General features: G+C 43.6%; 1 protein-coding gene and 1 non-coding gene across 3 annotated transcripts; both read left to right on the top strand.

Moving 5' to 3' along the window:
* The first annotated feature begins 7709 nt into the window (after positions 1–7709).
* Positions 7710–7816, top strand: LOC116274709. Its single transcript, XR_004183492.1, has one exon. It is a non-coding gene; the product is annotated as a U6 spliceosomal RNA (small nuclear RNA).
* A 9788-nt stretch (positions 7817–17604) lies between these two features.
* Positions 17605–124576, top strand: NUDCD3 (NudC domain containing 3). 2 transcript variants are annotated; one of them, XM_009203011.4, is made up of 6 exons: positions 17605–18075; positions 23168–23493; positions 81093–81225; positions 103724–103867; positions 115798–115986; positions 124408–124576. In XM_009203011.4, the coding sequence occupies exons 1-6, from the start codon at positions 17884–17886 to the stop codon at positions 124450–124452; spliced, it is 1029 nt and encodes a 342-aa protein (XP_009201275.1). In that variant the 5' UTR covers positions 17605–17883; the 3' UTR covers positions 124453–124576. The 2 variants fall into 2 exon arrangements, with proteins under 2 accessions (XP_009201275.1, XP_003896090.1); XM_003896041.5 differs by having other exon boundaries at positions 122048–124576.
* The last annotated feature ends 2566 nt before the right edge of the window (positions 124577–127142 follow it).

Below are 127142 nucleotides of genomic sequence, written 5' to 3'. Positions count from 1 at the left end.
GCCAGTAGCACTCCTGCAAACATGGTGAACATTCCTAAAACTCACTGGACTTTCTGTAAGAAGTGTGGGAAGCACCAGCCCCACAGAGTGACACAGGATACATTTCCCTGTATGCCTAGGGAAAGCCATGTTATGACAGGAAGCAGAGGGGCTACAGTGGGGAGACTCAGCCACTTTTCCAGAAAAAGGCTAAAACTACAAAGAAGATTGTGTGAAGGCTTGAGTGCGTGGAGCCCAACTGCAGATCTAAGAGAATGCTGGCTATTAGGAGATACAAGCATTTTGAACTGGGAGGAGGTAAGAAGAGAAAGGGTCAAGCGACCCAGTTCCAAGTGTCATCTTTTGTTTTATTATGAAGACAATAAAATCTTGAGTTTATGTTAAAAAAAAAAAAAAGAATACATAAAGAGAGTCCAGGTATGGTGGCTCATGCCTGTAATCTCAGCACTTTGGGAGGCTGAGGCAAGAGAATTGCTTGAGGCCAGGAGTTCAAGACCAGCCTAGGCAACATAGCGAGATACTGTCTCTACAAAAAGTTTAAAAGTTAGCCAGGCTAGCTACTTGGGAGGCTGAGGTGGGAGGATTGCTTGAGCACAAGAGTTTGAGGCTGAGGTCAGTTAAGATGGCACTACTGTACCCCAGCCTGAGTGAAAGAGTGAGCTTCTGTCTCAAAAAGAAAAAAAAAAAAAAAGAATATACAAAGAGAGGCAGGAGTGGGGAGGGGTCTGGGTTATGTGGCTAACCCTCCCATTAGAAATAACAGAAATTCTAGCTAAAATAAATCTTAGCCGTGTGTGTGTGTGTGTGTGTATGTGTCTGTGTATGTGTCTGTGTGTGTGTATGATGCATACAAGTTTAGAGTGTTTTAACCTTCTTGATAAATTGAGATTTTTATAGTTTGAAATGACTCTAAAAAATCCCTCTTTATCTCTAGTATTTATTTTTGTCTGTTTGTTTAAGAGATGGGGCTCTCACTTTGTTGCCCAGGCTGGTCTTGAACACTTGGCCTCAAGGTATCCTCCTACCTCAGCCTCCCAAGTAGCTAGAATTACAGGTATGAGTCACCATGCTCAGTCCTATCTGTAGTGTTTGTTCAACTGTATAACGTTATTTTATATGTGCGTATGTATATATATATATACACACACACACATATAAAATAACATACAGTTGAACAAATTTTATACTTAATAGTCAAACATTGAAACCCTTTCCCCTGAGATTGGGAATGAGACAAAGTTGACCACCTTTACCCACCATTGTACTGGAGGTCTTAGCCATTGTAATAAGGCAAGAAAAATAAATTAAGGTCACAGGCTGGGCACGGTGGCTCACGCCTGTAATCCCAGCACTTTGAGAGGCCGGGGCGGGAGAATCACGAGGTCAGGAGATCGAGACCATCCTCACTAACAGGGTGAAACCCCATCTCCACTAAAAATACAAAAAAATTAGCTGGGCGTGGTGGCAGGCACCTATAGGCCCAGCTACTCGGGAGGCTGAGGCAGGAGAATGGTGTGAACTCGGGAGGCGGAGCTTGCAGTGAGCCGAGATTGCACCACTGGACTCCAGCCTGGGCAACAGAGTGAGACTCTGTCTCAAAAAAAAAAAAAAAAAAAAGGTTATAAGGGTTAAAAATAAGTAAAATTGACATCATTCACAGATACATAAATGTGTATAAAAAAGGTTCAGGCTAGGTGCAGTGGCTCATGCCTGTAATCCCAGCAATTTCTGAGGCCAAGGCAGGAGGATCACTTGAGGCCAGGAGTTCAAGACATAGCAAGACCCCACCTCCACAAAAACTTTTTTTAAAAAGATCCAAAAGAATCTATATATAAATTATTGGAATTACTCTAACAAAAGATGGTCAAGAAAACTATGAAAAATAACCAATTTGTAATTTAATTTGTGTAATATTCAGAGAAATTAACTGTCAAAAGAAATGGAGGAATATACCATGAACTGAGGGCTCTATACTACAGAGATGTCAATTCTCTTCAAATTAATTACTAGTTTCACCGTAATTTCAATCATAACCCCAGAAAATTTTTATGGAAACTGATAAGCTGATTCAAAAATTCATATAGAACCACAAAAGATGAAAATTCACCAAGGCAATCTTGAAGAAAAACAAAGTCAGAGAACTTACACTACCAGAACTCAAGATATTATAAATATACAGAAATAAAGATAGTGAGATTTTGGCACAAGGAAGGACAAATAGAATAATGGAAAGAATACAAGGTCCAGAAACAGATGATATCCACAAGGACACAAGATTTATGATGGAGGAGGCATGCACAGCATTGGGTAAAGGAGGTTTTTCAATGCATGATGCTGACCTAGTTGGGTATCCATACAGAAAGAAATGAATCATGATCCTCCTCCCCAAGATACACAAAAATCAGTTTCTGATAGATTGTTGATCTAAATGTGAAAGATAAAATGATAGAATTCTAAAAGATAGCATAAGAGAGTATCCCCAAGACTGAAATAGGAGAAACTTTTCTTAAGAAACAAAAGCCTTACTTACAGAGAAAAAGATTGATAAATTGGACTGTATTGAAATTAAAAAAAAAACAAAAAAACCCTGTTCAACAAAACACATCCTTAGGAGAGATAAAATTCAAACCATAGAGAGGAAAATATATTTGCACATATCTGAAATACGCGCATATCTGAGAAAGGGCTTATGTTTAGAATGTATAAACAAACTCCTACAACTCAGTAAGAAAAAGACAGACAACTGAAAGAAAAGCTAGGCTGGCTACTTAAACAAGCAAATGGCCAATACAAGTTCCTCAACTTTGTTAGTCACCAGAACAAGGCTGAGTAAAAGCACAGTGGGAGTTCTTCCTCTTCCCTTCCCTCACAATTTGGCCTACAGGCCATGGGGTAAGGTGGGGCCAGGCAGCACATGTGGGGTGTCAGAATCCAGGTGGTGTGGGGAGGGATTCCACTTTGGATCTGAGGGAGGACAGGAGGGCATTCCACACAGAATAGGAGCTACATAGGCCCAGTATGGGGCTACGATGTCAGAACTGAGCTCTGATGTGCCTTTCTCCATGAGCAGAGGGGCTGAATGTGGGAGATGGAGGGTGGAGGAAAGGTTCAGAGCCATCTAGAGATGGCAATTCAGAGGAAATGGGAGGGCAGATAATCTCACTCCTCACAGTGAGGCAGAGTTTCCAAGCTGGTTTTGTCACTCCTCTGTTGGGCCCCTTTGGGTAATATATTTGACTAACCTTGGCTTTAGTTTCTTTTTTTTTTTTTTTTTTTGACAGAGTCTCACTCTGTTGCCCAGGCTGGAGTGCACTGGTGTGATCTTGGCTCACTGCAACCTCTGCCTCCCAGGTTCGAGTGATTCTCCTGCCTCAGCCTCTCGAGTAGCTGCAACTACAGGCACCTGCCACCATGCCTGGCTAATTTTTGTATTTTTAATAGAGACAGGGTTTTGCCATGTTGACCAGGCTGGTCTTGAACTCCTGACCTCAGGTGATACGCCTGCCTCAGCCTCCCAAATTGCTGGGATTACAGGTGTGAGCCACCACACCCAGCCTGGGTTTGGTTTCTTTATCTGTAAAAACGGGGATAGTTTAGCTGGGCACAGTGATGCTGTAGTCCCAGCTACTTGAGAGGCTGAGATGGGAGGATCTCTTGAGCCTAAGAATCGCAGGTCAGTCTGGGCAACATAGCAAGACCCCATCTGAGAAAAAAAAAATTAGTGGCTGAGCACAGTGGCTCACTCCAGCAATCCCAGAACTTTGGGAGGCTAAGGTGGGAAGACTGCTTGAGCCCAGGAGTTTGAAACCAGCCTGGGAAACACAGAGAGACCACAATCTCTGCATTAAAAGAAAATTAGCTGGGTATAGTGGCACTCACCTGTTGTCCCAGCTACTTGGGAGGGTGAGGTGGGAGGATCACTTGATCCCGGAAGTGGAGGCTGCAGACTGCAGTGAGCTGTGATTGTGCTACTATACTCCAGCCTGGGTCACAGAGTGAGACCCTGTCTCAAAAAAAAAAAAAAAGAAAAAAAAAAGAAAAGAAAAAAAGAAAAAGAAAAAGAAAAAATTAGGAAAATTTTCCCTGACTCCCCATAGATTTTTTTAAAGGATGAAATGAGATATTATATGTGAAAGCATCTAGTACTTGTGACATAGTACATGCTTACTAAGTGTTTCCACTTCACTTCTGCCTAAAACTCAGTTCAGTTCTTGACTTCCAGATACCTAACTGTGATAAGAGATGCAGCCAGAGGTACCTTAAGGATAACAATACCCCCCTCCATCCTGATACCTGATGTACTAAAGTCAGAAATTTTTTAAAGCCTTGTTCTTCCTTCAGTTTTAAGTTCAGTATACTGATGAACTATCGGTCACATTTCACAGTTTACTTTAAAAATAAACGGGCTTCCAAATTAACCTGCTTACATGGTTTGGCTGTGTCCCCACCCAAATCTCATCTCGTATTCCCACCTGTTGTGGGATGGACCCGGTTGGAGGTAATTGAATCACGGGCGCAGGTCCTTCCTGTGCTGTTCTCGTGATATCGAATAAGTCTCACGAGATCTGATGGTTTTAAAAAGAGGAGTTCCCTTGCACAAGCTCTCTCTCTTTGCCTGCTCCCATCCATGTAGGATGTGACTTGCTCTTCCTTGCCTTCCACCATGATTGTGAGGCTTCCCCAGCCACATGGAACTGTAACTCCAATTAAACCTCTTTCTCTTGTAAATTGCCCAGTCTAGGGTATGTCTTCATCAGCAGTGTGAAAACAGACTAATATATCTACCTTGGAAAGGCCTTGTGATCCATGGTGACATCTTGTCCCTAAGGTAAGAATCTTACCATGAGTTCCTCAAATTGTTGATGTACTGATTAACGTGTAACCCTCTAACACTGGGAAGAACGCTGATTTATTTCTGAATCATCAAGCTTTACTGATTGTCTTGCATGTAGACATTTTAGCCTGTATGTTGCAATAGGTATCCAATAATTGTAACCTCTGTATTTTACCCTCCAATGAAACAGGAAACAACTCCTGTATGAGTCGTCCCCTCCCTTCTCTTAAACTTTCCTATAAAAGCCTTCTACCTTGTAACAGACTGGAACATTCCTAAAATTGTTAGTGTGTTTCCTAAGTGGATTCTCACATTTGGCTTCAAATAAACCTTGATCAAATTAGTTCTGCCTCAACAGCCTTAATTTCAGTCAATAGTACAAGCCTCTGTTTTTCTATTTAATCACTACTTTAAAGGTAACCTTTGGAAAATGTTTAGACTGTTTACAAATGTAATTAATTGAACATATTTTAACTGCATTTATAAAGGTAATATTCTCCATTTTCTTTCTAAATACTCTATACATAAGAAAAAAATCTTCCCATATACTTAACTCTTTTAAACCTAATAAATTAAATTTATGGAATATCATTAATATAAAGTTCTTATAGATGTTGTAACACTGCACATACATTTAGCAACATTTCAATTTAAAATCTTAAGCTTATATGAAATACCATTTTAAATTGGAGTTATACAATTCTTACACTAATAGACCAAATACTTTTAAATGTTACAAGCATATAAAACATGAAATATACAAAAATTTCCCCCATCACACAAATATTCTTACTAAGGTTTTGCTTCTTTGAAACCTCTCTATACCCATTGTATTAGTCTGTTTTCATGCTGCTAATAAAGACATATCCAAGACTGGGTAATTTATAAAGGAAAGAGTTTTAATTGACTCATAGTTCAACAAGGCTGGGGAAGCCTCAGGAAACTTACAATCATGGCAGAAGGGGAAGCAAACATGCCCTACTTCATATGGCACCAGGGGAGAGAAGAATCAGTGCCCAGTGAAAGGGGAAGCCCCTTATAAAACCAGCAGATCTCCTGAGAACTAAATCATTATCAGAACAGGATGGGGGAAACCACTCTCATGATTCAATGATCTCCACCTGGTCCCTCCCACAACACATGGGGATTATGGGAACTGAAATTCAAGTTGAGATTTGGGTAGGGACACAGCCAAACCCTATTACCCTTTTCCCTCCCTCCCTCCCTCCCTCCCTTCCTTCCTTTTTCTTCAGAGTCTCTCTGTCACCTAGGCTGGAGTGCAGTGGTGAAATATTGGCTCACTGCAACCTCTGCCTCCCAGGGTTAAGCTATCCTCCCACCTCAGCCTCCTGAGTAGCTGGTGGGACTACAGGCGTACGACACCACACCCAGCTGATTGTTTTGTATTTTTAGTGGAGATGGGGTTTCACCATGTTGTCCAGGCTGTCCATAACCATTTTTTAAGTGAGTTATAAATGGGGTTCATAGGTCATACCCCTCTCCTGAGGAAGACAATCATCATCTCAGATAACCAAGGTTGCCTATGCAGTAAGGAAGAAGTCAGTCATCATTCTGGGTAACTAAATGTACCTAAGACCAGAGACATCAGCTGAGAGTGAGACCTGGAGTCTCAGGCATCTGGAGTAGTTATCTCATTGCCAACTAAGCTTACATGGTGAGTCAAAAGACCCAGAATACCCAACACAATATTGAAGGAAAATAAAGTCAGAGGACTAACACTATCTGACTTCTAGACTTACTATAAAGTAATGAAGACAGTGAAAGAACTGGTGAAAGAACAGATAAATAGATCACTGTAACAGAATACAGAGTCTAGAAATAGACCCAAATAAATATAGTGAAGCAAAGGTAGACTTTTTTTTCTTTTTTTGAGACAGAGTCTCGCTCTCTCACCCAGGCTGGAGTGCAGTGGCACGATCTTGGTTCACTGGAACCTTTGCCTTCTGGGTTCAAGTGATTCTCATGCCTCAGCATAGCTGGGACTACAGGCCCGCAAATATGCCTGGCTAATTTTTGTATTTTTAGTAGAGATGGGGTTTCACCATGTTGGCTAGGCTGGTCTCAAACTCCTGACCTCAGGTGATCTGCCCGCCTTGGCTTCCCAAAGTGCTGGGATTACAGGTGTGAGCCACCACACCTAGCCAAAAGGTAGTCTTTTCAACAAATGATACAGGTACAACTGGACATCCATGTGCAAAAACATAAATCTAGATACAGACTTTGCACCCTTCTAACTGAAAATGGATCATAGACTTCAATGTAAAATTCAAAACTATAAAACTCCTAAAAGATAACACAGGGTAAAACCTAGATGACCTTGGGTGTAGCGACCTTTTGATACAACACCAAAGGCATAATTCATGAAAGAAATAATTGATAAACTATAATTAACAAAATTTTTTTTAGCAGTAATAGAACGATGAGTGTATTTCATTGAAATTTAAAACTTCTGCTCTGCAAAAGACAATGTCAACAAGGAGAAGACAATGGCCAGGTGCAGTGGCTCATGCCTTTAATCCTAGCACTTTGGAAGGCACAGGCGGGTGGATCACTTGAGGCCAGGAGTTTGAGACCAGCCTGGTTAACATGGTGAAAACCCGTCTCTACTGAAAATGGAAAAATTAGCTGGGTGCAGTGGTGCACACCTGTAATCCCAGCTACTTGAGAGGCTGATGCACAAGAATCATTTGAAACCAGGAGGTGGAGGTTGCAGCGAGCCGAAATTGCGCCACTGTACTCCAGCTTGGGCGACAGAGCGAGACTCTGTCTCAAAAAATATATAAATAAATAAGATTTTAAAAGGATGAGAAGACAAGCCACTTCTCGGGAGAAGATATTAGCGAAAGACACATCTGTGCTGGCTTCAGCAGCACACATACTAAAATTACAATGGTACAGAGAAGATTACCATGGTCTGTGCACAAGGATGACATGCACATTTGTGAAGTGCTTCAGATTGTAAAAAAGAAAAAGATCTATCCAATAAAGAACTTTTATTTAAAATCTAAATGGACTATCCAATACAAAAATAAGAAAACAAATAACTCAGTTAAAAACTTAGCCTTACCAAAGAAGATGTACAGATGGCAAACAAGCATATGAAAAGATGCTACATGTCATATATCATCAGGGAAATGATAATTAAAACAATAACGAGACACTACTACACATCTATTAGAACATCCAAAATCTGGAACACTGACAACACCAAATGCTGGGAGGGATGTGGAGAAGCAGCAACTCTCCTTCATTCCTGATAGGAATGCAAAATGGTACAGCCATTTTGGAAGACAGTTCTGCAGTTTCTTCTAAAACTAAATATATCTTACCATATGATCCAGCAATCACATTTCTTGGTATGTACCCAATGGAGTTGAAAACTTATGTCTACACAAAAACCAACACATGGATGTTTATGGCAGCTTTATTCATAATTGTCAAAACTTGGAAGTAACCAAGATGTCCTTCAGTAGGTGAATGGGTTAATCCACACAATGGAATATTATTCAGCATTAAAAAGAAATGAGCTATTAATCTATGAAAAGACATGGGGGGCCAGGCGCGGTGGCTCACGTCTGTAATCCTAGCACTTTGGGAGGCCGAGGTGGGCAGATCACAAGGTCAGGAGTTTGAGAACAGCCTGGCCAATATGGTGAAATCCTGTCTCTACTAAAAATACAAAAATTCACTGGGTGTGGTGGCAGGTGCCTGTATTCCCAGCTACTTGGATGACTGAGGCAGGAGAGTTGCTTGAACCCAGGAGGCAGAGGTTGTAGTGAGCCAAGATCATGCTATCACACTCCAGCCTAGGCAACAAGAGCGAAACTCCATCTTGGAAAAAAAAAAAAAAAAAAGGAAAGAAAGAAAGACAGACAGAAAGAAAGACAAAGAAAAGACACGGAGGAACTTCAAACATATACTACTAAGTGAAAAAAGCTAATCTAAAAAGTCTACATCTGTCTGATTCCAACTATATGACATTCTGTAAAAGACAAAGCTATAAAGACAATAAAATGATCAGTAGTCGCTATGGTTTGGGATTAGGGGAGTTCAATCAGCAGAGCACAAAAGATTTTTAGGGCAGGGAAACTACTCTATATGATATTATAATCATGGAGGCATATCATTGTACATCTGTCCAAACCCATAGAATGTACAACACCAGAGTAAGCCCTAATGTAAACTAAGGATTCTGGGTGATATTGTAGCAAATGTACCATTAGTTGTAACAAATGTACCATTTTGTACATTCTGATGGGGAATGCTGAGAATGAGAGAGGCTATGCATGTGTGGAGGCAGGAGTGAGTATATGGGATATCTCTGTACCTTCTTCTCAATTTTGCAGTGAACCTGTAACTACTCTAAAAAAGTCTTTTAGAAAGCCCAGTAGTTTTTTGCTTCTCTTTATGGGTTGGTTTCCTTCTCTCAAGTAAAAAATGGGCTTCCTCCATGTAGCAGATGATAAGGATTCTCTCATCCCAGAGAAGAGAGTTTTTTCTTGTCAATTATAGCCAGAAAAATCTCCAAGGATTTAGATGGTCCTGGTTTGCTCCCTCCCATCCCTCTTCCTTTGGATCTCAGATCAGAAGTGACTTCTGGGATACTGCCCTGTTACCCATCTTGGTCAGGTCCCTGTTATGTGCTCCCGCTATACCATATCCTACTCCCTTCTAGTCCCCATCACAGTTTGAAGACAAAAATTCACTGGTGGGGTTACACGGCTCCCCCATGTCTGATTCCTCTTCTAAACTGTAAGCTATAGGAGGCAATGACTTTATCTTTTTGCTTACCATTGTGTTTCCAGCACCTAGCGCCTGGCACACAGGCACATAATAAATATCCATTAAATAAATGACTGAAATAAACAGAGGGCTCTTTTGCTCTCATTACTCTGAAGAGCAATGATTACATAGCAGTGACAGCTTAGTGTATTCTCAGCAAATATTCTTTTGTTTTAAAACCATTTATTTTTCTGGCCAGGTGTGGTGGCTTATGCCTGTAATCCTAGCACTTTGGGAGGCCGAGGCAGGTGGATCACAAGGTCAGGAGATCAAGACCATCTTGGCTAACATGGCGAAACCCCGTCTCTATTAAAAATGCAAAAAAATGAGCCAGACATGGTGGCGGGCACCCTGTAGTCCCAGCTACTTGGGAGGCTGAGGCAGGAGAATGGCATGAACCCAGGAGGTAGAGGTTGCAGTGAGCTGAGATTGCCCCACTGCACTCCAGCCTGGGCGACAGAGTAAGACTCCATCTCAAAAAAATTTATTTTTCTGATAATAAACACAACAGGCTGGGCACAGTGGCTCATACCTGTAATCCTGGTACTTTGGGAGGCCAAGGTGAGAGGGTTGCTTGAGTCCAGGAGTTCGAGATCAGCCTGGGCAACATTGTGAGACATCATCTCTATTTAAAAACAAACAAACAAACAAACAAACAAACAAACAAACAAACACTCCTCAAATCCCCATAAACTTATGATAGAATAATTGTAAGACAAAGAAAAGTACAGTTAAGAAAACAAAAAACAAAAATTACTTATATCTGTAACCCAGAGATAACTACTGTGTGTGTATGTACACAGTCTTTTTAGCCTTTCAAAATATACATTCTGTCACTTATAGTTAACATTCTATTTTTATTGGTTTAAACATAGTATACCTTTTGCCACTTAGGTTTTTTTTTTTTTTTTTCTTGAAGACAGGGTCTTGCTATTTTGCCCAGACTGGTTTTGGACTGCTGGCCTTGAATAATCCTCTCACCTTGGCCTCCCAAAGTGCTAGGATTACAGGTGTGAACCACTGTGCCCAACCTAGTTTTAATGTATTTCACTGTACATTTAAAGTGAGTTTCATTTAAGCAGCATACAGTTAGGTCTTGCTTTTTTAGTCAATCAATCTCTTCTAATTGAAAGGTTTATTTACATTTAATGTTATTGTTATTTTAAATATCTTTTCCATATTCAGAAGCAGCACTGTCATAGTCTGGCTTCCATTAAAAAAAAAAGTTTTCAGGTATTTCTTTGCTTTCACAAGGTGCTCCAGCCCCTTGTTTGTCTTCTGGGCCACCATCTCCACAGTCCAGTCTCTGATGTGGAGGGTGAGAGTGCCTTTTCCTTTTGACCCCAAAAGAGCTTTTCTGAGTAGGCTGTGATTATCAATATGGCTTTAAATCTGTAATTGGGTTATTGTTCTGCTTTTTCTGCCTGCTTTTGAATTTATTGAGTGGTTTGTATGATTCCACTTTATCTCCTTTGTTGCCTTATGTGACCACTCTGTTTTTTTAATTTTTATTTTTAGAGCTTTCTTTACAGTTTATAGATAATCTCTAACTTACCACAGTCTACCTTCAAATAAATTATATAACTTCACATGCAGTATACGAATCTTACAACTGTATCCTTTCACTCAATCCCTCTTGGCCTTTGTGTTACTTCCATACATTATAAACCTTAGGATGTCATGTTATTAATTCTTTTGCTTTAAGCAGTCAAGTATATTTTAAAGAGATTTTCAAATTAATAAAAATGGTATTTCATATTTGCTCACTTAAAAAAAATTTTCCAGTGCTCTGTATTTCATTGTGTAGATCAGAATTTTCATCTAATGTAATTTTCCTTCTCACTGAAAGACATTTAACTTGTTTTTTTTGTAGTTCAGGTCTACTAGTGATGACTTATTTCAACTTTCGTATGTCTGAGAAAGTCTATTTTTCATTCATTTTGGTAATATATTTTTGCTCAGGGCAGAATTCTAGGTTGACATTTTCTTTAAACATTTTACAGATGTTTCTACACTATCTTTTGACTCACATTGGTTTGAGAGGTCTGCTGTTATTCTTATATAATCCTTTGTACATAATTTATCTTTTTTCTCTGGCTACTTTTAAGATTTATCTTTATGAGTGCTTTTAAGCAATTTGACTATTATATTCCTCAGTGTAGTTTTATTTATGTTTCTTATTATTGGGGGTTCACTGAGCATCTTGGCTCATGGGTTTTTAGTTTTAATTAATTTGGAAAAAGTTCAGCCATTGATTCTTCAAACATTTTTTCTGTTCCCCACCCCAGCCTTTAGGAACTCAGCTACATGTAAATTAGACAAGATGAAGTTGTCCCACAACTCACTGATGCGCTTTTTTTTTTTTTTTTTTGAGTCCTTTTTATCTCTTTTTCAATTTAGGTGGTTTCTGTTGCTATTTTTTCAAGTTCAATAATACTTTATCTATTTATTTCTTTTTGTCTTTTTTTTTTCTTTTTATTTTTTTTTGAGATGGAGTTTCACTCTTGTTGCCGAGGTTGGAGTGCAATGGCACAATCTCAGCTCACTGCAACCTCTGCCTCCCAGGTTCAAGTGACTCTCCTACTTCGGCCTCCCAAGTAGCTGGTACTACAGGGGTGTGCCACCATGCATGACTAATTTTTGTATTTTTAGTAGAGACAGGGTTTCACCATGTTGGTCATGCTGGTCTTTAACTCCTGACCTCAAATGATCCTCCCGCCTTGGCCTCCCAAAGTGCTTGGATTACAGGTGTGGGCCACTGCTCCCGGCTGTATTTCTAATCTGTGGTACATCTCATCTGGTGTATTTTTCATCGAATACATCATATTTTCACTACTAAATGATTTCATTTTTTGAATGTCTTTTCTTTAGTTAACATGCTTGCTATGGTTGAAATGTGTCTCCCAAATTCATGTGCTGGAAATGTAAGCCCTAATGAAACAATGTTGGGAGGTAGGGCCTAATAAAAGATGATTGGATCATGCGGGTAGAGCCCTCATTAATGAATTAATGTTATTACTACAGTGAGTTAGTTACCATAAAAGTGGGTTGTTATAAAGTGACGCTGGCCCCTGGTGCATCTATCTTGTGTACTCACTTGCCCCTTCTGCCTTTTGCTTTCTGCCAAGGGATGACTAAACAAGAAGGCCCTCAACAGATGCTGGCATCAAGTTCCTGAACTTTCCAGCCTCCAGAACCATGAGCTAAATAAAGGCCTGTTATTTATAGATTACCTGGTCTGTGGTATTGTTATGGCAACAGTAAACGGACTAAGATAGAAAATTGGCACTGAGAAGTGGGTCTATTGCTATAACAAATATCTGAAAACATAAAAGTAGCTTTGGAACTGGATAATGGGTAGAGACTGGAAGAATTTTGAGGAGCATGCTAGAAAGAGCCTGTATTGCCATAAATGGAGAATTAAGGGTGAAGTCTCAGAAGAGAAGAGATATAGGGAAAGTCAGAATCTTCTTAAAGATTACTTCAGTGGTCACGATTGTTGATAGAGATATGGACACAGTCTCTGATGTGGACAGTAAATGGCCTTTACTGTCTACATCTCTACCAACATTAACAGTAAATGGCCTTTACTGTCTATATCTCTACCAACATTAACAGTAAATGGCCTTTACTGGCAATATATCTACCAACATTATATTTAATATTGGTAGAGGCCATTCTGATGAGGTCTCAGACAGAAATGAGAAACAAGGTATTGGAAACTTGAATAAAGGGCATCTTTGTTATAAAGTAGTAATGGTGGAACTGTGTCCATGCCTGACGGCTTTATGGAAAGTGGAATTTGAATGACAAACTAGGATATCTGGTGGAAGAAATACCTAAGCAGTTAAGCATTCAGGCTGCTACATGGCCATTTTTAATCACATATAGTGAGATACAAGAACAAAGGAATGACTTAAAGACAGAATTTATAATTTAAAAAGAAGAAGAGTGAAAGATTTGGAAAATTTATAGCCTAGCCATGTAAAATATAAAAAGGTACATTTAGGAGACTGAACTCAGAGCGTGGCCCAGAGACTGCTTGCTGAAGAGATTAGCGTGAATGGAAGGGAGCCAGATGCTATTCACCAAGGCAATGGGAGAATGACCTCAAAGCTATTTCAGAGATTTTCGAGGCTGCCCCTCCCATCACAGGTCCAGAGCTCTAGGAGGGCAGAATGATTCTGGAGGACAGGCCTGGGGTAACGTCCATAGGCTCACTGCCCAGAGCTGCCTTGGAACCCTGCTCCCTGCATTCCAGTGCAGCATTCCTCAGCTGCCCCAGGCACAGCTCATGTGGGACCAGGTTGGTTTGGATTGCTGTTTTGGAGGGCACAAGCAGTAAGCCTTGGCAATGTCTACATGGTGCTAACTCTGCAGGGATGAGTGCATGGGTGGTGGGGTCATGGCAGCTTCCACTTAGTTTTCAAAAGATATATCAAACAGCTTGAGGCCCAGGAAGAAACTTATTGCAGGAGAAGAGCCACCACAGAGAGTCCCTACTAAGGCAATGCGTAGCAGGAATGTGTGGTCAGAGCTGTTACAGAGAGTTCCCACCAGGGCAGCACCTAGTAGAGCCCAAAACTCTAGAGCTACCCTTGTGTAACCCCAGCCTGGGAGAGCTGCAGTCATGAGACTCCAAACCAAGAGAAAGCCATGGGGACCTGGCTGCCTGAGGCCTTGGGGGCCCAATCCCCAAACCAGTGTGCCCAGGATTTAGAACATGGAGTCAAAGGAGATTATTCTCCAGCTTTAGGACTAAATACAGGTTTTTCTCTGCTGGGTTTTGGACTTACTTGGGGCCTGTTGCTGCCATATATTCCATTCTGCAATGTGTTGTATTCACTTCATAAATTCATACCCACGGATTCTCAGTAAATACATATTGTGTGTGAATAAAAACTATGGATCACTATTTATTCAGCCACCTATGGTTGGGCGTTTAACTCTAGCTTTTCACAATTATAAATAATGTTGTAATGAATGTCCTCCTATAAATAAATCCATACAGTCGCTTGAATATAGTTATAAGGTAAATTTCTCTTTCTTTTTTTTTTTTTTGAGATGGAGTTTCGCTATTGTTGCCCAGGCTGGAGTGCAATGGCATGATCTCGGCTCACCGCAACCTCTGCCTCCTGGGTTCAAGAGATTCTCCTGCCTCAGCCTCCTGAGTAGCTGGGATTACAGGCATGTGCCACCATGCCTGGCTAGTTTTGTATTTTTAGTAGAGATGGGGTTTCTCCATGTTGGTCAGGCTGGTCTTGAACTCCCAACCTTAAGTGATCTGCCCGCCTTGCCCTCCCAAAAGTGGTGGGATAACAGGCCGTCAGTCACCGTGCCCAGCTGGTAAATTTCTAGTAGTGAAATTGCTTGGCCAATATCTATGTACATTTTGATTTTCTTTTTTTTTTTTTTTGGTGGAGTCTGGCTCCTTCGCCAGGCTGGAGTGCTGTGTAGCGATCTCGGCTCACCAGCTCCGCCTCCCGGGTTCCGCCATTCTCCTCAGCCTCCCAAGTAGCTCGGACTACGAAGCCCGCCTGCGCCCGGCTAATTCTTTTTTGTATTTTAGTAGAGAGCCGGTTTCATTGTATTTAGCCGGATGGTCTCGATCTCCTGACCTCATAGTCCTTCCGTCTCAGCCTCCCAAAGTGCTGGGATTACAGGCTTGAGCCACCGCGCCCGGCTTGATTTTCAATAGTGTACTGGATTTCTTTTTCTTGCCTTTTCTGATCTGCTCTCCACCTTCTTCCAACCTACTTTCTTCCCTGGAAGGCTGATCCAGATGAAGAGGGTTAGCCTGTTCATCTTAACTTCTGACTTCAAAATGGATGTGACCATTAGTCACTACCAGCAGAAAGTCAGAGGGCAAGGAGTTAGAGGTCAGGTGGGCTTCTCCACTAGCAACTATTCATCTTGATTTTATAAGCCCACTTCCAGGCCTCCAGCAGATGCAGGGGTAGGAACAGCTCTGCTCTTTACTAGTCCCTGGTCCCAGCCTATCTCCTTCTTGGTTTCCAGCTGCTGCCCCTATCTTTAATAAATAGTCCCCTTTAAGCCCCTTAGGCCAGGCTGGTGGCTCAACCTGTAATCCCAGCACTTTGGGAGGCGGGGCAGGGATCCGCGAGGTCAGGAGATAGAGACCATCCTGGCTAACCACCCGGTGAAACCCCGTCTCTACTAAAATGCAAAAACTTGGCAGTGGTGGCAGGCCTGTAGTCCCAGCCTACTCGGGAGGCTGAGGCAGGAGAATGCGTGAACCAGGCCGGAGGCTTGCAGTGAGCTGAGATCCGGCCACTGCACTCCAGCCTGGGTGATAGAAGCGAACTCAAGTCTCAAAAAAAGCCCCCTTCAAACTACCCAGCTTGGGAGGGCCATCTGTTTCCTACCAAGATCCTGACTGATAAAGCGAGATTTTGCCAAACTGCCTTAAAAAATGTCTGTATATTCTTACACTTCCACCAGCAGTGTCTACAAGTGTCTGCTCCCCCACATCTTTTTATTATAGTGTATAATGAATCTTCTTAAAACATTACATTTTAATTATAAAATATTTATTAATAAAATGTAGAAATCCTTTAGATTTACAGAGGGCAATATTTGACATCCCCAACTTCGATCTCCTTTATTCTGTTTATTCTTTATTCTTATTTTTAGCTGAGGTATTTTGTTTCATTAAATCATAGTTTAGTTTCTTTTTTTCTTTTTTTTTTTTTGAGATAGTCTCACTCTGTTGCCCAGGCTGGATGGCAGTGGCATGATCTAGGCTCACTGCAACCTCCACCTCCCAGGTTCAAGCGATTCTCCAGCCTCAGTCTCCTGAGTAGCTGGGAGTACAGATGCGTGCCACCATGCCCCGCTAATTTTTGTATTTTTAGTAGAGACAGGGTTTTACTGTGTTGTCCAGGCTGGTCTCGAACTCCTGACCTCGTGATTCTCCCGCCTCAGCCTCCCAAAGTTCTGGGATTACAAGCGTGAGCTACCTTGCTGGCAGAATCTTGCTGTCTTCTAGTAAGCTCATTAAAGAGATTTGCAAAAATGTAAAACTATGTTACTCCTCTCGCTGAGCTTTTATTGCTTTGAAGAACATTATTTTTTGCATAAAAGTATGTTAACATGTAATGTGTTTTATCGTCATTTAAAAATGGATATTTAAACATTTTCTAAGTTTTAATTTCTAATGTGGTAAATATTGATAAGTATAACCCATATCAACAAATGTTCTTTGGAGTGTTCAACAAATTTTAAGAGCATCAATGGTTCCTAAATCAAGAGTTTCAGAATCACTGTTCTAGGGCAATTTACCTGAGTTTGATTTTACTTACAATTCATTAAAGTGTAGACACTATGAAGACGTGTTAACCTGCATGTTTTATTCTAGAAGAGGTGCAAATCATTTATATGCACTATAAATGATAACCTATGGTTTTATCATCTTGTACAACACCAGCCAGCTTTGTATCCAACCTAATCTTACTCTAATGCTTTGTCAAAATGTTTAAAGTCCACTTCCTCAAAATGCTTTTGAACCACTTTGACAGACACTAACAACATATACATATATGACGTATATATGCATATACATACTATACACACACGTGTGCATATTTCACAACGATGGCATACGGATTCCCTATTCTGAATCTAGCTCTTTCCACTTAATATACGTGAACGCACTCACTCTTTTCTTCGTCGTCTTGACTTTCTTCTGATGCAACGCCGAGTTTAACTCACAGCTCTGTTATTAATAAGAAACCCATAGATCCCACATATATGCATTTTCCCGTATCTGGCTCACTAACAAAAAGCTTACCGCAGCCCCAGCTTTAACCACAGGTTCCGAATACCCAGGCGGGAATTGAACACAGAAATAAGAAAGGCTCCACAGACAATGTGACAAAAATCCGAGCAGTCACGTGACACTGCACGCCCCATAATTTTTTTCGCCCTCTTCAAACATGGCGGCCAAGCGACCGCAGCGCAACAGCAGCCACGGGCCTCCTTCCGCATAGGAACCTCAATGCTGACTTTATCGGGCTCTTTTGTCAAAGACCACCTCAGGGCATAGCCCATGGGACAGCCGGGCCCGGGGAAAACAGCCCGGGGTCTCAGGGGCCGAACAAGCACGGACCGGAAGTTCTGCAGCCACGCCGTCCGGCGGAGCCGTTGGCTGCGGACGCCGGAAGTGGCCAGTCGGCAGGTCTGAGGCGGCGCTCTGTGTGTGAAGCGTACCTAGGGCGGGAGGCGACATGGAGCCCGGGGCGGCCGAGCTGTATGACCAGGCCCTTCTGGGCATCCTGCAGCACGTGGGCAACGTCCAGGATTTCCTCCGCGTTCTCTTTGGCTTCCTGTACCGCAAGACAGACTTCTATCGCTTGCTGCGCCACCCGTCGGACCGCATGGGCTTCCCACCCGGGGCCGCGCAGGCCCTGGTGCTGCAGGTGAGGCGGGCGGGCCTGCGGTCTGGGGAGCCGCCGCCCCCGGCCTGCCTTGACTCTTGGCGCCCGCTCCTCCAAGCTCTCCCAGCCTGTTTCCTCCTTTTCCTGGTGTCCTGGGGTTGAGCTTTCGAGAATGGCTTCAGTAATTTGAAGCGCGGATTGGATGTCAGTTTATTCCGCTGAGGGAGCAGCCGGGGTTCGCTCCGGACGTCCTGAGGTTTCAGAAGTAGTAAGCCGACTGTTAAGAGCCCTCCTCAGCACCCGGCAGCGCGTACCCCTCACGGTGCTGGGAGCTGCTAGTCAGGGAGTGAAATCCATGCAGGCCAGACAGAAGGAAGGACATTTACAGCAACAAAAACGTGCATGCCCCAGAACTACCAAAGACTTGAGCTGGCGGTGATGACGGAGGCATTGTGTGAATCAATGGGTGTGGCCGCTTGTTTGAAATGTGATTTCCCAGGTCAAAGACTGTCATTGTAGTGATTATTAAAATTTCATTTGAACTTAATTCTGTACCTTCCAGGTTAAGTTTATTGTATGTTGGAAGCGCTGTCAGTACTCATTCAGTAAAGTTGACTGGGCACTTTTGAATGTTTGCTGAATGTAGTTTACGCTCTTAGGTACGGGTGATAGGGGTGTTTAAGTAGTGGTTTCTCTCTGTTTGTGACACTTACAGTTAAAGAGGGAAAACCCAGAAAGTAATAGAAGACTTTGTAAGGGCAATTATTTGATGGAGCCCGTTGTAAAGAAAGGAGATAGAAATGATGGTTGAGAAGTGAAGAAGGTTTTATAAGAGAGATGGGACTTCTGATGAGATTGAAAGAAACTATTCAGCCAAGCATTCAGCCTGTTTGTAGAAACCCAAGAAGACAGAAATGCTGACGATACCTCCCCCAGTTCTCTAGATGTTACAATTTATAAAATGCTTCAGATGTTTCCTCCTGAAATCTTAATGCATGCTGCAGGTTGATCGGATGTTACTTTCCTCAGTAGAAGCCAAAGTTTTGACTGTCTTGGTAACTACCAGGGTAATAGGGCCAAATGAAGAATGGGGTTCCATTAGGGTTCAATTTCAGAACTTAAGGCTATTCCTCATCCTTGTCAGTGGCATAAGTGCCATCTTAGTGATCAGAGAGCTGTTGGAGGTGGCCTTTAGCAGGACCTTACGGCAGGTTAATGAAGTCTTGCCATTTGATCTTCAGTGTCTCTGTGAAATAGGTAAGTTTCAAGTTTACATACCAATTCAGCAAGGTTAAGTGATTTGACCGAGAACACACAGCCATTCACCGTAGAGCTGGAACTAAAAATTTCATTTTGTGAATTCCAAATCTTCCTGTTCTATTATTTAACCATTCCATAGTAGCATGAGAACACTTTTGTCCAGGATGATTGTAGTTTGCAGAAAGGTGTGGAGGAGAAAGGAGTATATACTAATATGTATAGTGTCAGATGTTTTATATTCTGGAGTTGTTGTCTTACTTAACCCTTAACATAACCTGAGAGGTTGATCTTTGTTTCGCAGATGAACTGACAGAGGTAGTGCACTCATTTACCTGGTAACTCATTTACCTGGTAACACCTCTTATAAGACACTTCCATAGGTTAGGGTTTGGTGACCAGTCTAATGAAGTAGTGGACATGGGGAGCAGGGATGGAGGAAGGGGAGGGATGGGTCAATGATGATCCAAGGTTTAAACTTGGGTGACTGGAATAGTGATAATGCATTAACTGAACTGTCACCTGGGTTTAGGGGAAAAAGTTCAGTTTTAGAGAGATTGAACTTGAAGTTCCTGGTAGGAGTCCCTGCCCATAGGCTATTGGAATTACTGGACTAGATCTTTTGGGAGCTAGAGCAACTGGAGTGGTTTGAGGGAGAGAGAAGAGCCAAAGGTGAAGAACAGATCTTGGGGAATAATCTTGGTGGAGAGCAGTCAGTTTCACAGAAACCCAAGAGGACAGTCTTCAGCAAATGGTTAAGAGAGGTGTCATGTTTTCTGGAAGTGGTTCTCAACCATCAGCATCGCTTAAGGAACTTTTTTTTTTTCCCCGGAGACAGAGTCTCACTGTCACCCAGGCTGGAGTGCAGTGGCATGATCTTGGCTCACCGCAACCTCCACCTCCTGGGTTCAAGCAATTCTCCTGCCTCAGCCTCTTGAGTAGCTGGGATTGCAGGCATGCACCACCACGCTCGGCTAATTTTTGTATTTTTAGTAGAGATGTGGTTTCACCATGTTGGCCAGGCTGGTCTCAAACTCCTGACCTCGTGATGTGCCTGCCTCAGCCTCCCAAAGTGCTGGGATTACAGGTGTGAGCCGCTGCACCTGGCCAAGGAACTTTTAAAAACACATATTCCTGGATATTTTGGTTGGGTAGATCAGGGTGAATCCTGGGAACCTGTTCTTTTTTGTGTGTATGTGTGAGATGGAGTCTTATTCTGTTGCCCAGGCTGGAGTGCTGTGGCGCAATCTTGGCTCACTGCACCTCCACCTCCCGGGTTCAAGTGATTCTCCTGCCTCAGCCTCCCGAGTAGCTGGGATTACAGGCATGCGCCACTATGCCCGGCTAATTTTTGTATTTTCGGTAGTAGAGATGGGATTTCACTACATTGGCCAGGCTGGTCTTGAACTCCTGACCTCAGGTGATCACCCACCTCGGCCTCCCAAAGTGCTGGGATTACAGACATGAGCCACCATGCCCGGCCGGAACCTGTTCTTTTATCCACAAAACCTCATTTGGCAGGAGGCTTGTAAAGGTGATTTCACTATTGACAAGGATTTTGTTGTGGGGTAGGACAACACTGAATGAGACTGAGTGACTTGGTACCAGCATAACATTATTTCTGTGTGGTAGTAGGTGATCTCCTGACCTCCCCACTCCTACTCATCTGCCTCTTAGGATTTTTTTTTTTTTTCCTGTCCCTAACTTGATGGCATAAAACTGCTTCCTGTGGTCTGCCCCTCTACCCCGACCAGAAGTGGGATGCTTGGTGTCTCTGCTGAATATAGGCAGAGAAGAATTTGGATGGGAGTGCTGGGCTGCATCATTGTGGAACTTCAAAGTGTTCCCTTAATATTTTGGGGAGTGCAGTGTTGGTGTAGAGTTAGGCAGCTCATACGTTTCCTCCTAAGAGTTTGCATAGCCTGAATACACAGCTTGAAGAACCTCAGTAGGAATGATGTATGTGAAAATTGCATTCCACTTTATAATACATTAGTATGTTTTAAGACAAAAATAGTTTAGACCGACAAGCCATTCATTGTAATCGATAATGCTGTTTTTTTTTTTTTTTTTGGAGTCCACTTTGAGAAGTGCTCCTTTGTAGAAGTCCTTGAAACTAGAATCAGGAAAGCTAGCTACATCCTGTTCCTCACATAAATTGTTGGGAAATCTTGGGAGAGTCACTTCACCTCTTGTCAGCTGAGAAGATTGATTGGAGGTCACAGATTGGAGTTCTCTTCCAGCTCCACGTTCTGTGACTCTAGAATGAATACTGAGAACACGTGATGGTTGGGAGGTTGGCAGTGGTAGCACTTCCTGGTGGTGTGAATGGGTAGGTCAGAGAAGGCTGGATGTACCGAGTGAGCAGAGGCAGTGGCATGGTGAGGACTATCAAGTCTGGGGATTCTGTGTTAGAAGTCTCAGGTGTTAGGAGAGAGAGTTCTTGTTGCTTTGCTTTTGTGGAGTTAAGATGAGCTGGAGTATCAGGAGGATGAGCAACTCTGACAGCAGTGGACTCAAAGCGGTAGAAACATGAATGTTAGAATGTAGTCAGGGCTTCAGGTTATCTGCAGAAGTAAAAGTGGTTCTGGTGTTGTTTCCAGTTTTTAACCTTTTAGGATTTTATTGATTTTTTTTTCCCCCCCTGCGTACATCATCATCTCCTTGCACTGTGTGGTGCGTGCTGCATAATTTTTTACTTCTTTTGCCAGCAGGAGCTGGGGCAAGTTACTTAACCTTTCCAAGCCCTATTTTTTCTCATTTTTGAAATGTTGATGCTGTCTTCTTCACAGGATTTTTGTGAGGGTTTTGAGAGAATGTTTGTAGAATCATTTGACACAGTCTGTTAGCACCCTTTTGACTGCCTGTGCAGTGCACACAACATTGTTATTTAATACCTGTCCACATTCTAGCCCTTTAGAATCTGACTCCCACCCTTGTCCCAGGTTGCTCTCTCAGCCTTTCCTCCCTCCAGTTGTTGCAAGAGTTTTTGCCATTCCTTGACAAGCCTATTCTTGGAGCTATGGCGTTTCCTCCAATGGTTCCCTATGGAAGATGTGCCTCTCATTCAAGGTCTAACTGGAATCCTCCTTGTTCCAAGAAGTCTCCCTAGATTTCTTTTGCCAGATATGCTGATTCCCACCCATACTCTGACAGGGAATTAAGGGCTCTGTCACGCCCCCTCTTGTATCAGAGTTTTCATGTGTGGGTATGTCTTCACTGTACTTTTTTGGTAGAGAGGTCCCAGCACCTTCATGGGTGTGACTGTGTCCCAGAAAATGTTAAGAACTTATTTACACACCAGAATTTTGAGTTCTTAGGAGGCAGCAGAAATCATTTTCATGTTTTTTTTCGTTTGTTTGTGTGTTTCTTGCACACTGTAGGCACATAGTAGATGTTTGTTGAATTGAATGTCCATGCAGTGTGGTGAAAAATAGCAGCAGTCCAGTAAACCTGGTTGCATTTGGAGAATTGAAGTTCAGCCATATTTTCATGTTTCATTTGTGAGTCTGAATTTTGGATCCTTTATAACCCACAGTTGTACCAGGACCGTGTATTCTTTGCATTGTGAACAAAACTGGGGTCTGTAAAAATAATGACAACAAAGACCATCTAACTGTGCATATTTTAGGTTTGTAAATATTGTTAGCCTTGGTTTGTAAGTTTTTGATTTTGTTGATTTTGGAATCCTCCTGTTAAACACTGTTTACCTGTCAGCTTTTGGTGAAGTGGCAGTGCATTTCCATTTTTCAAGTGGGAAAACTTGTCAGTTTATGACTTTTAGTTCTCTCCTTAACAGATTTTACCACATTTCTACAAGATATGTGGTACAGTATTGGGCAGATGAACTGATTGCTGGGTTGCTGTTTGATTTTAGGTATTCAAAACCTTTGACCACATGGCCCGTCAGGATGATGAGAAGAGAAGGCAGGAACTTGAAGAGAAAATCAGAAGAAAGGAAGAAGAAGAGGCCAAGACTGTGTCATCCGCTGCAGCTGAGAAGGAGCCAGTCCCAGTTCCAGTCCAGGAAATAGAGATTGACTCCACCACAGAATTGGGTGGGCGTCAGGAAGTAGAGAAAGTGCAGCCTCCAGGCCCACAGGACCCTGTGAAGGAAATGGCCCATGGCTCACAGGAGGCAGAAGCTCCAGGAGCAGTTGCTGGTGCTGCTGAAGTCCCTAGGGAACCACCAGCTCTTCCCAGGTGGGAATTTCTACTTTGCAGCTTCCTTCTTTCTTGCTTGACATCTGGTGTTTGTGTTTGTCCATAATTCATTCTTTGTAACACATCAATTCTTGATGTCAGTATTTATTTAGCTCTTCATATTTGCAAACTGCTGCATTACAGTCTTTCAGTTACGTAGGATGGGAGGTCAGTTGGCTTAAGGTCAGTTCCCTCATTAGATAAGGTCAGTAGTCATACAACCATTTGAGATACAGAGCCAAAATTAGAGCCTTGACTCCTCTCACAAAGACCTAACTTTATCTGTGTTTAGAGGCTTAGCCTCATCAGCTCTATTGTTTGTGTTTTTCTCTCTGCAGGAGCACTGCCAGGATGTGCTCATAGTGCCTGAGGTATAATGGACACCTGAAATGGCAGTCTGTTTTAGGTGACTGGATTCACATCCTGGCTATGCTGCTTCCTGAATGTATTACCTTGAGCAAGCAGTATAATCTTTCTGTGTCTCAGTTTTCTCCTCTGTAAAATGTCGGTGATAATAATAGTACCTGTCTTATAGAGCTGTTGTGAATTTTAAATGAGCCGATAGTCAAGCAGCTAATGAGCAGTAGAGCTTGAATGTGACATAAGGTTTCCCTGAATCAAGCCTCATGCTGTACTTGTACTCACTTTTTAGGAGTTATGTTTCGTGGGTGCTCTAAACTTAGTTATACAGTCCTTCCTTGCAGTCTGAGTGAGAGGAGCTGATCCCTTCTTGTGTGGGAGTTGTAGCAGTGTCTGCAAGACAGCCATGAGCCTCTTGGCCTGCTTTGTTTTTTGGAAAATTCACTCTCTTCCCTCTTTGATAGGATGGGTCACCTGTGTCCCCCCGAATCCCTGCCACCTTGAGTTCTCTTCTGTTTTTCTTACTCCTGTGCTCTCTTTCTGACCTGTTTTGGGGGAGATTGTGTGTGTGCATGCACATTTTTAAATAGAAACCGGATCTTACTCTGTTGCCCAGGCTGGAGTGCAGTGGTGTGATCATAGCGCAATATATGAATTGAACTCTTGGACTCCAGCAATCCTCTCGCCTCAGCCTCCTGAGTAGCTGGGACCGTAGGCATGCACCACCACATCTGGTTAATTTTATAATTTTTTGTAGAGATGTCTGCCATTATACCTGGCTAAATTTTTAAAAGATTTTCTTGCTGTATTGCCTAGGCTGTGGGGGAGTTTTTGAATTTTTTCTTTCTAGTTAGTGGAGCAAAGTGAACAACTTGGAATGGCTTATAAAATATGGAGTAAGAGAAAATAAGTTTTGTAAAGACAGGAGGGGCAAGATTGCAGAGTCTTAAAGGCCGGGCTAACTAATGAAGTTCAGAGAAAACAATTGTTTGATGGTGGAACCAAATTGATGGAGAAGGGGAGCAGTTCTTGAATATGGAGCTCTGGATGAGAAGGGGTGAAATAAAGATTTAGAGATTGGAAGTGGGAAATATAGGGTGGAAGGCAGACATCTGATATTTCCTTGCAGATCTTTTAAAAATATTTTTTGTAGTATAAATCTGCTGATAGTGAATTCTTTCAGCTTTTTTGTCTGAAAATGCCTTTATTTCATCTTGCATGTCTGAGGATATTTTTGCTGGATATAGAATTGCAGTTGACACTTTTTTTTGTTTTTGGTTTTCTTTAAACATTTTAAAGACTGTAATTCCATTGTCTTCTAGCTTGCACTGTTTCTGATGAGAAGTGAGTAGACATTCTTTGTTCCCCTGTATGTGAAATATCCCCATTCTTTTGTTATATCAGCTGCTTTTAAGTTATTATCATTAGTTTGAGCAGTTTAAGATTTACTCAGGCATGATTTTCGTTGTGTTTATACTATTTGGGGACTTTTGTGCCCACCCCTCAACCCCAACACACACACACACACACACACACTTAGGAGGTCTGTTTTCTCTTTGTCCTTCCTTTGGAATATTTTCTGTTGACCTGCCTTCAACTTTACTGTCTTTTCTCCTTTAGTGTCCAATCTTTAGTTAAACTCATCTAGTAACTTCTTAATTTCAGATAGTTTATTTTTCAGCCCTGCTGGTTCCCTTTGATTGTTTTTTATGGCTTCGATTCCTACCTTGGTTTTCCTTTAAATCCTTCAGTATACTTACAATAGTTTAAAGTCTTTATCTGCTAATTCCATTATCTCTGTGATTTCTTGGTTTATTTCTATGGATTGAGTTTTCTCCTGATTTTGGGTCACATTTTCTTTTTCTTTCAAATGTCTGATAATTTTTGATTGGATGCTAGACATTAACAAATGTTATGCTGTCGAGTCTCTGGGTTTTGGTTTCTTCTGTTGAGTGTTGAGTTTTGTTCTTGCAGGCAATTAATTTATTTGCTGATCAGAATGATCTTTTTGAAGCTTGGTTTTTATTTGTATTGATTGATCAATTGATTGTAGAGTCTTAATGTTACCCAAGCTGATCTGGAACTCCTGGTCCCAAATGATCTTCCCACCTTGGCTTACCAAAGTGCTGGGATTATAAGTGTGCACCAATGTGTCTGGCCTTGTTTTTCAGTTTTGTTAAGCTGTGTCTAGGGTACTTTTATTTTAAAGCTAGCTTAGTCTTCTAAGACATACCTTTTTGGGGCTTCTGAGTGCTCCAGCTGTTTAGTGAGGTCTTTCCATTCTGGCTGGTTGAGGCTTGAACATCTCCCAGCTCCAGGGATTGTCCATCAGTTACCCAGTTCCCTACTTGTCTCATGGAGTTGCACTTTACACGTGTGCAGTTTTGTATTCAGCCAAAGACTCAAGGGGATCCTATGAGGTTTTCTAGAGTTCTATATGTAGCCCCTCCTTACTAGTAGTCTTTCTGTAAAATAATCAGATGTGAGAATGAAGATTGAATATACAAAGTTGTTTGTCATAGTCCACTTATGCTGCTATAACAAAATAATATAGCCCGGGTGGCTTATAGACTACAGAAATTTATTGCTCACAGTTCTAGAGACTAGAAGTCTAAGGTCAAGACTGGCCGATTCAATGTCTGGTGAGAGCCCACTTTCTGATTCATAGTTACCTCACTGTGTCCTCAAATGCTGAAAGAGGTGAGAGAATGCTCTCAAGTCTTTTATGAGGGCACTAATTCCAGTCATGAAGGCAGAGCCGTAATCACCTCGCGAAGTACTAATCCCAGTATCTTGGGATTAAGATTTAGCATAGGAATTTTGGGACACAAACATTCAGTCTATAGCATTGTTCACTTCAGTTCTATTTATTCCAACATTACTTATATTAGCAAAATTTTGGAAGAATGCTGAATTTCTATAATAAGGGAATGGATAAATACATTTATAAAATGCTTTTAAAGGTTACTGACACGGTTATTGTGATGGTCAGTTTCATTTGTCAGTTTGGCTAAGTTACAGTCCTGGTTATTCAGTCAAACACTCATCTTGGCATTGCTGTCACGGTATTTTGTGGATGTGATGCAAGTTAATAATTGGTTGACTTTAAGTAAGGGTGATTGTCCTAGGTGATCTGAGTGGGCCTGATCTATCAGCTGAAAGCCTGAAGAACACAGCAGAGCTCCCCTGACGTAGAAGAAATTTCTCCGATGGACAGCAGCTGCACTCAGTTTCTGGAGAGTTCCACATTGGCCTGCTATGTGGATTTCAGACTGGCCTAGCCAGCCCCCACAATCATGTAAGCCAATTTCTTGCAGTAACTCTCTTAATAAATACATTTATCCCTTGGTATCTGCAGGGGATTGGTTCCAGGTCCCTCGTGGATACCAAAATTCATGGATGGTTAGGTCTCTTACATAAAACAGTATAATATTTGTGTATAACCTATGCACATTCTCCCGTATACTTTAAATCATCTCTAGATTACTTACAATCCCTAATACAATGTAAATGCTATGTAAATACTTGTTACACTGTATTATTTAGGGAATAATGACAAGAAGTTTGTACGTGTTCAGCACAGACAAAACAATCCTTTTTTTGAATTTTATTTTATATTTTTTGATACTGCGTCTTGCTCTGTTTGCAGTGACTTGATCTTGTTTCACTCTAGCCTCTGCCTTCTGAGCTCAAGCGATCCTCCCACCTCAGCCTCCCAAGTAGCTGGGACTACAGGCGTGCACCACCTTGCCCAGCTGATTTTTGTATTTTTTGTAGAGATAGGGTCTTACTATGTTGCCCAGGCTGGGGTCGAACTCCTGAACTCAAGTGATTCACTCGCCTCAGCCTCCTAAAGTGCTGGGATTACAGGTGTGAGCCACCATGCCTGGCCTTTTTTTGGGAGTATTTTTGATCTGCAGCAAATATTTTGATCAATATTTTTTGGGAATATTTTGATTTGGGATATGGAACTCATGGATAGCGAGGACTGACTATATCTGCTGCTTCTGTTTCTTTGGTAGAACCTTGACTTATACAGATATTTTCATGATATGTTAAGTGAGAAGGGGAGAATTCAAACTATATAGTCTAACATCAAATTTGAAAACTTTAAAAATTATATATGTAGAAAAAAAGGCTGGAAGAAAATAATAGTAGTAATCCCAGAGTGGTGGAATTGTGTTCTTCATTTTTATCTTTGTCGCTTACTATATTTTCTAATTTTTCTGTAATGACCATTTATTTTGTTTCATTAATTTTTTTGTGTGCCTTTTATGATCTCTAAAAAATGAAAAGGGGGGATTGGTTTTGATTTCTGAGTAATAGAGTAGAATAGCTACTTTGTTGTTTTATAGAGACCCTATTTTAAAATTCTTGAACCAATGAATTATGTTCTGGGTTAGAATTAGAGTTAGTTTTGTGAGTTCTACCTTAAAAATAAGTATAGAGTGAAGACTTGCATATGTTTCCGGAAAGGTAACCTTTCTAATTGGTAGCTCTTTGTTCAGAATAGACTGGTATTGCGAGAATCCTAATCAAACATTTCCAAGGACTGGAACATTCTCAGCTTCAGTTACTTGTTTTCCTCTAACAAAACAGGAAGTTGTGGCACTGATCTCTGGTTATACCTGAAATGTAGTATTTTAGCAGATTTGAAAGTAGAACATGAAAGACCATCCTTTTCCTTGTTCTACCTTTAGCAGTACCCCCAGTCCTCCCACCAATGTTCAGGATGGTTTATCCTATAAACTGTAGATCTACAGTTCTTTTAATTGAGTAAGTTAAGGTAGTTATTCTTTAGAAGATCACACAGAAGCACCGCCTTTTGTGGGCACTCTGTCTAAAATCAGTTACCTAGAATCTAAGTCTTAGATTGCTGATTTCTGCTGACTCCTGCTTGACACGTTTTTTGGTTCTAACCAGTATTAGGCAATAGCTCCCTTTTTGTATGCTACAGTAAAGTCACATCACATACTTATTTAATTTAAATAAATTCAGTGTAAGTTCTGGGAAAAAAGAAATTATTAAAAATAATGTATTTATATTTTGTATGTATGTATTTTGAGTTTTATTTTTTTAGAGACAGGGTCTTGCTGTGTTGTCCAGGCTGAACTCAAACTTCTGGGCTCAAGTAATCCTCCTGCCTCTATATATGCATTTTTGTTATAAGGTGTTCATTACTGTATACAGACAATTGTTTTGTGTTTCAGTAGAGTATAATTTATGTAACAATACAATTCATTCCTTGTAGAATACAGTTTATGACTTTGGACAAATATAGTCTTGTAACCACCGCAGTCAAGATAGATGACCGGTATGGTTTAGCTGTGTCCCCACCCAAATCTCATCTTGAATTGCAGTTCCCATAATCCCCACATGTCATGGGAGGGACCCGGTGGGAGGCAATGAATCATGGGGGCGGTTATATCCATGTGGTTCTCGTGATAGTGAGTTCTCATGAGACGGTTTTATAAGGGGCTTTTCCCCCTTTGCTTGGCACTTCTTCCTGCTGCTGTGTGAAGAAGGATATGTTTACTTCCCCTTCTGTCGTGATTGTAAAGTTTCCTGAGGCCTCCCCAGCCATGCTGAACTGTGAGTCAATTAAAGCTCTTTTCTTTATAAATTACCCCGTCTTGGGTATGTCCTTATAGCAGTGTTAGAATGGACTAATACAATGACATTTCCATTGGTGCCAGACTCCCAGATCCTGGCAACCTTGTGCCTGTGTTCTGCCTTAAAGCTGTTGCAGCATACATTGTTATTTATACATAATAATGTACAGGTTTCATTTACAGTATTTTCAGGGTGATTTGGGGGAAATTTTATTTTGACCTAATTTTACCATCACTCTGATTTTAGCATCTCCCTGACTAATAACCTACAACTGGTCTGAATTTCATTCTTGCTCCTGCCCTGCTGTTGCTGCCAGGACATGTCAAATGAAGATCAGAAATACTCCCACCCTAGTGCTTAAAATAACCTATCTTTTTTTTTTTTTGAGACGGAGTTTTGCTCTTGTTGCCCAGGCTGGAGTACAATGGCGTGATCTTGGCCTACTGCAACTTCCACCTCCCAGGTTCAAGCGATTCTCCTGCCTCAGCCTCCCAAGTAGCTGGGTGTGCAGGTGCCTGCCACCATGCCTGGCTAATTTTTGTATTTTTTTAGTAGAGACAGGGTTTCACCATGTTGGCCAGACTGGTCTCGAACTCCTGACCTTGGATGATCCACCCGCCTCAGTCTCCCAAAGTGCTGGAATTACAGGCGTGAGCCACCATGCCCGGCCCAAAGTAAATAACCCATCTTATTCCTCAGAGAAGAGTGAGAATTTGAGCACACAGATATTACCCTATTTGTACAAGATAGCATCAGAGAATGTGCTTATATTCTGTAAGGATACTTTACAGTTGTAGTAGTTGTTAAGGCTGGGCGTGGTGGCTTATGCCTCTAATCTCAGCACTGTTAGAGGCCGAGGCGGGCTGATCATTTGAAGTTAGGAGTTTGAGACCAGCCTCATCAACATGGTGAAACTCCATCTCTACTAAAAATACAAAAAATTAACCAGATGTGGTGCGTGCCTGTAATCCCAGCTACACAGGAGGCTGAGGCAGCAGAATTGCTTGAACCCGGGATGTGGAGGTTGCAGTGACTTGAGATCGTGCCACTGCACTCCAGCCTTGGTGACAGAGCAGAGCAAGACTACATCTCAAAAAAAAAAAAAAAAAAAGTTCACAGTAAAGACTTTGTAAAAAGTGAAAAGTGCCATTTGAGCTTCAGTGTTTGTGTAATACTAGACTGAGTGACCAGTGCCTGCAGACATAATTAGGACTGTGGAAGAGAGGGGCGCAAAATCTGCAGCATCTTATGACATAGTCACTAATTAGGCATTCATCAAGAGCTGCCTGTTAGGGTTTGCCTCTTGGATGACATCACAATAGGGTTTGGTGTTGGTTTTCTGGGCACGGGCTGTCAGTGTCAACTTTCATAGCACCTGCAGTTCAGACTCTTGACCTGCAGGTGTTGCTGTAGGCAGTGGGATGGTAACTGCCTTTGCTAGTGCTGGGATGCTGACAAAAATCTCCAAAAGGCTGTGTCAGTTCTGGGCTTTTCTCTTTAAAAATCACGAGCAGAATTCTTTAACAAAGAAGAAGGAAAATATGGTAGCACTAAGAATGTCAGTTACTGCCTAGAAACTGTTGTCTTTGTCCTGTGTGCTTGGACTGGGTGTCTTCTTGTCCTTTGGATGAGGAACAGAGTGCTCCAACACTGTTGGTGTGCACTGGGCAGTGACAGGGCCCTGGGTCCAACCAGGCCATTCCTCCTGCCCTGGACAGAGAAGCAGAGTAGTGGCAGTGTACCAAGAGGGTGTCATGGAACAATTTGACATATTAACCCCTTCTAGGACAAGCCCATTAGAACATAAAACCTGAGAAAACTGTTCAGTACTTTCTCTTGCTTTGGGTAGTGTGGCCTTTGTGCCCAGTTACAGGGACCTCAGTGCTTCTTGGGAGGGGAATGGCATCATTTGGAAAATAAGTTTCAGGTTTCCTAATAGTGTCCTTGGCAGATACTTCATCATCATCAGACTGCTCCCTCCTGACCTGGTCCCCGTAGGTATGGGTGCTCTTCACTCCTCTCATCAGCAAAGTCTTTCCAGTAGTACATCCCTCTGCTTTCCCCAGCAGATAACCCTGCCTCTTTGGAGTTTGTGCTTCGTTTTACGTTATTCCTTTACGGCTGGCTGTGCCCACATTTTCAGTGATACAGGACAGAGACTTACTCAGCCTTTCTCACTTCCTAGCCCTTTATGAGGTGACCCCCAGTGCATGCCGAATTCCATTTCTTACTACCTCTTTTTTGGTTTTGCTTACTGTTTTTGCTCAGTCTGTTATAACAAAAGTACTGTAGCCTGGGTGGCTTATAAACAACAGACATTTATTGCTGACAGCCTCTAAAGGAGGCTAGAAGTCCAAAATCAAAGTGCCAGCAGGTTCAGTGGTGAGGGCCCACTTCTTGATTCATAGACCTGTCTTCTCATTGAGTTGTCATGTGGTGAAAAGGGCAAATGAACTCCCTTAGGCCTCTTTTATAAGGCCACGACTCACATTCACTACGGCTCTGCCCTTATGACCTACTTGCCTCCCAAAGGCCCCACCTCCAAATAACATTACTTTGGAGGTTAGGTCTTCAACATGAATTTTGGAGGGACACAAACATTCCTTCTATAGCATTCACCCACCTATCATGACATCTGTGGCTCTTGATGTCCCTCGGGTGGGCTGTCAGGAGAATAGAAAGGTGCCTGTGCTCCGGGCCTGAGACTTCTTTCTGTGTGTAGGTGCACACTGCCTGAGAAAGTTGGGTTCCTTGTTTTGTCTTTAAACAGCTTCTCCTTTACTATTCAAGGCTTTTTCAGGTGCCCATTGCAGGAGACCCCTTTGTAGAGTCATGGGGGCTTAATCAGAATCCCCTTCTCTCCATATACCCAACTCCATAGGCTCTGGTGAGGATTGAATGAGATCTGCTTAGCATGATTCCTGAGAGAGTGTGAACTCAAGTAGATAACTAGCTATTATTGTTACTATTATTTCTCTTGAAAAAGCTTTTCATTTTTCTTTCTGATTATTTATACTCAGTGTACAATGTTTGGAAAATACAGGTAAGTATATAAAGAACATTCCTTCACTTCCTATTAACTTTTTGAGATATTTTCTATGGCTTTTCTTTCCTTTCTTCTTCCTTTTCCTCTTCTTTTTTCTTTTTTGAGACAGAGTCTTACTCTGTTGCCCAGGCTGGAAGATAGTGGAGCACAGTGCAATTGTAACTCAGTGCAACCTCGACTTCCTGGGCTCAAGCTGCCTTCCTACCTCAGCCTCCTGAGTAGCTGGGTTCACAGATGTGTACCACCGTGCCTGGCTAAGTTTTAAAAAATTTTTTGTAGAGACGAAACTCCCTGGTATTGCCCAGGCTGGTCTCTCAAACTCCTGGGCTTAAGTTATGCTCCTGCCTGAGCCTCCCAAAGTGCTGGAATTACAGGCGTGAGTGTCTGTGCCCAGCCTGTTTTTTTCTTAATGTAAACATATACATAAATACATGTATGTATATTTATAAAATTTTATTACACTTTATCTTCTTTTATGCTAAACAGAGTATTCTGAGCATTTCCTGGTATTCCTTTTGCTGATTTTGAATTCATGATGTAGACTAGCCTGGCCAGTATGGTGACAGCCCGTCTCTACTAAAAATACAAAAATGAGCTGGGTGTGGTGGTGCGTACCTGTAGGAGGCTGAGGCAGAAGAGTTGCTTGAACCCAGGAGGTGGAGGTTGCAGTGAGCTGAGATGACGCGACTGCACTCCAGCCGGGGTGACAGAGCGAGACTTCGAATAAAATAAATGAATTCGTGATATACACTGTTGAGTGTTGTCTGCCTGAAGTGGCTCTTGTCCTTGGATGAGGGCGTATGCTGCATAGTATGCACCGAGAGAGAATAATGAATTGAAAGCCAGGGGTTGAGGGATGTCTGTCTGTTTCTCGTCAGATTCAGCTTATGCACTGAGAGAGAATAATGAATAGAAAGCCAGGGGTTGAGGGATGTCTGTCTGTTTCCCCTCAGATTCAACTATCTGTGGACCCCACCTGGGGATCGAGCCTTGGGCCACCTGGCTCAGTCTCATCTTGTGTCATAGCTGCTATTTCACCTTTCCAGCGATTCACCCTGAAACTGCACCTTCTTTAAGAAAGCTCAGGCATAAGAAGCCTCCAGGCGATTTGACTTAAATCACAAGTCAGGAAAACCTGATTTAAGTTGTTAGGAGGACTTTAAAAAAATTATCACAAGAAACATTGCATTTTTATTTTTTATTTTGCAATTTATTTTTATTTTGCAGTGAAGGTTATATGCTTCATTTTTAGAAAGCAGTATTGAGTTTGCTGGATATTGAAGTTATATCAGAAAATAACCTGGTATCTTAACTTTTCAGAGTTGGATGGGTTTGAGGAGCATGTGGTCAGGGAGGAGGAAGAGAAGTGTTAGAATCATCTATGAAGTCTTTCCCCTGGAAAAATATATATTTCCAAAAATTGAGAACCAATGATCTGCTTCCTTTTTACAGATGACGAAATTGAGATGTACAATGATCAAGTGCTTTGCTTAAAATCATACATTTAGAAGATAGGGCCAAAGAGTTATTGGGGATTGAAGCAGAACTACCTCGTGGACTGAGGATTTATTTGCATTGCCGTGGTAGAAAAAAGTGACTAATTACCATACTATCTGAGAGATACTTTTTAAAAACTAGCCAATTTCTTTTAAAATAACCAACTTCTATTTGAATATTTTTCTATACTAATAGTTCTACTTTTTACGCTAGCTTGGTTTGTTTTGATGTTGGAAAGGTAATGTACGTACTTCACAAAATGTTTATTAGGTAGAATTTGAAATACAAAAGACAGTAGACAGAAGAACATGACTCCTCATGTGCTCATTGCCCAGTTCCAACAGCAGCCTGCTTTTCTCCCTCCTGGGTTATTTTGAAACAGATTCTGCCTTGTATCATTTCATCTGTAAATATTTTCAGCCACTGTTTAAACTTCCAGTTTTCTTTTAGTGTCTTAATTAAAAGAAAGTTCTGTTTGAATCAGGCTATTAATAAGTCAACCAATGCCTCATAGTTGACCTTCCATTTTTCTCTCTTTTTTTTTCCCTCAAAATTTATTTGGTAAAGTAAATCAGGTTATTTGTTTCTATTTCCCACTGGCTGGATTTTGCTGATTGTTACCCACGTGTGGTTTAGCATGTCCTCTGTCCTATTTCCTGTAAGTTGGAGTTGGATTTAGGGTAACATTTTTGAAAGTTATGAGAGTATGTAATAGAAACAGGTTCTTCCTAGAGGTGACTGTTGTCAATATCGTCTTTTGCAAAATTTTTATATTTTATGTGTATGTATATATTTTCCGTATTATATGTAGTACACATGCACACACAAAAGCACATCTGTGAGTGTTGCCTTTGTCATATCCCTGGAATGTGCTGTGAACCTTTGCACTAGATAAGCAGCTGACACTGACTGAATACTTCCTATTGCCAGGTAGCTTCTCCTTAGTGTTCACATAGGTTTTTCACTGTCTTCACAACTCTTTGAGGCCAGTCTGTTGCCTTCCCATTTTGTAGTTTAGGAAACTGACCCAGGCTCATGTTGTTGAGCAGTGGAACCCAGTTTGCCTTTGGGTGGTTTGCCCTGAGATTCTCCGCTATTTTAAAATGCTGATTCCTTATGTTCATATTGTTTGGTCCATAAAACATAAAATAAAATAAAATGCTTGGACCATTGCTCTAGAGATCTGATTTAATTGGTCTGAGTATGGCCTCTTCTGTGTCATGTCTGGATTTTCAGAAGCTTTCCAGGTGACTCAGATGTGTGGCCAAGATGTTTATTAGCTGCCGTATAGTATTCTGCTATGTAGATCTTATTATTTAATGAGTCCCCAAGGAGTGTGTACTTGTTTCCAGTGTGCCAGCATCACAAATGATGTTGCAATGAATATGTGTTTTAAGTGTCTCTTGGAACATGTGTATGAACATCAGCTAAATGAATTCCCAGAACAGGAATTACTGGGTCAAAGGGTATGGCGTTTGTAATTTTGATGGATGTTGCTAAGTTGGCCTCAGGGAGTTTGTGTCAGTTTGTTCTCTCACTGCTAGGTTGTCTGAGGGTACCCGACCCCATCCTAGGTGTCAGCCGGAGTCCCTAAATCCTTTCTGGGCTACTGTTACCTTTTCTTCTTTGGTTTTCTTTGAAATGTCATTCACTTTTGAAGTATCTTGGATTTAACTTTGTATATGTTTCTGTATTTTTTTCCATTCTGTGTATTTACAAATACTAAACCATTTGTTCAGTTTGTTAGTACCACGCTATTTTGTTTATCATAGCTTTATAATACATTTTAGCACTTGGTAGAACTAGTGTTTAATCTTTTTACCCCCAGATTTTTCTCAAATATTCCCATAAATTAATTTTTGCATATGAAAATTCTGTTGAAATATTCATTGAGAATACATTAAATTTATGTTTTGCATCTTTACATTGTTAAGTCTTTTGGTCTAAGAAAAAGTTATGTCTTATTTACTCAAGTCTGTAGAATTTTAATCTTTTTATTCAGTAAGTCCTATACACCAATATTGAATTCTGTTACTGATTTCTAATAGTTTCTCAGTTGATTTTCTTGGATTTTCTAGGAGTGCAGACTATTTCTTATTTATTGTAGTATTTTAGTAACAACTGTATTTAGTAATAAGTCATATATGTATTTGTCACATTTAGAATTCTAAATGTAATTGTATTTTTTTCCTCCCCCTCAAAATTTGTTGCTGAGCAACTGGAAGGATGGAGCTGGCAGCCACTAAAGCACTGGAGGGGAAGCTTCTCAGGGGTGACTGGGGTTGGTCACGGCTGCCATCAATCTGAAAAGCTGGCCAGTGGTCGAGGTGGCATTACTGAGTAGGCAGTAGACACACGAGTCTGGAGTTCTGAGAAGAGTGGGAACTGGGATGGGCATTTGGAAAGCATTAGCATTTAGATGCATTTAACCATAGACTGGGTAAGATCACCAAGGCAGTGAGGGTGGATAGAGGAGACCAACCTGAGAGCATTCCAGGAGCTCTTGTGACTGGTGCAGTAACCCCTCCTTTAGACCTGTTGCTTCATCTCTGGTTTGTTCATGGAGTCTGGATGAGCACCTAAAATCTTGTGTCACTTTTGTGAGCTTTTGTTACCCCTTGCTTCTAAGAGGTATATCTAAAGTCTCTGTGTCATCTCTACTCTGTAGTGGGTGGCTTCAGTGTGTCCCTGGGTAGGTGATTCTCTATTCTCTGTCCCATGAGTGGTGGCTATAAACACTTCTGTGTGTTTACATACTCCTATGTGTTTACAAAAAATCTTTATGTGCTTTTCCTGTGCAAACTGTCCTTTGTGTATCTTTTCTTGTGGCCACTCATGCTTGCCTGCTCATTCTGTCAGCAGAGAAGTCAGGAGGAGGAGAGTGGGACTGACCTAGATCACCTGGCCCTGAGCTGGTCGTTACCATGTGCAGTTGACCCTCTGTATCCTTTGGTTCCATATCTGCAGATCCAACCAACCTTGGATTGAAAATACTAAAAAAGCTCAAAATCATAAAAAATAATACAATGATAAAAAAATGCAAATAAAACATTTAACAGCTATTTACATAGCATTTACATTGTATTAACTATTATGAAGCTAAAGATGATTTAAAGTATACATGAGGACGTGCATATGCAAATACTACACCATTTGATATCAGGATATCAGGGACTTGAGCATCTTTAGATTTTGGTATCCTCAGGGCTCTTGGAACCAGCGCTCTGTGAATACCAAAGGACAACTGCATATCTACTCGCTGGGTATTATTTGTCATTACCATGGAAGGCAGGGAGTTTGTTCATTGTGGATTCTACTGCCTGGCACATAGTTGGCACTCAGTAAACAGCTGAACAAATAATGATTGAAGTTAAAAGTCACATTGAAGATGATCAACCTTTGAATTTTAACATATCTCATTAATGCTACTCTTCAGTAACATTTAGTTTTTCTCATATTGTCACATTTGTGTATGTTCCCTGTCTTATGAGGGCAACTCAGAGTTGTGCTTTAAACTTGCTAGTAGTTTGAACTCTTGGTTTGGTCAAAGTAAAGATAAATAAAAAATAGTTAAAAGTTAAACTTGCTAGTAGAGGCCTGAGGCCACTTTTTTGTCTTCCAGCAATTATGCTGAGCCATCAGGCTGTCAGCTGCCCCTTCTGGTTTTGTTGTTTGTGCTCTTGCCCTTCTTTCCCTTCCCTTGTGGACTGCTTCCGTTGCAGCCCCTGAGTTACAGATGCCCAGGACCATGCAGAGCCCGGTCCACGCAGGCCTCGTGCTCTCTGAGCCACGCTGTGAGGGAATTGGAGTAACCTGAGTTTTTATATCTTCTTTAATTAAGCCAAGGAATTTGCTGTGGAAGCAGCATCTGAGTGACAGGCTGACATTGGGGGGACCTCAATCTGAGCCTGAACGTGTGGGCAGCTCTGTCCTGTAGAATTTGCTTTGAGACCCTCTGGAATAAGTCATCTCAAATGACTTGGCTCTGAGTTCTGTGAGCTGAGAAATCAGATTTGGAGCATGTTATCTGGTCTTTAAAGTAGCAGCTGTGGGATTCTGAAGAGTGAGGGTCAGATCTGTGGTCTGGCTGCTGGCTGCTGTGGTATGGAGTCAGTCTGTTCTTAGTAACCAAAGACTAGCATATTCTCTCTCTCATATAACTGTTAATGTCTGTTTATTTTTTGGTCTTTTAAAAAAGTCTTTGAATTTTAGATAATTCACATCTACCAAAAAAATTGCAGAAGTCATGCAAATAATTCTCAAATAATGCTCTTCACCCAGCTTCACCAAATGTTAGAGTCTTTTATAATAAGGGATTACCATTAGCTCATCTGTAGACCTTGTTTAAATTCCGCCTGTTGAATGATGTCCTTTATCCTTGGCTCAGGGTTCAATTTGTTATTGTCATTATATTCGTGGTTGTGTCTCTTTTCGGTCTCCTTTATCTGGGACAGTGACAGTTTCTTGGTCTTTTCATGACCTTGACACTTTTGAAGAGAACTGGTCTTTTTTTTTTTTTTTTTTTTCTTTTTTCTTCATTGCTTTTTTTGTTTCTTTTTGGGTGGAATGTCCCTCATTATAGTTTTGTCCAATGCTTCCTTATGACTGTATTTGTGTTACATATTTTTGGCAAGGATACCACAGAAGAATACCACAGTGGGCCCTTAGTGTGTCATGCCAGGATTTGCCCCATTCCTTCTGATGTTAATTGTGATCATAACTGTGATCATTTGGCTGAATGGATGACTGCACATTTCTTCCACTGTGGAGTTATTATGTTCCTTTTTGTAATTAATAAGTATCTTGTGGGGAGATACTTTGAGACTAGATAAATATCTTGTTTCTCAGGATACTTTTACCACTAATCTTAGCAACCACTGATTATTCTTGCCTGAAACAATTATTACTGTACTGTTTGCTAAATGATTTTCTATTTTTATCATTCTTTCTCCCTTTATTATTTAGAATTATACTTGTCAAAAGACAATATTATAACAAATTTAGTTTAAAGATCTAGTTGGCTTTTGTGTTTCTAGAATTGGGCAACATTTTATTCTATAAAATAGAATGAGTATTCCTATGAGCTGACCAAAGGAGTCAGGTTTTATAGGCAGAAAAGGGCTGAGAAAACAGACAGAGAGAACAAAAAGCAGATCGTTTCAAAGTCACTTCCTCATAGGGTTGAAATAGAGAGGTCTTCCTTACCTGCTGACTCAAGTTGACTGAAATCTCCTGTTTTTGTTTGTTTGTTTGTGTTTGGTTGGTTTGTTTGTTTGAAAACTGGCCCTTTTTAAAGTACATTTTGATTATCTCCATTCTGGTTTGGTCTGGTGTGCTGGGGCCTTGTGCAGGAGCTCAGTCCAAAACAAATGGACTGTAAGGACTGTAAGTTTCACATGCTGTAAGGAAGAGCTTTTCTTTCTCCTCTACTTGTTTATTAGTTGTTGGTGTATGTCAGTGTGTATTCATGGACAGTTATTTTATAGGTTATGGTCCATTACTATTGTTTAATTCCTCAAGTGGCTTCTTCCAGTTGTCTTTTCCTGTTAACATGTTTGCATCATTTTTCAAGCACTTCTTTACTTTCTTGAACACTACAGGAAGTTCCAGGTTTGAGTTCTTTTCCTGCCCTGGCTGTGGAATGGACCCCTTCTCCAAGAAGTCCTTGGGTTTTGCTAAGAGATTGGGATTACAAGCCAAGAGCTGGGCCTGCTGTGTTAGTCGGTCCTGTGGTGTCAGGCTTCTAGACTCTCCCAGTGGATGAGCAAGAAGGATACCCGTCTCCTACCTTGTGGTTTGCTGCTTTGATCTCTGAAACTGTTACATTTATCTTTTTACTTCCTGACTCTAGTCTTTTCCCCCCTTTAAAAAAAGTTAGGGTATGGAATGAGAGTGTGAATCTTGGAGTCTAGAAACCATGCATTCAGTTGCTAGTTCTGACACTGATAAGCTGTCTGGCATTGAGCAGATTCTTTTGTCTCACTGGGCCTTAGTTTTCTTTTCTTTTTCTTTCTTTTTTTTTATATACAGTAGGGTGATAACAATTAGAGGGCTGTTGTAAGGATTAAATGAGATAGTATAATTAAAGCTTTCAGTATAAGCTAAGTACTAGGTTTGGTTCTTGTTTTCAGCAAGTATATATGGAATAATTTTTTTTTTTTTTCAGGGCCTTGGGGCAAATGGTGTTTAAGATTGCCAGCCTGCCCCAATCTTCTGCCCTGTCCCTGCTGGGCCTCATTGGGGACCTTGGTCTCTAACCTGCCCCTTGATCGAAGAGCTCCACCTCTGACTTGTCCCTTGATCTGGGAGCTTGGGCTCTAACTTGGCAGCCTGGATCAGGGGATTGGCCGCTGACTGATGCAGAGGAACCTCTGGCTTCTCTTTCTTCCCTTGAGCAGTTGTACAATTTGAGTCAGTAAGGGAGAGAGAATGGCTCCTTTCTGGCCACCCACTAGCAGAAGTTTTGGAGTGGGCGCTTCGCCGTTCCCATGTTAAATGAGCAGTTCTGATTCTGTCTGGGCACATTCTGCTTCTGAAAGCAAAATTTCACACCGATCTCTGTGGGTGGTATTATTGTGAGGGCCATTGGAAGAGACTCTCCTTCCCTCCCTCCTTTTCTGTCATAACTTTTCTATCTTTATTGACCCATTCTTCAGTAGGGGTGAGATGCTGGCTCAGCAGGCCCTGTAATAGCAGCACACTCAGCCCTGTAGAGGCTGGAGGAAGTGACACCCAACCTTCTTCACCACGGGGGGCCAGTGAGGGTGAATGTGGGGAAAGAAACCAGCCAGTGCCCCTCAGTCTTCACTGCTGGTAGCTGAGCCACACCATAGATTTGGACCAGAATCTTCTCCCAAGGAGGGCCAGTGCTGTCTTCCTGTGACCCGCATGGCAGAGTCTGAAACACCTGTCTGAGCTAGTCACACATTCCCTCACCTGGTGGGGCTTTGTGACCTGGTGGTTCATGGGAAGCAGGGGTGTTTGCACACTTTCTCCCTCCTGCCACTAGCATGCCTCCTGCTTTGCAGGCTCACCCAGAGCATTCTGTTCTGCTGCTGCTAGAGCTTCCCAATAAGTGGGTAGGTAGGACTAGCTGTGACCTAGAAAACACTTAGCATTATCCAAGTGTCCCTAGTGAAAAGCTGAATAAAGCAGGAGAAATGTCACTTTGGATGCTCAAGTTCTCCTAGGAGAACAAACTTACAGACTTTTTGTTTCCCCTAATTTTTGAAGGCAGCATGGCTGAGCCCAGAACCACATGGCTGAGCCTGGTACCAGAGTGGCTGGCAGGATGAGCACTGCACAGATTGGTGTGGTGACTAGCAGCCTCCTTCCTGAGGCCTTTGGGGACCTGCTAACTGTGCTGGGTCTTAAGTAAGAAAAACAGAAAACTGTTTTTCACTCCAAGGAAAACAAGCAATAAACCCCATGTACATACCTCCCAGAGCTCTGAATAAGAAAGGAAACCAGGCATGGTGGCCCCAGAGGTGTTCAGGGCATATGGGTGTGATCCCTTCCCCGAGTGGGTTGGCAGTGCCCTCTTGAGGGGCTTTTTGTGTCTGCTGAGTGTTTTCCAATTTAGCATGGCTCAGGGGATGGGATGAGGGTTCTTCAACTTTTCCCTTGTTTTATAGCTTTTTTCCTTAAGTTGGCCCTGGGTGGCTGTCCCTGCTTCTAGGGGGCATTGTGAGCTTTACATTGGTGCAGTGCTGGCTCCTGACAAGCATCTGGTTTATGCCACTGAGATGTCTCATGTGGAGTGGCTATGCCACCCAGGCTTCCATGGTCCTGGGTTCACTGGTCATTTCTTTCCCAAAAGTATGCACTCATGAGGTCAGCTTTGTATCTTTGGGGCCAAGCGTCTGTGATTTTGCTGCTCTAGCTTTTATTTAAATTTGACGCTCTCGTACCCCTCTTACCCTGAACTTCCTATTTTTCCTTAAAAGTTTTTCTTTTTTTTTTTCAACTGGTGTTTTGAAAAATGCGGTGTGCATATATCAAAAGCAATTTGAGAAGTATGGGAGGGTGTGTAGTGGAACTTTGGTGGTCTTCTCACTCACGGCCCTGTCTGTGGCTCTCTTCTGCTCTACACAGAGAGGTGACTGTATTTATCCACTCTCCCCTAAGTGGCTGCTGTTACCAGTGTCTGGTATACTGGTCAGGAGATATTCTTTGAAAATACAAGCATACTTACCTATGCCTGTCTTCTTACTTTTTTCTTTTTTGGTTAATACAGTTTATTTTTAGATTGACTTTAGGTTCACAGCAAAATTGAGCAGGAAGTGCAGAGAGTTCTCCCTACACCGATGGCCTCCATGATTAATGTCCCACATTCTCTACTTTTTCAGTTTTAACCTTTCCACAGATGATAGTGGCTGTATACACTGCTCATCCGCGTCAGCCTCAGTGGGTGTCTGCTGTGTTCTCTAATGGCTGTTTAGCAGTTTCCCACTTCATGTGGACAGACCTTAAGGTGTTGATAATGTTTTACTGTGTGAACTGTGCTCTGGCTGTCTGTATTCTCTCAGCCTCATTTCTGGTGGAATTACAGGAGAATAGTGTGAGATGACTCTGACATTTTTAAAATCGCTAAAAATTTCTTTATAGTAATATAGAGGAAAATTAGAGAATATATGTAAAAAACATTAAGATTAAGGAAATTTAAAATGCTCTCTGTAAATGTCCGGGGAGTGTCCCATGCTCGTGTGGGGTCCAGGGCATAGGGCGGATAGCAAAGCGTTTGTGTTTGAACTGGTGCTGCTGAGGTGGAGCAGAGCACAGGTGTCAGCTTCTGCTTCTACCTTCATTTGGGCCCTTCTGCTCCCCTGCCACTTCCCTGGGCCCTGCCCTGGGCTCATCCCCCAGGATGGATGTGGGTTATTGTTTTTGGCACTGTAAGACGAGGGAATTTAGAATAAGGAAAAGAGGGTTGAGATTCTGTACTAAATACCAGCATTGTTGGGTGTATTAATTTAAAAGCCGGAATGGGGATAACGCTCCTTCTAAACGGGTATTGGTCCATAGAAGAAGAACAAATTAAAGCTTATGTAAAGATTTGGTGGGCCGGGCACGGTGGCTCACACCTATAATCCCAGCCCTTTGGGAGGCCAAGGCGGGCAGATTACTTGAGGTCAAGAGCTCGAGACCAGCCTGGCCAACGTGGTGAAACTCTGTCTCTACTAAAAATACAAAAACTAACTGGGTGTGGTGGTACATACCTGTAATCCCAGCTATTCGGGAGGCTGAGGTGGGAGGATTGCTTGAGTCCAAGAGGCGGAGGTTGCAGTGAACCGAGATTGTACCACTGCACTGGGTGACACAGCGAAATTGTTGATCTAGTCAAGATACAAATTGTTGATCTAGTCAAGGTACATTTCTCTGTGCCTGATGTTTTTCTGAGACATGGGTGTATGATTTGTCCGGGCTATATTGTGTTCTGACCCAGAGACCTTGAAATGAAAAAAACGTGTAATTTAACTCAAATTAATGGGACCATGCAGCTCTTTTTCTTTCTAGTTGGCCTGCTGTCACTTTGAGGGACAGTTATTTAGAGGAGGTTAATTTGGGAAATGATTCTTGCTTCGTTTTCTTTTTCTTTTTCTTTTCTTTTCTTTTTTTTTTTTTTAAGATGGAGTCTTGTTCTTTTACCCAGGCTGGAGTGCAGTGGCATGATCTCAGCTCACTGCAGCCTCTACCTCTCAGGTTCAAGCAATTCTCCTGTCTCAGCCTCCCGAGTAGCTGGGACTACAGGCGCATGCCACCATGCCTGGCTAATTTTTGTATTTCACCATATTGGTCAGGCTGGTCTCGAACTCCTAATCTCAGGTGATCCACCTGCCGTGGCCTCCCAAAGTGCTGGGATCATAGGCGTGAACCACTGCGCCCGGCTGGGAAATGATTCTTTTGGTCCCTCATACTGCCTGCAAAGTTGTAGAAATACTAAATTCCCATTTCATCCAGAAAATATATTTCTTTGAAAATATCCGGTTTTTTTTATTTAGTAAAAATACATTCCTTTTGTAAATAGATAAAACTCAAGACCCTTTTGATCAACCCTCAAGCCCAATATTCTCCCAGAGAGTTATCATTGTTCTTGTGCTCACCTTTTGAGTTTTTATTTATTTGAATTTAGTGATTCCAGTTTTTAATGTTTAAGATCGCTGGTTGATTCTTATGAGTGTAATATTCTCTTAGACCACTTGGAGGCCGTTGATTGTGCCTGTTTTTAAGTCCTGTGTCTTTACTAACTCTGTGTTCTGCAGCATCACTTCTTTAGGTGTAGAATTTGGTGCCCTTTTCTCAGGGTTTGGGGATACTCAGCTGTGTATTAACTTTTAAATTTGAGGTTTCTGTTAGCCTGTCTGGATGCTGTATGTTTTCCAAAGTTGGTCTCTAGACATTGTTGGGGGCTTGGCTAGGCATGGACTATGCCAGCTGCTAATTCTCAGGGATGGCAGGCTCCCTGCCCTCTGTGGGTGTCACCCGCTTGTTCTCGCAAACCAAGTGTCCCACTCTCCTCTCTGGGTTTGATGCCACTTGGGTTCAAGTGAGTGGAGTTACATGTGTGTTTGGGGGGAGGGGCAGGAGGTTGTTCCATTGTTATACCCTAACCACATTGTCCCTTGATACTCACAAAGACAAACTACAGCAGGCTAGGGTTTCTGGGCATCTCTGCCTCCTGACCCTATCGGGGTCAAGACACACCCAGGCTACACGTGTAGCCTTCGCCTAGTATCTATATTCAGTGCCAGCAGCTATCTCTTGAGGGCCACGGGCACTCATACAATGCAAAAGATACTATAAATCTCTTGTATCTTTATATATATACACACGCATGTATACACACAGCCTGGGTGTGTCTTGATTAGTAACCCAGAATACACAGGCAGTGTTGCTTTGGTGATGAGTTTTTCAAAAAGGCAATTACATTTTAGTAAAGGCCATAATCAGACAAGTTGTATTCCTGGAAAATTCACGGTATAATAAAAACATACAAAAAATTATTCGAGTTTTTATCTAAAATTGAGTTAGGTTACAGGCTCAGATAAATGTTCAACAGCTTCTGCCTACCTCGATGTCTAATGGGATGTGTGAAGGTAGTACGGATAGGGGACAGTGCCCACTGACGCTGTCCACACACTCCCAAACTCCCAGGAGGCAGGGCCCACCCTCCCTTTGAAAGCTACTGATCAAGTAGAGTTTTCTGTTTTCATTCATGTTTGAAAAATTGGAATAATCTGCTTTATGATTTTTTTATTCCCTGAAAAGTTAAGCTAATAATATTTGTCAGTGTTTTCCCATATAGGAACATTTTCTGAAGATGTGGTTGTTAGGGGATTTTAGCGTATAAGTTGTGTGTGTGTTAGTTTTTTCTGGGTAATTATATGGTTGAGATGCTAGTGGCACACATTATGGTTACATTTGTTCAGTAACTGTAACTCGAGCCCTGGAAATTAGGCTTTTTGTATAAAATTTCATAGCAATTCATGAAATGTTTGTAAGCAAAATGTACCCCGCTCCTTGACTAAGTTACCTTAAATATCCTTAAAGGTAGAGAGGTAATGCACATTCCTTTTTCTCTTTCTGTATGTGTGTATATATGAGAGAAAGAGTGTGTGTGCACATGTCCCTAATAATTCCTACCTCAGAGCAGTGGAAGGCCTCTGAGTTTGATAATATGCTTTGCATGTGCTGTATTTGTGAACTGCCTCAGAACATCTCTTGGGGAGACTACCTGGGTTCACGGACCATCTGCCTATGCACCTGAATCATGTGAGCCCTGATTTTGTTTACCATGGAGCCAGGCACTTGAACACTGTCACGTCCCAACTGTGTCCATCCCAACTGTGGACAGCTTTTACATGGTCCACCTCCTTGCCTTCCAGGACCCCTTCCTCCCTTCTCCTTGGCTTCTGGGGCCCTGCACCCATGAAGGCCAGCACAGGCATCACCTTCTGTAGGAAGCATTTCTGACCTTCCAGAAAATGAACTTTCACATGGTCCGGGTTAGGGCCTGGATCCCAAACTTTCTGTTTCTTTGTTTCCTCCCCCTTTCAACCATTGTGGCTGAGGTGTGGCCATACTGCATGTCACATGGCTGGTGAAAGACCCCTTTCTCTCTCTCTTTGGTGCTTCTTCAAAGGCTCCTTGATTCTCAGTAGTATAGGTCAGATTGTACCATGTGTGGTACCTGTGGCTATCTGACTCAATCATGGGAGCTTTTCTGTCCTTCCCACAGCATCCCTAACAGGCGGGAAATGATTTAGTCTTTATGAGTGTGCCTCCTGCCACAGGGAGACAGCCTTTTCCTGTTGCAGATCACACTGATTTTTAGAGAAGACTTCTCTTCATATGCAGCTTGCCCTTCTATCCTCCCATCCCATGTATATGTTGAGTACCTTCTATGATGTTTCAGGCCCTGTTCTAGCAGTCAGACATATAGAGTGGGAGATGCTCAAGGGACTCACAGTTTAGGGGGAGCTTGAACAAACTGTTGGAATCCCATGTGATGAATGCAGAGGAAGGGGCCAGACCCATTTTCTGGAATGTCAGAAATACTTCCTGGAGAAGGTAATGCTTGTGCTGGCCTTCGTGGGTGCAGGGCCAAAGAAGCCAGGAGAAGGGAGGAAGGGATTCCTGGAAGGCAAGGAGATAGAAGAAAGCATTTTAGTTGTGTCCAGGGAATTCCTTTGGGAGGGATATAGTCTTGAAGGAGTGTTTTGAGATGAGCAGAGTTGAGCCCGTCGGGTTTTTAGGCCTGTTGTCTAGGACCACCTAGGATATGTGGTAGGAGAAAAGAATTATCACACAGTTCAAATACGTTTTTAAAAATAATGAAAGATTTTCCAATGAAGGAAAACTAACATCCTTTAATGCGGATTTTTCAAAAAAGCCTTTTTGCTAACTGTTGACTAGTATAGAGTTAATTCATTTGAAGTAATGTTTTATAGTATTTGTGAAATTTAGTATAGGTTAGAGTTAGTACTGGATCCAGGATTTAAACTTTTGTTTTCTCTTTCTTTTCCCCCAAATTAAAGCATTCTATCCTTTTCATCTTAATTTCATTCATATCTTCATACTACGTTTTTGAGATAGCTTTTTTTTTTTTTTGAGGGGAAATAGTGACATAAATAGGTTTAGAACCTCAGGTAGCTTAAAACCCCAGGCGTAGTCAGTGGTAAAAATTTTTTTTTTCTTGGTTAGTCTAGTTTTGGTGTTGGTAAGTATTATATATGCTGGTGGGTTTTTAAAAAGGGCACGTGGTAGAGTCTGGCATACTATTTGGAGGCTTGTGGTAGCTGCCCACTTCTGCTAATGCAGTAGAGCATGTTCATAATGGCCTTCTACACTTTCCTTCCTAGGACAGGCCGTACTTAGTCATACCAGGTAAGAAATATGTTTTAAAATTTTAGTTAAACAGTTATGATGATACCTTGTAGTTTACTTTGCATTTCTTTATTTATAGAATACATTTTCTACACAGTGATTTACTGTTGGTACTTCCTACTTTGTTAACTCATTAACTCCACTTACTCATTGATGGGAGTCTGGATATTAACCTTCTGTAGAGTTTCTCAAATCCTCACATTTTCTTATTCACTGCTTTTCTTCTATCAGTTGATTCACTGAATTTAGTGTGGGGATTTTACCACATCGATACTGCCTTCAGTGATTTTCTTTATGTTAGATTTTAGAAATTTCTCTCTGCTTTAATGTTGTAGACTAAATATACCATTCCATTGTCTACTAAAGGGCTCAAGACTGTTTTTTAATATTGTTTGATTTCTTTAAAATGAATTCCACTGTGACTTGATCAAGTTTTGTATTATACCCCTTGGGGACTTTAATTGATATTATGTTAAAACTGCATATTAACTTGAAGAATATGATCAGTTTTGTTCTCATTAAATTTTCCTGTTAAAAGGAAACATATCATTCTATTGTTGGTGACTTCCTTTTTTCTCCCATTAAATTCAGTTACAGAAAGTTGCCTTCAAGAATTATATACAAATATCATGCGTCCTCAGTTCCATTAATAGCCATGCAGTTAATGTTTGTGTTGCTTTTAGCAATGGTATCTTCTTCTCCACCATGTGTTATAGTTGCGTGACAGTTAGGAAAGCAGTTGTTTAATTAATTACAAAAATAATTTGGAAAATTTGGAAATAGGATTATCCAGTTCTATCACTAGTATTACCTTGTTCAATTTTCTTCTGATTGAAACAATTATATTTGCTAGTTCTTTATTAGACAATTATAATATTAGAAAATACATGGCCACAGGGCTAGACGTGGTGGCTTATTCCTGTGATCCCAACACTTTGAGAGGCCGAGGCAAAAGGATTGCATGAGCCCAGGAGTTTGAGACCAGCCTGGGCAACATAGTGAGATCCTGTCTTGAAAAATTAGCCAGGCATGGTGGTGCATGCCTGTAGTCCCAGCTATTCAGGAGGCTGAAGTGGGAGAATTGCTTGAGCCCTGGAGGTCGAGGCTACAGTGGGCCATGATCGTGCCACCACACTCAGTCTGGGCAACAAAGTGAGGCCCTGTCTCAAAAAAAAAAAGAAAGAAAATTAAGAAAAATCCATCTACAATAGAATATATATAAAAAATACTTAGGAATAAATTTTTAAAACTCTAAAACTAATAATACTTCCAAAACAACACAACATTGTTGAAAGGAATTTCTCCTTTCTAATCCTGCAGCCAGTGTCAATATACTGTGAGATGTCCTTGCATACCTTTTTCCAGGCTCATACACATGCTTGTATGCATGCACACACATCACCACACACACACACACACACACATACACACACATACACACACACAGCACTCCCCCTTTCTAATCCTGCAGCCAGTGTCAGTGTACTAAGACGTGTCCTTGCACACCTTTCTCCAGGCTCATACACATGCTTGTATGCATGCACACACATCATACCAAGTGCACATGGCACACCATACCAGACACACGTACGGTTTTAAAAACTTGAGATATAGTTCACATACATTAAAATTTGTACTTTAACATGTACAATTCAGTGTTTTTCATATATTTACAAAGTTGTGTAACTACCGCTATTATCTAATTCCAGACCTGTTTTTTCTTTTTGAGACAGAGTTTTGCTCTTGTTGCGCAGGCTGGAGTGCAATTTCACAGTCTCGGCTCACTGCAACCTCTGCCTCCCAGGTTCAAGTGATTCTCCTGCCTCAGCCTCCCAAGTAGCTGGAATTGCAGGCATGCTCACCATGCCTGGTATTTAGTAGAGACGGGGTTTCACCATGTTGGTCAGGCTAGTCACAGACTTCTGACCTCAGGTGATCTGCCCACCTCAGCCTCCCAAAGTGCTGAGCTTACAGGTGTGAGCCACCACGCCTGACCCCAGAACATTTTTATTACCTGAAAAAGAACTTTGTATGTGTTAGTATTCACTCCCCATTTTCTCTCAAAACTCCCAGCCCTAGGCAGTTACCAGTCTACTTTGCCTTTGTGGATTTGTCAATTCTGACATTTCATATAAATGGAATCATACATTGTGTGGCCTTTGTGTCTGGCTTTTCTTACTTAGTGGAATGTTTTCAGGATTCATCCATGTTGTAGCATGTATCAGTACTTCTTTCCTTTTATTGACAGAATAATATTTTATTGTATGGGCATACTTCATTTTGTTTATTTGGTTGGTGGACAGTTGGATTGCTGTTATGAGGAACATTTGTATACAAGCTTTTGCGTGGACATGTATGTTAATTTGTCTTAGGTATAGACCTAGGAGTATAAATACTGGGTCCTGTTAAACTGTATGTTTAACCTTTTGAGGAAGTGCCAGGCTGTTTTCCAAAGCAGTTCCACCATTGTACACTAGCAATCTATGGGGATTCCAATTCCTTCACATCCTTGCCAAAACTTGTTATCATCTGTTTTTTTTTTTTTTTTTTTGATTATGACTATTCTAGTGGGTATGAAGTGGGATCTCATTGTAGTTTTCATTTGCATTTTCTAGTAACTAAAAATGTATATTTTTTCATGTGCCTTATTGGCTATTTGTGTATCTTTGGAGAAATAACTATTCAAACTCTTTATCCATCTTTATATAGTCTAGATACAAGTCCCATATTACATATATAATTTACAAATATGTTTTCCCATTAGTTTCGTAGTTTAAAACATTTATTCCTAAGTATTTTATTCTTTTTTGATTCTATTGTAGATGGAATTTTTCTTAATTTCATTTTCAGATTGTTCATTGCTAGTTTATAGGAATACAAGTGATTTTTGTAGAGTGATCTTGTAACATGCAACTTTGCTAAATTTGTTTATTAATGCATAGTTTTTAGTGGATTCCTTAGAATTTTCTATATATAAGATCTTTCCATCTGCAAAGAGATAATTTTACTTTTTTCTTCTCATTTGGATACTATTTATTTATTTTCTTGCCTAACTCCCCTGGCTAAAACTTCTAATACAATGTTGAATAGAAATAGTAAGAGTAGGCATCCTCATCTTATTCCATTCATCAGGGAAGATGTCTAATGTTTCATTGAGGATGATGTGAGCTACAGTCCTTACTTTTTGTTAAATCTCATGATTTAGTTGACAGAATCCTCTAGTAACCTCGCTAGAAAGTGACCATGACACAGAAAGTTTTTGAGACCTCATCAAGGGTCACCAACTTCCTTGATTTGTCTGGGATTGAGAAATTATTGGGACATGTGAATTTTAGGTTTTTCTTTTTTTTTCCCCCCCCCCAGGTTATATCTGGGTTAATAGTTTACCTAGGACTGAGGGAATTCCCAGGATGTGGGACTAATGGTGCTGAAGCCAGGAAAATCCTGGGCAAACCAGGACGAGCTTGTTACCCTGCCACGTGCCTGAAAATGCTTCTTTTTCTATCTTTATGCTTGATTGATAGTTTGAATCTATAGAACTTAAGGTTGGAAATATTCCCTGCATTGCTCCATTTTCTTCTAGCTTACAGTTTGACCCTTAGGAAGTCAATGTAATACTTTTCTTTTTTTAAGACTGGTCTTGCTCTGTCACCCAGGCTATATTGCAGTGGTGCAATCATGGCTTACTGTAGCCTCGACCTCCTGGGCTCAAGCAATCCTCTCACCTCAGTCCCCTGAGGAGCTGGGACCATAGGCATGTGCCACTAGGCCTAGCTAATTAAATTTTTTTTTTTTTTTTTTTTGTAGAGATGAGGCCTTGATATATTGCCTAGGCTGGTCTGGAACTCCTGGGTTCAAGCTGTCTTCCATCTTGGCCTCTCAAAGTGTTCAGATTGTAGGCGTGGGCCAACATGCCTGACCTTGATTGTGCTTTTGATATGACAAGTCAAGTGCAATAGTGAGAAGTGGGGAAAGAGTAGAACAAGGAGTTTGCTCGAGTTTAACCTGATACTTGCTGGGCCTTTAAAGCTGAAGATTCATGTCCTTCATATCAGAATTTAAGAAATTTCCTTAAATTCTTTCTGTTTATCTGCTTTCCTTTATTTTCTTTGTTCTCTAGTTCTTTAGTTATTCAAATACTGGATCACTAGTTTCATTAAAAAAATTTTTTTTTTTCTGTATCCTGTGTCTCTGACTTTTTGTTCTTTTTTGGGGGAAAACCCACACATGACTTCCTCAACTATGTTCTCTAATCCTGGTGTTGAGGTGTTTTTTCTTTGCTATGATTATTAGTTTCTAAAAGCTCTTTTCTTGTTTTCTGGAAGTGATTGTTATTGTTGTTCTTTAAGCAATATTCTTTACTTGTTTCAAGGATGCAAAGTTGTATCATTGTTCTGAGCAGACAAACACATGCTCTCATGCGCTCTTACACTCACATTTACCTGCACTAATGCACACTCATATGCACTCACACACACACTTCTGCTCTCATGCACACTCTCAGTGCATACTCACATGAGCTGTCACACATATGTACACACACAATTTCTCACACACGTGCTGGAAGGATTGGGCATGGAGGGAAAGAGGGAAAGGTTGGATGTGAGGAGCTTGCTGAAGAGGTAGCGGTCCTGGGCCAGACTGGCTGGGAGAACGCGAGAGCTGGGAGATGTGCAGTGATGGGAAGAAAGAAGCAAGGACTACAGACCTTGCAGGAAAACAAGCCTGATCCCCAATAAGATGTGGTGACAGATGAGCATGTGAACTGTGGGTGAGAAAGGATCCTGTGCAGTGCCATACACACACCAAGTATTGTTGCTCTTTATGCACATAAGAAACACGTGATTGACTTCAGCTAGGAGATAACTGAGTTGTAAGTAGAAATGACCAGCAGACAGTTGGAAATGGAGTCTGAAGTTTGGGGAAGAGAAGCAGAAGTTGGAACTTGATTTGGGAGTCAGCATCTTACAAGTGGTAGTTGCTGTTTCTGAAGGGAGAAGGATAGAAGTCAGTGTTCAGATGGGAGAGGTCCATAATTACGGGGCAGTTAAGAAGAGGAGCTTGTAAAGAAGGATAAGATAAAGAAAAAAGCAAGTCTGAGTATTCCAAATCAAAGATTTAAAAGAAAGGGTGTGTGTATATGTGTTTTGAGACAGGGTCCTGTTCTGTCACCCAGGCTAGAGTGCAATGGCATGATCTTGGCTCACTGCAGCCTCAACCTCCTGGGCTTAAGCAATCCTCCCACCCTCAGCCTCTGGAGTAGTTGAGATCACAGGTGCATGCCAGTGTGCCTGGCTAATTAAAACTTTTTTTTTTTTTTTGTGGAGATAGGGTCTCATTATGTTGCCCAGGCTAGTTTTGAATACCTGGGACCAAGTGATCCTCCCGCCTTGGCCTCCCAAAATGCTGGGATTATAGGCATGAGCCACTGTGCCCAGCCTAAAAGAAAGTTTTGAGAAGGACTCAGTCATTAACCTGAGCTAAAAAAGAGTTGAAAGGATTGACACTGGGTATGGCCCAAGGGCCAGGTCACAGAGTCAGCTGGCATAGCTCACGGAGGTGGTCGAGGTTGGCCTCAGTGGTTATATGCTATGAATGAAGAGCAGATGAAAGGAGTTTAATTCAGTCATTTAACAATAATTTGACCAAACTTGAGATTGGTAGGAAGGTAGACCAGGAGATCATTCTATTCTTGTGCTCTTTGCAAACATTTTGACATAGGAGTTTTTATTTTTTATTTTTTTATTTTTATTTTTTGAGACAGAGTCTCACTCTGTCGTCCAGGCTGGAGTGCAGTGGCTCAATCTCAGCTCACTGCAAGCTCCGCCTCCCAGGTTCACGCCATTCTCCTGCCTCAGCCTCCCGAGTAGCTGGGACTACAGGTGCCCGCCACCACGCCCGGCTAATTTTTTGTATTTTTAGTAGAGATGGGATTTCAACGTGTTAGCCAGGATGGTCTTGATCTCCTCGCTTCGTGATCTGCCCGTCTCAGCCTCCCAAAGTGCTGGGATTACAGGCATGAGCCACCATGCCCGGCCTTTATTATTATTTTTGAAACAAGGTCTTGCTCTGTCACCCAGGTTGGAGTGCAGTGGCGCAACCACAGCCCACTGCAACCTTGACCTCCCAGGCTCAAGCAATCCTCCCATCTTAGCCTCCCAAGTAGCTGGAAGCACAGACATCCACCACCACACACAGCTGATGTTTTTATTTTTGTTGAGATAGGGCCTCCCTATGTTGCTCAGGCTGGTCTTGAACTCCTGGGCTCAAGCAGTCCTACTCCCTTGGCCTCCCAAAGTACTGGGATTACAGGTGTGAGCCACCACGCCTGGCCAAGTTTTTATTATTTACATTTAAAGACGTTTTAAAATCCCAGCATGTCGGCTTGTGACGTTCACTTTTCCTGCGTGCTTACCTTTCCTGCAGCTTATTCTGTTGTTTGTGTCAAATATTACCTGGATCTGTGATGGCTGAATAGATGTGCTGTTATTCAAAGCCATGGAGGTCCTGCCAAGTCTTAATACCATTTTAACCTTCATCTTGGTTAGATGTACAGAGTTATAGGAGCAGGAAATTAAAGTCCAGAAAAAAAATATTAAAAATGATTTAGTGCTTTCTCCTTTGGGTTGGAATCCTGTTTCTAGCAGCAGTGAGCTTATCTTCCAAAGAAACCACTATGGGATTCTGTGGATATTGTTTATTTATTATTATTATTATTATTATTATTATTATTATTGTTTGAGATGAAGTCTCACTCTGTCGCCTAGGCTGGAGTGCAGTGGCGCAGTCTTGGCTCACTGCAACCTCTGCTTCCTGAGTTCAAGTGATTCTCCTACCTCAGCCTCCTGAGTAGCTGGGATTACAGGCACGTGCCACCATGCCCCGCTAATTTTTGTATTTTCAGTAGATATGGGGTTTCACCATGTTGGCCAGGCTGGTCTCAAACCCCGTCTCAGGTGATCCGCCCCCCTCGGCTTCCAAAGTGCTGGGATTACAGGCGTGAGCCACCGTACCCGCCTGACATTTTTTATTTTTAAAGTCACTTCTTCCCAGCCGTCTGAGCTGTTATGTGGAACCATCCTGCGCCTCCATAACAGTAATTGGGTTTTTGGGCTAGGAACAGAATGTCCCTGAAATCCAACAGCTGACTTTTCCTCAGAATTGTACAGAACAGCAAAGATGGAGGAAGTCAATGTGCAAAGGACCTTTAAAGCATAACATCAAAGGAGCTACAGTTTAGTGAATTTACATTTCTGGCCCAAGTGACATCAGCCCTTTGTGTTCTCTCTTAATTGAGTCACAGAGCAGCCACATGGCTGGTTCTTGTCATCTGGCCAGGCCAGCCCCTCCCTCTGATGGCCTTTCCTGGCTTCTGACTTGATTATATTTTAAATCAAACCACTTATCACAAGTGAGTGATCTTATGACCATTTTTGTCCTCTCCCAAAAACATTTAGAAGGAGGTATGGTGTCAGAATCCCGAGCTCCTGTCTGCCTGCAGTCAGCTCCTGTGCTTTGTCGGCTACCTGGGATTCATGCCCATCCCAGGAAGAAGCTCCTGTGAGATAGTCCTGGTGGAGTGCCTGTGTCTTCAGCGTGTCCACACCCTGGCCTTGCCTGCTTAACTGAGTAAAGGAGTCCCTTCTCTTTTGTCTCTGAGACTCTTGGGCTCTGTTGCCCAGACTGGAGTGCAATGGCATGATTTCAGCTCACCAAAGCCTCCTGGCCTCAAGCAATCCTCTTACCTTAGCCTCCCAAGTGGCTGGGATCACAGGCGTGCGCCCCCATGCCTCGCTAACTTTTATATTTTTGTAGAGATAGGTTTTCACCATGTTGGCTAGGCTGGTTTTGAACTTCTGAGCTCAAGCGATCATCCTGCCTTGGCCTCCCAAAGTGCTGAGATTACAGGTGTGAGCCGCTGTGTCTGGCCATCCCTGGGACTCTAACTCCTGTTTGCTTGTCCCTGGGACTTGAGATGGGCTGTCTCCCTCCTGGGCTGCCCTTGACTCTGGTTTGTATTTAGTTTAGAATCAAGGTGACCACCATTCTTATAGCACAGGGAGGACATTTTTGCCCTCATCAATGATACTTTCTCTTGACTGTGCTTTTTTTTCCTTCTCTATAGATGACTTTTCTCCACAAATGCCTTCAGTTTTATTCATGAGATCATTCCAAACATACTGAATACTTTGTTTTGTTTTTTCTCTCAGGATGACTCTGTCAACCACCAAATACTAACTCTGGTTTCCTTTCCTCTTTTTATCCTTTCTCTTTGCCCACCTTCTTTTCAACTTAGTCCATTTTGTTTTCCTGTGTACTAAACTGCATGTATTTAAAGTACACAGTTTAATAAGTTTTGATGTATGTACACCCCTATGAAACCATCACCACAGTCAAGCTAATGAACAGTCATTGCCCCCAGAAGTTTCTTCGGACCCCCTCCTGCTGCCCATCCTTCCACCTCCATTCCCATCCTTAGGCAACCACGGCTCTGTTTTTTGTCACGATAGGTTACATTTCCTAGAATTATATAAATGGAATCATATAGTATGTACTTTAAAAATTTATTTAGTTTCTGAAAATTGCAGTAAAATACACATAAAAGTTACCATCATAACCATTTTCAAGCGTGCTGCAGCTATGTGACATTAAGTACATTCACATTGTCATGCAACCATCATGGCCATTGAGATCCAGGACTTTTTTGTTTTGTTTTGTTTTGTTTTGTTTTTTTGAGACAGACAGCCTTGCTCAGTCGCCCAGGCTGGAGTGCAGTGGCGCAATCTCCGCTCACTGCAAGCTCCGCCTCCCGGGTTCATGCCATTCTCCTGCCTCAGCCTCCCAAGTAGCTGGGACTACAGGCGCCTGCCACTGTGCCCAGCTAATTTTTGCATTTTTAGTAGAGATGGGGTTTCACTATGTTAGCCAGAATGGTCTCGATCTCCTGACCTCGTGATCCGCCCACCTCAGCCTCCCAAAGTGCTGGGATTACAGGCGTGAGCCACCGTGCTGGGCCGAGATCCAGGACTTTTAAAAGTCTGTTGGCAAACTGAAACTCTGTATCCATGAAACAGCGACTCCCCTTCCCTGTGCTCCCAGTCTTTGGAAACCACCATTCTACTTTGTGTCTCTATGAATCCAACTCTCTGGGTACCTCATGTAAATGTAATCATATAATAATTTTTGTGTGTGTGCCTGGCTTATTTCCCTTAGCATAATGTCTTCAAGTTTCATCCATATTGTAACATGTGTCAGAATGTCCTTCTTTTTTAAGTCTGAATAATCCATCGTATGGATATACTACATTTTGTTTATCCATTCATCCATTGATGGATATTTGAGTTCCTTCCACCTTTCAGCTATTGTAAACAGTGCTACTGTGAACATGAGTGTACAAATATTCAGAGTATATACTCTTTTTGGTCTGATTTATTTCAGGATAATTATTTTTAGGTTCAACCATGTTATGTATATGAATAATTAATTTCTTTTTTATTTTTTGTCTGTTCATCTATTGAATACTATTGAGTTGTTTCTGCCTTTTGATAGAACACAAATGGTGAACAAATATGACCATTTGTGCTGTGGCCATTTGTGTACAAGTCTTTGTGTGAGTGGACACTTCATTTCTCTGGGTGAATAACCTAGGAGTAGAATAGCTATTCCATATGTCAGGTGCCAGATTGTTTTCCAGAGTACTGTACACTTTATATCCCCACTAGCATGTATCAGTTCCAGTTGCTCTTCATCCTAACATTAGTGTTTTATTTATTTTTTTAATTAAAATTTTTAAGATTGGGTCTTGCTATTTTCCCCAGGCTGGTCTCAAACTCCCGGGCTCAAGTGATCCTCCTGCCTCAGCCTCCGAAAGTGCTGGGATTACAGGTGTGAGCCAGTGTGCGTGGCCAGCATTTGGTGTTTTAAATTTAGATATTCTTGGCCGGGCGCGGTGGCTCACACCTGTAATCCCAGCACTTTGGGAGGCCGAGTCAGGTGGATCATGTGAGGTCAGGAGTTCGAGACCAGCCTTGCCAACATGGTGAAACCCCACCTCTACTAAACACACAAAAATTAGCTGGATGTGGTGGCATATGCCTATAAGTCTGCTACTGGGGCGGCTGAGCCACGAGAATCTCTTGACTCCAGGAGGTAGAGGCTGCAGTGAGCTGAGATCGCATCACTGCACTCCAGCCTGAGCAACAGAGCGAGACTCCGTCTCAAAAAAATAAAAAAAAATAAAAAAAAAAAAAATTAGACATTCTTATAGTTTCATTGTGGTATTTCACTATGGTTTGAATTTGCAATTCCATAATAAGCAATAATGTTGCCCTTTATATTTTATTTGATGAAGTGTCAATTGAAATATTTTATCCATTTTAAAAAATTGGGTTGTTTTCTTATTGAGTTTTGAGAGCTCTCTGCATATTCTGGATCTGAGTAATTTATCAGTTATATAATTTGCAAATATTTTCTCCCAGTCTTTGGATTGTCTTTTCATTGTCTTAACATTGCCTTTTGAGTAGCAGAAGTTCTTCATTTTGATGAAGTCCAGTGTATCAGTTTGTTTTTTTATGGATCGTGTTTTTGATGTCGTATCTAGGAAATCTTGGCCTAACTCAAAGTCACAAAGATTTTCTCCTATGTTTTCTATTAAAAGTTTTATAGTTGGCTGGGCGCGGTGGCTCAAGCCTGTAATCCCAGCAATTTGGGAGGCCGAGATGGGCAGATCACGAGGTCAGGAGATCGAGACCATCCTGGCTAACACGGTGAAACCCCGTCTCTACTAAAAAATACAAAAAACTAGCCGGGCGAGGTGGCGGGCGCCTGTAGTCCCGGCTACACAGGAGGCTGAGGCAGGAGAATGGCGTAAACCCGGGAGGCGGAGCTTGCAGTGAGCTGAGATCCGGCCACTGCACTCCAGCCAGGTGACAGAGCGAGACTCCGTCTCAAAAAAAAAAAAAAAAAAAAAAAAAAAAAGTTTTATAGTTTTAGGTTTTATATTTAGGTCTATGATTCATTTTGAGTTATTCTTAGTATATGATGCAAGGTATGGCTGGAAGTTCCTTTTTTGTGTGTGTGGATGTCTGGTTACACCAGCATCATTTGTTGAAAGTACTATACTTTCTTCACTAAACTTTTATATGGTTTTGCCCCTTTCCTTCTGCCTTTTTGCAGAGTAAGCCTCCTATATCCAGTAATCTTATCCTGCTTTGTTACCTGTCAAGCACATAATTCCCTTTCATTTTGCCCTGTGCTTTCCTTTTTTGTCCTTAATTCCACCCAGTCCTTGTCTTCTACTCTTGTGCTGACACCAGCAGTTTGATTTCTGCCTTTATGAATACAGTGACTCTCTCACAAGGTATGGACAGCTTCCTTGGGGTTAGAGTGAGTGGTCTCTTTAGGTTTCCCTTTATTAATCTGCTCTGATATTTGATGCCATCAACTGTCCCTTTACGTTGAAACGCATGTGTTTGGCTTCTGTACTTTCCTGATTATCTTCCTCCCCAATAATTAGTCTTTCAGCCTCTTTCTTAGGCTTGTCTTGTTTCCACCCCTTAAACGTAGGTGTTGTCAAGATTATATCTATAATCAGCCCTTTTCTTCTTTCTGCAGTTTTCTCCCTTGGAGACCTCATCCATTCCCAGAGCCTGAAGCCATACATCTGTGATTCACTCTGACCTCTGTTCCATGCTCTCTGCCTCTCCCTGTGTTTGGTCCTAGTTTAATTTGGAGTTTAGTTTTCCTGATGTTCTGTAGATCTACAGGGGACCACATCAGCTTCCTGACCTGCTTTCTCTAGGAGGAGTTCTATCATTCTTCTCATTGCCGAAGCTCAGGGCATCTTCTTCCTTCCTTGCTTGTCCAATATGCACTAAATCACACTATCACCATGATTTCCCTTGATATTCTGAACAAAATGAGCACATCTTTAGGAAGCAAGACCTATGAAGTAGTTTTGTTTTTTTTTTTTTCCTTTCTGTATTCTTTTGGAGTGGGAGTGGGAGAGTGGAGGTGGCAGGTGGTCCATGTCCAACTTCCTACCTGAACTGGAGCAGGGTTCTGGAGGTAAGTTCTTGTGACTGCTGATGCAGAACAACGACTCAGGAAGGTGTCACCCAGCTTAGACTAAATCATACTGTGGAGACAGTTCCCACATCTAAGTGGAGTTTTATTTCACCCTGATGTTAACATTAACTGTGGCTCTGGGTGGTGATCAAGGAAGCTGAAGAAGCTTCTCTCAGTGCCAGCAACATTGAGAAGTATACCATCATCATTTGTGAATTAAGTGTAAGATAGAATTATATCACACTTACTATCTCTCCAGCGCCTTGGGCAGGTGTTCTGGGGGCTCTGTGGAAAGCTCTGGTTGGGTCAGTAGTCACTCTCCACATCTCCTCTTGGGGCAACTAGGGCCATTCATCCTCAGGAGTGACCACGTACAGACTGATGAAAAGGCTGCCCTGGCTCTTAGAGAACTTGCTGCTGTTCATGTTCACTGTGTGCTGCACAGACCAGGAATTAATTTCACCTTCTGCCTGCTAGACTCTTGAAATTGGGACAGGCAGGCAGCCGTGCAGCGAAGGAAATGAGAGAAACCTATTAAGGCCAAGGAGAGTGGAGGCTGAAGGCACATGGGAGTAGACCACAGTCATGCCAGTGAGTATCAGGAAGCTGAATACTCTGTGGGGAAGCCTGTGTTCAGGTACCAAGTGTGGTGGGTACAGGCAGGGGCATGACAGGTGCATTACAGTCTAAAGAACAGGGGTGAGGCCGGAATTTGGCTCAGACACTTAGGGTATGTGACTATGGACCATTCCTTTAGCCGCTGGGAGCCTCCATTTCCCAGAGATGACAATTTCCCAGGGTGTGGTCAATTCTGGGTGCAACCCTGTGTGGCCAGGCAGAGGTGCCCCTTGCTGATGGCCTGTCCCTTTTCCTTATTCCCCTCTAATTGATGTCGTATGTCTCTTGTCTTCCATGTGAACTTGATGTCACCTCAGATCCATGGCTTTGAGGATGGCTAATGCAAGGATGGTGTTTCAGTTCATTTGGGCTGCTGTAACAGAATACCTGAGAGCAGGTGTTTATACAAAATTTTATTTTCCTACAGTTCTGTAGGCTGGAAAATCCAAGATCAAGGCTCTGGCAGGTTCAGTTGTCAGGTGAAGGCTGTTCTCTGCTTCTAAGATGGCGCCTGTGCTGTATCCTTTGGAGGGGTGGAATGCTGTGTCCTCACATGGTGACAGGGACAGAAGGGGAAGAGATTCATGGATGCTGTATGAATCCTTTTTAATAAATGCCTTAATCTAGTCATAGGGGAGGAGCCCTTATAACCTAATCACTTCTTAATACCATCACATTGGCCATTAAGTTTCCACACCTGAATTTTGGAGGAGACACATTCAAACCATAGTAGATGGCAAATACAGAAACTTTCTACAGAAGACCCTCGTTACAGTGTTTGTTGTCCTGGGGCAGGCTACTCAGGCTCCTCACTTAAACAAGTCTTTTTAATGTCTTCCTCTGGAGAGATTGGTTTTGTCAGGTGAACGTTGTGGCTGTCAAACTTGCACGGACCTTCCCATGTTGAGATGGGACGTCAGTAAGTGCGTTAACAGATAGGTATCAGGTCGTCTTCTCCTACCAGGCCTGTCCCTAGGGAATGAAATGGCCTCATGGTGAAGCATCTCTTGGTTAAGGCTCTTCTAAGGCAAGAACTAATTGCTTTTCCTTGGCAGCCCAAGTAAATGCTGTCTGTGAGAGATGACTTTCTGACATTTGTTTCACTGTGGCTGTACTTATCAAAAGACTTTTATGTAATTCACTACAGAGAATTCTCAAATGAATGTAATGAACATTGCCAGAAACTGGGCTGGATTTCTGAGGCATTGTTTTATTTACTTATTTTTTTTAGATTTTCAGTCAAATCATATAATCATGTTTGATGGAGTATCTAGTTCTGCCAGTTAAAAGGGTAATAGTATGGGGATTGCTAATTTACACATTAGTCAAAAATACCCCTCTGAAACACTTTTTAAGGGAGGCAATAAACAGTGACTATTATGGTTTGAAGTGAGATACGCAGACAGCCCCCTACCCAAATGTCAGATGTAAACTAACAAAGCATGATCACACCCTGGGCATTGGAAGGACCTGGTTGGCCAGCCTGGGGCCTAGGTCTTTGGGGCATCCCTGCCAGCCATCCAGCCACCCTCAGAGCAGGCGTGCCTGGAGGATCTTGGCCCATTTATATGCAGAAGAGGATCAAATTGGCTAACACCAAGGCTTTATAAATAGTAGGACTGTTTCTCCAGCCTGTCTTCATTCTGTTCACAGCTAAAATTTCCTGGCAGCTTGTAACTAATGAGAACGGAAAAGTACTGTTTGCAGAGATTTCAGCTAGCTGACTTGAATGCTCCCATGATGCTTTGTCACTGATTGTTGTACTTACTGCTCCCTGGGGTGGCCATTCCCTTCCAAGTTGAGCTGGGTCTCAGGTAATGAAAACAGCAACACTCTGACCAGGACCCCAAGATGGTCACAAGGAAAGCCCATCTTGTCCTCATGAGAGTATGACCACACACATGTTCTCTCGCTGAGAGCTGTGACACCCAGAGGTCACAGGCTTGGCTAAGGATGTCTATAGGACTTGAATAGTCCAGCCTCATGTGTCAGTTGGGGATAATGATTGGACTAGCATAGACCTATAGGTAAGTGTGCAGTAATGTCAGATACAGCTAATATGTTGTCTCACCTGAGCTCTGCAGTACTTCTGCAATGAAAGTGTTGTTTCCCTGACTTTACTGATGAGCAAAGTGGAGGCTTGGAGAGCCAAGGTTTTATTACCAACCGGTGGCTGGGCAGGGATTTTTGACTCCAGAGTCTGTGTCCTTAAGTACTGGTTTCAGTTCTCCTTTATCTGGAATTCTTGAAAGATGTACCTTGCATTAAACAAATCAGACACATAAAATCTCTTTGCCTTGGTTTTTCACTTTCTCATTAGAGAACTCATTGCTTCATAGAACTTTACATCAGCTGAAAGTTGTTGTAATGGATTTCCATGTAGTGTGTGTGACTATGTTGTGTTCATTTCTGTCTAGATACACCTTCTACTGTGCACACCTGTGTGCACACACACAACCCACCCCTCCTCCCCTCCAAAAACAAAACAAATAGGAAAAAGATCAGAAACAGTCATTGTGGATGTGGAGAAACCTGCAGAGACCTTATGAGGCAGATGACATTGGAGGTCAGCAGTTGAGAAGGGGCAAGCACCTGGTCAGAGGGAATAACCTTTGCAAAGAAATGATACCATTAAAGGGATGCTGATATTCCTGTGTTCCTAGGGGAAGGGAGTAAACAGGGATGGGACTGGCAGGGACCACACTGTGCATGTCTGTCCTGCCAAGACCCTGATTCATGCTAAAGAATTGGGGCGTATCTTTAGAAATTGGGGCAACTTATCTAACTCAAGAGTGTTTGCTCAGATTTGTCAGAAAGTTAACAGGCAGCAGTCAGGGTAGACGAGGTAGGGGATATAGAAAGGATACATACCAGGCAGCTGTTGCAGTTCAGGAGTGTATGTGTGGAAGATATAGAGATAGTGCTGTGTTCTTTGGAGTATAAGGGGCAGGCAGCAGGAAGGGTCAGCCAAAGGAAACAAGTGGGATGGAGGAGAGGGAAAACAGGTGAGGGTGGAGGGGTGGAGGAGAGGGAGAGCCTGGGTAGTCCAAGGGTGGGACATTAATGTCAGATGTTGTGGAGGTATCAGATGAACAGAAATTCAGAAAGGCAAGTTTGGTTATGATTCTTGGAAGTCACTTGTGATTGGCAGAGATTTCACAGTGGGACATATTGGAAGGTAAGGTGGGAAGAAAGTGACTCAAGATGTTTCGCTGGGAATAAAAGGAAGAAGGCAGCAGCCTGAACAGAAGGCTGGTTGAAAGAAGAGTTGTGAGTCCTTGTGTTTGATGATTTTAAGAAAGAGTGAGGCATGAGGCAAGGTATCAGTGGGTAAGAAGAGCTTGGGGATCCAAGAGACCAAGTGATACTGATGGCACAGGTTCTCACAGTGGGGAGTGGGAGCTTTTCCCAGGCCCACAGGACTCAGCATTATTGATAGTGGGTGTGTGCTAATTAATGTCAAAGTTGGGGTGTTACGTAAATGTTCAATTAGTAGAGGAGTTTTGCTCTGTCAAAGTAATTCTTTGCTTACCAAAAGGACTTACTGCAAGATTCTATTAAATAATGAACTCGAGTTTGTTGAGGTTTTCTCTTTGTAAATGTGTATAAATGCTGCACTTGTGTGAGGCTCCTCAGGGATTGGGCCCTGTCTCCCAGCCAGAAAAGCTTTCTGTTCTTTACATCCACCTTCCCCTGTCCCCAGGCCTGGGACACCTGGGGTGGAGTGGACAAGTCTTGGAGGGAGCAAACCTTTGTGTTTATCTGGGTGCTTTCTCAGAAAGAAGAAGGGCAGAGGGGCTGCTTTACTTTTTCTGGATTTCTCTTTTTAGATTTACAGGCCAAGGAGTAGGTTATAGGAGGCAGTGAGATGAGAAGGTAAAAGTGATGGACAGGGACTCTGAATCTGTAGCCCTCCTTGCGCCGGCCTGAGCCTTCCTCATTCCAGAAATTCTGTTCTCAATACAGCAAACCTTCTGATTTTGCTCATAGAAAAAGCTCCAGCCTTTTCACATGATAGCTTTTTTTGAAGCTGAGAGGTATCCAAATGCATTAGTCTTAGATGAACACACCTGGAATCTCACTTTTATGGGAATTTCATAGATTATACTCTTGAATTCCAGTTGTACATTTTTGCTTGCACACACAGGCATTTCAGAGTGTAATGAGAGGAGACTGATGCTCATAAAGAAGGCTGACTTTACAGTAAACCACCTCCTAGGAGAACTGAAGATGGGGCTTGAGCTGAGGTGGGGTCTCCTCTTCACCATCCTGAGCAGCAGCCGGGCCCCAGTCTTCACCCAGACAGTCAAGGACCTCGGCCTAAACAGCATCCAGCTCTTAGAAGTCTTGTAAAATTAGGCTGGGCGCGGTGGGTCACACCTGTAATCCCAGTACTTAGAAGGAGGCTGCGGCAGGCAGATCACTTGAGGCCAGGAGTTTGAGACCAGCTTGGCGAACATGGCGAAACCCTGTCTCTACTAAAAATACAAAAATTAGCTGGGTGTGATGGTGCATGCCTGTAATCCCAGCTATTCAGGAGACTGAGGCAGGAGAATTGCTTGAACCCGGGAGGTGCAGGTTGCAGTAAGCCAAGATCGCGCCACTGCACTCCAGCCGGGAAGAAAGAACACCCCAACACCAAAAAAAAAAAAAAAAAAAAAAAGAACAAAAAGAAAAATAAAAAGAAAAAAAAACAAAGAATTCTTGTAAAATTGAAAACAAAACTCAGACTTTGGCTACTTGAATCTCTAATGTACTAGGAAAGCTATTGTACCTGTTATCTGTTCTGTTTTGTTTTTTTTTAATATTGAATGTGTTCAAAGCTCATCCCACCTGTATGCAGAGTGTGTTAGAAACTATGTTGGATGTGGTTGTTCTCTTTCTAGAAGGTAGGGCTCCCATGACAGCCGTATAGGCTCTCTTGGCTGTGTAAGTAAGCACAAAATAAACCAGTAAAGAAAATGCCTGCTTTCTGTGTGAATACGTTGTCGTTTGATGTCATGGTGTTAAGTATGAAGGTGCTATAAAGAAAAGGGGAGAGTTTGCCCCTCGTTAGGGAGGAAGTTCAATTTTGGTAAAGACTTTGAGGGTAAGAGGAAAGTGATTGAATGAGTGAGCTGAGACAGAAGATGAATGAGGCGAGGTGAGCCTCCATCTTGTCACTTGTCCCCGCCCACCTTCAGCCCTCCTGGGGCTGAAGTGGTTCAGCCTGAGTGTCCTTGGCCCTGCCCTGGGTCCCCCAGGTGCATACTCTCCTGCATGTGCTTACACCCTCAGGCTTGCCTGCATTCTCCATGCTGGTGCCCCCAAATAGCCTCTGGATCTACTCCCTTTGGCATTCTGCAGTCTACTCTCCAATGTGGCAGCTGTGCATTGACCTTTTAAAACAGCCAAATAGCATTGGTCCCTGTTCCAACCTTGCAGTGAGTTGCAATCACTTTTTAATTAAATTCTGAACTCTGTTTTAAAAAGCCCTGTGCTGATCTTGGCTATTAAGATAGCTTCTCCTCTTTGATGATAACAGTATTATTTGTATTAATAATCTACATCAGTAAAAACATTAATGATGGTGACAGTGATGACTGCAGCTAACACTTACTCTGAGCCATGCACTGTTCTGAGCATTGTATCTATTCACTCATTAACCCCAGGAACATCTTTGAGGTAGGTACTCATGTGCCCCCATTTTATAAATTTTATAAATGTGAAAATGGAGATATGAGCCCAAGGGCACAGTGAATTGGAGGCAAAGCTGAGCCCTGAGCCAGTGCTGTGGCTGTGGATCAAGGACTTTGTGTGGGAAGCTCTCTAGGCTGCTCATCTCCGTGGTCTTCATAGCTGGCTCTGTCTTGCCATTTATCAGAGTTCTGTATGAATGTCCAGTTCTTCCCAGGAGCCTTCTCTGTTGACCAGAGGCTCTGAGGGCCACTTAATCACTTTTGATGTACTCCAAGTTTGTAAGTTCCACGTTGTTCCCATCTGTGTCCCTGGGACCTACAACAGTAAGGGTACCTGGGCCAGTACTCTTTGAGTGGCAAGTGGGGCTGGCTCTGATGTGTGGGCTAGCTATGGAGCCCTGACCTGAAGCCTGGGATCCAAGTGTGGGTAGTCCTAGCTGCGAGGGTGGCACAGAGAGGCCGGAGACTGGACAGAGGCTGGGCAGGGCAGGTAGATATGGCAAGTCCTTGGCTGGGCTGTATGTAGGGTTTCTGATGCTTCCATACTCCAGGCAGAGTAAATGGTGCTGTTGGCGGGAGCAAAATTGGACAATGTGGGATTCATTTTTCCCTAGAAGATTGGGTGGTTCTTGGTGCTGAAAGTCCTCCCAGTATATAATATCTTCAAGAAAACAAAAGACAACCTCACTAGTCATATCAGAGTAGTTTAGTCTAAGAATCCCTAAAAATTCAGTGTTGCCATGCTATGAGTAAAGCTAAGAAACCAACATGACAGTGCCCTCCACATACTGACTGTTGTGAAAACACGTCTTGTTTTTTTTGGAAAGTCCTCTTGGTAGACCACTAACATTTTCGCCCCTAAAACAGCAGGAGCAGTAAATAACAACCTTCTAGATAAATCAAATGGGAAAGCATTGCCAGAATTTGCTATATCAAGTGCTGTGAACAGTGGCAGCCAGCAGGGAAATTATGCAGAGAAAAGTGCTTTTATTTGCTTTTCAAAGTTGGTGGGACTGGGGGAATATGGGAGATGGGAAGAAAGGGAGGAAAAAAAGAGAAAAATACCATCATCTTGAGTTGAAAATGATGCTAAACGTTTTTGCTTAGGACTGTCATTCAGTATCAAGGGAAGGAAACTGTTAACTCAGGTATTACTAATAGTCTCATGTTGGTGAGGGAGAGAGAGCTCCCGTGCATGAAGACTGGGTAAGAACTTCTAAGTCTCAATAGCCTAAGAATTGGGATCATTATTGTTCCCATTTTATAGATGAGGAAATTGAGGCTTTAATAAGACTGAGAAATTTGCTCGGATAACACAGCTAGTATGAGCTGAAGCCCAGGATTCAAACTATGGGCTGACTTGAACCCCAAGGTCTGAATTGTCACAACTGCAGACTTAAACCTCCTCCCCTTTCCCTCTATTTGAATGTTAATTGACATGGTATATTTGTGAAAACTAACTAAAACCAGAAAAATTGAAAAAAAAAAAAAGACTCTGTCAAGTTAATAATAGTGACCACAGGCTTTTTTTTTTTTTTTTTTTTTTTTTTTTTTTTTTTTTTTTTTTTCTTTTCTTTTTTTTTTTTTTTTCCCTCAGTTTTTCTGGTTTTCTCACTAGTTAGTATCCCTTTTCTGTTCCAGAATTAGGTCCAGGAGTTACCTTGCATTTAGACGTTATGTTCTCATCACCTTCGGTCTGTGGCAGTTTCCATCTTTTTTTGATTTTCATGACCTTCACACTTTTGAAGAGGCTAGGTATGTTGTAGAATGTTCCCAATTTGGGTCTGTGTAGTATTTTCTTAGAATTAGACTCAGGGCTATGGATTTGGAGAGGAATACTGCAGAGGTGTCTTGTCCTTCTCATGTCACATCAGAGGTACATGATGTTAACATGAGTTATTACTGTGATGTTTGCTTGGATCATGTGGCTGAGGCTGGTCGGCCAGGTTTCTCCACTGTCATGTGACGGTTGTCCCCTTTCTGTACTCTGTTCATGAGAGCCACTAAGTCCAGCCCCACTCAAGGGTGGGGGATTAATCCCGCTTCCTAGGAGGATGGAGGAGTTTCAAAGAATTTGTTTAATTCTTAGCATATATTAAAACCACTACAAGGAATAGATAAATATTTTGGGGGAAGATACTGACTTAGAGGTTATGCAAATATTCTGTTTCCTTAAGGTCCTACTGATGTTAGCATCATCGTGGTTCTTGGCAATTACCATGTTTTAATGGTAATTTCCTATTTCCCTCATTCCTTCTGCATTTTTAATTGGACTTCCATTAGGAAGATTTGTCCCCTTCCCTAATTCATTCATTATAATTTATTCAGTTGTTTATATCAATATGGAGTCACAGGTAATTCTTTTATTCTTTGCTACTATATTATTTATTTTGCTCCCCATACTGTTCCAGCTCTGGCCATTGTGACTTCTGAGTCCTTTGACATCTTTGCATCCCCCCACCCTCCCCCCACTTTTTATTTATTATTATTTATTTATTTATTTATTTTAGTACTTCCTTACTTTCTGGCACTACAGGATTCTCTGGGTTCATCTTTTATTTTCTCTGTTTCAGTCCTAGAATCAGCCATTGTCCAAGGGAATTGTCCAAGGAGCCCAATTCCCTTTATTGAATAATATTTAGAAACCCAGATCTGGGCACTCAGAGGGCATGTGGCTCCTGCTTGTAGGCCCGGTCAGCAGACCAAGCCAGGACATGGATGTGTGTTTACTACCCCACTGTGACACATGCCTCTTTATTTTTTACCTCTCTCTCTGGGTGTATAGGAACTAAACATGAGCTGTCACCTGTATTTAGCAATCTCTTTTAATAGGTGAGTTCTTTGTCATGGAGAAGATGTGTCCCTGACAAATTGTTGGCCATCAGGATCCTGTGTCCTCACTTCTGTGGTTGCTGTGGTCATGAGCCGCCAGTTTTTCACCTTCTTCCAATGATGATGGATATGTCCTTCTTTCCTCCAGGCCATCCCCCTCACTGATCAGTGCTCACTTGCTACTCCTCCTCCTGCTATCTGTATATTTTTGAGTTAGGCATCTTCATGCACTGCTTGTAATTGCTGTTGTGGGCCCCTCTGTTAGATCATTCCCTCACTGGCCTCCTCTTCACCGAAGTGCAGCAAGAACTTCCGTTCTTATCTCCTTTTCTGTGAATGTGATAGGTTTTCATGGCCAGTGGCTTTTAAACTTTGGCTACAACCTGTAGTTATACTGAGAAATACATGTTAACAAGGCTCCCAGGTATGCACTTGCCTGCATAGTGGCAGTTTCACAAAACAGAGCTTGCTCTTTTTGAGTGCAGTATATCTTGTGTATTTCATTCTATTTTCTTCTGTTCTGCTCTGCTAAGAAGATTTTATACCTACCCTTTGAAAAAATATTGTTCTGGGGAATAAATCCTCCAGCTATGTATAAAAGTCTACAGTCCCTTTCTCTTAGCACTGTGTTGATATGAGGGTGGGGTGTGGATTAGCACTCGGTATAGGGTGGGGTCAGTATTAGCACTGGGTGTGGGGTGGGGTAGGGGGTCTTAATTAGGACTGGTTGAGGACAGTGCAGGATTGGTGCAGTGTCTACAAGGCTATGATTTTGAGGAGAGGGATTCAGAATCTAGGGTGTAAGCTGTGGATGAATTAGAAAGCTTCCATATTTTCTCTACTGCTTTTTTTTTTTTTTGAGACAGAGTCTTGCTCTGTCTCCCAGACTGGAGTGCAGTGGTGCGATCTCCGCTCACTGCAAGCTCCGTCGCCTCCCGCGTTCACGCCATTCTCCTGCCTCGCCTCTCGAGAAGCTGGGACTACAGGCGCCCGCCACCACGCCCGGCTAATTTTTGTGTATTTTTAATAGATACGGAGTTTCACCGTGTTCTCCAGGGTGGTCTTGATCTCCTGACCTTGTGATCCGCCTGCCTTGGCCTCCTAAGGTGCTGGGATTACAGGCGTGAGCCACCACGCCGAGCCTGTTTTCTCTACTTCTGAGAAGGACATTTCTGAGAAATAATTGTGTCATTGATATGCATCCTTTTTGATACTATAGGTACTGTAGGTTTGAGTGTTAGGGGTTTTCTTTGGCCTAATTTTTTCTCACATGGGAAGTCTTTTAAGAATTTAAATGGTAAAGCTGGTCTTATTTTTTCTGATTTTGAATGAACAGGAAAATAAAATTGAGTAAAGACTAAAGTAAGATACTTATATAATTCTGAATTTTTTTTTAAAGAGATGGGGGTGTCTCACTATGTTTCTTAGGCTGATCTCGAACTCCTGCCCTCCAGCAGTCCTCCTGCCTCAGCTTCCCGAGTAGCTGGGGTTGCAGGTGCAAGCCTCTGCACCCAGCTTAGTTCAGAATTCGTATTTATGGAGTAGATTATCTAATTTTGTTTTAAAATATATATTTCACACTTAAATACTGCTAAAAAATTAGGAAGCCTCTTTCCCACATTAAAATAACACAATTTAAGAAAAAACTCACTGTGCAAACTTCCATTTTTAGTAGGTTAAAATAGTTTTATAGTAAATATACGGATTTTTGTTGATGTTGGCTGACCATCTGACACAGATTGTCAAAAGTATTCCCTAAATATGCATTTAAACCTATCAGAGTATTAGTGGGCATATTATCAGTGATTCCGAGTATCTTGCCTTATTTTTTTCAATAAATATAGAATCATCTAGTTCTTTTTAACTGTAGCCACAAAGTTAATTTTAAAATGTAAAACACATTTTCAAATATACTTCTTATAAGAATTTTTTATTAAAGTGAGCCTTCCTGACTAATCAAACAGTGTCAATGGGGCTGCCCCAGCCCCTGTGGCCCCCACGCAGGCCAGAATCAGGTCAGTGACAGGGTGGTCCCTGGGGTCTCTTCCTGTGTTCCTCAGCTGGACTTTAAATGGCAAATAGAGAAGATCAGCAAAAGGCAAAAATTGGTTCTTTGAAAAAAAAAAACGTCAACATAGACAAACTTCTGGTACAACTTATTAAGAGAAGAAAAGAGAATTTACAAAGAAGCAAAGATGGAATGGTATTGGCAGCATGGTGGCTCACGCCTGTAATCCCAGCACTTTGGGAGGCCAAGGCGGGCGGATCACGAGTTCAAGCATTTGAGACCAGCCTGACCAACATGGTGAAATCCCGTCTCTACTAAAAATAGAAAACTTAGCCGGGCATGGTGGCACACACCTGTAATCCCAGCTACTTGGGAGGCTGAGGCAGGACAATTGCTTGAACCCAGGAGGCGGAGGTTGCAGTGAGCCAAGATCGTGCCACTGCATTCTAGCCTGGGTGACAGAGCAATTCTCTGTCCCAAAAAAAAAAAAAAAAAAAAAAAAAAAAAAAAAAAAAAAAAAAAAAAGAAAAGAAAAGAAAGAAAAAAAGAAAAGGGGGTAATAACAAGTAGAGAATAAAAAAAAAATGAGTAGAAAATTGATGTAACTCTCTTTTAGACTTTAAGGAAGGCAGGAGTTCTGAGTATATAAAAATGTTGATGTTAAAAAGGATTGGTGCATTTGACTATATTAAAATGAAGAATTTGTGTTGACTAGATAGACATCTTTAAAATATGAAGACAACTTATAACCAGAAAGTATTTGTAAACTATAAACCAACAAATAATTCTTATCCAAATATATAAAGAACTTCTACAAATCAAAGGAATTACAAACAAAAGTAGTGAAAGACATGAACTGGAATTTCACAGGTGATGAGACATATATGACCAATAACTATATGAAGAGCTGTTCAGCCCCATTAATAAGCAGAGAAATGTGAGTTAAAACTATACTGAGAACTATTTTTATGTATATGTAATTGGCAAGATTTTATAAATTCTGACAGTACAAAGCATGGATCCTATAGTTCTGTAGCATGACCCACTTTGCTGGTGAGAGTAAACTGGGGCAATCCCTCTGGAAAACAGTTTGGCATTATCTCTTAAAGTTGAACATGTATATATCCTTTGACCTAGAAGTTCTACTCCTAGATGTATAGCCAAGACAGACTCTTTTTTTTTTTTTTTTTTTTTTTTTTTTGAGACGGAGTCTCACTCTGTCGCCCAAATGGGAGTGCAGTGGCCGGATCTCGACTCACTGCAAGCTCCGCCTCCCGGGTTTACGCCATTCTCCTGCCTCAGCCTCCCGAGTAGGTGGGACTACAGGCGCCCGCCACCTCGTCCGGCTAGTTTTTTGTAATTTTTAGTAGAGACGGGGTTTCACCGGGTTAGCCAGGATGGTCTCGATCTCCTGACCTTGTGATCCTCCCGTCTCAGCCTCCCAAAGTGCTGGGATGACAGGCTTGAGCCACCGCGCCCGGCCCCAAGACAGACTCTTTAGATTTTCAGAAGTACACAAAAAGGAGGGAATAGCATAATGAATGCCCACGAAACTTTCACTCTGCTTCATCACTTAGCAACACGTCATGGTTGTTGTTTCATCTTTCTCCCTACCCTCAGACTTTTGGTTTTGTTTTTGATAGAACAAATCCCAGACATCATGTAATTTCACCCGTAAATACTTCAATAAGAAATAAGGACTTAAATTTAACAGAATTATCTTATCTTACAAATTTATAATTCCTTAAAATCATCTAATACCCAATCAGTATTTACTGATTTTCCTGATTGTCTCAAAAATTTTTTTTTCTTCAAATTAGCATCCCAGCAAAGGTCCAAACATTGAATTTGGTTGATAGATCTTATGATTCTTAATTTAGAGTAGTTCCCCTTCTCATTTTTTGTCCCATGCCATGTATTTGTCCAAAAAACTTAGAACTTAGCCTTGTATAATTTCACTGATTCTAGATCTGGCTGACTGTGTGCTCCTGGTTTTGATGGCCGTGCTTCTCTGCCCCTCGTCTTTACTGTGAAGTTGTATTCAGACCTGTAGGTTGGAATGGAATCGAGATCCCGTGTTGGGGGCAGTGGTACCCAATAGGCAGGCCCTTTCAGGGGGCACATAGCATGTGTGTCACAGATATTTGGGGTGTTCTGGATCCTTCTGTCACAGATTCCTCCTCAGCTTTTCACCTGGTGCTCACCAGGAATGAATGAAAGTTGCCAGACTCATTGCCTTCGTTACAGAAGATGGTGCAAGATAGTGATGTTCTCATTCTGTTTTACCTTCTTCGCTTATTATCTGGAGTTCTTATTTAGGGGCATGGCCTTTCAGAAATTACAGTTCCTATGGAACCATTTTATTGATGACTTTTCAGGTTGAGCAGGTCTGATCACTAAAGGTGACCCCTGGAGATTTTGTTTTATGAACTCATGGAATTTTTTTTTTTTTTTTTTTTTTTTTTTTTGAGACAGTCTCACTCTGTCACCCAGGCTGGAGTGCAGTGGCGCCATCTCAGCTCACTGCAAGCTCCGCCTCCTGGGTTCACGCCATTCTCCTGGCCTCAGCCTCCCGAGTAGCTGGAACTACAGGCACGCGCCACCACGCCCAGCTAATTTTTTGTATTTTTAGTAGAGATGGGGTTTCAACATGGTCCCGATCTTCTGACCTCGTGATCCGCCCACCTCCGCCTCCCAGAGTGCTGGGATTACAGGTGCAAGCCACTGCACCTGGCTGAACTCATAGATTTTTAATATGCTATGTGCTTCAGTCCATTGTGGACTTCATTTATTTATTTATGATTGTCCCATCTTTGGCCAGCAGGGAGCCTTCTGAAATTGGCTGATGTGTCCTTTCAGCATGACCCTCCTGGTCTTTGACAGTTCCCCACTTGCTGTAAGGAAGACAGCTAGGCTCACCCTGTGTGTTCTGGCCCCAGGTTGGGGACTAGCCACATCTCTGGGAACTCTGGCTCTCCTGTTGGTGAGTTAGCATTGTCTTTGAAGTAGGCGGCTACTGTCATTGGAAGACCAATGTGTGGTAGATGCTAAAGAGGTAATAAATCAGGTATCGATAAAATTGTTGACACTAGATTTTTAGAAAAAGCAACTTACAGATAAAAAAGTGTAGAATTATTAGGCAAAAGGCATAACTTCTCTCTCTAGATGTCTCAGAGGGTTCAAGAATCATCCCATAGTCATAAAAGCTGCTCAGTGAGCTGTCTTTCCATAGCCAAAGACTTTCTAAAGGGAAAGCACTGAGTAAGAAAGCAGTACTGAGTGTCACGATACCTTGTTTTAGTCATTTTAAATGGTTTGTTCCTCACCTTTTGGGAGAGATGCTGTTAGTCTTCCCATTTTATAGGTCAGGGGACCAAGGCACACAGAGAGGCTGAGTGACCTAGTCCCTGGTTGGTGTGCAGGGAAGCTGGGCTTGACCTCAGGCTGGACACCACGGACACACAGAGCATGGAAACTGCTTGACTGCTGTGGGACTGGCTTGGAGACATTGATTTGTAGGACATACTTGAGACCAGAGCCTGTGGCCTGGGGTGGCTGCTACATTGGCACTGAGCCTTTTGTGCGGCTGGCTGAGGTGGCATGTTATCCACAGTTGGCCTGATGTGGGTGGGGAGGGGGTCACGTCCCTGCTAGTAAAGAAGCATGAACTTAGAAATAATGCATGCACAGCAATGAAAGGAGCCTGGTGGGTAGGGGAGCCTCAGCGGGAGCTGGGCAGCAGGCAGGGAGGCACCGCCCTCTAGACAGATGAATCTGGCAAGAGTTGCAGGAAGGCTGGTTAATATGAGGTGCTTGTCTGTGCAGAAGCCTGGCTGTGGTGACTGGCTCCAGCCTGTCCCTTCATAAGTGAGAAGGTTGAAGGCTGCAGAAGTCAAGACCAAGGCCCAGTCTACGTCTGGGTCGCTGGAGTTGGGGCAGACCTGGCAGCTGGAGGCCTAGAGCTGGGGTCCAGGCATTGAGTCATTTTTGAGCACTGAAATCCGCATTAGTGGACAAGCTCTCGGGAGTGAACACTCCTAGGAAGATACAACCGAGAAGTAGGAAGTGGGCCTGACCGACCATGAGTTTTAGGCTTCAGAAGCAGGGCAGTGGGCCTCAAGGATGGGTCATTTTTATAATAATGCTTATTTTATAAAGCTTTGAAAATGAAGAAACCCAGAAGAAAATTGACCGTATTTCCATCAGGTGGAAGGAATCTTGAGTTGAGACTGAGCATAGGCAGGGAAGAGTTGACAGATGAGGAGGAGTATTCATTTGTGGGAGCAGGAGGAAAAAGGGAGGAAGGAATCATGACACTCAATCATGGGCTACCTTGAGTGCCTTGCTGAGGCCCTGGCCTTGTCTCCTGGGCCATAGGGAGCCATACGAGGTTGTTGAGAATAATGTAGTCACAGTGGCATGCGAAGAGACTGAGGAGAGATGCAGCCATGGCTCCCATCCTGGTGTGGAATGTGCCGGGTCAGTGAGATGAGAAGAAAATTGGTAAGAGACAGGTGAGAATTTCAAGGGAGAGAGTGAGCCATGTCTGCTGGTTGCCTCATACCTATGGTGCGTACATCACACACATATATACTGCATGCCCATACCACACCCATACTATACCTTATGCACACATATGCACACTGCATGCATACATGCATACCATATACATGCACATAGCAGACACATATTGCATGCCCACAAGCACCACACACACACCACACACATTGCATGCACATGTGCACCGCACACATGCACCACACATACAGACTGCACACACATTACACATGCCTACATGCACATGCAGGTACACATGTACCAAACACATGCATGTGGCACAAACACATTGTATGCACACACATATACCCCCACACACATATAGTGCGCACATACCTTTATCACACAGTGCACTGCACATATACCACACACATGTACTATGCACACATACACACATGCTGGCTTAGTCCATTTGGGCTACTATAACAAAATACCATAGCCTGGGTGGCTTGTAGACCACAGAAATTTATGTCTTACAATTCTGGAGGCTGGAAGTCCAAGATCAAGGCACCAGTAGATTCAGTGTCTGGGGAGGCCCTGCTTCCTGATTAACGGATCTCTGTTTTCATGTGGTGTCCTCCCATGGTGGAAGGGATGAGGAAGCTCTTTGAGACTTCCATATAAGGGCACTAATCCCACTCAGAGGCTCTACCCTCATGACCTAATCACCTCCTAAAGGCCCCACCTCCTACTGCCATCACCTTCGGGGTTAGGATTTCAAGATACACGTTTTAGGGGAACACAAACATTTCAGACCGTAGCACACATATATGTACATTGCACCCAAATGTTGTGGGACCTCTTCTGAGGGGACAGTGAGGTCAACAGGTGGTGAGGTGTGATGACAACTCTTTCACCTGGGATAATGGAAGGAGATGAAGGTGACAGGGATGTTGTCATCTTTGCACAGAGTAGTGGCTTTTGTGCAATTTGGTTAAGGGCAATGTAGTTAAGAGTGTGAACATTTAAAGGGTAGACAGGATTGATTGCAAGAGATATGAAAGAACAGCTGTATTTGGGGTGACAGAGAGGGGGCTGATAAACCGGGCCTCAATCACTGAGCCCCAGGGGGCGGGAAGTGGGGAGCAGCAAGCTTGACATTTCTGTGCAAACACCTCCGCTTTGGAATCACTGGCTGTGACTTGGGGAGCCAAACCTTGCCTTTAGTCAGGCAGTCAATGCCTATCATAGGCATTCTCTCTCTGGAGAAGAGCTTGAGGTCAGCCCTTATCTGGTTGAATTATAAATCTATTACAGGTTTGGGGCTTTAGCTTCCTAGACAAAACTCTTTAGGTTAGGTCTTTGACCTCCTTTTACTCTTCATTTTACATATTTGCCACTAGCTTTTGCAAAATCAGGATTGTCTGATCCTGTTTTGTTTTTTGTTTCGTTTTATAGACAGGGTCTCATTCTGTCATCCAGGCTGGAGTGCAGTGGCACAATCATAGCTAACTATAACCTTGAACTCCTGGGCTCAATCCATTCTCCCACCTCAACCCCTCAAGTGGCTGACACTACAGGTGTGCGCCATATGTGTGGCTAATTTTAAAATGTTTTGTAGGCTGCGTCTTCTTATGTTGCCCAGGCTGGTCTCAGACTTCTGGCCTCAAGTAATCCTCCTGTTTTGGCCTCCCAAAGCGCTGAAATTGCAAGTGTGAGCCTAGCCTAATCCTGTGTTTTTTAAAAACAAATGGAAGGAGGCTGGGCACGGTGGCCCACGCCTGTAATCCCAGCACTATGGGAGGCTGAGGCAGGCGGATCACTTGAGGTCAGGATTTCGAGACCAGCCTGGCCAACATGGTAAAACCTCATCTGTAGTAAAATACAAAAATTAGCTGGGAGTGGTGGTGCCCACCCGTAATCCCAGCTACTCTGGAGACTGAGGCAGGAGAATTGCGTGAACCTGGGAGGCAAAGGTTGCAGTGAGCCGAGATTGTGGCACTGCACTCCAGCCTGGGTGACAGAGCGAGACTCCGTCTCAAAAAAAAAAAAAAAAAAAAAGAGGACCTTTTGGTTTCTAGTGGCAGCACTCAAACAGGCAGACTGGGTAGGTCAGGTTCCTGACGATGAGTCTCAGAAACCTGGTCAGAAACCTGACCTACTCAGTCAAGAACTGCTTGCCTGCATGACAGTGACTCCTGGTGACAGTGCCGCCAGCTCTCCCTGTGCAGGTGACCCTGGTGCCTGGCTTGCCACACTCAGCAGCTCCTAGGCCTGCAGTCTGCCAGGAAGGGTCTGGCCTATCCCCAAGGAGACATAGGGCCCTGCTACCCGCAGCACCCAACAGGCAACAGAGCCTGTTCTGTGTTTTTCCTTTAACACATTTAGAACCTTGTTATCCCAGCTCATCGGGAGTGGGAGCTGCAGGGAGACCTACTCCATAATCTTCAACCTGACTGCTGACTCACTTTCCTACTCCCACCCTTGGTGCTGAAGCATGGATGCTCCCTCCCCTGCCTCCTACCGTGTGCCCAGGCCTGCAGCTGCAGGGGTGACCAACAGTGGCACAGTGGGGGCCAGAGACACCTGCACTTGACAGGACGCTTATTTTTACATACTGTTGGCTGGAAATAATCAACCTTATTTAAATAGAATGTGCATTCAGAGCACTATAAAAAGCACCCAACAACTTGCAAGGGCTGTTTAAGGAGTGATTCTCCTGCTTCCTTTGGGGGGAATCTGCAGGTTCCATGCAAGAGGAGCCAGGCCAGGGCTGCTGAGGACACAGCAGGAGGATGGGGTGAGGCAGGTTCTGTGTGACCAGAGCCCTCTCCAAAAGCATACAGCTTTACTGCAGCGTTTAGTGGCAAGGGTGACAGATGTTCTCCCTCACTCCAAGGCAGAGACTGACCGCCATTTGCCCTGGAGGAGGCAGAACCCATGTGGGCATCACTGGTGGTATAAGCTGAGTGACTGCACTGTTGCTGGCGGCAGCATCCCCAAGGATATCCCCCAGCATTATACTCATTCTCCTTTCTTGAGAGAGCCATTTCTTTTTCCCAACTTTTGAGGAGTCTTCATGTTTACTCCCTGATCTCTGCCAAGTGCTGGGGCCATGTTGGTCTTTATTTTGTGTGTGTGTGTGGGTATTTAATTTGTATGTTTTCATAATTTTGACTTTTTTCAAATGGTAATGTATGTACAAAAGTGTCAATGAAAAGAAGTCTACAGTTTCCAGCCATAAAAGTAGCTGCTGCTGTCCTATTGTTCTTTTGGAAATATTCTCTGCATGTTCAAGCATATTTATGTCAGATGTGAGTCTTAAAGCTGCTGTCAGTGCTCACCTAGAAGGATCCTGTGGAAACTTGGGGGCTGGGTGAGTCCCCCTCTCTGTGTCTGACTCCTTCGTACTCTGCTCCAAGAGTCAGGCTAGTAGTGCTGCTGCTGTGGCCCTGGGACCGCACCTGGATTCAGGGGCTGCAGGGTGCATCACTGTCTCCTGTTAGCATTTTTTAAAGAGAACCATTTTTCTCTTGGTTATAAAAATGTCTACATATTCTAGGGAGGTTGGATAATACCTAGGTACAAAGAAGAAAGTCAGATTCCTTGTTACTCTACTATCAGAGATAACCACAAAGATTTAATGTGCTTCTTTTCAGTCTTTTTCATATATGTGTATACACGTGTGTGTGTATTATGTTTCTTCTTAGAAATTAAAGTCATTCCATACTTAAAAGTAACAATACCCCCTTTTCAGTTTTATGGTATATTGAAAGCTTCCTCCGTATCACTAAATAGTCTTTGAAAATGTGTTTATTGGTTGCATCTAAATCTTTCTTTTGCTCCCCGTTTTCAACATACTGTACGTTCTTTAGTTTCCTTCCCTGCACCCTGTTTCTCATGTCATTCAGCCAGGAATCCTATGTGACTCCTGGTTTCCATATGTCATTTCTCTGTCCCACAGTGGCCCTCATGTGTGAGTAATTTAAGGCTGACATCTCTTCTGATTGGTTAGTGTCTAGTCCTGCCAGTATTCAGTGTTGAACTTTGAATATCACCTCTGATTGAAATTAGTTTCCTTAGCTACTGTGTTTGCTCATGCTACCACAATAACGTACCACAAAATGGGCGGCTTAAACAAATGTTGATTCTCTCACAGTTCTTAGAAGGGATGTCTGAGATCAAAGTGTCAGCAGGGCCATGTTCCCTCTGAAGGCCTTAGGGGAAGATATTCCCTCTCCTCTTCAAGCTTTAGGTGGTGTCCTGCGATCCTTGGCGTTCCTTGGCCTATAGGCACATCACACCATTGTCTCCACATGGCCTTCACATCGTCTCTCCAAAGTCCCCCTTTTAAGGACATCAGTCATAGTGGATTAGGGCCTACCCTAATGACCTTGTTGTAACTGCGTCACCTATGTAAAGACCCTGTTTTTATTAAGGTCACATTCTGAGGTCCTGGGGATTAAGATTCCAACATAGCATTTTAGGGGACCCAATTCAGTTCTTAACAGCCACCAGTTGCCAAGCCCAGAGGACTCAGGCTGTGGTGGAGGCCCAGCTTCATGCCTAGACAGTATGCAGAGCATACCCACGGTAGGTAAATATGTTCTTGTCTTAGAACTCTGGCCAGAGAAAGCCTGCACTCTTGGACCACCCCTTCCCAACTCTTGTCTTGCATGTGTAAGATACATAGATGTAGATACGTGTAGTTCTGTGTTTTCCTGTATGAACAGGATCATAGTACACACATTGTTTATGAGCCCATGTGGCCGTCTCCCTGCCAGATTTTGTCTGCTTGTCTCTGAACAGGCCCTGGAGAAGTTGACTGAGCTGCACCTACTGTTGGAATGTTCTGTGTTCATAGCTGCTGCCTCCTCCATGACTAGGCTTTTGTCTGTAATTTAGATCTTCAGTTCACTATAATGGACTTGTGAGTCTAAACTTACATAGTGTTTATATTATTAGCATTGTTACATTTTATGGAAAATATTATATTTTATTTTTAACATCAGCTTCTTGGTAGGTTTATCTGTATCTGTGCTGTGTTTATAACAGACCTATACAATAAGATCTGCTTGATTGAGTTTTTTAGGCTGTCTCATTAAACGTTTTACTTATGTCTTACAAATGAGGTATACAATTTTAGTGCAGTCCTTTTAGCTTTGATTTATTTACTAGGAGAAAATAGAGGCTAGGGGTTGGATTAGGATTGAAGTTTAGCAGCTGCAGGATGAAATAGTTTTGCCTTTTTTTTTTTTTTTTTGAGATGGAGTTTCGCTCTTGTTGCCCAGGCTGGAGTGCAATGGTGCAATCTTGGCTCACTGCAACCTGCAACCTCCGCCTCTCAGGTTCAAGCAATTCTCCTCCCTAAGCCTTCCAAGTAGCTGGGATTACAGGCATGTGCTCCCATGCTCAGCTAATTTTTGTATTTTTAGTAGAGACAGGGTTTCGCCATGTTGGCTAGGCTGGTTTCGAACTCCGGACCTCAGGTGATTCACCCACCCTTGGCCTCCCAAAGTGCTGGGATTACAGGCATGAGCCACCACACCTGGCCTCTTTTTTTTCCCTTTTTTTTAAAGATACGCCCTGCCAAGCAGTTTATAAGAAACCAAGGACTCATGAGCCTAAGAATTTTATTAATAAGGGCCCTCTGATTAATTAACAGGCCTGGATCTCAGTACTCTGAAGGCCAGCAGCACCAGCTATACTTTGACTGTGGTCCCAGATACTTTTCCTAATCCGTAGGGTGCTGCACTGAGGTTTCTTTTCTGTAGCTTTTCCCTTGTCATGTGGTTTCCAGGGGTACCATGTAGGAGGGTCAGAAAGGAAGTCACCTGAAAAGAGGAGGGGTTTCCAGATGCCAGAGCAAGCAAGCTTGAGGTGAAACTTGAGTTGGTCACGTCTCCAGGATGTAGGAGTGGCATGTGGCTGGGCTGTCCATGGGGTCATCTGCTCAGGCATGGCTGGCTGGGATCTTACCTTTTCTATTCTTTTTCAGGATTCAGGAGCAGTTCCAGAAGAATCCCGACAGTTACAATGGTGCTGTCCGAGAGAACTACACCTGGTCACAGGACTATACTGACCTGGAAGTCAGAGTGCCAGTACCCAAGCACGTGGTGAAGGGAAAGCAGGTAATGGCCTTGGTGGGTAGTGGTGGGTGGCTTCACCCAAGCCAGTCAAAGCTGTTGCAGGAAAGACCCAGCATCCTTGAGGGAGTGTTGAGATCGCCTTTGGGATGTGAGGCATGTTCCTTCTCCTGCCCTAGGAATGAGCTGAGCACACCATCCTTGCTCCCCTTATTCTGTCTGTGAGGTTCTCCCAGCTGTTCTGCAGAAATCTCCCTCTGGGGATGGTGAGCCCTGTTCACACTACTTCCTGAGAGAGAAACCCAAGCATCTGATGTCCTCACCTATTTTATAAACAAAGCCATAGGCACTCTTGGGGTTCCTATTGTAGATGGCCAGCCTCTCAGTTTTCAAGGGAATCCTCAAACATTATCTTGGTGAATTCTCTTTTTTCCTAAAGATTAAATCTGCCTTCGGTTTCCCTAAGAAAAGTCCAGTCAACTAAATGCACAGTGATAGCTAACATACATAGCATCTGTCGTGTGAGTTTCCTGGGCTTTGCCAGCCCAGAGTCTAATAAACTCAAATTAGACAAAGTGACACAGTGGGTAGCACCTCCCCGTGTATGGTGATGAACCATGCATCACAGAGATGAAAGGTTTACGATTTAATTCTCCATAACTTTTTTTTTTTTTTTTTTGAGATGGAGTCTCGCTCTGTCGCCCAGGCTGGAGTGCAGTGGCCGGATCTTGGCTCATTGCAAGCTCCGCCTCCCGGGTTTACGCCATTCTCCTGCCTCAGCCTCCCCAGTAGCTGGGACTACAGGCGCACGCCACCTCGCCCGGCTAGTTTTTTTGTATTTTTTTAGTAGAGACGGGGTTTCACCTGGTTAGCCAGGATGGTCTCAATCTCCTGACCTCGTGATCCGCCCGTCTCAGCCTCCCAAAGTGCTGGGATTACAGGCTTGAGCCACCGCGCCCGGCCAATTCTCCATAACCTTTAATCACAGGAGAAAGAGAACTCTCAGACTCTGCAGTTCTCCCAGGGCAACAACATGGCTGCACAGGAGGGAGGGAGGGACGGAGGGATGGAGGGACAGGCCCACCCCATCCCAGCGTCCCCACTTGTTATCCTTGCTATTTTTTTTATTTCCTCCTATTCACATAGGTGGCATGCATGTGCCGAGGATAAGCTTCCTGGTCCCCACACCCTCTTTTTTAAGGTTGACTTGGAGTCCTCAAAGGGCATGCCATCCCTGCTGGGGCCAGCCACCTGGTGTCATTTCCTGTGCCTCTGTTACTGCTTAGTGGCGTGATGGGTAGGCCTGTAGTTTGTGCACTGATACCAACCATTCTGCTTTCCCCAGGTTTCTTTTATGCCTCCTCAGGGAACAGGTGTCAGGCTGTGGGCCTTTGCTCCCCTCAACAACAAACACAAAACTTATTTTTCTTCAGCTACAAACACCCCGTCACCCCCGTTTAGGCTACATCAGGTCATGGGTGAGACCCATTGAAGCCCCATCCAGTCCTGAGAGGCAAAGCAAAGAACCCAGGTCACAATGATGAAGTGGATGGCCAGGCCTGTGTGCTGTGAGGCTCTTCCATGGAGCAGGGAGCCATGTCATGATGTACCTGTAACATTCACAACTTGAGTTTCAAAAACTAAAGTTTCTGAAACCTCCATCTAATGAGTTTAAGTGAGTATAAGTTTAATCTTTTTTTTTTAAATAGAGTTGACCTCATTCTGTCACTCAGGCTGGAGTGCAATGGCATGATCACGACTCACTGCAGCCTTGAACTCCTGGGTTCAAGCTATTCTCCCACCTTAGCCTCCTGAGTAACTGGGACTTCAGGTGCTTGCTATCATGCCTGGTTAAGTTTTAAAATTTTTTTTGTAGAGATGGAGTCCTGCTGTTTCCCAGGCTGGTCTTGAAATCCTGGCCTCAAGTGATCCTCCCACTTCAGTCTCCTGAGTAGCTGGGATTGCAGGTGTGAGCCATCATTCCCACTGGAAGTTTAATCTTTTAGTGGGAGAGAGATGTCTACTCAAGGAATTGTGATAAGAATAACATTATCATAGGTTGTTGTAAATAGATAATTTCCGCTTATAAAAAAACTCAAGTAACAGTGCAAAATGGGACGTTACATAATTTAAATCCATAATATAAAAAAATTTGATATATGCCAGAAACTGTATCCATATTTCCTTCTTCATGAGAACCTGCAACCTGTGAAGTAAGCAATTTCTTTTTTGTTTTTAATTTCTTTAAAAAAATTTTTATTTTACTTTAAGTTTTATTTTACTTTAAGGGATACATGTGCTGAACGTGCAGGTTTGTTACGTAGGTATACATGTGCCATGGTGGTTTGCTGCACCTATCAACCCGTTATCTAGGTTTTAAGCCCCACATGCATTAGGTATTTGTCCTAATGCTCTCCCTCCCCTTTCCCCTGACCCCTTGGCAGGCCCCAGTGTATGATGTTCCCCTCCCTGTGTCTGTGTGTTTTCATTGTTCATCGCCCACTTATGAGTGAGAACATGTGGTGTTTGGTTTTCTGTTCCTGTGTTAATTTGCTCAGGATGATGGTTTCCAGCTTCATCCATGTACCTGCAAAGGACATGAACTTATTCTTTTTTATGGTTGCATAGTATTCCATGGTGTATATATGCTACATTTTCTTTATCCAGCCTATCATTGATGGGCATTTGGGTTGGTTCCAAGTCTTTGCTGTTGTAAATAGTGCTGCAGTAAACATACATGTGCCTGTGTCTTTATAGTAGAATGATTTATAATCCTTTGGGTGTATAGATACCCGGTAATGAGATTGCTGGGTCAAATGGTATTTCTGGTTCTAGATCTTTGAGGAATCGCCACACTGTCTTCCACGATGGTTGAACTAATTTACACTTCCACCAACAGTATAAAAGTGTTCCTATTTCTCTACATCCTCTCCAGCATCTGTTGTTTCCTGACTTTTTAATGATTGCGGTTCTAACTGGCATGAGATGGTATCTCGTTGTGGTTTTTATTTGCATTTCTCTAATGACCAGTGATGATGAGCTTTTTTTTCATGTTTATTGGCCACATAAATGTCTTCTTTTGAGAAGTGTCTGTTCATATCCTTTGCCCACCTTTTATGGGGTTGTTTTTTTTCTTGTAAATTTCTTGCAGATTCTGGATATTAGACCTTTGTCAGATGGATAGATTGCAAAAATTTTCTCCCATTCTGTAGGTCGCCTGTTCACTCTGATAGTTTCTTATGCTGAGCAGAAGCTCTTTTGTTTAATTAGATCCCATTTGTCAATTTTGGCTTTTGTTGCAGTTGCTTTTGGTGTTTTAGTCATGAAGTCTTTGTCCATGCCTATATCCTGAATACTGTTGTCTAGGTTTTCTTCTAGGGTTTTCATGTTTAAGTTTTATGTTTAAGTCTTTAATCCATCTTGAGTTAATTTTTGTATAAGGTGTAAGGAAGGGGCCTAGTTTCTGGTTTCTGCACATGGCTAGCCAGTTTTCCCAGCACTGTATATTAAATAGGGAATCCTTTCCCCATTGCTTGTTTTTGTTAGGTTTGTCGAAGATCAGATGGTGGTAGATGTGTGGTGTTATTTCTGAGGCCTCTGTTCTGTTCCATTGGTCTATGTATCTGTTTTGGTACTAGTACTATGCCGTTTTGGTTATTGTAGCCTTATAGTATAGTTTGAAGTCAGGTAGTGCGATGTCTTCAGCCTTGTTCTTTTTGCTTAGGATTGTCTTGGCTATGTGGGCTCTTTTTTGGTTCCATATGAAAGTTAAAGTAGTTTTTTCTAGTTCTGTGAAGAAAGTCAGTGGTTGCTTGATGGGAATAGCATAGCATCTATAAATTGCTTTGGGCAGTATGGCCATTTTCATGATATAGATTCTTCTATCCATGAGCATGGATTTTTTTTCCATTTGTTTGTGTCCTCTCTTATTTCCTTGAGCAGTGGTTTGTAGTTCTCCTTGAAGAGGTCCTTCATGTCCCTTGTAAGTTGCGTTCCTAGGTATTTTATTTTCTTTGTAGCAATTGTGAATGGGAGTTCATTCATGACTTGGCTCTCTGCTTGTCTATTATTGGTGTATAGGAATGCTTGTGATTTTTGCACGTTGATTTTGTATCCTGAGACTTTGCAGAAGTCGCTTATCAGCTTAAGGAGTTTTTGGGATGAGACAATAGGGTTTTCTAAATATACAATCATGTCATTTGCAAACAGAGACAATTTGACTTCCTCACTTGCTATTTGAATACCCTTTATTTCTTTCTCTTGCCTGATTGCCCTGGCCAGAACTTCCAATACTGTGTTGAATAGGAGTGGTGAGAGAGGGCATCCTTGTCTTGTGCTGATTTTCAAAGGGATGCTTCCAGCTTTTGCCCATTCAGTATGATATTGGCTATGGGTTTGTCATAAATAGCTCTTATTATTTTGAGATATGTTCCGTTAGTACCTAGTTTATTGAGTGTTTTTAGCATGAAGGGGTGTTGAATTTTATTGAAGGCCTTTTCTGCGTCTATTGAGATAATCATGTGGTTTTTGTCATTGGTTCTATTTATGTGATGGATTACATTTATTGATTTTCGTATGTTGAACCAGCCTTCATCCCAGGGATGAAACCGACTTGATCATGGTGGATAAGCTTTTTGATGTGCTTCTGGATTCAGTTTGCCAGTATTTTATTCAGGATTTTCGCATTGATGTTCATCAGGGATATTGGCCTGAAATTTTCTTTTTTTATTGTGTCTCTGCCAGATTTTGGAATAAGCATGATGCTGGCTTCATAAAATGAGTTAGGGAGGAATCTCTCTTTTTCTGTTGTTTGAAATAGTTTCAGAAGGAATGGTACCAGCTCCTCTTTGTACCTCTGGTAGAATTTGGCTGTGAATCCGTCTGGCCCTGGGCTTTTTTTGGTTGGTAGGCTGTTAATTACTGCCTCAATTTCAGAACTTGTTATTGGTCTTTTCAGGGATTTGACTTCTTCCTGGTTTAGTCTTGGGAGGTTGTATATGTCCAGGAGTTTATCCATTTCTTCTAGATTTTCTAGTTTATTTGCATAGAGATGTTCATAGTATTCTCTGATGGTAGTTTGTATTTCTGTGGGATCAGTGGTGATATCTCCTTTATCTTTTTTTATTGTGTATGTTTGATTCCTTTCTCCTTTCTTCATTATTATTCTGGTTAGTGGTCTATTTTGTTAATCTTTTAAAAAAACCAGTTCCTGGATTCATTGATTTTTTTCTAAGGGTTTTTCATGTCTCTGTCTCCTTCAGTTCTGCTCTGATCTCAGTTAGTTCTTATCTTCTGCTAGCTTTTGAATTTGTTTGCTCTTGCTTCTCTAGTGCTTTTAATTGTGATGTTAGGGTGTCCATTTTAGATCTTTCCCACTTTCTGATGTGGGCATTTAGTGCTATAAATTTCCCTGTTAACACCATTTTAGCTGTATCCCAGAGACTCTGGTATGTTGTCTCTTTGTTCTCATTGGTTTCAAAGAACTCGTTATTTCTGCCTTAATTTCATTATTTACCCAGTAGTCATTCAGGAGCAAATTGTTCAGTTTTCATGTAGTTGTGCAGTTTTGAGTGAGTTTCTTAATCCTGAGTTCTAATTTGATTGCACTGTGGTCTGAGAGACTGTTTGTTATGATTTCCATTCTTTTGCATTTGCTGAGGAGTGTTTTACTTCCAATTATGTGGTTGATTTTAGAATAAGTGCTATGTGGTGCTGAGAAGAATGTATATTCTGTTGATTAGGTCAGCTTGGTCCACAGCTGAGTTCAAGTCCTGAATATCCTTGTTAATTTTCTGTCTTGTTGATCTGTCTAATATTGACAGTGGGGTGTTAAAGTCTCCCAGTATTATTGTTTGGGAGTCTTAAGTCTCTTTGTAGGTCTCTAAGAACTTGTTTTATGAATCTGGGTGCTCCTGTATTGGGTGCATATATATTTAGGATAGTCAGCTCTTCTAGTTGCATTGATCCCTTTACCATTATGTAATGCCCTTCTTTGTCTTTTTTGATCTTTGTTGGTTTAAAGTCTGTTTTATCAGAGACTAGCATTGCAACCCCTGCTTTTTTTTGCTTTCCATTTGCTTGGTGAATATTCCTCTATCCCTTTATTTTGAGCCTATGTGTGTCTTTGCACATGAGCTGGGTCTCCTGAATACAGCACACCGATGGGTTTTGACTCTTTATGCAATTTACCAGTCTGTGTGTGGTATTTTTTTTGAGACAGAGTCTTGCTCTGTTGCCCATGCTGGAGTCAGTGGCGTGATCTTGGCTCACTGCAACCTCTGCCTCCCAGGTTCAAGTGATTCTCCTGCCTCAGCCTCCCAAGTAGCTGGAACTACAGGTGCACGCCCCCATACCCAGCTTATTTTTGTATTTGTAGTAGAGACGGGGTTTCACCATATTGGCCAGACTGGTCTCGAACTCCTGACCTCATAATGCACCCATCTTAGCCTCCCAAAGTGCTGGGATTACAGGCATGAGCTACCGCACTTGGCCCATCTGTGTCTTTTAATTGGGGCATTTAGCGCATTTACATTTAAGGTTAATATTGTTATGTGCAAATTTGATTCTGTTGTCATGATGCTAGCTGGTTATTTTGCATATTAGTTGATGCAGTTTCTTCATAGTGTTGTTGGTCTTTTTATTTTGGTATGTTTTTGCAGTGGCTGGTACCGGTTTTTCCTTTCCATATTTAGTGCTTCATTCAGGAGCTCTTGTAAGGCAGGCCTGGTGGTGACAAAATCCCTCAGCATTTGCTTGTCTGTTAAGGATTTTTATTTCTCCTTCACTTATGAAGCTTAGTTTGGCTGGATATGAAATTCTGGGTTTAAAATTCTTTTCTTTAAGAATATGGAATATTGGCCTCCACTCTCTTCTGGCTTGTAGAGTTTCTGCAGAGAGATCTGCTGTTAGTCTGATGGGCTTCCCTTTGTAGATAACCTGACCTTTCTCTCTGGCTGCCCTTAACATTTTTTCCTGTGTTAAACCGTGGAGAATCTGATGATTATGTGTCTTGGGGTTGCTCTTCTCGAGCAGTATCTTAGTGGTGTTTTCTGTATTTCCTGAATTTGAATGTTGGCCTGTCTTACTAGGTTGGGGAAGTTCTCCTGGATAATATCATGAAGTGTGTTTTCCAACTTGTTTTCATTCTCCCTGTCACTTTTAGGGATCCCCAGTCAATCGTAGGTTTGGTCTTTTCACATAGTCCATATTTCTTAGAGGCTTTGTTTGTTCCTTTTCAGTCTTTTTTCCCTAATCTTGTCTTCATGCCTTATTTCAGTAAGTTGATCTTTAGTCTCTGATATTCTTTCTTCTGCTTGATCAATTTGGCTATTGATACTTGTGTATGCTTCACGAAGTTCTCATCCTGTGTTTTTCAGCTCCATCAGGTAATTTATGTTCTTCTCTAAACTGGTTATTCTAGTTAGCAGTTCCTGTAACCTTTTGTCAAGGTTCTTCACTTTTTTGCATTGGGTTAGAACATAGTCCTTTAGCTCAGAAGAGTTTGTTATTGTCCACCTTCTGAAGCCTACTTCTGTCAGTTTGTCAAACTCATTCTCTGTCCAGTTTTGTGCCCTTGCTGGAGAGGACTTGCAATCATTTGGAGAAGAGGCATTCTGGTTTTTGGAATTTTCAGCATTTTTGTGCTGGTTTTTTCCTCATCTTCATGGATTTATCTACCTTTGATCTTTGAGGCTGATGACCTTTGGATGGGTTTTTTGTGTGGGGGTCTTTTTTTTTTGGATGTTGATGTTGTTGATGTTTGTTAGTTTTTCTTCTAACAGGCCCCTCTTCTGCAGGTCTGCTGCAGTTGGCTGAGGTACACTCCAGACCCTATTTGCCTGGGTATCACCAGTGGAGACTGCAGAACAGCAAAGATTGCCACCTGCTCCTTCCTCTGGAAGCTTCATCCCAGAGGGGCACCGGGCTAGTGCCAGCTAGAGCTCTTCTGTATGAGGTGTCTCTCAGCCCATGTTGGAAGGTCTCTCCTAATCAGGAAGTATGGGAGTCAGGGACCCACTTGAGGAGGCAGTCTGTCCCTTAGCAGAGCTCAAGTGCTGTGCTGGGAGAATCCTCCTTGTCGGGATCCGTTGCTCTCTTCAGAGCTGGCAGGCAGGAACGTTTAAGTCTGCTGAAGCTGCACTCTCAGCCATCCCTTCTCCCAGGTGCTCTGTCCCAGGGAGATGGGAGTTTTATCTATAAGCCCCTGACTGGAGCTGCTGCCTTTCTTTCAGAGATGCCCTGCCCAGTGAGAAGGAATCTATAGAGGCAGTCTGGCCACAGCCACTTTGCCTCTTTAAGTTAAGTTCCACCCAGTCTGAGCTTCCAGGCCTCTTTAGCACTGTTAAGGGAAAACCACCTACCCAAGCCTCAGTAATGGCAGACACCAAGCTCCATCGTCCCTTGGCTCCCTGGTGTCAGCCTCCTTTCCAGGGGAGTGAGCGGTTCTGTCTTGCTGGGGTTCCAGGTGCCACTGGGGTATGCAAAAAACAAAAAACCAAAAAACTCCTGCAGCTAGCTCAGTGTCTGCTCAAACAGCCTCCCAGTTTTGTGCTTGAAACCCAGGGCCCTGGTGGTTTAGGCACATGAGGGAATCTCCTGGTCTGTGGACTGCAAAAACCTTGGGAAAAGCTTGGTATCTGGGCCGGATAGCACAGTCCTTCATGGCTTCCCTTGGCTGGGAAAGGGAGGCCCCCCGCTCCTTGCACTTCCCAGGTGAGGCGATGTCCCACCCTACTTCGGCTCACCGTCCGTGGGCTGTGCTCACTGCCTAACTAGTCCCAGTGAGATGAACAGGGTACCTCAGTTGGAAATGCAGAAATCACCCACCTTTTGCGTTGGTCTCACTGGAAGCTGCAGACCGGAGCTATTCCTATTCGACTATCTTGCCAGATCCCCCCATATCATTCATTCTATTTTATAGATGAGAAATTGAAGCTGAGAGAAGTTACTGAATCATCCAAGTTAACTTGGAAAATCCACAGTGTCATCTCCCTTGTTGTTATGCCTGGAACAGTGAGCACTCTGGATAAGTTTTTGAATGAATGAATAGCTGCATGAATGAAGTAGCAAAGCTGTGGTTTGAGTCAGGTATGTCTGCTTCTAAACCTTATGCTTTTCCCTCTGGGCTACCCTCCTTACTCTATACAAACAAGTGGTGCTGGCTTCTTAGAAGGAGTCACTGTCCTGGAACACGTCTCATGTGCATTTATAGGAAATGAACCTCTCTGTATAGTGGGGGCAACTTGGCTTGCACCCTCCTGCATCCCACATGGTGCAGTAAGGTGACTAGGCTTAGTCCCATTCCTGCCTGGCCTGGGTAGGTGTGAAGTCTAGGCTGGCCTGGAGCTGAATCCCTCTGGCCCTCCTGTCCTGTGCCTTCTAACTCCGTGACGACTCCCTCTGCAGTCTCTCCTTCATTCTCCAGGGGCCACTTGAAATAGGCAGACATGTCCTAAACCTGCCCTGTGTGTAGGAGTTTGGGTGGGGTCCATAGCATCCCTAAGAAGACTGAGACTTTTGCAAGTGCCCTGTGCCTTTAAGGTACCACAGGCACAGATCAGTGAGTTGCTGGTGGCCTGGCTTCAGCAGGAAATAGCTGTGTGCTCAGTTTTCCCTTCTTCCCACCCCACATCCCCATTATATCTCTTACCAGCAACTGGTGACCTCTAGAATCATAGACTTCAGTATAATTTTAAGATCAAAGTCAGACCAGATCACTAGGGATCATCCACAAGGAATTCTAGCTTCAAATGACTACTTCCTGTCTGTTTTTAATAGGCCAGGAGCAGGAACTAACAGCTCTTCCCAAGTAGTTTATCCAGAATTTTGGGATTTTGGTGGGTTAGGTGTTGATTTCTATTTCATTTTTTGTTAGTATTGCCATGTATGTAGTTGAATAAATTATGAAAAGCATTGATTGCCATGCTTCATTCACTTGGCTAAAAAAATTACAGTTTCCTGATTCTTTATCTGTCTTCTGAACTGCTCTGTGAACCTCTGGGGCTTTCTCTGAAAGGGTTTGTATTAGGCCCAAGCTGAAACTGGTTATTTTCTCTTTTTTTGACTTAAGAGACCCAGGTTAGCTAACAGCTTGCACCATACTTTGCACAGCTACCTGGGACAACTCCCCACTGGAAATGGTGTCTCAGATGTGCTTGTTGACTATCTGGGATGTTGATGCCATGATTCTGCCCTATGGTCGACACCGTGTTATGAAGGTCCTGCCCTATGTCTTGTCTCAAGTTCAGATTTACACCTCTCTCAAATACACTTGTTATGACCTCTAAGATGATGTGGCTCTACTATCACCAAGGATAGCCCTGGATTTGGCTCATTCTACATTAGACATTTTCTAAACATGTGGGCTGTGCTTTATCCCAGGAACTGGGCATGTGGGAATCACCAAGACAGACAAGACTGCTGGTTTGGAGCTTATATCCCAGTGGGGTGCAGCAGTAAAAGTCAGCAAATAAATGAGCAAGATGGAGGCAGATGCTGTATAGAACCTAAAACTGGTTGGTTTGTGTATTTAACCAGCACTTGTGTGGTTCCCTCTCTGTGTCTTGAAATAGTGAGTTGTCCCCTCCAGTCCTCCTATTATGCAGGCAGTCACTGTGCACCCATGAGGGATACTGAGAGCTGTGTGTGCATGGTCTCAGCCAATAAGAGCCAGGCAATAATCAAGGCTTGCTCTGGAGCTAGTGTTCTCTCTCACCTCAGGGAAGGGTCAAAGGTGAAGTTTGGTTATAAATATCAGGATAGAAGGATGGAAGGAAGGGACTTCTTTTTTCAGCGGCTTATTTAGTAGTGGCTTGCCTAATTTATTTGTTAACACGGTATATATATATGTGACAATAGCATTGGCCTTTTGTGACACCTGCTGACCTAATTTGTACTGGTGACCTGCCTTGGTGGCATGCTTCATCTCCTGTGTGGTTGGAAAAACTTTTTTTTCTCCTTCAATAGTATTTTTTTTTTCCCATGTCATTCTTATAACACTGCAGACCTCTTTTAAAAATTCTTGGCTGGGCATGGTGGCTCAAGCCTGTAATCCCATCACTTTGGGAGTCTGAGGTGGGCAGATCGCTTGAGCCCAGGAATTTGAGACCAGCCTGGGCATCATGGTGAAACCCCATCTCTACAAAACAATATGAACAAAATTTAGCTGGGTGTGGTGGTATGCGGCTGTAGTCCTAGCTACTTGGGAGGCAGAGGTGGGAGGATTACCTGAGCCCAGGAGGTCAAGGCTTCTGCGAACTGTGATTGTGCCACTGCACTCCACCTTGGATAACAGAGTGAGACCCTATCTCAAAAAAAATAAAAAATAAAGTAAAAATAAAAATTCTTGGTGTCTTAATTGCTGAGTGATTTTTTTTTTAAAGTCATGCCTCACTTAAAACTTTGGAAAAAGTTTATTTTGTATCTCTTGGATTTTGCTTGTCTAAGTGTTCTTCTTCAGAGCTGTACTTTCTTTCTGGCCTGGCTCTGGTTATTCCCTAAGTGTACCTGTCACGGTTGCCTGTCAGCAGTGTTTATTTTTGGTTTTTGTCTGTGGCACCTATTGGACATTGTCACGATGGTAACCCCGGCTGCAACAACTCAGCTGTTAAAATCAAAATCTGTTCTGTGTTGGTGATTCAGGGGCTTTGCTCAGGCAGCCCAGTGTTTGTGTTAGAGCTGTGGATAGAGCTTCACAGGAGAGCCAGATCTCAACTCTCCAGCTGTAGCTTGATGCAGGCATTATCGGAGCTTTGCCTCTCCTGGAGTTTCTCATTGATCCCTTTTCTGTAGAAATGGATATGATTTCTACAATTTCACTTGCCTCTCAAGGGTAGTGGGAGACAAATGAGAGTGTGTGCATAATGCTTTATGTTTTTTAGAAGAAAAATAGAGTATTCCTATTTTACCTTGTAATATTTTAAAAAATCATCTTGCTAGTGAATGAAAACTTCTCAAAATGAAGCTTTTAATTTCATACATTAGTAAAATGTGGTTAGGTCTTTTCCATCACATGTTCTTTGCACAATCTACTCTGCTCTGTTTAGGAAAAGCAGCTGATTCCCTCTCTCTCTCTTGCTGGTGTACCCATAGAATAGAGACAAGGAACTTTGAGTTTAATGACAGATGTTTTTGTGATTGTTCATGTCAGACCTGAGTGGTTATAAACCTGGCATTTCATTGAATCACACAGAATTGCAATGCTTTTGAAAATTAAATTCCAGAGATTTTTAGTTTAACCTCTCATTTTGCAGATGAGAAAACTCTCATGGTGGGATGATGGTAGATCATACACCAGAACCGAGGTCCTCTCACCCCCACCCTGTTTTATGGCATAATTGCAAATGAAGTCATGATTGGATGTTATTGAGTGACAAGTGAATCTGTTTCCCTTGAGTCTTCTTCCTCATAGATTGTGAGTGTTCCTGCAGGCTGGTGTAATCACTGTCGTGACCTGCCATTTTTGTCCTCACCCTGGGTACCTTTTGGAACACCACCTTAGCCACTAGGCGTGTCATGTATGGCTCTAACTCATCCCGAGGCTTAGATTCGTAGTGAGGCCTTGCCTGTGAGCTTGATGTAAGTGCTGGAATTTGTGTTAAAAGCTCCATAACGTGTTCTTAGAAGTTGCTTAGGAAAAAATGCAGGAAGATGTTTTATTATAGGAAACTTCTATAGCAGAAAAGACTAATAGACTGCATTATTTTTGCATTTACATAATTTTTGAGTGCATAACACATTTATATGTTCAAAAGCACAAACATGTATAACAACAACAAAAATCCCTGTCCTGCCTCTGTGTCTTTTCTGTCTTGTCCTGACCCCTCCCCAGCTAGCCCTAACCTAAGTCATCACATAACTGGTTTTGGGGATATTTCAACAGATGTTTTGATGTATATATAATCAAGTATGAACATGTATTGCTCTGTCCCCACCTTTAGCAAAGATGGTGCATTCCACTTTTTAAGATGATCTTAATGCCCTTGCCCAGTGTCATTTTGGCCCCACCAAGGAGACTCCCATCTCTTTTTACCTCCATGTCCCCAAGTGCCTGAGGGGTGCCCAGTAAATTCTAGGTAGACCTTGCTTTCCCTGGTCATCTGGCTCAAGCCCCAAACCCACCATCCCTCACACCTGGGACTCCTGTTCTTTGCTTTTGCCCCCTTCAAACTATAGGCTGATTATTAAACCAATGTCTTGTTAATGGACATTTAGGTTGTTTCCAATCTTTCCTGTTGTAAACAATAAAACAATGCCCTTTAATAAACTTCATTTTGCATATATGCATTTTCATACAGAAAAAAGTCCATGAAGTGTAGTTGCTAGATTGAAAGGTATATGTATTTCTAATTTCTTTTTTTTTGAGACAGGGTTTTGTTCTGTCACCCATCATGGCCCGCTGCAGCCTTGTCCTCCCTAGGCTTAAGCAATCTTCCCATCTCAGCCTCCTGAGCAGCTGTAACTACAAGCATGCACCACCACGCCCAGATGATTTTTTGTATTTTGTAGAGATGGGGTTTTCTCACGTTGCTCAAGCTGATCTTGAACTCCTGGGCACATGCAGTCCATCTACCTTGGTCTCCCAGAGTGCTGGGATTACAGGCCTGAGCCACTGCACCCAGCCTGTATTTCTAATTTCTGTAAGTGTTGCTAAATTATCTTCCATATGGGGTTATACTAACTTACGTATCCATCAACAATGTATAAGAGCCCTTGGTTTTTCACAAATTTGCTGAGAATAGTATGTTATCAAACTTTGGGGTTTCGTAAGTTGAGTAGATGAAAAATAGTATCTATGTGTAGTATGAATTTGTATTTCTCTTAGAGTGAGGTGGAGCATCTTTCTACATGTGACTGTCCTTTGAACTAGTTATATCTTTTGCCCATTTTCTATTAGGTTGCTCTACGTTTTCTTATTGATTTCTAGGAGTTCTGTATATATTAGAGAGATCAATCCTTTGTATGTGATATGTATTATCGATCTATTGTCCCATTTTGTTATTAACCTTTTGAGTTGATTTATATTGATCCTCCTGTCTCAGCCTCCCAGGAAGCTGAGACCACAGGCACAAACTGCCACATCCTATTAATTAAATTTTTTTTTTGGTAGAAATGAAGTCTCCCTGTGTTGCTCAGGCTTGTCTTAAACTCCTAGGCTCAAGTAATCCCCCTGCCTCAGTCTCCCAAAGTGCTGGAATTATAGGCATGAGCCACCATGCCCTGCCTCACCTTACTAATTTTTGTGTATTCAAGTTAATTGGTTCTTTGTTTTTTCATGGCTTCTGAAATTTGAATCAAGATTAGATAGGAGTAGATTGCATTTGGTAGAGTTTCTTTGGTCAGTTATTTGAACTTTTGTTGCCTTATAATCCACTTTGATCTTTTTACCCCATTAGAGTCGTTTTGTCTAAATTCTGCCAATGGTTTCTAATTTAATTGTTGTAGAAATGAAGTGATTTGTTTTCTTCATAGAAGACTTCTAAGTGGCAATTTGGGCCCCATCTCATTTATTCATAACCAACAGCCTAACATAGTATGAATTTTATCACTTACAGTTGATCTTCCCATTGTATTTGATTAGATACAGGCATTCTAAAATGCAAATATTTAAAAAATACAGATAGAACTTGAAATTGAACAAAATTAGATACAACTGAAGCTGAAAATGGACACTTGATTTTTAAAAATTGTAATAAAATGATCTAGATTGTATACACCATCTGTTACAAGTTGTATGTGAATAAGGATTTTGTGCCATGTTGGTTGTGAGTACTCTGGGTTTTAAACTGGTTTTTGCATCGAATATAACTTTAATTATGCTCCGTACACGTGGATGTGTTTTTTGGGTATATCTACACACAGTGCACTTGCATGTGTATCTTCATCTTATTTATTGTTTGGTAAGGGACACATTGCTCAGCTTCCTGGATATCTTCCTAGTCTTAGAGGGGCCTCAGTGGTAGGATTCTCATCAGAACTTAAGGGTGATGACTTCTGGCCTGTTACATGGCATCTGCCTGAACATGAGTGTGCCACAAGATTGTTTCTAAGGTGGTCTCAATCTCTTTTCTTCCTTCAGACTACCTTGCTTGTCCTTTGCTGGCATCTGAGGACTTGTCCTGTGGAATGAGGCTAGAGAGAAAGAGGCATCTCTGTGTTTCCCCACTGTGCATCTACTTGTACCCCCAGTCTTTCCCTTTACCACCCATACATGGACATATGCTTCCAGTTCTCTGGACATATGTTTTTTGTCTTCACCACTAGTGTATATACCTACGGGTGGAATTGCTGGGTCATGTGGTACCTCTGTAATTTACTTTTTGAGGAACCGTCAAACAGTTTTCCAAAGTAGTTGCACCATTTTATATTTTACAGATCCACCAGAAATGTATGAGGGTTCATTTTTCTCCATATCCTCATCAACCCTTGTTATTGTCTGTTTCGGTTTTGTTTTTTAATTGTAGCTATCCTACTGGGTGTGAAGTAGGATTTCGTTGTTTTGATTTGCATTTCCCTCATGACTAATAACATTGAGCATCTTTTTACGTCCTTATTTTCCACTTGTATATCTTCTTTGGAGAAATGCCTATTCAAGTTCATATGCATGTTTTAATTGGGGTGTTTGTCTTTTTATTGTTGAGTTGTAAGACTTCTTTACATATTCTAGATACTACATCCTTATCAGATACATTATTTGCAGATATTTTCTCCCATTTTATGGGTCGTCTTCACTTTCTTGATACTACTCTTTGAAGCACAAAAGTTTTAGATTTTGATGAAGTCACTTTTTTTTTTTTTTTTTTGCTTTGGCTGTTTGTGGTGTTATATCTAAAACACCATTGTCTAACCCAGGATCACAAATTTTAGCTCTTGCATTTAGGTTTTTGATCCATTTTGAGTTTAAAAAATTTATTATATGCTATGAAATAGTTGTCCAACTTCATTTTGAATTAGTAAAACAGTTTCATTCTTTTGCATGTGGATACTCAGTTCTCATGGTACAATTACTTGAAAATACTATTCTTTTTCCATTGAATTTTCTTGGTACTCTTGTCTAAAATCAGTTGATCATAAGTGTATGAGTTTGTTACTAGACTTTATTTTGAGATGGAGTCTCACTCTACTCTGTTGCCAGGCTGGAGTGCAGTGACGTGATCTTGGCTCACTGCAACCTCGGCCTCCCAGGTTCCAGCGATTCTCCTGCCTCACCCTCCCAAGTAGCTGGGACTATAGGCACGCACCACCACGCCCAGCTAACTTTTGTATTTTTAGTAGAAATAGGGTTTCCCATGTTGGCCAGGATGATATTGATCTCTTGACCTCGTGATCCGCCTGCCTCAGCCTCCCAGAGTGCTGGGATTACAGGTGTGAGCTACCACGCCTGACGTGTTACTGGACTTTTTGTTTTGTTTTGTTTTGTTTTTTGAGACAGAGTCTTGCTCTGTCACCCAGGCTGGAGTGCAGTGGTGTGATCTCTGCTCACTGCAAGCTCCGCCTCCCAGGTTCACACCATTCTCCTGCCTTAGCCTCCTGAGTAGCTGGGACTACTGGTGCCCGCCACCACACGTGGATAATTTTTTTGTATTTTTAGTAGAGACAGGGTTTCACCACGTTAGCCAGGATGGTCTCAATCTCCTGACCTCGTGATCCGCCCGACTCGGCCTCCCAAAGTGCTAGGATTACAGGCATGAGCCACTGTGCCCGGCCGTTTACTAGACTTTTAATTCTGTTCCATTGATCTGTGTAGATGACTGTCCTTATGCCACTACTACACTGTTTTGATTACTGTAGCTTTATAGTAAGTTCTGAAGATTTTATTCCTTGTTTTTGTTCTGTTCCTTCATTATTGACTTGGCTTTTTTTGACAGTTTGATTATGACATCTAGGTGAGGCTGGCTTCCTTTTAGTTTATTTTACTTGGAATTCATTGAACTTCTTGGGTGTAATTTTTTTTTCATGTCAAATTTGGAAAGTTTTTAGCCATCATTCTTTCAAATATTCTTTCTTTTTTTCTCTTCTGTATGTTGGTATGTTTAATAGTGTCCCTCAGGTTCTGTGGCTCTGTTTATTTTTCTTCACGGTTTTTTCCCTGTTTCTCAGTTTGGGTAATCTCAATTGACCTGTCTTCAAGTTTGCTTGTTCTTTCTTCTAAATGCTAAAAAGTAGTTTTGAGCCCCTTTCATGAACTCTTATCTTTTTCCTGTTTTACTTTTGAACTCCAGAATTTGTATTTGATTCTTTAAAAAATAGTAATAATAATTTCTATCTTGCTATCAGTATCAATAGTGATACTGATATTTATTGATATTCTCTACTTACGAGACTTTATTCCCATACTGTCTTTTAGTAATTTTTGCATAGTTTTCTTAGCTCTTTGAGCATATTTAAAATAGTTGAGTTAGAGATTGCTTTCTGCTAAGATCATGTGTAGGCTTCCTCAGGGACAGATTTTATTGATTGCTTTCTTTTTCCTGTGTATGGGCCATACTTTGTTGTTTCTTTGTAAGTCTCATAATTTTTTTTTTTCTTTTTTTGCTGTTATTGAAAAATGGATTTTTAAATAACACAATGGGGTGACTCAGGAAATCAGATGCTCCTTTCTTCCCCATGGTTGCTATTGGTATGTGATATAGTTGTTCTTATTTAATGACTTTTCTGAACTAATTCTGTAAAGTTTGTATTCTTTATTGTGTCTCACTAGTGAAATCTCTACTTGGTCAACTTGGTGGCCAAGTAATTATTGGATGGTGATTTCCTTAAACCCCTGGGATCAGTAAACACGTGTTTTTGTCGAGGGACTTCATCTGCCTATTGGAGCATACCTTCATCGCTTGGTCCAGCAGTTAAAAACTGCCTTAGCCTTTATTTCCTGCTGATGTTGAGTCAAAGTCAGCCAGAGGTGAGAGCTTAAGGCCTTCTTAGGTTTTCCCTGAGCATGCACTGTGTCCTTCTAGATTCCTGGAAAAAAATGTCAAAGCTTATCAAAGTCCCCATGGACATTTTATTTCCCACCTTTGCCTTTGGTTTACCTCAGTTGTTATCTGCCACCTCAGGGGGCTACAAAGTTAAAACAGTTGCCTGTATTTTCAACAAACACTCCTGGATGGGGTGGAAGGCTTTTCTGAGTTTAGCCAGAAACAGTCAGTCTTGCAAATGAAGTCCGACAGGGAACCATCAGACAGGTCAAATAATGACAGTTCTTTGAGAATGAAGCTTTGAAAGAGCTCTGAGAGCACTGTTTTCTCCAGCGATGGCTGCTACGCTGTACCAGAAATGCGGCCTGCTGAGCCTGGAGAGTGGGGATGGGTCTAGGCCAAGTTAAAATATCACAGAGCTTACTGTTCTTACTGAGATGTGGTTGTTTTCCTTGAATTAATGCTCCCTGGGTTCCTACAAACCTTTGGTTAATTTCCAAAATCCATAAGAAGATACTGACAATTTTTGCCAGCTTTTTGGTTGCTTTTATGGAGGAGAGCTTTTTGGAGGTCCGTAGTAACCACCATTTTCACTGGCATCCTTTGGATCAGGAATCTCTTAAATCGTTCTTGTTTTCCTGGGGGTTCTTGCTGCCCTTCTTTTTTATCTTGTTATCAAAAATAGTATACTTTCATTGTAACCTCAGAATTAGCCAGATTCATTAATACTGTGTATTGTCTAGAAATCTCTTTCTCCCTGAACTCTGCTGTAGACTGGTTATTTCCTGTTCTGCTGTATAGCTACACTCCTGGTATTTTCTTCCTGCATATCTAGATTAAATACACTGTGTTTTGGACTTGAGTTGGATATTCCTCTTTTTCAGTTTTCATCTTCATTTTGTTTTTCTCAAAGTGATATTTTATGTAGAATTGTATATCTTCAAATGCATTTATTTTAACTTTCCACTTATTTCTCAATTTGGGTGTATGTAGAATTCTAGCTGAAAAATAATTTCCCCTTATTAAGATTGAAAGGGATATCTTCTTATACCCAGTGTTACTGATTCTGGAAGTCTATTCCATCTCTTTTGTGAGTAAGCTTTTTCTCCTCCTTGGAACTTTTAGGACCTTTTTAAAAACACTCAGTGTCATAAAATTCCATGAGTCTTTCATTCATTCTGCTTAGCTCTTGGTGGGACTTTTCAATCTGGAGGCATATTTTTCTTTGGCTCTGGAAAATTATCTTATTACTGTCATAGTTTCTGGAATGCCAAATTGATTGCCTGAATTGATCTCTGTTTCTACCTTGATTTCTTTGACTTTATCTTCCAGCCTCTTTATTGAAGTTTAATTTTAGCTACCATATTTTAAATTCTTGTGTTCTTTCTTTTTGGCCTAATTGTTCTATTTTCATATTTTATTCTGGTTATATGGATATAGTATCTTCTCAGATCTCTGTGAAGACATAAAATAGAAAATTTTTGGATATCTTTTTTCCTAATTAGCTCTGTATTTATTTATTTTTTTTTACTTGTTTTCATCTGGCTGTTTTTTCTCGTAAGATGCAGTCCTCAGTTCTCTAGTAATTTTTTTTTTTTTTTTTTTTGACAGAATTTCAATCCTGTTGCCCAGGCTGGAGTGCAATGGCGCGATCTCAGCTTACCGCAACCTCTACCTCCTGGGTTCAAGCTATTCTCCTGCCTCAGTCTCCATAGTAGCTGGAATTACAGGCATGCAACACCACTGGTGCCTGGCTAATTTTGTGTTTTTAGTAGAGATGTTTTTTTTAGTAGAGATGTTTTTAGTAGAGATGTGTTTTTCTCCAATTTGGCCAGGCTGGTCTCAAACTCCCAACCTTAGGTGATCTGTCCACCTCGGCCTCCAAAAGTGCTGGGATTACAGGTGTGAGCCACCATGCCTGGCCCTTTTTTTTTTAATACAAAAATATTTTTCTCCCATTCTCTTGAGTGTGGGACTGTATTGATGGGTTTGTCTACTGTGTGTCTGAAGTCTGCTCTTCCCACCACCACTGACAGCTGAGTGGATTGACCAGTCAGCTTTGCTTTACAGGACATGGGGTCTTGGCCATCCTAATGCTTGAGTGAGTAGGACTTCACTTGACACACAGGCATCCACACTAGGTCCTCAGACTGCTGGTCAGTGTCTTTGGAGCAAGGTCCTCCATTCTTCTGTAGCAAACAGAGGGATTCCTGTCCCTTTCAATGGGGCATCCAGGGCCACAGCAGTTCCCACATGTGCCCCTGGCCTTGCTCCTGCCCTGCATACCTGCTGACTCCCAGCTAGAGCCCATGTAGCTGTGGCTTCTGGATGTCTCCTACCCCATAGAATTTGTCTCCTGTGTCTCTCCTCCTTTTGTCTTCCGCAGATTTGTTGACATCTCATCTGTTCCTGGCCTCCCTCTTCCCCCGTTTTGACTATCTGGGTTTTTTCTCTTCATGCCTTTTATGTCTGCAGGTCACAAGAGGTCAGAAAATTGACTGTCTGTTCCCAGTGTGACATCTTCACCTGGGACCTCTGGAAGCATTTCTTGTCTGGTTTTCTCCCTTGATGATTTGGTTCATTCCCCTGGGTAGGCAGTGTGAGAAGCTTCCCCAAATTTGGAAATTGTGTTATATAGAGCTGGGTGGGAGAATTATATTTGTCAAGTGAGCTTGTTCTTGTGAAGGCAGGACCGAGGAGCCTTGGGCCCTCTGTGTCATGTTTCCATTGCACACATGTTTATGGTTAGACATGATTTGGCCCAACATGTGTCTGGTTCATTTCAAGAGTGAGTGGATCTATTGTTCCATTTGCTCACGTTCCTCATGGTATTAGAAGGTCAGGAATGAAGCTCAGTTGCCTATTGTTCAATAGGACTAGCCAAGTAAATACCCTTTTCCATGGTAAATTCCCCTATGAAAGGTCATGCAAGTGGAATTGCGGTCTCATGAGAGGATGCTTCCTTGGAGTCTGCATGTGAACCTGGCAGAGCTGCCCATGCCTAACAGAATATCTTCACTGTGTCCTGCAGTGGGCAGCCTTCTGCCACCTTCTCCCCTCACTGCATGGCTCAGGAACTATCTTTCATTTAGAAACTATCTGATGGGCTGGATGTAGTGGCTCATATGTGTCATCCCAGCACTTTGGGAGGCTGAGGCAGTAGGATCGCTTGGGGCCAGGAGTTCGAAACCAGCCTGGGCAACAGCAAGACCCCTGTCTCTACAAAAAATAAAAATAAAATTAGCCAGGCATAGTGGCACTTGCCTGTAGTCCCAGCTACGTGGGAGGCTGAGGTGGAGGGATTGCTTTAGCCCAGGAGTTTGATGCAGCAGTGAGCTGGGATCACGCGACTGCACTCCAGCCTGGGCAATGCAGTGAGGCCGTGTCTCTTAAAGAAAAAGAAGAAAAACTGTCTGACAGCAGTGACTCCTGCACATCATTTCTTCCATTTCCTTTTTTTATTTATGAATATTTAAAATACAGTTAGGTTATGGTATTGTATTTCATTGACAAATACTAAACTCCAGTTTGGAAAACCTATCAGTTTGGGTTGTCTTTTTTTCCAATCATTTTATAAGCATTTAATGAGTCACCTACCAGATGACATGGAGAGTAGCTTCCAAATTGTTTTTATTCCACATACCTATTAGAAAAAAGTTTTAAGTACTTGATCCCAGTGTCTTCTTAATGCATGCCTTATACAGATACAAAATGTAAATGGAAGTTCTGTTTTATTTCCTCTTCTAATTACTGACCTGTGAACCCCCTGGGGTACGCATACCCTGCTTTGGAGACTGCTGGCTGGAATACATGATATGAAGTAAAAGAAATCCTACTCCTAGCAGCTGCCAGTCCAGTTCTGGAGACAGACAAGTGGTGGGGTAGGGATAGGTGTTCCTAGGGCAGTAGGGAGGGCCATGGGGCCATTGTCTGCCTAGGACAGGCTCAGAGGGACGAGGGTGAGCTGAGGCTTTTAGAGGCTTGGTTTTGTAAAGAACCGAGACAAAATGCAAAACCATGTGGGGACGTTGGTGGTATAATGGTGAGCATAGCTGCCTTCCAAAATCAAAGGAATTGGTCTCATACTCTTGGATGAAGACCAGGCTATAGTCACCAGGCAGTGCAGTAGCTCACAGAAGGAAGAGGCGGTACTTGTCTCTTGTACAACAGTCCTGGGGTAAGCAATTCAGGATGTGCAGCCCCGTCAGCTCTCTTGGTTGCTGTAGTCCAGGGCTGGGCTCCTGCATCTCCCAGGTAGCCACAGGGGGAGGCAAGGGAAAAATACTCACTGCTTGTCTCCTCTGCTTACTTTTTTGCGGTGACAATTGGTCTCCCTTAACTGGAGAAGGGAGAAGAAGATTGGGTCACAGCAGCTTCCACCACAGCACTTTATGTTACCAGTTATGCTGAGAAAGATTTTTTGGTGGATTTACCTACATGAGCTGACATCTGCAGATTGCTCTAGGTATAAATTAGGCTGATATGGTTTTCTTCACTGAGATGCCTGGTGAGCCTGATGACAACGCTGTAGTGTGCAGTCAGGTACCTTGGAAACTGTCACCCCTCCCACTGTACAGAACACCAGTGGTCACCCTGATAGGAGAGATGATTTTCTTCTGCTATGTCCTCAGGTCTCAGTGGCCCTTAGCAGCAGCTCCATTCGTGTGGCCATGCTGGAGGAAAATGGGGAGCGTGTCCTCATGGAAGGGAAGCTTACCCACAAGATCAACACTGAGAGTTCTCTCTGGAGTCTCGAGCCCGGGAAGTGTGTTTTGGTAAGTTTGGGCACCTGTGTGCAGGGCTCCCAGGTAGACTTCAAACCTGCAGTGATGCCCCTTTTGACCAACAAACCTGTTTACACTTAAGCAGTGAGGCTGTTAATTTCAGCTGCTAGGGCAGATGGGTTTTCCTGAGCATTTTCCAGACTGCTCAGAGATTGCCTCTGTGGGCACTTGAGCTTTGGCCCTTTGAGGTCTTGGTCGTTCCAAAGAGCTCCACTGTTATTACATCTAAGGCAAAAACAAGTAAACTGAAAATGAAAAGGTAGGTTGAATTTTTACAGATGCTACTCTGGAGGGTGCAGAGTTAATAAATTCAGAGAATCAGGCTCATTGACCAACTGGCTCTCCTTACCCAGCTGCTGGTTAGGCATTAGCTAAGAGTTCAGGACAGTAAGATTAAGGTGTGAATCCAAATGAACAGCTCGCATGTTACCAGTTAGCAGACTCGCTTACAAATTGGGCTGCATGCCTGAACCAGATCTGTTGGTGTCTCACCTCCTTCTGCCCTGTGAAAGCTTTGAACCCTGTCAGTGGTGGCTCTGTGCTGGTGCCCAAGTGGAGGTCACCTACAGATAAATTGAGGCACAACATGTTCTGAATTAACTTGTTTCCTCTTTCCTCCTGCTGGGGTGCTTACAGGGCGTGGTAAAAGGGATAAAGGTGAAAAAAATATTAAGTCTGGACGAAAGTCTTTAGAATTTTATACAGATATATTCTTCATATGTGCAAAATATGCAATAAAGATATCTGTTTTGGTTGCTATAAGACGTGCTTGGCAGGCTTCTGCCTGGGCTTCCCTGGCCAGTGCTGACTGGCAGGGACAAACTATCTTTTGGGCCCACAGTGACTCTGTCCTGGCTGCCCTCATGCTCGGAGGGACATGCGGGCCAGGTACTGAAAGGAGGGTATTCTGTCAGTGCTGCAGGATCCTGAACCAACCTTAATTCCAGTCTTGATATCAAGCCTGGACGATGGAGCTCACTCTGGCTACACAAAGGTGGGGCCAACCTGGGCACAAACAGCATGCTCCTTGGTGCTGTGGTGGCCTCAGCTGCTCCCTCTCCTAGTGAGCGTTTCATCCTAAACAGGGCCTCCTATTTAGGCCCTACGCGAGGCCGTATGTGTGGTGTATAGGGTTTCCAGCAGTGGGGCTAGGACTGACCCATCCCAGTTCAGACTCTCCTGGCCACCCAGGGCCTACCTCTGCTGATGGCCAGCGGCAGATGACAGTGGTTCTTGTTCTAAATCTCACCCTGTGTGCTCCCCTGCCTGTGGCGTTCAGTAGTCAAAGACCAGAGAAGTGTTCTTCTCCTGCCTACAAATACTGTGATGATCACCCCATCACCCAGCAGTTCAGTTCCTCATCCCCTGACCCCTGACATATAAAACCTATGCATTAATTACACAGCCTGGAGCCTTTTCCCAAGCTATGGGCTCCTGTGACTACTACCAGTTCCTTTCCTTTATGTCATATTTGACTTTGCAGATGCCGTTATGGCCGATTCCTCACTTGAGCTTCACGTGGTTGTGGAGGTATGAGAGCATGAGTGATGCACTAGCAGTACTGGGGCTGGCTAGCTAGACCTCTGAAGGTGCAGCCCTGGCTGCCTGGATTGTACTAGTGAGCCCATGATCCTGGGGTTGCCTTCTCCATGGACTGAGAGGTCATGACAGCCCCGCCTTAAAACACTGACTTGATTCTCCTGCCTTCTGTTGGGTGAACTCAGTGCAGAGCATGGAGCAGGTCATGATGCTCTCATGTTGGTTCCCTCTGAGCGGGGAGCTCTTGTGAGCCTTCCCCATGTGGTCCGGTTGCACTTTGTAGATACTTCATGCAGAAGCCCAAAGCCTTAGTCACTGGTCTCTGAGCCCATAGCCACCGTATTTGGAATCTGTTGGGATTACAGTCAGGGTACCAATGTTTTACTGTACACTATTTGCATAAATATGTGATTATTAATACATAGCTCAACTCTTAAGGGTTTTGTTGACAGAAGTGACTCCAACTTCTTCATGGATATTTCAAAGCCATGTTTCTTTTTTGTGTGCGTTTTGTACACTTGTATGTATAGTACAAGTGGAATAGGGATGTGGCTAGTGGCCAAAACATTAACTTCTTTTAATAATGGCTGCCATTCAATGAATGCAGTCTTTGGGCCAGGCTCTTTGTGAGGTGCCTTACAAAGCTGTTTAATGCTCTGCAAACTTATTTTACAAATTGGGACACTGAGGCTATGAGAAGGTAAGTAGCTTGCAAAGTGGGTAGAGCTAGACCTCAAACCCATGCCTGCCTTGTCCCAGAAGGCTTTTTCCAGTGCTGTGAGAAACAGGAGTCTCTGGAGAAGGCTCAGACCTGTCGGGGCTGGGAAGCATTGCTCCCTTTCAGCCGAAAGGCTCCGTGGAGCAGAACATGAGGAGGGAGGAGTGTAGGTCCCCAGTTTGGGTTTCAGAGTCTTCCCTGTGTTAGGTAAATGTGTGAGATGCAGCCACCAGGCAGGAGACTGGGGGAGCTGTGCTTTAAGAGGATAGCTGGATGTTCAACTTTCATGCCAGGGCCCTTGGGGCCATAGCACAACCCTGGCAGGCCTGTCTCCACCTGTGTGTTCTTCATGAGTGCAGCCTTTATTTGTGCCCTGGCTGCCTTTAGTTTTTGTAGTTAGCTTTCGTCAAACACCTGCTACTCAAAGAGTTTATAGAAATTCAGCAGAACCATTGCAGACTGAGGGGCACCTGTCACTGCCATGAACACGGCTCCTAAATATTCTCTGCTGAAAATCCTTCTACAATTGAAACACTGCATGAGTTCTTTCCCATAGTTCCTTAAAGTGCCTTTGTTATCAGTAGATGGCATTGCGTTTCTAATGCACCTTCACCTGTGAGAAATCAAGCACCTGAATAAAGAGGAGTTATGGAGAGCATTTAAACTCTTCCCATAGTGCTCCCATGCAGGGCTCTGCCTGCCTCCACCTCTTTCTGGACCACGTAGCCTCTAGTGCAGTAAATGCAGAGTGTATCACAGAAACTTTGCTGTTTATAGAAGCTACGCAGTTTGTTGTCTTCTTTATTGAATTATTTATTTATGTGTGACCTTTTAGGCCCACATCGTTTCCTCTGATTACATATATGAGATAATATTGTGAATTAATGAGCCGATTGCTTTGATTCACAAAGATCCTGTTTGCCTCCTGCTTGCTGCATCGTGTCTGCTGTGTGGAGCTTGGCACACTGCTTTGAGCGTGTGGATGCAGAGGGACTGCAAATGAATCAGAGGGGCTGGCTTTGGGTTGCAGCCCCCTGTCAAGCAGCTGCCTGATTTTGGGTCATCTCTTTAGCCTTGCTGGACTTCCATTTCTCACCCTTCCAACAAAGTTAAGCACTGTAGTCTGATTGATCTCCAGTGTTTGTTTGTTTCTTATCATTAAGTACCCAGCCCTGTTCAGGCACTGGGGATAGCTAAAGAGAGTTGAGGGCTTTGCTCTAAAGGTTTGGAGATATCCTGTGAATGTGGGCTTATTTGGGAAAAGGGTCTTTGTAGATATGATTAAGTTAAGGATCTCTCAAGATGGAATCATCCTGGATTATCCAGTGACACCTGTCTGTATAAGAAACAGGAGAAGACAGAGATAGACACAGAGAAGGCCATGTGAAGATGGGTTAGACACGAATGATATAACCACCAAGCCCAGGAACACCTGGAGCCACCAGAAGCTGGAAATGGCAGGAAAGATCCTCCCCTAGAGTCTCTGCAGGAGCGTGACCCTACTGACACCTTGATTTCAGAGTTCTGGCCCATGGGACTGGGAGATAATAAATTTGTATTGCCTTAAGTTGCCTGGTCTGTTGTTCCCTGTTACGGCAGCCCCAGACACCAGTGCAGGTCTCCCATCACAGCACTGTGAGGCCGCATGAGATGAGAAGGATGCAAAGGGATGGCATCCGGAGCTGCACTGCTGCCACCGCCCCCAGCTTCTTGGTTAGAGATTCTGACCTTCTGACCTCCGGGCAGGCCAGTGTAGACATGGCCTTCACTTTCCAGCTGCCTTGCACATAACCTGCTCCTCCCTGTGCCGTGGATCCCACATTAGCCAGCCAGGGCAGGCAGGGGTGGCTGCTAAAACCGTATGACAGTTCTTGCCTCCCTCCCTCCCTCCCACACTTCAGAATGTTAAATGAGACTTCTTGACTCAGGCAAGCTCCTTTCTTGGTTACAAAGATGTAAAATCAGCCGTGGCAACAGCACCAGCTCTTTTTTCCGATAGCTCGTTCAGTCCCCAAAGCTAGGCAGTTGGCATGCGCACCGTCCTCCTTTCTTCCTGTAGTCGGGGGAGCTGACAGGCTGTCCTCCACGCTGCCGTGGGTGGCTGCTCTGCTGCGGGGGCTCTTGGACATGGCTATGCTTGAGATGGTCGTTGTAGCTGTATGTGAGGTGAATGCCATTCCATATACCTCTTCATGTATTGACATGGTGCACACACAAGTCATTTAAAATCAGTGAAATTGCTCTGGAGTATTCTTTGAGGAATTAGACCTTGAAGCTCAGGCTTTAAAACTCATCGTAATATATTTGTTTATGATTTTTGAACCCTGTGAGTGTTTTTGTGCAAGCTGTATCCACCTCCTCCCCCCAATTTAGATTATTTCTCAAAAGTGGAATTCTAGTGTAATTGCAGCCTCTGAGCTGTTGCCGTGGTTCTCCCTTGTGGATGAGTTGTTTCTGGAGTGTTGTTGATGACATTAGCCCTGTATCCCCACATCCCCACCAACAGTGGGCTTTTCATCTTTACTTATCTTTGCTAGTTTACCCAGATACTTCTAGTGTCACTTCTTAGAACAATTGTGAGGATGAAACGAAGATAGGCGGTTTATTGTCTACTTGTCCTCATTGGCAAGCCACCTTCCTGAGTCCCCACAACCTTTCCTGGCCCACTGAGGCCATCTCATGGATTACTTAACATACTTCTTCATAAATTCAGAGTGGGAACTACAGATTAAATTTCCTTAGCATTTTGGCAAGAGCCCAGAGCCTGGAAATTAGTATGTGAATGTAATGTGAGCCCTTAAGCCTTTAGTGCAAATGATGTCTCTAGGGAGAGCCCTTAGTGTTTTTCAGGGGAAATCAGAATCCTTCATCAACTCCAGTAGGGAAGAACTGAAGCTTATGGATTCAACAGAGGGCAGTAGCCCAAGGAAACCTGTTCCAATGTGAGTGGAAGGAATATACTGAGCAGAGCTGGCTAATGGTGCCCTCTTGGTGGCACCATGGACGGGGTGCTGGGCACCCTCGTTTCATGGGGTTGGAGGAAAGGAAGGGAACGCAACTCTGTATTGCTTTGTCGGCCCCATCGCTGGAATACGTGGGCCTTCCAGCCATACTCAAACCACAGCTGGGTCCTATCTGGCCTATACAGTGTCTTAATTTTGTTTCTAATTTTCAAGCTTAAAAAAATAGTTGACAGCATTGAAAATCAGGAGATTGCCCATAACAGTGCTGACTTGTGGCGTGTCCTGAGAAGCTGGATCTGCTCCAGTGTGGCCCACATTCCCCCAGCAGCAGGTGCTGAGCAGGTGCCCTGGACCTCCGCCACGCTGTCGTCTCACCCCATTATCTGCCCTCGTTCCGAGGTGCCTTCCCGGAAGGAACGTCCCACAGCATTCCCATAAGTCTCATTGGCCCAGTCTCGATCACGCGGGCAGCTGTGAGGAGTAAAGTCGTCCTCGCTGGGCACATTGCTTCCCTGAATAGAAATGAGGTTCCGTTACTAAGGAAGGAAAGGGATATAAATGCTGGTGAGTCATCAGCACAGATTGGGGGATGCTGAGGTAAGTTTATTCATGTTGAGGTGGAAGTTTCTGTGAGGACATTTTGGGAACACTGTTCAGCCTGCAGTCTGGGGTCCCTCAGAGAAATGGACTGATTAGAAGTCTGGGACCGGGTAGATAAAAGAGGAACCTGGAGCGTTTCGTTATGCTGGAAAATGATAACGTGCCAGGGAAATGATGGAGCACCATCAAAGTCAAGCAACCTCCACCAACCTTGTCTGAGATCATTTGACACCAACATAATTAAGCATGGTAATGAGTTATAAGCCATTGAGAGACCAGAGAGGCCAGGTATCCAGGGGTCAGTACTGACAGCAATAGATAGATAACTTCATTGCAGAAGAGAAGGTGCTTGCTTCAATAAGACATGTAAACCGCCAGTCAGTGTGGAGGGACTAGGGCAAGAAAGTCAGCATTTCCCAGTCTTTGTGGGAGAGATGGGACCAGGCAGATGCTAAGCGGGGCAGGGTGGAGCAGGGGTGCAGGGGTTCTGGAGAGGAGAGTTTGCAAGTCAATAACTACAGTGGAGAAGAGTCAGACCTCCCTTTGGCCAGGTAACCCGAGTGAACACCCCACCCACTGAGGGCTGTGGATGTTGTGTGCCTGCAGGTGGAACATGTGTGTGTCCAGCTGGGTGTGCACACATGAGTTAATCAGGAGACGTCAGGGAAGGAAAAAGGCTGTGAAAATGTCCCAGATTAAAGAGGACAGGACCCCCAAGATGCAGGAGGGACTCTGAACTGGACCCTGTTCCATAACAAGTAACTTCCTTATCCTTAGGAAATAACTCAGGACAAAGGGCCAAGATGAATGCAACCTATTCTTAAATGGTTCAGAGAAAATATTATGTTATTATATATTATACATACAGCACACATAGAGTGAGAGAGCTGTGTGCAGACGCACAGCTGCTAAACACTTGTATGGGTGTCTTTGTACTTGTCTTATTCTGGTAACTTTAAGCTTAAAATTCTTTCCAAATGTTAAAAAAAAATGAGAAGGCTAATAGGCTAATAAGCACATAAGAAGCTCAAAGTCATAAGTCATTAGGGGAATGCAAGGCAAAACCATGATGAGATGCCCCTAGACACCTCTTAGAAGAGCTGCTAAGAAGGTAGACAGCACCAAATGCTAGATGAGACGGGGCACCTGGTGCTCTTCTGTGCTACTGGTAGGGGTGCAGTGGAGTGGCTAGTCTGGACAGTAGCTGACACCATATGACCCAACACACGCATTCCTGGCTGCTTACCAAGGAGAAATGAAAGCATGCAGATCTCTACAGCAGCTCTTTACCTGATTGCAAAACACTGGAAATGCCCAGGTGTCCACAAACAAGTGTGTAGTCCGCCTGCCATGAAGCACAGTGTGGCTGAACGTCAGAGTCCCCACACTCAGAGGAGTCATGAGATACAGGACTGCACACTGTGTGATTCCACACATGTGACATTTCTGGACACGGACATGCTGGATGGCAAAATGAGCATTGGGCTGAGAGGACTGCTGAGAAGGGGAACGGGGCTTCTGGGATGTGGGTTGACTATAGCAGCAGCTCATGGAGATGTGACCTCAAAAGAGTGAGTTTTACTATGTACATACTATACCTCCACAAACCTGACTTTAAAAAAATAAAATATGCACAGAAAAAAAAACAAAAACAAGTGCAAAACTATCAGACTACTTTTTCAGAGGTGTTATTTTTAGGTAGAAGCCTTTGAACTCCATCCCAGGAACATTGTACCCATGTCCTCTTAGAACTGCATCTTGCACTGGGTGTCAGGAGACAGCCCTGCAAGACTTGTATGCTCTGTACCATTCAGTGGTTTTGAAGGTTAACTACCTGAAGTCATATCTGAGGCATCCCAGAAGCGTTACTCTAAGGAAAGTAGTTAAATGTGGACAGTGATGGCAGAAATAGTTACAAATTAAACCAGTTTATAGAACATGAGAATGTTCAGAGCATAAAGAAGCTTGTCAGCTCAATGACTTAAGAGACATGGGCCATTAAAAAAAAAAGGTCTGGAGTTTGGGAAAAAGAAAGGAATGGGGATCTGCGGGTTGGGGTTATGAGCTCAGAGTGAGAGATGGAATTCTGTAAAGGAGTAGTGTGGAGAGGAATTCTAGGCAAGTCAAGAATGATGTTAGAATGTGCTTGTTTAGGATAATTATCATGTTAATAATATTGTTCATATTGTTTTTACTAATATGCTCATCCTTAGAAAACAGAAGATATTTTAAGGGTACTAAATAAATACTTAACTAAAATTTTGCAACTGAGACCTTGGTCTTCCAGAGCCTTTATATGAACCTTTATAGACAACACCTCAGGTCCTGTTTGCTGCCCCAGTATGGAGGGCAGCCCACTTGGTTACAGTGATGACAGATGGAAACTTGACTGGAGCAGGTCTGGAAGGCAGAGGAGGCAGGCCTGTGTGTTTGTGGTCAGGACAAAGGACCAGTGGTGCTAGCCACACCTGTGGGGATGACTGAAAAAAAAAAAAAGCAGACAATAACAAGTGTTGGTGAGAGTATGGAGAAACTGGAACCATTGTATGCTGCTGGTGGGAATGTAAAGTGGTACAGCTGCTTTGGAAAATAGTATGGTAGTTCCTCAAAAAGTTAACTGTAGAATTATCATATGACCCAGCACTTCTGGGTAAATATGCAGAAGAATTGAAAACAGGGACTCAAACAGATGTTTGTACATCAGTGTTCATAGCAGCATTATTCACAACAGCCAAAAAGTGGGGGCATCTGAAATGTCTGTCAGTTGATGAATAGATAAACAAAATGTAGTTTATCCATACAGTGGAATATTATTCAGCCTTAAAAAGGAATGCAGTTCTGATTCATGCTACAACATAGATGAACATTGAGGAGGACATTATGCCAAGTGAAATAAGCCAGACAAAAACAAACAGATAACTGTATTATTCCATTTGTGTGAAATGTCCAGAACAGGCAAATCTATAGAGGCAGAATCATTAGTAGTTGCCAGGGGCTTGGTGGGGTTGAGGGAACAATCTAGAGGAAAGATTAGAGCAAATGGGGAGTGACTGGTAATTGGCACAGGGCTTCTTTGTGAGGTAATAAAAGTGTTTTGAAACTAGATAAAGGTGATGGTTGTGCACCATTGTGGATATTCTAAATGCCATTGAGTTCACTTTTGAATGGTAAGTTTTGTGTTAAGTGGATTTTGCCTTAATTAAAAATTGTTCAATATAAAGTCGGCTCACATCTCCTCCTAAAATACTTCACTGATGCACATGCATGACGTCTGTGAGTGAGGATGGCCCCCTTGGAGAGCTGCACTGCCCAGCACGGTAGCCACTTGCCACATGTGACAGCTGAGTAAACACTTGACAGGTGGCTCACGTGACTGAATAACTGAATTATTTTATTTTAGTTAACTTAAATTTAAAACCTACTTGATTTAGTTCTTGGAAAACCTTGAATATTTTTGAAACAACTTGGGTATGTGAATGTACTCTTTCAATGTAAATATTATGAAATCTAAACACAGATCAAGTATTTCTGATGAAAAAGTGCAGTGCTCATCTTAATTTTTGTTGGGTTCAAGTGTACTTCTGTGTCCAGAGTACACTTGTGGACACAGAAGATTCGGGGATGTTCCCCTCCTTCCTGTTGGGCAGGTGGCTCATTGTCTTCAGGTCCATCTCCTACTGTGCCCAGGAGCCCTCCACTCTGGGTGTGTGTTTGGACCTGGCCGGTGAAACCATGTGTTGGGGTCTGTGGAGTGCAGAAAGGCCTGGGAGTACCAGCACCGTCCCCTGGGTGGTGTGTAGGCCAACCCCTTGCCCACATGGTGCTGGCAGTGGGCTGTCAGCCCCAGTGTAGCTCTGCTTTGCCTCTTCATGCTGGGCAATCTGGAAAAGGCCCTTACTTCCAAGGGTTTGTCCTTATTTTTAAATACAAAAAATGGTATGTGTGGTAAATGGTAATGGTATGTATTTTACAGGACTTGTGAACGCTAATAAAATAAGTTACATAGATCACAGTAATAACTACTGGTGAAGATAAAAAATTCGTAAAGGATCTCTTCTTTCCAGAGATTTACAGTTCTGTAAGTTCCTCTGAAGTCTTCCCTGGAATAGAGAAAACAACATAGTTCCCTCTTGGAAGGTTTTTCATTGCATCAGCTTGGTAAAGACGAGGTAGAGTTCTTAGTGTTGGGGTCTCTGTGGGTGAGTCAGGTCCCCGTCACACAAACTGTAAAGTCAGCTACAAACCAGCTGAGCAGAGTATCTGGAAATGGAAGATTCATCCCAAATTTAAATTTGGCACTGGCAGAGCAGCGTCATTTACTGGATAGAGTTGGCGTGTAGGGGAGCCACCACCCACTCCCCCTGTTCACCACTCCCCCTATCTGCACTGGGAATGTCAGACAAGATTTCTGGGATGCTGGCTTCAGATCATGATTGCAGGTTTTTGTCTTGCTCTTCCCAGTTCTGGAAAATCTCCACTGTGTGCTCTTCCACACCTCATCAGTGTCCACCGTGTTCGTTAGTAGAGCACATTCTCCGACTTGATCTCTGGGCTCTGCAGGGTCTAGCGCTAAGTACCTTCTATGGTGTGGGTAGGTTTTGGCAGCAGGGGCTTGGAAGTGGGAAGGTAGAAGGTCCAGTGTTAGGACACTGCTCTCTCAAGCCCGTATATGCTGGTGAGTCTCCAGTGCTCCCTCTCAGGGGGACATGGTGTCCTGTGGACTCACTGTGGCCGCTAGGGTGTCACAGTTACCCTGAGTGTGGCTTGGTAGGTTTTACCCACCCAGTCAGTAAGTGTCCTGGTGGCTGCACCTCCATGGATGAGAGCTGCTCTCACTTGCGGGCCCTTTGCTACGTTTTATCCCTTTCTGTGAGCACCTTAGTGGTTTAATATCATCAGAGTCCCATCACACTTGGACATGTGAATGTACTCTTACAATTGTAAATATTATGAAATCTAAACACAGATAAAGTATTTCTGATGAAAAAGTGCAGTGCTCATCTAGGACAAAGTAGACAAACCCACTCTGTTGCTTCTTGGCCACTCTGGTAAGAATTTTGAGCCCAGCCACTGACCACAGCAGATGCAGCCAGTTTTCTTGTTTTCTGTGTCCCCATGACCATTGATAAGGGGGCATGGTGTGGCCAGGGCCCTCCTGTGTGTCCCTGGGACAGGCCAAGCAGCACGGGTCACCTAGGTACATACAGTACCCCTCACGTTTGCTCTGACACCGCAGTTCCAGTTGTCTTTTAAGTTTTTGTGGTAATGACATGAGTCTCACAGACCCCAGCACTGAGAGCTGGATCGTGAGTACTGGTTGCTGCTTCCTTTGACCAAGGGGTGTCTGCGCCATCCCCACAGAGGTGCCCGAGGAGGCCGGGACCACTTTTGGGGTTAGTTCTTGATGGTTGTTCCTCCTTCCTGAGAAGGAAGAACTTTAAGGAGTGGGGCTGGAGGACCCTCTCATGCAGCAAGCTTGGCCCCAGTGAGGAAGACAGGGCGTGGTGCCCTGTCATGGGGTGAGGACTCCCCAGGAGATTCTGTCATGCATTAGGCCGAGCCCTAAGTCTCACAGGTCCCAGCTTACCCCCAAGATAGCAGAATGCTGGGTGTTGCTCTTGGAAGCAAGAGAGATCACTGGAGAGGTAACTGGTTGATAAGAGCTAGGCGGAGCCTTCCATGGCAAGCATGGGGGCAGGCTGGGATGGCCCAGGACAGGTCCTGGTGTGGGGGGTGTCAGTGGTCTTGGAAAACAGCCTTTCTTGATGACAGTGGGCAAGGTGAGCACATGGAACAGACACCGTCCTGAGTATACAGGACCTGCTGAAGAAGGACAAAGGCATCTTCCAGAATGTCAGTCCCCTCAGGTATGCCCCTCCTAGCTCTTCCCTGGGATATGTTAGCACAGTCAGCAAAGGCATTCCCAGGCACAGAGTGTCCTGCCTTGGGTTCTGGCACCCCCTCTTGTCTGTCACCTCCCTTTGTGTAGTTGGTCCTGAGCTTATCCTGGACACCCATCCTTCAGTGGGCTCTGCTCTGTCCCCAACCCTGGACACCTGTCTCAGGTCTCTGACTCAGGTCTCTGTCCTGCTTGTCCCCAGGTGAACCTGAGCAAGGTGGGCGAGTATTGGTGGAACGCCATCCTGGAGGGAGAAGAGCCCATCGACATTGACAAGATCAACAAGGAGCGCTCCATGGCCACCGTGGATGAGGAGGAGCAGGCGGTGCTGGACAGGCTTACCTTCGACTACCACCAGAAGCTGCAGGGCAAGCCACAGAGCCATGAGCTGGTACGAGCACGGCAGTCCTGGAGAGCCCACCCTTTAGGCCCTTGTGCTGGTGACAAAGCTGATAGTGGCAGAGGTGTTGGTGATGACGATGGGGAAGAAGGATGTGTGGACTGGCTTCCTGCCGTGCCCTAGCAAGGAACCTGTCTTACCTGCTCTTGTCCCTGATCACTGCCTCACAGGTGCACTCTGGTCTTTCAGCTGTATTCTCATACCTGGGCTGAGAGCCCAGATAACAGGACCTCTAAGGGTGTCATGAGATATGCCTTGCCTGCACCAGAGCCTGGTAACGTCAAGTGTGTTGATAGCTTTTGTTTGTGCCTCATCTGCACATGTCTTCCCATGAAGAGTCGCTTGGTGGGACGTTTGGTAGAGGAGGGGAGGCAGCCAGGCTGCAGAGCCAGTTTCTGGATGTTGGAGGCCAGCATGTGAAGACTCTGTGATGTCAGCAATGTGTTAGGGAGGAGGAAGAGAAAGGTTCCTCTCTGACCAGTGTAGTGCCCAATGTAGAGTTTGCTCATGGCCAAAGAGAATGATGAATTAGATGTATACATTCTTTCTTCCTATTTTAATAATCCCAAGAGTAACTATTTAGGGACAAAAGGGTTGCTTTCCTCAGATTATTTTTAACTTCCCGTGTCCCATATACCCAGCACGTGGGTTTGGGCCACAGTACGGCAGGGCACACAAACCCAATGCAGCCTTGAGTCGGTGGGAAGGGGTCAGCTGCTGGGCACAGTCTCCTTATTTTCATTCTGTAAACACGGACCACCTCCTCCCGCTGAAGACCACTGATTCATATTTTCTTCTCATTTTGTCTCTTGGAGGAACCTTACCTTGTGGTGTATCTGGATTGTCTTAGACGTGCCTTCCAGTACAGCATGTATTAATACATCATAGGTGGTTCTGCAAGCCCTGTTGCTGTGTGTCGTCCATTCTTGCCTGTTTTCACAGACAAGTGCATCCTGCTCTTATGAGGTCAAGGAGCCTGCGGAGAGGAGTGTCAGCATGTTCTCGTTACCTGGCCCTGCCACACCAGGGGCATGTCCTGAGCACTTAGTACACACAGTTAAGGTGGGATTGACTGACTGCACAGTATCCCTGAAAATACAGTTTGTTTGTTTTTGGGGTTTTTTTCCCCCCCCCACAATAGAGAGATTGAATTTCTGAGATTGTAACTCAGTAGCTTAAGCAGCAGGGATGGGGTTTGACCTCTTATCTGATTTCACACCTTTCTGTCCTTGCAGCCTTGTCCACCCTGGCCCTTGTCTCTGTGGAAGAGAATGTTCCTCTGGGTTTGGCCCCCTTTTCCACCCGGGGCATGGCAAGCTTAAAGGACATCTTTGCTTGGCCTATGTCCGTGCAGAGTTTGAAGCCTCAGGTAGTACTGCAGCACATGCTCAGCTGAGCTCAGCTGAGGTGCTTAGACAGCCAGACCTGCCTGGTTATGGCTCATTCCAGTTATGCTGCATTTGCCTGTGGCCACCACATGAAAGGCCAGCCTTTGAACCTTTGCCCTGTGGGTGGGGCTTCTCATGGTAGTGTTTGGGGATGGGTTATGTGAGGGTCTGCCCACTCTGTGCCCATATTCAGCATTGGGTCCACAGAAGGGCTGAGATGTATTCACGAGTTGACCTTTGGGAGAAAGAGTCTGTTTTGACTGGAGAACATGAACCCAGATGCCCTTTGTGCAGTCTTACCACGTGCCCCTTAGAAGTGTCTTTTTGTGCCACAGGATGGAAGGACTAAGGTCAGGTGGTTCCTTGCATCTTCCCCAGACGCTGACACTGAGTCTTTGTTACAGAGAGATGATAAAAATTATTGTAGTTTAAATGGTATTTGTGCATTTGTCAAAGCCTTGATGAAATTATTGTAGACTTCATCTTATTTATTTATTTATTTATTTTTTGAGACAGAGCCTCGCTCTGTCACCCAGGCTGGAATGCAGTGGCGTGATCTCAGCTCACTGAAACCTCCACCTCCCAGGTTCAAGTGATTCTCCTGCCTCAGCCTCCTGAGTAGCTGGGACTACAGGTGCACACCACCACGCCCGGCTAATTTTTGTATTTTTAGTAGAGACAGGATTTCCCCATGTTGGCCAGGCTGGTCTCGAATGCCTGACCTCAGGTAATCCATCTGCTTTAGCCTCCCGGAGTGCTGGTATTATAGGCGTGAGCCACCACACCCGGCCATTTTTATGTAGACTTTAGCTGTTGAGGCATGAGAGAAGCTAGGATGCTCTGGCTGTTTTTTCCTCTAAGCCCTCATGTTTCCTGTGATTGTATCTCTTACAGAACCTTACATTCAAAAACAAAATAACAGTAATACCTGCTCATCATTGGAGTTGCCAGTAGTGCCAAGGACATGCATAGAGGTGTCAGGGGCTCCATCAGCCTTTTCTTCTTCTTCTCTACATCCTTGCCCCTCCCCTTCCCTCCTTTCTTTCTGTTTCCCTTTTCTTTCCCTTATATCCTTCCCTCTCCTTGACCTTCGTCTCAGTCTCTTTCCCCCATCCTTTATGTTCTGTGCCAAAACCTTGTAACATTGCATAGTCTCACCCCCCTATTGGGCCATGTCGGTGAGGAAGACAGACACAGATCTGCCTTTGTGGTGCTAGGATTCCAGCCATTTTAATCTTAGCTTCTCCAAAGAGTATTTCAGTCCTGCTTTGCAGTCTCATTGATAATCCTCCCCAGGAAGCAGCTGCTCTTGTCTCTCCATTTCTGGAGGCCTAAGGCCTCCTCATTTTGATGGCTTGTTGCCAAGCCCACTGCCCAGGACCAGGAACGGGGAGGTCTGTTCATTCCAGGTAAGCTGAGGCAACTTCCAGGCAGTTCTGGACCTCAGACCCCTACCTAGATCCTCACTGTCAGTCTGGGAAAGGCCAACCTCAAGGGGTGAAAGATGGCAGCAGTACACATTGTATGTAAGCACCATGCACATACATAATTACACACATGCAGCATCGCAGGGTGCAGCTGACATCCCCTTCATGCCCTACTGCCCTGCTCTGAGGGCAATTCAGTGGGGTCATCCTGTTGGTGTCCTCTTGGCAAGCTGTTTTTCTGGTCCCTAGGGCACTGCACAGCTCAGGTGTGGAACAGAAAGTCCCCATGCCCGCAAACAGCTTCTTGTGACCTAGCATTGGGGAGCCCATAGACTGGGCAGCGACCCAGTTAGGAAGGATTCAAAGAACCTTGAAGATGCTGTGGTCCAGTGGAAAGAGCTCTGTGTGTTAAATCGAAATCTGTTCTGCTGTAGACTTGCCATGAGGCACCATCCTAACCCTTGAGAGGATGTGTGTCCCTCCCCAGGGTTAAGTGCCCTGGGAGATCTTCAGCAACATGCAGGAGCCCAGGGCTGGTTGGTGCAGGAGTAGGTCCCAGAGTGACCCTCTCCCTGGGGTTGATCTGCTCCTCAACAGCCAGGGAGCCTCCAGCTCTCAGGCAACAGCTGTAGACAGTAATGAACTGACCTCTCAGGGCTATGGTCGTTCAGAGTGTGTGTCCAAGCACCTGCCTGGTGCTGATACTAAAGTCTCAACTCCTTCCTGGGCTTGACAGTGTCTGGGGCAGGGTCTGCAGCATATGGAGGCTTGCAACACACAGAGATTTCATGTAAAATGTCCTTAGTGACTAGCCTTTTTTTAAAAAATCAAATGAGGAAACAGACATAGAAGGTAGGTACATGCCCTTGTGTGGCCTCATGTAGCAGGTTAGCCACATTTTATTCAGGCGTCCTGAGGGGTACCTCACAGGCAGAGGGACTATCGTGAGAGTTAGGGGGCCGGAGTTGCTTCGCTGGGATCACCAGGCTTCGCTAAGGAGAGAGAATGGAAACAGGGCCAGGTTCTCCTGTCAGCCTCCATCTGCCGTTCACGTCGGCATAGTCACAGTTACCAGCGTGCTCTGGCATTGATGCCCATTTATGGTGTGAACTCAGAGTTTTCTAAATTTGCCAAGATTTCAAATTGTGCTTCTAATGCCACAGATGCTGTGTATTTTGAAGCAATTTTATTTTGAAATGATAATACTTTTATTGTTTTAAATTCTTTGGTGTCACTAACCTTTTTCCACAGTTATCAAATTTAAAACCCTTCATCTTTTCCCTAATTTAATTTCTTTCGAGCAGGATTCTCCCATCTAGAAAGAGAATGTGGAATGTACAGGTGCCATTGCTCTGTCTGTGCTGAGATGTGTCTGTGTCTAGATCTCTTCAGCCTGGTAGGATTCACCCTAACGTTAGTAATTGTGACATCTCATAGGCAGATAGCTTTAGCATAGTCTCTGGTCATAAGAGTGAATTTGGTGACACACAGGAAGGCCTGCTCTCCACTTTTGCCTCAGGAAAGGTCTGAATGCTGATCTTGGCATCCTAGGCTCCCTCTATTTAAGATCAAGTCTACTAATCTGCCCTTTGCACTCTGGGAATCCTACATCGGGCCCTCATCCAGCAACCCGGTTCCCAGGGTGAGAGTGTGGTGGCTGCAGGGCTCTGCAGCTGTCATTTGCCCTACAGCTGGCTGGGATTCTGTTGAAAGGTTCAGAGGCTTTGTGCAGCCGCCTGCTGAAGTCATCCATTCTTATGTTTGGTTGAGACTATGCAGCCTCACACTTCCAGTGGGCAGAGGTGTGGGCCATGCTTTCAGGGCTGTGCAGAGGGGTCTTCATGTAGTCTTCTCTGCACCCACAGCCACTCCATGTGAGCTGCAGTACTTGTTCTCAAAATGGTCTTTCCAAAGTCTCTAATGTGAGTTGCCTGTAAGAAATTGATAGTAATGTCAATTCATCCCTAGTATATAGTATGTGTCTTTGATATGCTTGTTGTTGCATCACTTAGGTTTTAAAAAATGAAAAAGAAGCTGGGTATGGTGGACTGCACCCGTAGTTTTAAGTACTCAGGAGGCTGAGGTGGGAGGATCGCTTAAGCCCAGGAGTTTGAAGCTGCACTGAGCCATGACCACACACTGCACTCTAGCCTGGGAAGCAGAGTGAGACCCTATCTCTAAAAAATAAAAACAGGAAAAAGAAAACCCTCTTGTTAGGAAGATTTTGTTTTATTTAAGGAGAAGCCCTGGTGCTGAGAATCCCACAGCCTCATTTTCTGGGCCTATGCTACCGGGTTTTCTGCAGCAGGGACTGTGGATCATATTGGTAGAATAACTACTGGCCCTGCACGGTCTCTTTTGTCTCTTGTGGTCAGAAGGTCAGAAGGAAGGAGAGATCATCCCCAGCCCTCAGTGTACTCATGGTGGCCAGGTGAGGAGGGCAGATATGGAGTCCCTATGAGGAGAGAGGGCCTGCCAACTCAGGTACAGATGCTTCCCTCAGGGTCCAGTCTTCCTGATGTCTCCTGCCATGGCCACACACTCAGGCTTGCTTCTGATCCTTGGAGGCTAGATAGTTCCAGAATAGCCACATGTTGGCCAGGGCTTAGTCAACCAGCTCTGACTGCATCTGCAAGGATGCAGTGGGGAATTCCTGACTGGCGGGTCTACCACTGGACATTCTGAGGTCTTTTCCTCCGTGCCACATCCTCAGTCAACCGTGGATTGTCTGATGATATAGTTCTTGATGCTGATACCTGGGGTGCTAGGGTACCTCCTCTGCACACCTTAGTCATGACTCAGGTGGGGCTTGAGCACTTTCTCTACGCACCTTTTCTACAACCCCGGTGGGCTGGGACACTCCCTCTTCGTGCCTTAGTCAGTACCTGGTGGGACCATAGACGTTGCAGGCTGTTTGGAATTTGGACAGAGATCCTGGTGGAAAAGGGACAAGATGAACCATAAAGAGGAGCCAGTGCTTTGCTGGGGACAGAAGATGAAGGGTTAGAAATTCAGTCTGTGGAGCACAGTCTTGCAGAGAAATTGGCAGGCACCCAGTACCTCCCTTGGTTGAAGGCTGCTCCAGGGTAGTACGGTTCTCTGGGAGCCGGTCTTGCCAGGCAAGTGCCTGAGCCCTGAGGAAGCAGGAAGGCTCTCTGCCTGCAGTCAGAGTCTGCTCTGGGAGAAAGTACACAGTGCCTTTTGATCCCCTTTAATCTCTCTATTTTCTGTTTGTAGAAAGTCCATGAGATGCTGAAGAAGGGGTGGGATGCTGAAGGTTCTCCCTTCCGAGGCCAGCGATTCGACCCCGCCATGTTCAACATCTCCCCGGGGGCTGTGCAGTTTTAATGACCAGAAGGAAAGGAAACCCTCGCCGGTGGGGAGGCAGAGCCTTATCCTCGGCCACCCTCCTCGGCTCCCTGCGTTCCAGGGACTTGCTCGTCTTGTTTACCCCTAACCATCCTTTCTTTCAAGGGTGAACCAGGCCTTCCACCCTGACCTTGCATCTCCAGACTGTTGCAGAGAAGGTGCGGGGCCAGCTGCTGTGTGGTGGCCGCTGTGGCTGACGCTGAGTGAAGGTGTTTGAAATGCAGGAGAGGATATCCCAGCAAATTGGGATCACATGCTTTTGTCTCCACAGCAACCAGCCACTGCAGGCAGCATGTCTTTCCTCCCCTGCTCCCTGCTTGCTGTTGTTTTGACGCTATTCTGCTTGCATGTCTTCTGGTTGGGATGTGGAGTTGTTGCTGGGCTCTCAGGCGAAGCTGAAGTCATTGAAGTGTGTGAAGCTCTGTGCTTGCATGAGGGCGAGCAAGGAATGGCTGTGCCTGGGGCTGCTTTGGGAAACTCTTTGCCCCTTGACCTCTTTTGGGAGCATTCACGTGGTCTTCTTGCTCATCCCTTTATAAATGTGCTTTGCCTGCCTCAGCCTCATGGTCAGAGCAGTGGAAACTGGAGCCCTGTTTGCACATTCTAGTTGTTGGGAGAAAGCCCGGGTTCTGGGCTCAGGTCCAGATGCAGCAGGGATTCTGTTCTCTGACTGTGGCGACCTTGCTTTGGTTCTTGTTGAAGTGAACCAAGCCCAGCCACCACGCATGGCATGCTGTGCTTGGCTCCCCATAAGACGTCCTCTTTGGGTGCACGGTGTCAAAGCGTAGGCAGGAGTGGAGAGCTGGTGCCCTCAGGAGGAGACCACAGCATGTTCATCAGCTCATCAGCAGAGCACAACAGCCACAAGTCCTGAGAAGCTTTGACCTTGAGGGGCTTCTAGGAGAAGTGGAATTTCTGCATGGGGCGTGAAGGCACACTGTCCCACCACAACTGAACCAGAAGAGAGTGAAGACTCCCCCCTTCCCATCCTCTGTGCCAGGTGTCAGACTGCGCTCCCTGGAACTTATGGCCCGATCTTACCTGTTGTCTAGGGACTGGTCACTGCCTCAGGAGCCCCAAGCCTATGCCCTGAGCCATGGCTGCTGACTGACTCCAGCCAAGGTGCAAAGATGAAATTATGGGATAGGGCCTCAGGCCTGTGTTCCAAGTACTCACAGGGGCTCTGGGTGCCCATCGCCGGGAGTATGGTTCAGCTACCACCGGCACTGCCCATTTGCCTGTCTCTCAAGCTCAGAGCATGGATGAGCCGCACAGCAGAGCAGTGCACCCTGGCACCATGCACGGCCAGCAAGAATCAAGGCCTGCAGATGCTAAGAGAGCCTATTGTCAGGGGAAGGACCCCACCCCTGCACACACTCTCTATGGATACTTGGGTTGTGGGGGCTGTCTTGGAGAGTAAGTTTGTGGTTGGTTTCTGGTTTACAGTGGTGGCTGACACCCCTTGTAAGAAAGCATTCCTGGGAAGTCTTCTGTGGGTCCAAACATGTTGCTCCATCATCACGCGAGAGCAGAAGGCCCTAGATACCCCCTTTGGAATGTGAGAGCCTTGTTGTCTGATACTTGCCACTGAGCTGGTGAAGCCCCTCTAAGGAGATCTCGACCCTGGGGAGCAGAACTCTTGTCATCTATGAGGGGTCCTTCTGAGAAAGACTCATTTTTTTCCTGGAGTTCTTCCCATCGAGGTCCTAGGATTTGCACACCACTGTCCCATAAGAGCTTTCCTGCCTAATGAAAGGAGGTCTTGTGTGTGTCTCCTCTCATCTCTGTAGTTCCCGAGTTGGCCCCCATTGCAGCCCCACCCTGTGGGTAGTCTTCCAGAAGTGATGCAGTGGTGTGAGATGCCCTACACCTTGTTATTTGGGAGACTTTGAGAGTCACTTCCATGGTGACCAGTGTTTGTTTTGCCTGATTTTGTATTCTGTGTTGCATTTCTCCCCACTCCCTGCCCTGCTTTAATAAATGGCAAACCAATGTCTAGGAAGAATGACTGAGGGGCAGTATTAGGTATTGGCCCCATGGCAGGAGCAGCCACTTGCATCTGGTCCCGGTGCCACACTGCAGTGCTTGGTGTGGTTGTGGAGCCTGTCCCTGCACTCCTTGCTCCCGTTGAGCCATGCTGTTTGGTGGGTGATTCTCTGCCCTGAGCCACCACTCTGGACTGCTCCAGTCTCCAGAGCTGGCACACCCTGCCTGTTTTCTCTTTTTAGACACAACAGCCGCAGTTTGGCCAGCCACTAAGTCCCACCAGCTGAGGTCCGAGGAAAGTGGGGTGACTCATTTCCCTTGTCCAGGGCCCCAGGAGAGTGAGGTGTCCAGCCTGCAAAGCTGTTCCAGCTCCTCGGTGTTGGTTTGCAATAAATCGGTATTTAAGCAGTTCTGGGTCTGCGTGTGACATTTGCTGCTGAGACAGTTCTGTCTGTGCATGGTCATTATTGTTATATTCTGGCCTCGGGGTCCCAGGCCAATGTACACAGCAAACACCAGCGTGGGGAATTCTTAGGGGTTGTTTCCCATCTGGTCTGAGTGCACTGGGCAAGATCTCAACACAGCTTTAGAAATCCTGTAAGATTTTGATTAGTGAGGAGAAAAAGAATGTAGCTATAGATCTTACATCCTTTCAAACAGGTTCTGGAATTCTGTAGTTACCGGAAAGCTTAGGGTGAGTGCAGAGTTGGGAATGATTCCACTGGAGGGCCATCTTTGCCTACCAGGCTCCAAAGCCCTCCTTGATCTCCAGGTGCATACCTGCTGTTACTTTTGCTGAGCCCTCACAATGGGCTTCCTCCAGGACATAACCCCATGTCTGATACACAAGTCTCCCAGGTGGCTGGCCACCTGCTTCTTCCTCAGTCAGATCTTTGACTCTCCTTCTCTGTGCCCCACCCCATTCCATGGGTATCCATCTCCAGCCTCCTCCCACCCTGCTCACCCCTGGGGACAGGACCTAGGGGTGTGAGAATTACTTCTTGGCTGAATGAAGACTGTTTCAAAGGCAACCCTTAGAATTGCCTAGCATACTCCCAGGGCCAGAAATAACCCACCAGAGAGGAGAGGCGTATTTGCCCCTGAAGAGTGCAGGAGGGAGAACAGTTGAGAAGTGTTTTGTGTGGAAATGTGTCCAAGAGGCATCAGCTGCTGCACAGAGAACTCACTGCCCAGAACACTGCGCTTGGGGAACAGACCTCACCCCCACCTCAAATCTGCTCCCCACTGGGCCTATTGGCAGCCAGCTCAGCCGGGGAACGGGCAGTATGACTCGCTTTGTGAATGAAAAGCACGAAGTTGTCAGCACAGAACCTGGCCAGTCCTTGATAAACTCTCTCCTCGGTGGTCAGAGGCCAAGCAGCCCATGTGTCTCAAGGTCCTGAAGAACTGGGCTATGTCCCTGAGGCTCCCTCCACCATCTGACTACCGGGTCTGGGGAACAGGCTTTTAAACCAGGCTGCTGCCCTGGGGAGTGCTCACTGGATGCCAGGGTGCCCCATAGGGACAGGGTCACAAAGCCCTGGGGCTTCCCCTGCCAGTCCTGGTGAGGACAGTGTGGTCACTATCTCAGAGAGAAGAAAAATGAATATTCTGTCTTTTCAGACTAAACTACTCACCCAGCTCACACTAATGTGGATTTGTTAATTTTACCTTTTTTTTTTCTTTCCAACTTTTATTTTAGGTTCAAGGTTTGTTACATGGGTAAATTGGATCATAGAGGTTTGGTGTACAGATAATTTTGTCACCCAGGTAATCAGCATGATACCTGATAATGTAGTTTTTCAGTCCTCACTCTCCTCCCACTGGGTTTTATTTTTTAGTGCTGGAAGTTTAACAGACTGGTCTTACCTCAGAGGGAGGGAAGAAACCCCCTATCACTGGGCTCCATGGTGTGACAGGGGCCTGGTAGGGGCTTTCGATCCACCATCCATTCCTCCATACCAAATGCCTGAAGTCCCCACTTTGCACATGGAGACAGCGTCGTGCCAGGGAAGAGAGGTTGAGCCCGGCTACCCCTCACAACTTCCTGCTTCCCCCTCAGAGGGTGATGGGGAGACCAGAGCCCATGGCAGGACCAACCGTCACTGAACCCAGCTGGCCCAGGTCTACCAGAACACTCTGGGGGTATGCTGGGCTTGCTGGGTAAACCCCTGGCATGCTGGCATTTGCTGTCTTCTCAATGCTGATGGAGATAGGCACACATGGGGTGTGGGAACATGGCCATCCTCAGGCAGGTTCATGAGGGCACTGGCAGGCACTCAGGTGTATGCTGCCTCCTGCTAGGCAGGGCCGAGGCTGTTCTCCCTGGAGAAGGGCGGCTTAGGAAACACTTGCAAGAAAGCTGCTTGGACCTGGGAGGTGACCCTGGCCAGCCTCCCTGCTGCCTCTCTCAGTCCTAGGCCTTCTTCCCCAGAGCTGGTTAGGGCCTCGGGGACTTTGCAGTCTAACCCCTCATTGTGCTACCGTCATAGGAGTAAGTGACACTCCCAAGGCCATGTGGCTGGTGACTCGGGGGACCCAGGTCCAGGATCGTGCCCCTTTTGCAGGCCTGTGGTTCCTTGTCTCCTACTTGCTTCTTGGAGCAGCCTCCTCTTAAGCCAATAGCTCCTTCACCTGAGCCTGGTCACTTCGCCCTCCTCCCCAGAACCAAAGAGCAAGACCATCTGCCCCAGGTACAGTCCTGGCCATGCCACATTCTCTGTGGCACTATGACCAAGGTGAGTGGCAGATACTGAAATCATCCAGGGCCACTGCAGACCCCATTCCTAGTGGACTGTTCATCAAGGGACCCTGTCTCAGACTACCTCAGCCAACCTTGTTGCCCAGCACAGGTCTGGCACATTGAAGATGATCTGTGTTGGATGGGGAAGGCAGAGGGAGGATCCTCCAGCATTGATCACCCACCAAAACCCTCAACAACCCAGACATTGCCGCTGCACTGACCCCATGCCATGAG

This window comes from Papio anubis, chromosome 4 (genome assembly GCF_008728515.1).
Source record: "Papio anubis isolate 15944 chromosome 4, Panubis1.0, whole genome shotgun sequence".
In the NCBI taxonomy this organism is placed as follows: domain Eukaryota; kingdom Metazoa; phylum Chordata; class Mammalia; order Primates; family Cercopithecidae; genus Papio; species Papio anubis.
Note: the sequence above shows the minus strand (reverse complement) of the source record. Positions and strands in the feature narration are given on the sequence as shown.

Bases quoted from the DNA above. Each gene is read 5' to 3' on its own strand.
- NUDCD3 (XM_003896041.5), top strand. From the start codon at position 17,884: ATGGAGCCCGGGGCGGCCGAGCTGTATGACCAGGCCCTTCTGGGCATC. The intron at 81,226-103,723 runs GTAATGGCCTTG...CTATGTCCTCAG, and splicing joins ACGTGGTGAAGGGAAAGCAG to GTCTCAGTGGCCCTTAGCAG. The intron at 103,868-115,797 runs GTAAGTTTGGGC...GCTTGTCCCCAG, and splicing joins AGCCCGGGAAGTGTGTTTTG to GTGAACCTGAGCAAGGTGGG.